Source organism: Zosterops lateralis (assembly GCF_965231275.1).
Source record: "Zosterops lateralis genome assembly, chromosome: W".
Lineage (NCBI taxonomy): Eukaryota > Metazoa > Chordata > Aves > Passeriformes > Zosteropidae > Zosterops > Zosterops lateralis.
Window position 1 is genome coordinate 28,584,405 of NC_139801.1, and position 144,179 is coordinate 28,728,583.

Here is a 144,179-nt window from a genome sequence, read left to right on the forward strand (position 1 = left end):
AGGACAGAACATTCTTTCCGTCTGTGGTGGTAGAGCACGTTCTTCACATCCTGTCATGTCCTGACTGGCCCAAGGGCTACTGTCAGGGCAATCTCCTGTTTGATCTGCTCAAAGGCTTGCTGTTGGTCTGGGCCCCACTTGAAATTGCTTTTCTTTTGTGTCACAAGATAGAGAGGACTTACAATCTGGCTGTACTCCAGGATGTCCATCCTCCAAAAATCCACAGCACATAGGAAAGCATGTGTTTCCTTCTTGCTGGTCAATGGGGACATAGCAGCTATTTTGTTGACCATCTCTGTTGGAATTTGTTTCCATCTTTTCACTTCACCCCTAGGAACTGAATTTTCTGGGCAGACCCCTTGACCTTACTTTGTTTAATGGCAAAACCCACTTTCAGGGGAATCTAGATTATTTTCTACCCTTTTTCAAAAGCCTCCTCTGCTGTGTTCCCCCATACAATGATGCTGATTTACTGCAGATGTTCTGGAGCCTCACCCTTTTCCAGTGCAGTCTGAATTAGTCCATGGCAAATGGTGGGACTATGCTTCCATCCCTTGGGGCAGTCAGTTCCAGGTGTACTGCAGGCCCTTCTGATACCAAAAAGGTTAATCCAATTTCTACTGTCTGTGTACTTTTAGCAAAGAAACAGGGTATGCAGGATCTGCTTTGTCAGCAAGGAGAAGAAGGAAGATAAGGGGTGTGGGAGGACGGATGGAGATAGTGCTGAAGGTAATCTCTCCCCTGATAAATTGCAACTGTTAATTACCAAAGAGTGGGAACAGCCTTGCCCTCACAGCTATGTCCAATAAGGATGGGAGTTATAAAAGAGTGGGTTAGCTGGTTGAAGCATTGATTTAGAAGAATTAAAGACTTTAGTTAAAATAGATATTGCTGAGGTAAGGTAGCTAAACTTCCCATTTGTTACCAGAAGCCAGACTGAAGGAACTGATAAATCATGGAAGGAACTGATAAATCATGGAACCTGTCAAACTAGGCTTTTGCATCCTGAATAATCAATAGACCCCATGAATACAATACAATCATAAATCAAACAGTCCTGAAAAAACAGGATGCAGCTGTCACGTAAAACTAAAGGTTAAAAAGTCAAAGAGAGGAAGACCCATCTTACTTCATCATTTTTGGGACCCCACCCCATAAAAAAAGACCATCGACCCATTTCAAAGAACAAACTACGCATGCTTAAGGGCTTTTTGGGCTAATTACCATACAAAGTGGGGAATGGGATGTACCAGAGTTATGAATATGCATTTGTGTTTTGGGTATTCAATACTCCTGTACATAAAAAGACCCTGTGATCATCTGTAAATTGCGCGTGTATATTTGGGAGCGATCCCGCACGCTGCCCGGCGTTGTAATAAACATACGCTTTCTAACTTTAAACTGTTAGAGAGTCTTTGTCCGTCGTAGTTGGATATTGGTATTAGATCAATATCCATAGTTTTTTATAATTCATGTTGAGGGCTAGTTGGAGTCTGCTGGCTGTGCCGTGAGGAGGAAGGGTCAGGAGGCTGTGCGAGGGACTGAAAGGGTAAGGTGTCGTACAAGGGACAGACAGGGTCAGGCGGTTGTGCTAGGGACAGGAAGGAGTTAGCCAGTCCTGCAGAAGGAAGAAAGAAGAGAAAGAGCCAGTGCTGCGTGGAGCTGCCCATGGGAAGGGTACAGAGAAAAGGTCAGTGCACTAAGAAGTTACTAACTAGCTGATGTTTGGAACCTTCTTCAGTGTTAGTTGTACCTCCTCTGTCAAAGGGGAAGACATCTGGCTTAGGAATGCAGATTCAGTCAAAACAAGACTATAAAAATAACCCTGAAAATTGAATCTGAGAACCTGGAGAGGGTCTTATGGTAATGAGCATTTATAATACGCATGTGGTGACTTTCTATAAGCAACACACTTGGAGTAGTTGGTGTGCACGCAAGGTGGAGCTATCCCCTGTGCAACCAGGCCTATAATAAATAATGCACTTCTTAATGCTACATTAGTGGTAAGGAGTTTTATTTGATCACTTTTCAGTGAATATTGGTGATGCATCCAGGTGAAAGCAAACTGTGGCCTGCACTCTGCTAAAGGAATGGAGAAAAATATGTTAGCAATGTTGATGTTGGCACCACTTTGCTGCTTTGGGCTCCAGTTTGTACTGAAGTTCCAGCATGTCTGGCACAGCAGCACTCAGTGATGACTTATCTTCATTCAGGCCATGATAGTGCACTGTTAGTCTCCATACTCGATTAGACTAATGCACAGGCCATATGGGATGACTGAAGGGTAAGAGTCTTACTGACCACTCCCTGGCTCTCCAGTTACCAGATCATCTTCTGGGTGGCAATCATGGAGTCTCAGTTGGTGTGGTATTGCTGACAATGTACTGTTGTGGTGGCGATCGGTACCTGTTGTTCCTCCACCCTCAGGAGTCCTACTGCAGAAGGGTCCTCTGAGAGACCAGGGAAGGTGTTTAACTGTCTAATGCCTTCTGTCTCCACAGCAGCTATCTGAAAAGCCCACTGCAGAGATTGAAAACACAGATCCTGGTCTGAGTCAACAGAATCGCTTTATTAAGGACATGAATATTTATATGTTTTTTCTGTGTACAAGTTTAGGATCAAACTATGCAGCCAGTGAGTAGGAGAGGCAGCAGCATGCAAACAAGGCAGATGTTTCTTGCTCTTATGAAAAACATTCACACGTCCCACACAGCCTTCTCACAAAGCATTCTCACATAGGTATTTATGGCTGGAGATGATCCTTTGATATGCACTTTCCCATAGGAAAAAAACTGATGTTAAGGTTGAGCAGGCCAAGCAGCTGCCACTTCTACAGCCCACCAATGTCCTTTTGGGTCACTGAAATAACCACTCCTGAGGTAATCTATGCCAAGGACACAGGTCCTCTGGACCAGTCTGAATTGGGTGTTTCCTGTGCTCCTTCCCAGTCAAGCTCACCTCAGCTTCACAGAGTCAACTGCTGCAACCCCTCTGTCACCCCAGCAATTGAAACAGGTCCTGATGGTATTAAAGTACATTGTGCACCTGTGTCAACCAAAGCTTGTTTTTTTTTGTGGTTCTATGTGCCAAGCCATCGGATCCACACAGTTCAATAAACCCGATTTCCCCTGGCCTCTACCTGGCTAGAGGCAGGGCCTCTAGTTCTGGCTATTGTTTCCTCCCTGGGCATAGATTCTGGAGATCCCTTCAAGGGGATCAGACATATCATCCTCCCTTCTGTTATACCTAGAAGCTCGGTCACAGGAAACTGGAGCTACATTCATTCTGATGGAACTCCCCCTGTTAGTAGTTTCCACTTTTAGCTTATGCATCCATGCTGCCAGGACAGAAGTGGATTTTCCATCCCATCTTCTCATATCTTCCTCATGCTCACACAGGAAGAACCACAAGTTACCTCGTGGGGTGTCCCCCCACTCCCTTGCTGGGAAATGTCAGGTTTCTGATAACAGGGGCTCATGTCTTTACCAACAAGACTTCGAGAAGGTCCTCTTTAAGCTCCTTGCTGAGTTTCTGATGGGTCTTTCCAATCCTGCCTTCCAATTTCTGCATATGCACCATCAGGTCTGTTTCCACAGCTGAGATTTGGGCTCGTGTCAGGGTGTGGACAGTGTGTTCATATGTCCGGAGCCTTCTTGTCAGAGCACCCATTGTCTTGTTTCCCTCATTTCACTGCAGTGCTGCTTCAATATGGGCATATACTTGGGTCCCGAGTCATGTGAGTTTGAGCCATATCACTGTTGTACATTTTATCAGGTGCTGGTCTCTTAGTGGTTTGGTTGTCATTTCAGAAATTGATCTCTATCTTGGCCAGTTCCTGTAAGCATTAGATTCCTTTCTCCATGGTCTTCCAAGGGCCTTGCTGCAGCTGGAGATCTGGGTAAAGGTATCTCTCCTTCACACTTACGTCCAGAGGCTGAGGGGCTCCGGCATCCTCACGATCCCCTGGTCAATACTCACATTGTGTGACAGAGATCTCAAGTGCCTCACTTCAGTACTGTCCAAAACTGTACCATCACCTGCAGTGTTCCAGACTTGGATCAACCAGCTCAATATAGTCTTGTCAGGTGTCTCAGTTTGAAAGACAGGTGTCTGCTAGGGAGGGCAGGGTCTCCCTTGGAATGGAGAATTCAAACCCCCTCCCTCCAAATTTTTATAATTTTGAAAATTAAGTGGGCTCTCAGGCAAAGATATGAGGATAAGAATAACAGTTCTTTACTAGTTTGTATAACAAGGTGTTATGGGTAATGTCTGTATAAAATAATTTGTGCTGGGAATTGTTACTGATTTCCTCAGGGCAGGAGGTCATGGTTTATACTAGCACTTTGAACTACCCTGACCTGAGGCCTTGTTAGGGCCTTGAAGCCATGACACAGTTAAAATTCCTTTAGGTTTGTGGTGCAGTTAGAAATAGCTATTAAGGTGTTTGGGAAAAGTATTGGGGTTTGAAGGTCACTGAGTAAAGTAGTAAATAAGCACATGTTAAGCCACCTTAACTGTAAGTTAAATAATGTATGTTTGCATTCTTTCCCTTGCTGTGTGCCAATGACTGAGCTATCCAAAGTGTAAACTAAATAGAAATGTATAAAAGACACCATTTCATTTGAAATAAAGGAGTTGCGCAGTTTTAATCACATTGATCGGACCTGCGATTTCTCTGTCCTGGTATCCCTGGCAAGAGGGAATTAAGAAATGTAGAAATAAGAAATCACAAGCGGCTACTGGGAAAGCTGATTTACATCTGTAAGGGGACTGGTGGCTCAGAGGAGGAACCACGAATTTGCAACAGAAAGAGTCACAGCCACGGAGATGGGCAATCAAGGGTGATCAGCTAGGCCAAGCCTGGATGATTGATACCAGATAGGCATCGGATGACAAGACGCCCAAGCTCAAGACTGATCATATCAATATTGGCTTCTCGGAAATCTCATCAATTCCTAGTCTCTGCCTGGAAGGCTATCCAGGAGAACCAAAGTCCCAAAAGAAGACGTATGAATATGCGATCTGAGCCCAAGTGGACAAAGAAATCCTGCCTCGGGGAGAATAAACTGTATATAAACTGCACTTTTGGTGGCGGGATTTGTGAACCGAGGGGGACTGGTGCGATAGAGGCCAGTCTGAAGTTCACCCAGCTTCAATCCTGGGGTGGGAGTTGTCCTTTTATTGTGGCATTTCTGAGTTCGCTGTTACACAAAATAAATTATTTTTTTTATTATTTTTCAAATCCGACTGTTTCATTTATTACAAAAGCAAACAAACAACAACAACTACAGCATTAATAAAAAACAGAACCAAGAACCTCGAGGAGCTTTGCTTCACAAAGCCTGGGATGGTCTGATCTTGGTGCCCCTGCAGGACTTTGAGAGCACCAAGCTGGAACAGTGGAAAAGTCCGGGCAGGTGGATGAGATATATCAGAAGCTCTGTCAGTGGTAGCTGGAACGGCAGGGATGTCCCGGCAAGGCAGGGCAGTGCGGGGGTACAGCATAGCAAAAAGCCTCAAAGCAGTGCCAAAGAAGCAGCGGCAGTGGGACAGGGCCAGCCCAGCTCCAGCAGGGCAGGGGGAGGTGAGCTCAGAATTCCTGGGCACACGAGCAGATGGTGGTAGATTTCCCAGGACCGGACTTGGTGGTGACAGAGAACTCCCTCAGCAAGCAACAGACTGGCCATCCTCTCTCCGATGTGGAGAGCGAGATAGCCTAGCTATTCCCCACCCCTGTCCTTTACCTGCCCCCAAACCTTGCGGTATCTTTGGTATCTTTTCCCCTCCAAGAGAAAAATCCCAGAGACCAAAAAAAGGTGTAGCCTGGTGCTACACTCTCCTTTGTCCACTTCTTTGTTTTCCTCAAGCACCCATAAGTACTCAGTAGTTAGTTTCCTGGGAACTTATGGGAAAAAAATCTGTAAGAAAAAAAAAACATCTAACCCCCAACATAAGGTCATTGAGTAAGGTCTTTTCTCAGATTGCAGAGACTTCCTAAGGACAAAGACTCAGTGATTATTTCTGGTTCTGATTCTTCTGCTGGCTGTGAGGGTCCTACCTCTCCATCATCATCCACCAGACAAATGGATTTGGTCTTATATTTCCCTCCTCTGGACAGGGGTGACTGCTATTGGCTTAGACTGCCTTTCTGGTTTTACTGCAGCCTGAGTGACCGGGGTGTCTGCTGATTTGTTGTCCTGCCCCTCTGGCCGTAGCTGCTGCTGTACAGTATCGAACAGCATGTGATAAGCATTAGCCAGGGCCCAGCACAGTGCAGTGAGTTGCCTCACTTTGGAGCTGTCATTGCAATTTTCTTTCAGATATTTTCCTACCTCAGCTGGGTTCTGAATTTGTTCAGGGGGAAAATTCCAAACTATCAGGGCAGAATATTCCTTCAGGGCTTGACCTATATCCTCCCACATCCCACTGTAGCAGGACTTCCCCCTACCACAGGAAAGTTTATCTGTTCTGCCTATCAGCTGCTGCGATAACGCAGAGCATCTTCCTCCTCACATGAATTTGTTAATAGGTGAAATAACTCAATCAGGACATCTTGTCTGGTAGTGAGTTATTTTAGTGCCATAGAGGTGACATTCCCAGCTGACAATGAACATCTTGCCTCGAATGTGAGATAGTACGGAGATAAGTTTGAATTTCTGACTGCAAGACACTTCACTTTACAAACTATAAAAGCTACACAAAACTTTCACAAAGCAGAAGTCTTCTGCACATTCCCTGAAACGTATGGGGTCTTTTCCCCAAAGTTGGGACACTGTTTTGTGATTACTCTCTTGAGGGTTGAGCGAAGGACTCTCTGTACACCATCATCAAATCAGTGGTAAGTTACCTTGACTCTTAATCCATACTATTTCTTTGCTAGCTATAATATAGGTACCTTTATGTCGTGCACTGTTTTATGTAATCTACTAGTAGTTCTTTGTTTTATCCTGTGTAATAAGTAACTCTGTTAAAGCCTTTTGTCTGTTACCTTCTGTCTATTCAATAAGTAACTCATTTTATAATAGACCTGATCAGATATTCTTAAGAACTTGCAAGCCAGAGCAGTTTAGGTAGGTGATGGTCACCTGAATTTAAACTGCTGCCAAAAATATGAACCTAATGCAGGGCTTATCTAAAGCTCTCACTCAATCCATAACACCCGTGCCACTCAGGATTTTTCCACCACTGGGGCGGATCTCTGGACAACCTTTCTGGAACTCTCAGCCCTGAATCTAAACATGCTGTAGGCTGTATGAAGGAGAGTTAACAGAATTAACAACAAAAATATGGCATCTTTAACATCCAGAGGGAAATTAACATTCTCAAAAGGTGACGTGCCAGACCTAAAGGGGAAGAAGGAGGTTGTTGTGGTTTGAAAGCAAAACGAATGAGAGGCTCCAAGTCAGAGATATAATTTAATAAGAAGAAAGGTAAAAAGGTAAAAATAAAATAAAATAAATGCAATAACACAAAGGACCACTGACAGAGTCAGAATACAAGCTGAGCAGGATGGTGGAAGCAGTCCAGGTGAGGTGGTCTTCCTGAAGCAGTGATCCTGTAGAAAAGTCTGGTAGCTCTGATCCTCTGGGAATCCAGTAGGTAAGGGCTGCTTGTGCTGTTCCAAATCCCAGGTTATATCCAGGTGAGAATGCTTGGCTCCTCCCCCTGGGTGGAGCATCTCACAATGGGATGATGAGTTGTGAAGTGGGTCCTCGATGGCCCATGAAACAGAGATAACTCCTGGAGGGAGTTACCTGAGTCATGCAGCAAGGCATTGATGGGCCATTAGCAGAAGATAGCCCTACACTAGAGCTCTGCCCCACTTGGTTTCAACAGTTCATGAAGATGGTGATAGAATAAATACTTTGTGTACATCCCACACTACAACCCAGGACAGAGGTAAAAGCCTGGGGAAAATCATCCCCTACTTTTCCCCCAAAAGGCTTGGTTGGATTATTAATAAACCCCCAGATGAGGCAGCTGGACCAGGACAGGAAAACAGGAGAGAATACACATCCCAAGTAACTCTCATTGCCTTTGATGTTATCTTTCCATAAATTATCACAGAGTATATCAACACAGCAATCCTAATTTGTGTCCCTTATGTAAAACAGATATACGTCTCAGGAAGAATTGACAATATATATGGATAGGTATACATGCCTAGGTGACAGAAAGCCATGATTAAAGCAGGCAGCATGGTAACCAGTGAGTTCTGTACCCAATAAAAGGTCTTCTGGACTGTCACAGAGTGAGTGGGAGCTTCAGGCAAGCCCTGCTTTAGCCTCAGAGTTTTGGCAACACCTTAAATTTCAGAAATCACTCTGACCTGCAAATTCTAAGGATGGCAGATAAGGTCTATTAATAAAATGAGTTAGTTATTGAATAGATAAATCAGACAAAAGGTTTTAATCAGTTACTACACAATTTAAAACAAAAATAACTACTAGTGGATTGCATAAAATTGTGCATGATATCAAGGTACCTATAATAAAGCTAGCAAAAGAAATCATATAGATTAGGAGTCAAATGTAACTTGAAAGAAATAAAGTTTAAAAAAACTCCTGGGTATATGTTAAAAGTTTAAAGTGTTAAAATCCTCTTAATTGTTGTATAATAAGTGTAATAATGTTCTAAATAATTTGTAATTGTAAGTCCCTGTGAGGTAGCAGTGGGGGCCACCTCCGTGAGTTCCCTGCAAAGGCAGGGAACAAATTTGCTCTTTAGAAACCGGCAGACCCCAGCCGCCGCCGGGGCCGGCCCGCCGCCGCGGAGCCACCGGAGGCCAAAGCAGCGCCCCCCCCACCGCTGCCGCCGCAGAGCCACCGGGGGCGAAAACAGCAGCCCCCGCTGCCTCCTCGGAAAGGGCCAGAGCACAGCTGTTTCGCTCTTCGCCCTTCTCAGCAACGCCGTGGGACCCTGAGCTGCCGCCGCCACCGGAGCCCCTGCCGCCGGCCCCGCGCCCCCTCCACCGCTGCAAAGCCGCCAGGGCCCGCAAGCCCCCCTACAGCCACCGCCGGCGCAGCCCCGCATCCCCACAGCCCCAGCTGCTGCTGGCATGGCCCCGCTGCCGCAGCGGCCACTGCCACGAACCGGCCCCGGTGCTGCAGAACGGCCCGGACCTGCGCTCCCCCCCGAAGCAGCCGCCGCAGCCGCCGCCGGCGCGGCCCCACGTCCCCACAGCCACAGCTGCCGCGAAGCAGCCGCCGGCGCTGGCGTGGATCTACCCCCGCCGCGGCCAAGCCTGGCCCCGCCCCCCCGCCAAGTTCCCAAGCATAGCCACCATGTGCGCCCCATCGGCACATCTAGCCGCGTGCGTTCCATTGGCATGGAAATTAGTAGAACACCCATAAAGCCCCGCTGTGAACTGGGACATATTCAGCACCAAAAGTCCCCCGCCAAAACAAACCAACGTAAAATCTGGACCCACAAAAGACAGTACTGAACTGGCTATGCCCTAAAGTGTTGATAAACAGTTTTCTGTATCTCGCTGTAACTTAAAGGTACCCGAGGGGAGAGATACCCCGGATTGGCCCGGCAAATGTGAGCTCCAGGCACACCTGCGAGGGCGGGGCTCCTGGCTCTGCAGTGATCTAAGGCTGCAAAGCCGAACAGACCCTCCTCCTCAAGGGTGAACCAGGAAGAGCAGACCATCCCTCGAGCCATCCCTTTAAGAGCTGATCAATAAGGGCATTTTAAGGAGAAAATATTATCTCCGCCCATTTTTAACATAACTTACCACTGAAATGACAGTAGTGTACACAGAGTCCTTTCACTCAACCTCAGAGGAGTAACTGCAAAGCAGGTGTCCCTGCTTTGGGGAGAAACCCCACACATTTCCAGGAAATATGCTGAAGATTTCCACTTTGTGAAAGTTTGGAGTGTCTTTTATAATTTCTAAAGTGAGGTGTCTGTCAGTCAGAAACCCAGCTCATCTTTCCAGGTCTCACTTCAACAGTAAGATATTCATTGTCATTTAAGAGTGTTACTCCCATGGCACCATAATACTTCACTACAAGGCAGCTTGTCCTGTTTATTTCACCAGTTAACAAGCAACAGACAAGCTTTTGTGAGGAATGAGATGACCTGCTACATGGACAGAAATATATTATTTCCACTTTCTCTCTTGTCCCCCTTAAGTTGGGCATGAAATTTGTCTTGGTTTGAGACAATTTAAAGGAGAACACTCTGGAATGAGTTATGTCCCTTTATAGGTTCAACCAATCCCTTTCCACCAATAAGGAATGAATACAAGTAGATAGATGTGAAAAAAATAAGTTTTCTAACAAGCAGAACAGCAACAGGCAAAAAATAACAGTAAATAACTGCTTGACATAAAATTGCTAAATCTTGCTGTAGTGGGTTGACACTGGCTGGACACCAGGCACCCACCAAAGCCACTCTATTGCTCCCCTCCACAGATGGACAGGGGAGAGAAAATGCAATGAAGGGTTCATGGGTTGAGATAAGGACCAGGAGAGATCCCTCATCAAATACTGTCGTGGGCAAAATAGGCTCTAATTAGAGATATGAATTAAATTTATTTCTAACAAAATCAGAGAAAGATAATGAGAAGCAAAATAAGCCCTTAAAGTACACCTTCTCCCCCCAATTACTCCCTCTTCCCCACCAACAGTGCTGGGAGATGGGCATGGAGGTTTTGGTCAGTTTATCACCCTTGGTTTCTCTCACTGCTCAGGGGGAGGAGTCATTCCCCTCCTGCACTGTGGGGTCCCTCCCACAGGAGACGGTTCTCGGCAAACTTCTCTAACATGGCTCCATTTCACAAGCAGAAGTCCTCCCAAAACTGCTGCAACATGAATCCATCCCACGGACAGTAGTACCCCTCAAACTGCTGCAGCATGGGCCACTCTTCCACGGTGGGCAGTCCTCCAAGGACAGACTGCTCCAGCCTGGGAGCAAGGCCCCTCTCTCCACAGGTCTCCTACAGGATCACAGCCTCCTCCAGGCATCTACCTGCTCAGCATTGGCTCCTCCTCCATGGGTTGTGGGTGGATCTCTGCATCCCCTGTGGTCCTCCATGGGCTGCAGGGGGACAGCTGCTTCACCATGGTCCTCACCACAGGCTACAGAGGAATCTCAGCTCTGGTGCCTAGAGCACCTCCTCCTCCTTCACTGACCTTGGTGTCTGTATGTTGACTCTCCTCTCACATATTCTCACGACGCTCTTCTCTGGCTGGAAAATTACAACTGCACCTTTACTTTTGTTTTGATTTCTTCTTGAATATGTTTTCAGAGAAGTTACCACCATATCTAATTGGCCCAGCCTTGGCCAGCAGCATGTCCATCTTCAGAGCCATCAGGAATTGGCTCTGTCAGACATGTTGGAAGCTTCTAGTAGCCTCTCATAGAAGCCACTTCTGTACACCCCCCCCCCCCCCCCCCCCAAGAACCAGGCCGTGCAAAACCAACACACAACCTCACAGGAAAAGTGTTTCCTGATGTTCACATGGTTCACATGGAACCTTCTGTGTTTCAGCTTGAGATGACCTCCTCTTATCCTGTCATTGGACACTATTACATTTGGGGTTGTTAGTTGGAGACAGAGAAGACACAAACTCACCGAGTATCCTTGTAGCAGAATTTCTCAGAGAATGAGGGCATGATTTATATCTGGATTGAGGTTTGAGCTACCCCAGCCTGGGCCCCAAAAATCAGGCCTGTGAAGCCTGTGGTGCAGTTAGAAATTGTGTTAAGGTGTCAGCGAGGGACAGTGGTTTTTCTAGGTATTAATAGGTATAGTTAGTAGTGTGAACACTTTAGCCACCTTAAGCATGAATTAAACAATGTCTGTTTGCATTTTTCCCTGTGCTGTATACCAATGAGAATGTAATTGTAAACTATATTGAAGTGTATATAACCTGCCATTTTAGACGGAATAAACGGAGAACATATGATTAACCATATTGGCTGCATCTGCGTTGCTCTGTCCAGCTTCCCATTATTTTTAAGGGGTTCTCTGCTTTCATATCCTTAACAAATAGCAATGAGTTTAATATGGCTGCTCTTTTTATAGGGTATTTGAAACTCCCGGGTTTAGATAGCTGATTAGTCGGGATCTCTCTTCACCCAGATCTCTGGCCAGTGGTGTGTCTGCATCTAAGCTTGAACAGGGTTGGCTGAGGTCTCTGAGTTCATTGTTTATCCAGGGACTTGTTTTACTTCTTTTCTAGAATGAGCCAGGTTAGGCAAATTAGGTTTGTTATGGCCAGATTTATCTTGTCCAGCTAGAGACTGGCTATACTGTGACAATTCCTCCCTTCCTTTTTATTAAAAAATGCAAAGTGTTCTCTGTTCTCCTACCTGCAAGGGCCCTTTGCAGACAGGGTGACAGACAGCATGGGTCTAATTTGAATAAGGTTTTCCACTGAGTTTGTTTTCAGAAATTGCATTCACTCCTGCACATTCTCCTCCTGGACTGTGTTGTCTGCAGCACAGACAGACAGCAAGACAGAGATCTCCTTTGCTTTTAGTTAGTTTTTAACTAGATGAGGCAGAGAAGTTCTCTGGACTGTTTTAATTTATTTTTCTTTGGGACTGTTTAAACCTGCTCTGGAATGAAAACTCAGAAGAGCACTGGGAGCTCACGCCTGCAGCCCACCAGGGCCCAGGACAGCATTTTCCAGCACCGGAGGGACTGATAAGAGACTGAGCAAGCCAGGCTGCACTCTACAACAGGGACTTTCTGAATTTGCCATCTGTTCGAACAGAGAGTGGTTTTATTGTTTTATATTATTCTTTTTTTTTTTGTGTGTGTGTGTGTGTGTGTGTGTGCTTGTGCATATTTTGCTTGTAAAATAAATAGTTTTTTCCACTTTTCTCCAAGGAAACCTTTTCCCAAACCAGTTGGGGGAGGGGCCACTTGAATTTGCTATTCTGGAGGGACCCCATTCAGAGGTTTTCTCCCAGATTTACCCTAAACCAAGACAAATGCATTTATTGGCACTTGTCCTAGGGTGACGTTATGATGCTTGTATCCCCAATCATCTGTTCTGTGTGTGCTGTATGTTGTGTTCTGTGCCTTTAAGACTGGTTCTGAGAGTGAAGCAGGTAAAGAAGCAGTGCAGAGTTTTTTTTTGAGAAAACAGCGTTCACTCGTACACATTTTTTTAATTTTTTTTTTTCCTCTGGACTCTGTTGTGTTTGTCGGAGGTATGGACAGCGGTTGGAGAGAGAATTTTTTTGCTTTTAGTTAGTTTAGCTAGCTGAGGCAAAGAAACTTCCTGGACTAGTTTTTTTCCTTTTGCTTGGGACTGTTTAAATCTGCTCTGGACTGAGAAACACAAAGGAGGACTGGGATCTCGCGCCCACGGCCTACCGGGGCCTGGACCTCGGCATTTTCCAGTGTCAAAAGGACTGGGACTGATAAGAGACTGAGAGAGCTGAGCTACACTCACGGCAAGGACTTCTCTCAGTTTTGCCATCTCTCTTCGGAGCAGCAAGAGGGTTTATTGTTTCACACTATTCACTCCTTATGCTTGTGGGCATTTTGTTAGTTAAATAAATAGTTTTTCCACTTTTCTCCTAGGTAGTTCTTTTCCCGGACCGGCTGAGGGGAGGGGCCGTTTGGGTTTGCTTTTCCAGAGGAATCCCATTCGGAGGTTTCCTCCTAAATTTGCCCTAAACCAGGACAGTGCCCAATGTGGGGCTCAAGAAAGGTGGAAAAAACTTGTACTGATTGCATTTTGGTTGTACTTACTCTGTGTTGGGATAAAGCAATCAGTAGCTATGTTGCTGCATGAATTCATAATGTTTCTTGGAGTGGAGGCCTGTTGGCGGCCAGCCAGGGGTCTGTTGGTCCGACCCGGGATGCCGCAGCCTTCCCAGAGAGAGAGGTCTCGCAAGAGACAGCCGTCTAGGGGTCTCAGAAAGTCCTCCGGCTGCCGGGTTACCTCTGCAAGGTGGTCACAGCCTGTGGCTGCAAGCAATCAGCTCTTAGCAGTGATTTCAGCTCTGCCTTGCAAGGTTATCCCAAACTGACTTAGAGACAGAGAGACAGGAGTGTCGAGTGGTGATTCCACAGGGGTAGTGTTTATTATCCAGCACTCTGCAAAGGGGGCCAGGAACAACAGCTCCCTGCTGAACTGGGCAGAAGCTGGGGTATTTAAGGGGGAAAGCGAGGGTGGTACCAAAAGGGAAAGGCCAATAGGTTAGAAAGAATCTACATGGGTATCCAGAACATGATGGGATCTCACCATGACCAGGGAAGACAGCCTCATCTAAGGGGTATCTCTCCCAGGGAGGGTTGAGATGAGCTTATCACAGCCCAATCAAGGGACATCCCTCCAGGGGATAGGCTTGGCAAGCTTATCTGCCTCCACAGAGGCCTTCCTGTGTTTCTGTTCCCTAGGCTTTTTTGAGGTTTTAATACCTTTCTGGTCCATAGATTTATTTTCTTATCCCAAAATAGCTCCAGTATTCTTCCTAACACATAGCTTTTACAGTAGAGGGGCATGGATTAGAATAGCTATTGTCCTGGGCTCAGTGATAATGATTTATAGAAAGTTTTTAAAGGTACTGGAGTTTGTGCCTGGTTTATTTGGTGTATGGTTTCTTCGTCCTACTCTGCGTCCTAGTTCCAGTAGCATGTTTTGGGGATTTATTAGTAATTGCACACAGTCTGTTAGAGGAGGAGTAGGAGATGAAGCTTTTCAGCCTTTCCTTTCCTTCTTCTCTTCTGAATCTGTTGCGTCACTTTTTGAGAATGTGCAGTTTCCCCTGAATGTTAAAGAGACCACCTTCCTGGTATTTAATGTGGCAAGCTTCCACAATGCGGTCTGCAGCTTCTCTAGAATGCGGGTTGAGATATCCAGAGGGACTGATGAGACATCTGACCCAGGAGTAGACCCAGGTGTGGAAAATCCTGAGTGGTGTGGAGAATGGGAGAGAATGGGCCAAACCTTGAAGGAATTTTCTGATCCCTCAGCTTGGGAATTTTCATGTAAACAAATTCAGAACCCAGATGAGGTGGGAAAATATCTGGAACAAAACTGCCAGGATGAATCTAAGGACAAAAAGCTCATTGTAATAATCCCTGCAGCCCCTCAACATAATACCCAGGGTCTGGCCTTGGCAGGACAGACCATAGTTACCTGCCCAGTCTGAGAGAGGGGGACTTCCCAACAGTAATCTGTACACATGGTTTGCCCCAGTTCCTCCCCCTCACAATGCCTGTGGCCCTTGGTTTCTCCTCTCCTTGGTGTGTCTCCATTGGTTGTGGGACCCAGTGACCAGCCCTGTCTCCCCTATGGAATACTGACCTTACCTGCCCTTTGCTCCACCCCCCTACCTCAATGTCATTGGCTGCTGAACCCCATACTTAAGCAGGGACAAGCAGATGTCTTGTCCTCTTGACTCTGGGTCTCCCTTCAGCTCCTGGAAATAAACCAGCTGGAATTGATCTGGTGTCAAGGCCTGCCTCTCCTAGGTGAGTTAGCCACGTGGGGTGTGTGTGGATGTGTGAGCTTGACTGCTTTGCCTGAGTTTCCCCAAGCGGCTTTTCTACCAGAAAGGCTTATTGGGATCTAGGCTTCAGCTCAACTCCTAATTAACACAACACCACAGCTCATTGCAATAAGCTGGGCCCTGGCATATGCTTATTGCACACTGCTAGATACTGTAGGGCAGCAGATAGAGGCAGGGGGGCAGGAAGATAAATCAGCAGCTACCCCAGCTAACTATGGTACAGTGGGCAGTGGTCCAAATATAAGTATGGGGAGGCCTGGCAGATTGATTACATTACACTGCACCAGACATGCCAAGGTAAGCACTATGTACTCACAATGGTAGCAGCCACCACAGGATGGCTGGAGGCTGACCCTGTGCCTCATGCTACAGCCCGTAACATCATCCTAGGCCTTGAAAAGCAAGTTCTTTGGAGGCATGGTACCCCCAAGAGGATTGAGTCAGAGAATAGGACTCATTTCAAGAATAGCCTTATCAACACCTGGGCTAGGGAACATGGCACTGAGTGGGTGGACCATATCCCCTACCATGCACCAGCTGCAGGCAAAGTGGAGAGGTACAACAGACTGTTAAAAACCACTTTGAAAGCACTGGGTGGGGGATTTTCAAAAATTAGGAGCGGCATTTAGCAAGGCCACCTGGTTAGTTAGCACCCGAGGCTCCACCAACCGAGCAGGCCCTGCCCAATCAGAGCCCCTACATACAGTAGAAAGAGATAAAGTCGCAGTGGTGCATGTGAGAGGTTTGTTAGGGAAGAGTTTGGATCAATTCTGCCTCAAGTACAGACAAACCCATCTGTGGGGTTGTCTTTGCTCAGGGACCAGGTTGCACATGGTGGATAATGCAGAGACATGGAACAACACGATGTGTACCTCAGGGAGATCTGTTGGGTGAGAACCATGTGTAAATATCACTGTTTGCTGAATGTCACTGCCATTGTCTGTATATAGCTGTATGCTATATATATATATATGTATGTATAATGTATGTGTGTGTAGAGTTACAATATATATTAGCTTTGGTAATAAGTTGACAATATGGAGATAAGGAGTGGAATGTCCTAGAGTGACTTTATGATGCTTGTATCCCCAATCGTCTGTTCTGTTTATGTTGGATATTATGTCCTGTACCTTTAAGACTGGTTCTGAGAGAGAAGCAGGGAGAAAAAGAAGCACCGAGTTTGTTTGCAGAAACTGCACTCACTCCTGCACATTCTCCTCCTGGACTGTGTTGTCTGCAGCGCGGACAGACAGCGGGACAGAGAGCTCCCTTGCTTTTAGTTAGTTTTTAGCTAGACGAGGCAGAGAAGTTCTCTGGACTGTTTTTTTTTCCTTTTTCTTGGGACTGTTTAAACCTGTTCTGGACTAAAAACCCAGAACAGCACTGGGAGCTTGCACCTGTGGCCCATGGGGGCCTGGACCTTGGCATTTTCTAGTGCTGGAGGGACTGATAGGAGACTGAGTGAGCCGAGCTGCACTCCACGACAGGGACTTTCTGAATTTGCCATCTCTTCGGACAGGGAGTGGTTTTATTGTTTTATATTGTTCATTTTTTATGCTTGTGGATACTTTGCTTGTAAAATAAATTGGTTTTTTCCACTTTTCTCCAAGGAAATCTTTTCCTGAACCAGTTGGGGGAGGGGCTGCTTGAATTTGCTATTCTGGAGGAACCCCATTTGGAGGTTTTCTCCTAGATTTGCCCTAAACCAAGACAAATGCAAAAAGAGCATCCATATTAAACTCTTTGCTCTTTCCTGAGAATGCTGAGTGAGTTTGTGTTGTCTCTGTCTCCAATCAATGACCCCAAACGTAATATTTGGTGATTCTCAACATGAAAACAGCAGCCATTTTGCACAAGCAGAGTGAGGGGAGATAGAGGACAGTGAAATAGCTGGAAAATAAAAAACCAAGGTGAACAGAGCCTGACCCAGAAGCGAAAAGCTGCAATAATACAGTGAGCACACCTGTTTGCAGTGGAAAGGTGCTCAAATTCGGAATTCTTTTGTACTTACCTCTGAAAATAGAAGAAAACAACTGCCAGGGCAATGGGGGGATGGATCTCTATGCAGGAACATCCAGTTTTGAATGTATGGTCGCTTCTTTTAGAAGAATGGGAGGTAGAATATGATGAAGAGGCATTGTTAGCTTTACTAACATGGGCTAAGAACCATGGATTGGACACAACTAATAAGGGTGCCCTTGATTGGATTATTTGGGTGCGAAATGGCCAATTTATGATTCAAGCTGCTTCCAGAGGCAATGAAAGCGCAATAAAAGTTATAAAGCCCCTACAACCCTGCCGACACCAGCTCCAGCCTCATTGATGTTCTGAGCAGAAACCATCCCCACTCGAGACCCAGTAATCTTCTCGATGGAGGTAAAACAAAAAACAATAGAATGTGGGGATTTAGAGGGGTTGAACTAATTTCTGTACCCATGTTTTCACCATCATCAGAAGACTAGCAGCAGGGGAGTGGAGAGATTGCAGCATTCCCAATTATACGAGGTCATCACACAACACCTGACAAATATGTACCCTTTAATTGGCAAATCCTTTCAGAGCTACATCAACTGGCTGCTAAACATGGGCTAGGGTCGCCTGCTGTTGCAAATATGCTTCGATTTATAACTGCTAGTGAATTAACTTTGTATGATATGAAGCAAATTGCAAAATTACTCTGTACTCCAATGCAATATATGATGTTTAAAACAGCCTGGAGGTTTTTTACAGAGAACCATGGACTGCAAAATTCAAGAGCTTTGCAGCAGGACCTATGTTTTGAAGCAAAGATTTCTTAACTTATAGGACTGCCCCCCATGGAAGACCACAAACCTAAGCATGCCTAAACCCCTTCATCCTAGCCCATGCAAAGGACTTAGCAATGCAAGCTCTAACAAAAATTACAAATATGTCTGTGCCTACCTGTCGTAGGACACGAAAGAAAGATGAGAGACACGAAATATTTCAGAAGGCCAAGAGCATAGAAAAAAGGCTTTATTGTTTAATTTTTACTACCTTTTATAAGGTGTTCCGATACAGACTTAACATGTTTGGTGAATAGGAACGACACCTCTCTAATGCCATTGGTTAAATTAGAGAAACAGCAAAACACCACCTGAAGAAAGATTGTTTTGAGAAAGGATAGTTGTTTGCCAAGATTGTTTTGAGAAGAAGCTTTCTTGAGAAAATTTTCCTTGGGAAAAAGTTAGCAGCTGCTAGCAGGCTAAAATCTCTCAGACCTAGAAATATCAGGCCCATACCTACCCAAACTTATTCAAGTATAAGACAAAACCCCAATGAACTATGTATGCAATTCATAGAACATTTGCAAGATGCTATGGAAAAATCGATAGCAAACAGCAAAGCAAGGAGCCACTTAATACTATAGTTAGCACGAGATAATGCAAATGAGGACTGTAGAAAGATTGTAGATGCATTACCTAAAGAGAACACATCCCTAGAGGATATGATAAATGCATGTGCTAAGGTTGTGACTGGATCTCACAACATGGATATGTTAGCTAATAGTATTATAGCTGCTGTTAAACAAACCCCATTGCTACAAATGTGGACAACAAGGCCACATGAAGGCAAACTGTCCATACCAGTCCATACCACAGGAGACATTTCAAGGACAGACGGGTATGAATACAAACTGCAACTGATGTGGGAAATTCGGACATGTGACCAAAGTATGCTGGTCCAGATTTCATGTTAACGGACAACCTCTCAAAGACCAGGGCAACGAGAGACTGAGTGCAAAAGGGAAACACATGATGACACAAGTATTTTCCCACCCTCCGGTGCAAGCCTGTGTGACCAACTCACAGCCAGGACAAGAGGATCAGCTGGTGTGGATGTATCCACCTCAATCCCAATAACCATAAACTCATTACAGGTACATAAAGTCCCTCTCAAGGCCCAGGGGCCCATAGGGAAAGGACTGAGTGCACTGCTTCTAGGAAGATCCAGTGCCACACTGCAAGGTATCATTGTGCACCCTGGTGTCATAGATGCTGACTTTACAGGACAAATACAAGCCATGGTATCAATCCCTCCTCCACCCGTGATTATCACTGCCAAAACCAGAATTGCTCAACTCATTCCCTTTAAGTCTTCTGTCCCCAAAACAGATTCTAGGGAGTGAGGAGACCGAGGCTTCAGATCGACAGGACAGCCCCAGGTGTGCTGGACTCATGTCATAGGTGAGCAAAGGCAAAATAGGTTTGTACTGTTACAATACCTCAAGCAAAGCCTTCATCGATAAAGGTCAGTGGGATTATTGACACAGGGGCAGATGTCACCATCATCCCTGCCCACACTTGGCCCTCCATCGTGGCCCACTAAGCCTGCGGGATCAGCCATTGCTGGCCTTGGAGGGACCACACAGAGCTCGTTGAACAGCAATCCTGTGTTGATCAAAAACCCAGAAGGTCAAACAGCTACAATTTGGCCATACATTAGAGCTGCACCACTTTACCTGTGGAGGAGGGATGTTCTATCTTCATGGGGAGTCCGAGTGGGGATGGATTTTTAACAGGGGCCACTGTATTAAAGGGTGGAAAGTACCCCACACCAGCTCTGAAATGGCTCACTACTTAGCCTGTGTGGGTACCACAGTAGTTCCTTGAGAAAGAGAAGCTAGATGTCCTAAAATCATTAGTACAAGAACAGCTAGCTCAAGGACACTTAGAGCCGCCATCTGTGAGCCCTTGGAACACCCCAGTATTTGTTATAAAAAAGAAGTCTGGTAAATGGAAGCTACTCCACTGTTGGGATATTAAGAGAGAGGGGACCACTGGGAGACATCTTAAAGTATTATTTATTGCCTCAGTCTCATGAAGGGTGAGAACGTCTTCACTGCATATGCCAGGAGTTCGTGGTCAGTGGTCACAAGACCACAGGTTACAAGGGTTTTTAAAGGTTAAGTAGCCAGTAATCTACTGACAGACATACTGTTTATACTTTCACACCAATGGCTAATTAAACTGTATCACATGTTGTTGGGAGTTAGATTTGTTTCTTTTTTTACTTATAGAATTTTACCCATAAGTTGCTAGGAAACTAACTACTGGGTACTTAAATGTACTTAAGCAGAACAAAGGGGCCAAAGAGGAGGAATTGTAGCACCTGGCTACACTTCTTTGGGTCTCTGGGAGTTTCTCTCAGAGGGGAGAGATAACACGAGGTTTGGGGCAGGTAAAGGACAGGGCTGGGGGCAGCTTTGCTCTCTTGCTCATGGCATTGGAGAGAGGACGGCCAGGCTGCTGCTTGCTGTGGGAGGAGTTCACTGTTACCACCAAGTCCGGTCCTGGGAAATCTACCATCATCTGCTCGTGAGCCCAGGAGTTCTGAGCTTGCCTCCTCCTGCCCTGCTGGGCTGGCCCTCTCCCACTGCCATTGTGGCTTCTTTGGCACTGCTTTGAGGCTTTTTTTTTTTTGCTACTCTGTGGCCCTGCACTCCTCCTGCTCTGCTGGGACATCCTTGCTGTTCCAGCTACCACCGTGGAGCTTGTGATCTCATCCACCAGCCTGGGATTTTTCACCATTCCAGCTTGGTGGTCTCGGAGTCCCACAGGGGCACTGAGATCAGACTGCCTCACTTTGTGAAACAAAGCCCCTCAAGGTTCCTGGTTCTGTTTATTATTAATGCTGTAGTTGTTGTTTGTTTGCCTTGTTATACATACTAGTAAAGAACTGTTATTCCTATCCCCATATCTTTGCCTGAGAGCCCATTTAATTTTCAAAATTATAATAATTTGGAGGGAGGGGGTTTGAATTCTCCATTCCGAGGGAGGGTCTGCCCCTCCCTAGCAGGCACCTGTCTTTCAAACCAAGACACATGTCCTGCCACAATGCAGGCTTTTTTTATCCAATCATATAGTGACACACAAATTACTTGCTACACTTTAAAACTTCTTATTACCTTTATAACTATGTCTATATCTTAACTTTAAACTAAAACTTTCCACTACCTAGCTTAATATATCTCTATCTATATTACTAACCCACATTCTACTTATGGTCTCTAAATTTGGAAGCCTTTTCCAAGGCCTCAGGTCAAACCCTGTACTTAATTCTGTGTTTGGGCCTGCATGCACGAGGTTCTGAGAATTTTCTGTGCCTGGAATTCCCACACTCCATGACCTAAGAAAAATTAACTCTGTGATGGAGAGCATGGGCACCCTCCAGCCTGGTATGCCATCTCCTACAATGATACCTGCCTCCTGGGATATCCTAAATGTGGACCTGAAAGACTGTTTTTTCACTATTCCATTACACTCAGACAATACCCCAAAGTTTGCTTTTACAGTACCTTCCATTAATAATGCGGCACCAGTGCAATGTTATCAATGGAGATATCTTCCCCAAGGCAATTAGCACCCTTATATGACCACCTAAAATGTGATCCTGAGTTAAATTCCCCCAGAAAATTAACCCCAGAGGCAAAAGCTGCTCTCGAAACAGTAGAGCAAGCTATCACAAACAGACAAGTCCACTGGATATGCCCAGAGGTGTGTATCACTGTTCTCATTGTTGATTTTCATCCTACTAGTATTTTTGGGCAGTGGAATATTCACTGGCCTGACCCTTTGCACATTCTAGAGTGACTGTTTTTATCTCACCAGTCAAAAAAGACAGCACCCACCGTCTTTGAACTAACAGCACAATTAATTATCAAATGTTGTCACAGGTGTTTACAACTGAATGCAAGAGATCCTTCAAAAATTATTATTCCTGTGACACAAGAGCAGTTCAAATGGTGTTTTGCTAGCAGTACAGCCTTGCAAAGTGCTTTGCAAAATTTTTCTGGGCAAATCACTTACCATTTACCAAGCCATAAATTGCTGAAGTCAAGTGGGGAAACTGCACTGTCTCTCAAACCTCTGAATAGCCAAACACCATTAAAGGGTATTACAGTGTTTACTGATGGTTCTGGGAAAATGGGAAAGGCCATTATAACATGGAAAGAGGAAGCTGAGTGGCAAACATTGGAGGGTTAGGAAAATGGATCACTGCAGTTAGTAGAACTGCATGCTGTGGCTATGGCTTTCCAATGTTTTCCCCATGCTCCTCTAAATGTTGTGACTGACTCTGCCTATGTTGCTGATATAACACAGAGATTAGATCGAGCACTACTAAAGGAAATTGACAATGCAAAACTATTTGACTTACTAAAAACTCTGTGCCATATCATCCAACCCAGAACTTACCCTTATTACATACTACACATTGGAAGTCACACAAATTTGCCTGGTTTCATCACAGAGGGCAATGCTCAAGCAGATAAGCTAGCTGGCCCTGCTTGGACAGCACCACAGCCAGATATGCTGGCACAAGCAAAGGTATCACATGATTTTTTCCACCAAGGTGTTCCAGGCTTACAGAGGCAATTCCAGCTGTCAAACACAGAGGCTTGTAATACAGTTAACACCTGTGCTGACTGCCAAGGTCACACAGCACCATTACAGATGGGGGTAAGCCCTCATGGACTACGTGCTTTGCAACTCTGGAAAACTGATGTCACACACATCCCTGAATTGGGACGTCAAAAATATGTGCATTTGTCTATTGATACTTTTTCATCAGCAATATGGGCTACAGTACACACAGGAGAAAAAGATCGGAATGCCACTGCACATTGAAGGTCAGCCTTTGCTGCTTTAGTCATCCCCAGTACCATCAAAACAGACAATGGTCCTGCATACATTTCACAGAAAATGAGACACTTCCTACAGCTCTAGGGTGTGTCACACTACACAGGTATCTTCCGCTTAGCATTAGGACAAACCATCATAGAGAGAGTACATGGCACTTAAAAATATAAACTTGAAAAACAAAAGGCAGGAATGTGTTGCGAATCCTCACATAGCAGGGTAGCTAAAACTATCTATACACTAAATAATTTGAAAATATTAGAAAAGTCCCAAAACCCAGTCATTTTAAATCACTTTCTATCACTAAAATCATCCGGCTATGATCAGTCACCCAAACCCAAGGTAATGGTATGAGACCGTATCACCAATAGGTGGGGAGTCCCGTGGAACCTCATTACCTGGGGACGGGGATATGCCTGTGTTTCAGCAGACACTGGAATGCATTGGGTACCTGCCAGATGTGTCTGTCCTTCCCTACGTCCTCCCCAGGACCACAAGCAGCATCCTCCTGAGGGCCCATCAACAGACATTGTGGAGCTGTGCGTGGAACAGTGATGAAAACAACTTGTTCACCTACCTCATGGAGATCTGGGACTCTTAAAATGACAGTTAATTTAGGGATTCCATTTGTTTACAATCTGCTTTTTCTGTTCACAAACTGTTTTTCCTGTTTACAAACTGTTTTTCTGGTAATTAGATTTTTTCTAATGATTCTAAGGGTTAAATGATTCTTTGTTTTTAGTGTTAAGTTGTAACTTGTAACTATAAGTAATTAGCGTGAGGCATGTTAGCCTGAAGGTTTCCCTTCAGGTTGTGAAGGTTGTGGCATGTTGTCCTGGTTTAGGGCAAATTTGGGCGAAAATCCCCAAATGGGGTCCCTCCAGAATAGCAAATTCAAGAAGCCCCTCCCCCAACTGGTTCAGGAAAAGATTTCCTTGGAGAAAAGTGGAAAAAACCAATTTATTTTACAAGCAAAGTATCCACAAGCATAAAAAATGAACAATATAAAACAATAAAACCACTCCCTGTCCGAAGAGATGGCAAATTCAGAAAGTCCCTGTCGTGGAGTGCAGCTCGGCTCACTCAGTCTCCTATCAGTCCCTCCAGCACTAGAAAATGCCAAGGTCCAGGCCCCCATGGGCCACAGGTGCAAGCTCCCAGTGCTGTTCTGGGTTTTTAGTCCAGAACAGGTTTAAACAGTCCCAAGAAAAAGGAAAAAAAACAGTCCAGAGAACTTCTCTGCCTCATCTAGCTAAAACCAACTAAAAACAAGGGAGCTCTCTGTCCCGCTGTCTGTCCGCGCTGCAGACAACACAGTCCAGGAGGAGAATGTGCAGGAGTGAGTGCAGTTTCTGCAAACAAACTCGGTGCTTCTCTTTCTCCCTGCTTCTCTCTCAGAACCAGTCTTAAAGGTACATAACACAATATCCAACATAAACAGAACAGACGATTGGGGATACAAGCATCATAAAGTCACTCTAGGACAGGGGGCCAGATTCAAAGCTCCTGGTATTTGCCCTTGGTGCCGTAAAAGGGAGGCATTATGATAATCAATGTCATTCCAACTATGATTTTGAAGTGTGTCCAATATCGGGAAACCGGAGCCGGAGCGCAGGGTGGCACTGCACGCAGGCACAAATGCCCCAGCCAGTGCATCAGAGCAGACCACAGCAAACCTCTGCTTAGCTGCCACAAGCAACCTTTGCTGGATCATCATCAATTTACAACCCCGCTACATCAGGGAGCGCTGGACTGGACCTGGAAACCACCATCACAGTAATGTTACTTGATTCATCCGTTCATTTGCTTCCCACAGGAGTTTTTGGACCACCAGGGCAGTGTATGCATGCATTGATTTTAGGTCAGTCATCCACCTCTTTTCTTTGATGGGGCTGTTTGTTCTCTCTGGGGTTACTGACTCTGAGAATGAGATTATGATCATGGCCTGGATACCTTGACCACCTTGCACCGTATCCCAAGGAACTCAAATAGCTCAATTGATTTTACTCCCCCAAAGCATGAGCGTACCTTTAACAGACGTAACACAAAAAGGGGGATTTGGGTCTACTAGAACACCCCATGTATGCTGGGTACAATCTATATTAGAACAATGCCCCACATGCTGATGTACCCCTACATTAAAAGGACAAAAGATAAAACTTGTCGGTCTCATAGACACAGGGGCCGATGTTACCCATATTTCTCAAGCCAAATGGCCCTCACAATGGCCCCTTGCTGAAATTCCCCAGGCACTTTCAGGCATTGGAGGAAGCAGCCATAGGTATCAAAGCTGCCACTTGATACAAATCAAAGTCCCCAAGGGACACCTTGCCTCAGTCAAACCATTTGTATTACCAATGCCGATGGTACTATAGGAGAGGGATGTTGTCTCCCAATGGGGCTTTTAAATTCAATCAGATTTTTAGTGGGGGTCATTGAAGTTTGCAACACTTTAAAACTAACCTGGAAAGAAGAAAATCCAATTCGGGTGGATCAATTGCCCCTACCATTGCAAAAACTGCGCACATTAACGGAGTTGATCCAACAACTCCAAAAAGGGCATATTGTCCCTTCTACCAGTCCTTGGAATTCTCCTGTGTTTGTTATCAAAAAGCAAACTGGCAAGTGGCATTTACTCCATGATCTCTTGAAAATTAACGCAGCTATGGAGGACATGGGGACTTTGCAGACTCATCTCCCATCTCCCACCATGATCCGCCGAAATTGGCATCTGACTGTTATTAATTTAAAATATTGTTTTTTTAATATTCCTTTACATCCTGATGATGCTCCTAAATTTGCCTTTTCAGTTTCAAGCACAAACATACAAGCATCCTTGCAGCAATACCACTGGATTGTTTTACCTCAAGGCATGAAAAACAGCTCTACTATTTGCCAGTAGTATGTTGCTAAGGTACTCAATCCCGTTGGTCAAAAAATGCCCCATGTTCTTTTGTACCGTTATATGGATGATCTTCTAGTAGCAGATGAACAACAGGAAGGCATGGACAAAGCCTTAGCCCTTGTCACTGAAGCTGTAAATCAGGCAGGGCTTTGCATAGCTCCTGAAAAGGTACAAAAACATCCTCCCTGGAGGTATTTGGGGTAGCACATTGAAGTCCATTCAATTTTTCCCCAAGCTCTGCATAGGCAAATATTCGCACCTTACATGATGCACAAAAACTTTTGGGAGCAATCAATTGGGTGTGCTCCCTGTTAGGGATTTCAAATGCAGAGTTAAGCCCCTTGTTTGAACTGCTAAAGGGAGACAGACCTTTTATCACCTAGACAACTTACTTTACAAGCTCAGCAGGCACTGCAATGCATATCTGATGCCATAGAAAACCGACAAGCTGCACGCTGGGCACCTGAGCTGCCTTTCTTTTTAATAATTTTGCATCCAGCAAAACAGCCTTCGGCTTTGATTTATCAATGGGACTCCAAGGCACCAGACCCTTTGCTTATCATTGAATGGATTTTTTTACCACACCAAATGACCAAAACCATCAGTACTCAACATGAAAAGATGGTCCAACTAGTTGTTAAGGCCCGACAGAGACTCACTTCTCTTGTGGGAGTGGAATTTTCCACTATTTTTCTGCCTCTTACCATCTTTTATTTGAATTGGATATTTCAGGGATCAGAGGCTATTCAGATGATGTTTGCCAAATTCAGTGGACAAATCTCAATACATCCTCCAAAGCATAAGCTTTTAATACCTTTATTTAAATTGATAGAAAAACCAAAGAGGAGTGAGGTTCCACTTCAAGCCTTAACAGTATTCACAGATGATTCTGGTTGCTCTAATAAATCACTGGTAATATGGAGACACTCCTCTTCTAGGGCCTGGAGAGCAGATGTATCCACAGTTGAGGGGTCCTCCCCAAATTGTTGAACATGCTGCTGTTGTCAGAGCTTTTCAAAAATTTTCTGTTCCTTTTAATCTGGTTACAGATTCAGCTTATGTTGCAGGAATCGTGATGAGAGCTGAAGCAACAGTTTTGAAAGAGGTTGAAAATTCACAACTTTTTTATTGATAGCAGGTCCTTGTTTTTTCCTTAGAAAATAGAACCCCTCCTTATTTTGTTATGCTTAATCGATCACATACAGACCTTTCTGGATTTTTGGCTGAAGGGAACAGGCAAGCTGAGCTTTTGACAATGCCTGTGCAACAATCTCTTCTACCTAATAAGATAGAACAGGCTAAATTGAGCCATTCTTTTTTTCACCAAAATGCTGCCGCTTTGATTTGACACTGGCATTACTAAAGCCCAAGCTTCGGGAATTATTGATGTTTGTCCTGATTGTCAAAGGTGTTCTTTTCCTTCTGTTGCAGAAGGTGTTAATTCCAGAGGGTTTCAGACCCTTCAAGTCTGGGAGTCAGACGTTACCCATTTTTTCTGAATTTGGCTGTATAACGTACATTCATTCCTATATTGATACCTTTTCTGGTGCTATTTTTGCATCAGCCCTTTCAGGGGAAATGGCTAAAGATGTCTGTAGACACTTCACTGCTGTTTTTGCACTTCTTGGTATACCATCTGAAGTAAATACAGACAATGGCCCAGTTTATACTTCCCGTTGAGTTGCTGCCTTTTATCCCTTTGGGGAATTACTCACAAAACAGGTATTCCTCATTCCCCAACAGGCCAGTCTATCATTGAACAAGCTCATGGTTCTCTCAAGTGTCTCTTAGTTCAATAGAAAGGGGGACCCGGAGATGGCACCCCTGCCGAGAGACTGAAGAAAGCCCTTTATGTTTTCAACTTTTCCAATTGTTCTTTGATGGACCCCAACCCACCGATTGTTCAACATTTTAATTGTAATTCACAATTGCAACAAAAGGAGAAAACCCCTGTTTTAGTGAAGGATCCAGAATATGGTAAGATATTGGGGCCTTATCCTTTGGTCACCTGGGGTAGAGGTTTTGCTTGTGTCTCCACAGAAAATGGTCCCAAGTTGATTCCAGCAAAGAATGTGAAGCTGTTTTGAGAACCTTTGACTGCATGACCTGAAGATTCACCTTTAACATCAACATCAGAGGAGAACCCTTGTGAACAGGACCTCACCACCACATCAGCAGCTGTTTGACCTCTGACGGACAGTAGATGATGGATTTGATTGTCTAGGTCAACTTCTGGGGGGTTGGGGACATGTTGGATGGGTAAGAAAGTTAGTTAAAATGGGCTTATATGTATTAGGCATTATATTATGTATTGTTAGGATTATTCCTTGTATTTTACAGTGTGTGCAAAAATTAATAGACAAGTCACTTAAGACTGTAGTTTTGGTTGAACAGGAAGGAGGAGATATGGGGAATGAAACAGAGTACAATGGAACTGATAAAGGAGTCTGATATCTTAGGCCTGATCGAGCAGAAACCATGGGACTGGTAAACACAGACAGATGCGCTCTGGTAAAAAAGTGACCTGGAAACATGTTGTGAAACTTTGTGATAAGATAATGTTACCAGGTGATGTGATGTCATGAAGAATGTGCAACCAATGGGAAATTGTTACCAGAAACAGAACCCTATATAAATGCCATACAAGTAAAACCCTATATAAGCACCTTGTTGTCTTAGGTTGCAATGCAAGATGTAACAAAAAGTATGTATTCTATTACCATCTGTTAAAACCAGGTGGGGCAGTGTTCTTTATCTCTTCCATGACCCACCCTCCCTCCAGGGAGATATCTTCTGTTAATGGGCCATTGAGTCTCACTGCATGACTGATAAAATTACATCATCCCATTGTGAGAGGAGCCAAGCATTCCTACCTGGAAAAAAATCTGAGATGTGGAACACCACAGCAGTCTGTTTCCACTGCATTCCCAGAGGAAGACTGGACCCATCTACACCACCACTGGAACTTCAGAGGAAAACTACACTCTTCAACAGGATCATTGCTTCAACGGAACCACATCCGTCACTCCAGGAGGACTGTAGCCACAATTTAAGTGGACTGCTACCAACATCCTGACCAACAAGGTGTCAGGTTGTCTTCTGACTCTGTCAGTGTTTTTTTTTTTACTACTGCATTTTTATTTTAATTTTCCTAGTAAAGAACTGCTATTCCTATTCCCATATTTTTTCCTGAGAGACCCTTAATTTCAAAATTATAATAATTCGGAGAGAGGAGGTTTACATTTTCCATTTCAAGGGAGGTTCCCGCCTTCCTTAGCAGACACTCGTCTTTCCAAACCAAGACACTTGTATACTCAATAAAATTGGCTTCTGATCCGAACTCGGATGTCCCTGTCTCTCAATAGCTGATAAAACCCCAACTCTCTCAGCCTGTCCACAGCAGAGGTGCTCCAGCCCTCTGTCTATCTTGTGGCCTCCTTTGGACTCACTCCAACAGGTCCACATCCTTCTTATATTGGGGGCCCCAGAACCAAACACAATGAATCTCCCTTGCACCTGCTTGGAGTAAATCTTATTTCCAACATATGGAACCTTGGAGTACCTGCTAGTACCCAAGAGCACCAGCACTGAAATGATGATTTTAGTTTGTGGTGCTACATGAGAAGAGTGAGAGCATGAGATCTGTCTCCTTATGACCTGCTGCTCAGTATATACCAAGGCTGCGTGAAGAAGGGTTTTCTTTGCATACCTGAGTCTCATAGCTTGAATCTGCTCTGTCTATGTGAACTGCTGAAGTGGAAGGATGTCACTATGACATCACATTAGAGTCAGAGATATATGAGACACACACACCTCTTCAAGCAGTGAAAAAAGGTGTAGGTTTAATCTTGCATTCCAAATTTATAGGGTTTTTCGAAAGTATCGTGCCTAACTCCAATTGGTCAGTAGTTAGTTGTTACCCTGTTTGATTGGTCAGTTTACCAGAGGTGGCTGGTGCTGTGTCTCTTTATAGATATTGTTTGCATTTTTCCCAGGATAGCTTATACAGGTTCCATTAACTGTCGCAGTCTTAGAATTCTTTCTCACAAGAATAGGCACAGATTTCCACCATTACAGGATTCCATTCTCATGAAAGCTGACAGGTTTCTCACAGGAACTTATCAGGCTAGCTATTAGCTTAGCCAAAGTAATAAGGCTTGATTTTACAATGCCTTTCTTTTATAAGGGCTTTGCCTAATTGTAACAGAAGGAGACTTCACATACGGTCAAAATGGCCTCGTAACCTGGACTTTGAATGTTGCTTGAGAGTTCTGCTCTGAAAGTAAGACATAAAAATGGAAGCATAGCCACAAGCTTAGCTATTCTTAATGTCCACAAAGGATGGGAGAGTGCCAGGAGACTGCCTGCACTGCCTCTGCCCTGCCTCCAGCCTGACTTGTTCTCTCCTACCTCCCCTGAATGGCTTTTTACTGCTCTAAAAAAGATTACATACTCCCAAAAGAGTAAAGTGTGTCTGTTATTGATCCTGTTTGTTTGTAGCCAGTAATGGTGTCAGAAAAAGGGTGTTCTTTTCCCAAGTCTGATTTTGTCCCCTTTGTTGGAAGTGCCTTTGGTGACTCTCACACCCTGGTGCTATTAGCAAAACAAATAGGATTACAGTACCTTGGCTCCAACTGTCCATCAAAGGCTGAATTGCAATGCAAATTAACTAGGCTTTAGCTCTTCAAATCCAGCTTCAGGAAAGGTCCTCAGAAACCTCCATGAGAATGGAGGTCTTTGGATGGGGAGTGTGGGCTCTGCGGAATTTTACATCCAAGACCTAATGTGTTTGGCAAGGAGGGATACAATACATTTTACAAATATATTATACAAATCATTTCAATACTTAAAGGGGGCTTAGAAAAAAGATGGAGACAGGTTTTAGCAGGGCTTATAGTGATAAGACAAGGAGTGATGGTTTAAATAAAAGGGGAGAATCAGAGTACATAAAAGTGTGAAAAACAAGGTTCACTCTTCCAGTAAAATTTAAAAGTTTAATAAAGGACAATAGGAGACAAAGACAATGAAGCCAAGAACACATCTGCTATTTCAGAGACACCCTTTATATATCTTTTCTATTGCATCATCCTATTGCATATTCATAAACAATTATGCATATTCAAACTTTTCCCCAAACTAGTTTAGACGTTCCAAGAACTGTTTAGAATGGCTCCTCCTTGGTCCGCCTTTTTAGAGCATGCGCATTTCTTGGCTGTGGTTTTAGTCCATTCTTATTATCACCTCCAGCTTGGGTTTTGGTTCATACTTTCTTCAGATGGCAGGTGCTGATAATTGGCATATCAGTAGCAGGGGTCTTCAACATACGTTCATTGGATGTTATCCCAACAGAGCAGGCAGTTCAATTACCACAAGCATAACTACACCAGCTATTTCCCTACTATGTCTAAGTTTAGTTAATAGCAGAAATAAAAACTATATCTTTTTAGCAAAGTTACTTTGACATTATACATATAGCATCCATTTTAATATCTGCAAAAAGCCAATATTATAATATGTATAACATAAGGAAGAAAGTTTTTATACTGAGAGTGGTGAGTCACTGGCACAGGTTTTCCAGAGAGGTGGCAGATGCCCCATCCCTAGAAGTGTTCAAGGCCAGGTTGGATTGGGCTCTGAGCAAGTTGGTCTATATTGAAGATATCCCTGCTCGTTACAGAAGGGTTGAACTAGATGATCTGTAAAAGTCCCTTGCAACCCAAAGCATGCGATGATTCTATGATTCAAACAGATGCTATTCCTTCTTGCGTGTTAACAGTGCCCCTGGTATGTTTTAGGGCAGTTTTCTGGTCCAGGCTGACATTGACCTATCCATGAGCAATACATCTACAGCAGCACAGACTGTGGGAATCACCCTTCTTTCTGAGCATCCCTCCAACCCAGGTTCCATGCCCATTTTTATCAGCTTCATTATGTTTATTTCTGTATTTTCCATATGGGCATATACATATGATCTGTTTAAACAAGTTTGTGGGGTTAATTAGGAAGCAGTTCTTTATTGGTTATTTAATATTTGACACTTCTGGAGTAATTTTTACCTGCAGAGTTCGCAAAGGCAATTGCTGGTGGCCCAGCTGTACTTCAGGGAAAGGGATGTGCCCAAGGTCACCTAGACTACCTATGACAGGGCCAAAAAATTATATTATTGACTCCTGGACCCCATTCCTGTTCTCTATCTCTTCACAGCATACATAACATTATACTTTTTGTCACTCCATTTATGAAAATAAAGTAATTGCAGTCATCATTGGTGAGACAAGTGGAATCGCAAAGGGAAAAAATCCCCTAAAGACATTTATACCAGACTGGAAAATTTAAAAAAAAAAAAAAAGTGTAATGCATGCATTTATGGGCATGTCCAGTGTGTCTTTCATTGGCAAATACAGGAATAAGAAGGAATTAATTTTACCCTATCAATTTACCATATGCATCACAGTGGGAAAGGGATTGAAGTTCACTAAAGAAGCAAGGAAATCAGCCTTGGTGTACATGAAGTCACTCTGGAGGCTGGTGAATGAGATTTTAAACTAAAAATATTACCCAAATTCCATTTTTCAGGATACAGAAGCAACCATTTTAAAAGCAGTGGGATTTCCTTGTGCATGCAGCAGACCCAGATGTTGATGCTGTTCCCCTTTGGCCTCCTCCTCTGTCACCCCAAGGCCAGAGGGCTGTGCTTTGGGCTTCACACAGCTCACCCCACCTCTGAAACTGCCTTGGCTGCAGTATCATCAATGCAGAATTTAATAAGCATCTTCTGCTGTTAAATATTTGGAGGTGGAGTCCCCCTCCAACACCTTTCTCAGACTCCAGTTTCATAACAAACCTTCCTGAATTATTCTTTTTGATATCAGCAAATAATGTTCTTCCCCTCCTCACTTTTTTCATACAATTAATCCACATTTTAAGCAGATTTTGGGCCTGGATGAGTATAGTTTCATTAACATTTAAAAAGGCTGCCCCAAAATCTAGCCCCTTTCTAACTAATTTAGATCCAGATTCTGCAAATACCATGCCTGTTTGAAGACTCCCTGACCTGCTCACATGAATATTTGCATGAATGGGCTTTAAAATTATCCCTGCACTCCTGCCAGCACCAAAGGTAGGGATTCAGGACAGGCACCCCAGGGATGCCCTGCCTGCATGGTGTGTTAGTTTTATGTGGTTTATGACTGGCATTGCATTTGGTTGGGTGCAATTGTTTCAGAATTGGATTAGCTTTCAGCAGGCATGATCTAAGAGTCTTGGCTTTTCCTTCCAACATGATGACTGACTTACTGAGCGACCTTGAAGCAACTTATCTACCTGCACCTATTATATGAAAAAGGAGCTGCTCCTCCGTGGGAGTGCATGTGGGATGGGGACCCTTGGGGGCTTCTGCCCTGCAAAACCTGGCCCTAGGAAGCCTGTCTGGACTTCCCAGCTCTGCCAGTGAGTGCAGCAGGTCTGGTAGAGCTGCACAGTGTCTTGGTGTCTCAGTTTCCCCATTTTCTGCAGGTCCAGAATTGGAACGTGGGATCTGATAAGCTCCCAGGGTGCAAGGGATTATTACCACTAGTAGTACCCATAATGAGAATATCAGAGTGCTACGTGCTGATCATTTCTGCTTTGCATTTAATGAGAATTGAAGTGAACCAACCCTCTATGAAATATTTTCCCATTCTTTAGCAACAGATGCTGTAAAAGTGGAAAGTATTATTATTGCTGCTTTTTGTGCCGTGTCCTCTTTTGATGCCCAGAACCATATATATATATAATTTTTTTAATTTTTATTACTGATTTGGTTTAATATTTCAATACTTACAGTGGGTCCCGGCCCTGTGAAGTATTAATTTAGAAGAATTAAAGACTTTAGTTAAACTAGATATTGCTGAGGTAAGATAAATAAGCTTCCCTTTTGTTAACAGAAGCCGGATTTAAGGAACTGACAAATCATGAAGCCTGTCAAAATAGGCTTTTGCATCCTGACTAATCAATAGACTCCAAGAATACAATACAAACATAAATCAAACAGTCCTGGAAAAACAGGATTCAGCTGTCACGTAACACTAAAGGTTAAAAAGTCAAAGCTGAGGAAGACAATCTTCCTTCATCATTTTTGAGACCCCACCCCATAAAAAGACCACCGACCCATTTCAAAAAACAAACCACACAGCCTTAATGGCTTTTTGGGCTAATTACCATACAAAGCGGGGAATGGGATGTACCAGAGTTATGAATATTCAATACTCCTGTACATAAAAAGACCCTGTGATCATCTGTAAATTGTGCGTGTGTATTTGGGAGTTATCCCGCACACTGCCCGGCATCGTAATAAACATACACTTTCTAACTTTAAACTGTTAGAGAGTATTTGTCGGTCATAGTTGGATATTGGTATTAGATCAATATCCTTTTTTTTTTTTTTTTTTTAAATAAATCACCCGGGTCTCCCTCTGCTGTGCCCCACTGGGTGTAGAGAGACCAGCCGTTCCGCACCATCGCTGTGCTCCCGGAGGGGCCCTCCATCCTGGGGCAGGGATGGAGGTTCGGGAGGGGGAACGGGGACAGGGGGAGCCACAACTTTTCAGCAACCCCAGTCCCCGATTGCGCAAGGCGCTGGGAGGTAAATATAATATATAGATTATTTTTTCCCTGGAGCGACACGGTGTCTAGACGCCCACGTGACGGCGCCGGGGGCGAGCCTCTGCGCACTGCGAGCCGCCGCCGGAGCCGGGGAGGGAGCAGAGCGGGGGACTGAACGGAGGAGAGGGGGCGCAGGCACCGCGCCGCCGTCGGCTCCGCTCTCGCCGTGCCCCGCTGTGCCGCCAGGGGTCCTCTCTCCGGCAGCAAGGAAAAGACTGAGGCGCTGGTGCGGGGTGGGCTGCTCGTTGCAGCGAGTGGAGGGAAGGAAAAAAAAAAAAACAAAAAAAACACGAGCCAAAAAAGGAGGAGGAAGAGGAGGAGGAAGAAGGGAAGAAGGAGGGGGGAAGGAAGGTAGGCAGAAAGGAGGAGAGAGGAGGAAAAAACCCCAAAAGAGAGGCGCCGGCAACAAGGAGAGAGTCGCCAGGTGATGGGCAGCCCAGCAGCCATGTAAGCACCGCCGGGAGCGGCGGGCGGTTGGCTTGGATCCGCGCGGCTCCCCTCGCCGCGGCACGTTGCTGGGGAAGGCAAGGAGGAGGGGACACAGCCCCACCTTCCTTCCCCTCCCCCTCCTTTCCGTAGCAGTCGGATCAAGATTCAGTGTGTGTCCATGTGGATTAAAATCTTTGGAAAAAAGGAGGAAAAAACCCACCTCGAACACCTCCTCAAGACGACCTGGGCTTTAAAAAGGGAAACACTGGATGCGCTTGTTCGTCTCTTTTGTGACAGATGCTTAAACCGACGTCCAAACCTTAGGGTTGGTGTTTCGGGTGTTTCTAATATTTTTTGATTTTTTTTTTTTTAACTACACACCCTTTTAGCTCGCTTTTAATTTTTTTTATCCTTTGATTCTGCCCTGCCATATCCCTGCCTCCTTATCACCCCGCACTCCCTCCCCGGCGCGGCGAGTTGATGGGCTCCGCGGCCCCTGGGCAGCCGAGGTTCTCCCGCGGCTCTGGCCGCGCTCCGCCGTCGCACAGGGCAGCGCGGCGCCGACAGCCTCCGCCCGCCTTCCCGAGTGCCGGGCGCCGCCGGCTCTAGACGGGCTTTTTATTTTTCTTTTCTTTTAAGGGCAAAGCCGAGGCGAGCAGCGGCTCCTCACTTCCCTCCATTTTTTTTCTAATTTGATTTTTTTTTTTTCCTCTCGCGTGAGCTCGCAGCGGGCGGAGGCGCGGCCGGCGCAGTCCCCCGCAGGAGGTGGTGGGACCCGCAGCCTCAGAGCGGAGACTGGCGCATTTCACATCCCGCCTTGGCCCTCCCGCCGCCCGCCGCTGTCCGCCGCTGCGTCTCGGTTCCCGGCCCCTTCATGCGCGGCGGACGACATGCCCGTTTTGTAGCCGGAGTCCCCTCCTCTCGTCCCGTATGTTCAGGACCAAACGTTCGGTGCTCGTCCGGCGGCTCTGGCGGAGCCATGCACCCGGCGGAAAGGAGGAGGAGGAGGAGGCGGCGGGAGAGTCTGGCGCAGCCGTGGCCGAGGCCCGGGCGCCTGCCTGCGGCGAGGGGCGCGGGTGCTGCCCGGGCAAGGCGGGCCGCGGCGGGCGGGCGGCAGCGGGCGCGGAACTGAAGGCGCTGACCCACGCCGTGCTGAAGCGGCTGAAGGAGCGGCAGCTGGAGGGGCTGCTGCACGCCGTGGAGTCCCGTGGTGGGGCGCGGACCCCCTGCCTGCTGTTGCCCGCCAAGGCCGACTCCTGGCTGGGCCAGCACTGGTACCCGCTGCCGATGCTGCTCTGCAAGGTGTTCCGCTGGCCCGACCTCCGCCACTGCTCCGAAGTGAAGCGGTTATGTTGCTGTGAAACCTACAGCAAGGCTCACCCCGAGCTTGTCTGCTGCAATCCGCACCACCTCAGCCGGCTCTGCGAGCTAGGTACGGCGGCGGAGGGAGCAGGGGTACGGGGAGATGGAGGGATGAAGCCCCATTCGCCTTCCAGCCCACCATTTTTTTCCCCTCTGGAAAAAAACCCAACAAACCAACACATGAAACCTCCTTTCTGTTGCCTTGGTTTATATTTTTGTTTGTTTGTGTGTTTGTTTGTTGTTTTGTTTTGTTTTGTTAAGAGGAGGGGGTGAATTGCCGCCCCACGGGTCCCGGCGCGGCAGACGGAGCAGTTTCGCCTCTGCGCGGTGCCGGGAATTAAAGGCCGGGCGGCCCAAGCGCTGCTGCGGCTCCGGCGAGCCAAGGAGGCCCCAATTAGACAGCCCGAACAGTAGATAGCAGGGAGACTGGCGCCAGACGGCCCCTTTTGTTTATCTGACAGTTAAATATCAAGGCAATCACCGCCTCTGTCCTGCCTCCAATCCCCAGAGCTAAGACAAACAGTTTTGCTAAAAGAATGCCACTGTTATCACAAATTCCTTTTTTCGTTTTTTTTTTTCCTTTCTTATGGCTCTGTCTTTATTTTTTCTGTACTTTTCTAATTCCAGAATCTCCCCCTCCACCCTACTCCAGATATCCAATGGATTTTCTCAAGCCAAATGGTGAGTGGACTTTTTGCAATGCAGAGTACAGATAACAGAGAAAACGGCCCCTTTCTTAGCTATGGGAAACATCTCCTGCCTTTGTCATGCATTTTGCTTTTGGGCTGCTTGCCTCTGTGCTTCCTGCTACTCTTTGAAGAATTAACATATAATTAACATACAATTAACATATAATTGATCTAAGACACCCTCTGCACAAACTAGGATTTTAAAACTTTGGCAAGAAATTCTAGGAGGGATTACAGTGCAGCACAGGCCTGCATTGCTTGAGTCAGCCAGGAAAATCATGGGGTCCAGTTCGAAATGGCAGTGCTCCTGCACCCGTGGGTGAATTTTGTAGGGATCTATGCTGGGAACCAGCACAGCACTTCCCTGATTCCTGGGAATCCCAATGAACCTTGATAAATGGACTTGCTAGAAATCTTTATGTCTTTTTAAAGGAATCTAATCCCACCCTGTCAGGTTGAAAAAATTAGGAAAAGGAGATGAAATTTTTTTTTCTTGTTCTTTTTATTTTTTACCACAGCTTTGCATGCCTGTTGCCTGTAATTGAATGTCAGGGTGTCAGGGGAGAAGCCCATTTGAGGCTGGCACCAGCTCTTTTGTGATTGTCTGCATAAACGCGTGGTTGGCAGAGCTTGCCGGGTGTGAGATAAATCAGTCTGGAAGGAGGAGATGTGGGGAAAATCAGAAAGGGGGAGAGCTCAGGAAGGAACAGCTCCTGACTCCTCAAGGATTAGTGGATCTGGAGTGTTGGCTGGAGCATGGTGGTCTCTATGGTCATGTCCCATGGTCATGGCAGTCAGGAAGGGCATGGTGGTACATGGAGGCAAAGAAGACCAATACTAGGTTATTGGGGTTTTGAGGGTTTTTTTTCCTCCAAAAGAGCAGTTTGTGTAAAATTGTTGCTTATCAGTTTCTTGGGATTTAAAGAAATCCCAACCTTGAGGTTGCTTTGGTACCATGTGAGGTCCCATCTTGCCTACTGCTCCTTTGGAGGCTGGACTGTTGTTTTCCTCCCCTCTGCAAACTTTTAAAAACACACTTATAAGTATTTTTATGACTTGTGGAAATAAGAAAAAAGTTTAACAAAAAATTTGGTTGCAAAGAATGAACTATTTTGCCTCAGCATGAAAAAGCCTGGAGATAAAGGGTCATGAATGAAAGAAAGATATCTGGAGTAGGTTCAACATCCTGAGCACATGCTGGTATGCAGAAGGGTTGCTCTGTAATAGACTTTGAGGGTCAGCCAGGTTGTGAAATTTTGTGGGTTTGTATGAGATTGGCATCATTTTGCCTGCATCCCTGCAGTGCTTCCCCAAAAGTTTCTATTTCTTCTGCCTTTATTGCTTTTCTTTCCACTCACCAATGATCCTGGCATGGGCTGTAAAGGGCTTCAGAGCTGCAGGAAAGAAGGTTTAAAGCTTGATTTTGGTTTCCTGAAAAGATGTTAGGAAAAATCTGTTAGCAGGGTTTAAATATCCAATCTGCCTCTGCCAGGACCTCATTTTCAGTTAGCCCAGTGATATATTTATTAATCAGCAAGTGTTGACATAAGGTAAAACGTGTGTAAACAGAAAAGCTGCAGAACATGAATGTGCCATTTTGAAAGGAAAAGTTATTCCTATCGGCCAATAGGAAGTGATTAACGCTGCCCATCAGAAACACAGGAACAACTGGGTTACTCACAAAAAAATCCCCCTTTTTTTTCCTTTTTGAAAGAAAAATCTGTTTTACAGCTGAACTCTTTACTGGGCTGCAACAGGGTGAAGTGGAGCCTGGAAGTCTGTTGTTGCAGGTGGGTTTTGCAAGCTCAGGGTTTTTTGGCATTTCTTCTGGGGAGGAACCAAGTTTTTTGTCCCAGCATCAGTGTCATCTCCTGTGTCAGTTCCCCACCTGATGTTGAGGATTGTTTAGATGGGAGAGGGACAGTAGATGATGATGGAAAGGCGTGAAACCTTTTACTTGGCTGATGTACATCAGCTATCTTCTCTCCTGGGACCTTGGGGGAAGATGGTCCTTCCATTTAGACTTGGACATCTGCATGTGCTGATAGAGCTGAGAACATACATTCAGCAGGAAACTTTTGCTTTTCTATCAAGTGTGATAATGGTAACAAATATATTTAAGTATTTAGTGCTGTTTCTTGTGTTTCATATGGACAGACAGATTGGAATACCAGGACCAATATGGGCTCTCAAAGTGGTTGCCAGTGCCCATGATCATAGAATCACAGAACGATTTGGGTTGGAAGGGATCTTTAAAGCTCATCCAGTCCAACCCCCCTGCCATGATCTGGGACATCTTCAACCTGACCAGGTTGCTCAGACCCCCGTCCAACCTAACCTTGAATGTTTCCAGGCATGGGGCATCTACCACCTCTCTGGGCAACCTGTGCCAGTGTTTCGCCACCCTCATTGTAAAAAATTTCTCTGTTCTATGTAGTCCAAATTTCCCCTCTTTTAGATTAAAACCATTATGATGGGGATTAAACTGTTTATTTGGAGGTGATGGAGGCTGATACAGGCCATGTCACTGACTGGAGGAAAGCAGGAATGGACAGGGAGCTGGAGGTCTGCTGCAGGCAGTGAAATGCCACATCAGTTTGTGCATTGGCAGGATAGATCTGGCAGAGTGGAAAGATATGCCCTTGATGGCCAGGTTACCTGAGGGAAGGTTGGAGGTCCAGGCTGGCTTGCTCATTCATAGAATCCTAGAATGGTTTGGGTTGGAATGGATATTAAAGATCATCTAGTTTCAGGTCTCCTGCCATAGGCAGAGACACCTTTCACTAGACTAGGTTACTCAAAGCCCCATACATCCTGGCCTTGAACACTTTCAGGGATGGGGAGAACATTCATCAAGGAGAGGACTTCCCCTCTTCCTCACATGGGACATTTGCAGGTATGGGTGACTGGCTTGTATGGGGCTAGGCTCACCCTGCAAGCCTGAAGGCATGTGAGCACTCAGCATCCCTGATGTCCCTGCAGGAGCTGTTGCTTGCAGCTGTGTTGGAAGCGAGATGGACAGCAGTGCCTCCAAATAATTCAAGCAGGTATTTTGACCCATCAATAAGTGGGACAAGGGACTGCAAGTCACTGTGTCCATCATGCTCCTGGGTGGCTGGTCATGGTGGTGCTGGAGTATGAGAGTTCAGGAAACCCACTGAGATGTCACTGCAGAGCTGAATGCCTTCCTGTGGCCTTGAATTTCAGGGGAGCTGAAGGTTTGGCAGCTTCCAGGAGCTATTGGACATGTTGCAAAGTTATACTGGTGGCCACCAGGATTAATTGTATGTCTCTGCAATGCTTTTATATTGTGAGAAATATTGCATCTTCTAAAGAGACTTCAGAGGATAATTCATTGATGAGGAGCACTGGCTGTGGATGATGGGATACAAGAAGGGAGCTGATAGGTCATGAAAGCACTTCACCCCATTGCTAGGGTTATGCATTTTAAGTTGGGATAGGATTCTCTCCTGCCGTCCTGTTTGATGTACTAACAGAGGACCTGGTTGTGTATGATCCCTAGAACAAGACAACATGGAAAGGGCAAATGATGTCCCCTGTCCCACAGGGACTCTTCAGGGAGCTGTAGCTGGGGGCAAAACGAGCCCAGTGCAGAGCAGGGTGGTCCAGCCTGCATTCAGAAAGCATCTGTAGCCCAACCAGTTGTAGCCATCCCAGGAAAGGGGCAGGGGGAATCTTCTGCCTGGACTAGAAAGTGTTAAAAAAAAAAAAAGGGGGGGGGGCAGAAAGAAACCACACAAAAAACAACCACCCATATTTCTCATGACAAGACATTGTATACAGTATTTTGCAAGTAAGTCCATTTCCTGTCTCCCCTATTGTTTTTGGTTTGATTAAGTATATCCTGTTAAACTGCATATTCATGTTAGGGCTTTACTCTGATAAAATGAGGTTATACAGACAGGAATTTCTTATCCACTTAGATTTCAGGGATGAAATCTTGAAAAATTACTTTATTAGTAGAGAGAAAATTATCTCGACTCCCGGTGGTGGCCCTTGCTTTGAGATACAGCTGTGAGCAAAATGGTGTCATTAGGGAGCCCAAATTTGATGAAACCCAAAGTCTCTGAGAACTTGCTGAGGAGCAGAAGGTTGTGTGAACTTCACAGGCCTTCTCAGGTTTGTCCTTGAGCTTGTCCCACACATGGTAGTGACAAAAAAGGTGAAGTTTGCCTGCAGGACAAGGAGATTGGTGTTGGCTTCTGGCTGTTCTCACCTGGAGGAACAGGCTTGGGATGTAAAGTTCCAAATCTTGACCTCCAATACATTCATGCATCAGGAGAAACTTTTAATAGGGCTGCCAATCTTCCTCTGCCATTTGGTGGTGCATGGAGGAGTAGATCTAGTTGGCCACCTGTCTTAGGAGGTGACAGCAGGGGCATAAGATCTACCAGCATCTGGTGGTGACAAAAATTGAGTGGAGAAATGCAAGTGTAGACTGTTTGCTGCAAAAGGGCAGTGATGAGACATTTCCTTTTTGGTTCCCATTTCGGTGAGTTACAGATGTTGACTAAATTGTAAAACATTTATACATTTAAGCATCTAATGCATTTAAACATTTTTGGGAGCTTGCTTACCTCAGAATGGTGACAACCTTGATCTTGTAACCCAGTGACTTGAGCAGAGAGGTGGCAGCCAGTCTAATTTTTTCCAGTCTGTAATCAGCATTGGATGGTGATGAAGCAGTGTGCAGACTTTACTGAGGCAACAAGTTAGGGTGGATGCTTCTTGATGAACTACAGTCTCTGTGCTGGACAATTAGTAATTGTTTCTTGCTAAGCACTTTGAAATGTGCGTTCTGCTCATGGCATTGCTGGGAACCTGTGAAGAACTGCTTCTATACTGGTTTTTTTTTCTTTGCCTCTGCTCCATCAGATTGTTCAGATTCTGTGCCTTCCTCCACTGAAACAGAGAGAACTAATTGTTTAGCCCCTAGAGGGCTTTCAGGTAAGACATCTCTTTTTATTCCTTGATCTTGGATGTGGGTTGAGTTGATTAAGGGTCCCAACAGGAGGCAAAGTAATGCTGAGGAATTTTGGGGATGCATGTTGTTGAGAAAGGCATGCTTGAAGGGGAAATAAGGTTTCATTTCAGTAGCAGTCACATACCTCATGCAGAGGATGTGTTGAAATCCCAGGCAAGGTTCTCCATCCCCGGAAGCCCATATTTCCTTTGAATTCCAGCCTTACACCCCATTAATTTTTGGACCGAGGCAGGAAGAGGCCTATTGGGGAAGGCTAAGTGATGTTGGCTGCTGATTTGTTCAGATACATGGATTATGGGAGCAGGTGCAGTTGTGCCTTGCAGAAGGATTTGGTGTCAAGGTCTCTGACTTGGTGGCGGTGGTGGCACCTCTTGTCTCTGGGATGAGAGCTGTGCTTGGGCTTTGCTCTTGGTAGGGTAACCACTATCCTGCATCTAATATGTGAGGCACATGGTGCCTGGTGAGGAAAGGTGATCCCATTTTTTGCAGAGAACATTGCAGAAGGAGTTGGGATTCCTTCCAACTTGAGATACTCTATGGTTTTGATCATTTTCCGGTTTGCCATTTCCTTTAGCCTCCAGGTGCTGTTATGGGAAGGAGGTTTGGAGGGTGGTTTCCCCACCCCTCTTGGGCTTTGGGTTGGAATAGACCTTTAATGGTCATCTAGTCCAATTTTCACCCCTTTTCCAAGGTGTGATGTCTTCAACACCTCATCTTCCATCCTGGATGGGCCAAGTCAGTGGATGGGCTCTGTCTACCAGGATTAGAGTGTCTGAAACCATATACCTGCATGTACTCACTGACGTTCAAAGGTCCTTCTCTTTGTGCTGATGTCTCCTTGATTTATGCTTTATTCATTGCCCTGAAAGAAATTTCAGAAATAGGTTGTTGGTGACTGCATGCATGCACCTGCCCCTGCCTCTTTTCAGGAATTGCATTTGGTGTGGATGTCTTTAAGTGAGTCTTGTTTGTTTTTATTTGGGTCTAATATATACCTTGTCTGTTATTTGAGAGGAGAGCATATTGTTTGCTCAAAGGCCGTAATGAGAATTAATCAAAGGAAGAGGGAACAGAGAAACTTGTCACTATTTTTTTTTTTTTTTAATACAGAAGACTTTTGGGTTTTGAGGTTTTTTTGTTGTTGTTATTGCAGCCTATAGCTTTAGGGAATTAAAAGAGACTAAGAAGAAAAAAAAGTCAAGAAGCAAAACAATACAATAAGGATGTTGTTAGATTTTTTCCTTTTTCCCTCTGAAATATATTCATTGCAAAGGAGAGAGTTCAGTTCCACAGGATACCACATGAAATAAGCAAAAGAAGTACACACTTTTAAAAGGGGGTTTTCTATAATGGTCAACCTATTGATAACATCTTGTCTGGTTGCTCTGCTCCCAAAGGGAAGGTGGGAGGTGGGGGCTTAGGCTGCAGGAAATAACATGGCTTGTTCTGGATTCCTCTCAAAGGCCTCTGGGAAGGGGAACTTCAGCTCCTCAATAGAGCCTCCTCCCCCAAAGAAAGCACATTTGGCCCTGAAAATGCTTTTTAAACTTATTATATTTTTATCATTTCATTGGATTGCATTTTTTTTTTGGTCTTATGAAAGGTTCATCCCTCATCAAGTCTGGAAACAGAACCTTTTACGATCATTACCTGCTCTTTTTTCCTCCCCTAATGTAATTGTAGCCATTTAATTTAATGAGGAGCTGATAGGAGAGTTGACTCATGAAAGAACAGTTAGCTACCCAACCCCTGAAACAAAACTGAATGCTTCCACATGAAAAAGCATTTTCTTTTTAATTTGCTTTGATTTACTGACATCTCCCTTCTGCATGCAAAATTGCAGAGCTGAAAATTCCCAACTGGAGAGACCCAGTTAAGAAAGAAAAATAAATACACTTTGGAGCAATACTCCAAAACTCACTCTCCTGCTTTTTTTCTACCCCTTCCTGCATATTTTAGTTAGCAGAAGAATGTATTTGAAGAGGGCTTTAATGAGTTATTGGCAGGGTACATGGCAAATGCTTTGGCTTGGTCTTACCTAGTTTGGGTAGATGGGGATCCATAATGCCAGTTGCAGAATCCAGCATCCCTCATCTTCTCCAGACCAGGGCTGTACACACATCTTGATTCTCCTTGATGAAAGGATGGCTTTAATGAAAGAAAAAAAATTGCAGATTTTGGTAGATTTGGAAACTAGAGTACATGGCTGAGGAAGAAGACATTACGGGTGATTGGTGGTAGCAGATTCCTATAGCACCATAGGCTTTGGCCACCAGTGATGGGCAGTGGATTGTCGCTGTAGGACACGAAAGACTCCAAATATTTCAGAAGGCAAAGAGCATAGAAAAGGTGGCTTTATTGTCTAAATTCTTACTACCTTTTATAGGGTGTTCCAATACAGACTTAACATGATTGGTGAATAGGAATGACACCTCTCTAATGCCATTGGTTAAACTAGAGAAACAGCAAACACCAGCTGGACAAAGATTGTTTTGAGAAAGGAGAGTTGTTTACCAAGATTGTTTTGAGAAAAAGCTTTCTTGAGAAATTTTTCCTTGGGAAAAGGTTAGCAGCTGCTAGCAGGCTACAAATCTCTCAGGCCCACAGTGGATGCTGGTGTAGTAGTGGTGTTCAAGGCCAGTAGACCTCTCATGTCTTGAAGCTGGAAGGGCAGAATTTAGTGAGGCAGATTGCTCTCAGCAATGAGAATTTGGTAATGCAGCCTGACAGAGGAGGTATGACTGACACTGAAGAAGGCTTCAAGCATCAACACCTTGTTATCTAGAAGTCTCTCTTACCTTCCCTATGTAGTCTCCCATGGGCAGCTCCACGCAGCTCTGGCACTCTCTCCTTCTCTCTTCCTTCTGCAGTTCTGGCTATCTCCTTCCTGTCCCTAGCATGGCCACCTAACTGTCTGTCCCTCATACATCTTACCCTGTCTGTCCCTTGCACAACCTCCTGTCCCTTCCACCTCACAGAATGGCCAACAGACTCCAACTGACTAGTCCACTAGCTAACTCACTCTTTTATCACACCCATAGCTGAGGGCAAGGCTGTTCCCACTCTTTGGTAATTAACACAGCTGCAATATATTGTGGGCAAGATTTCCTTCAGCACTCTCTGTTCTCCCACAGCAGCCAGCCTGGGGTTCACAGCCATTCTGCCAGGGAAACCACGGGAGGGGGGTTGAGAGAATGATGGTAAGAGGAGCATTAGAAAGGGGATCAAAGTAAGTGCCCTTGCAGCTCTCTGTGCGATTCCTTTGATGATCAGGACTCTGAGATCCAGCTACCACTGGGGTCTCAGGCTCTGTCTGGAGGCTGAAAGCAGTTTCATTGATGGATACCAGAGGCACTGGAGGATGTGGGAGGGAGAGCAGTGAGGCCAGGGGGATGTATGGGGTGTTTCTCCTTTGCAATAACTGATATGAGCTGCTCTTTTTCTCCCTCATCTATTTTCTGTTCTTCTTCCTGGCCCAGGAATGCAATATTTGATAGTCCTTCATGTTGTGCTGGTGTCCTCTTCTCATCCCATCTCTGCTGTCTCTTCCCCAGCCATCCCATTCTCCAGCTGATGTACCCCTTGCTCTCCCTGAGGCACTGGCTCTCACTTTTCTTTACCTTTATTTATTTTCATTGATGGTCACTCTATATGTATGTAAGGACTCTTCACTCATGGTGTCTCCCACTGACATGGTTGTGCTCAGCCCCGATACTTTCTATCCTCAACATGGTTAAAGAAGAGAGCAAAAATATCCTATTGTCAATAAAAATAAATTCCATAAATGGGAGACAGAGGGGAGTTTTTCCTGTATTTTGAGCTGACTCACTCTTGGCAGATGTCTTTGGTTGACTCTTCTTTCAAACAAGTAAAGCCATGCTTGGAGAGCCTGGAGGTGGCTGGCCTGTGGTCTGGAGGCATTGGATTGCTCAGAGCCGAATTCCCATACAACCCATGGAGAAAGTTCTGTTGCAAGGGTAGAAGTGAGCTGACAGTGCTTGATTGTGTCAATGCTGGATCTCCATGGTATAGTCTCCACCCAGTCCTGGAAATCTCCCTCTTGACCCATGTGTGGTGTGAGACTGGTGGCTCTTGGGTGATGGAAGGTTATAGTGCTCATGGTGGGTGAGGAGGTGTCATTCTTGCAGGATAGAGGAATGGTGCTGGATCTGCTGGCAAAGTGAAGCTCTCCAAGAAGCCCAGAGCTGGCCATCACAGAAGGAAAGCAAGATGAGCTGCCTTATGTCCTCACCACCTCCACTGCTTTTTTTATTTATAGGAGTCATTCATAAAATACCAAACCTGGAAGTTTACCCAGATTTCAGCCCAATCCTGTCGACTTTTCCTGACTCTAGAACTGCCCCAGGGTCTCCTGGAGCCAGTGGATGTTGAGTGACAATGCTTGGTGGATGCTGGACCAAGCAAGGCTTTGCCAGGCTTGAGGCTGGGAGACCCACAGGGCTCTTCTGCAGCAAGCGCAGCCTCAGTTTCTCCCTCCCAAGTCCTCTGCAACAGAGACAGGAAAAGACCTCTGGAGTCTGGAGAAGCATCGGCATCACTCCCTTCTCTGGTTCTTCTGGTGGTGAGACCTCGTCTGGTTTAAGGGACCAGTTGACTGAATGATATTTCATTTCAAAATCGCAGACAGGCCAGAAATGTTTCACTATGCCTCTGATCCCTGCTGGTATCTGCTCACTGGGGAAGAAGCACCTTGCCCAAATCCAGAGCTATTTGTGCCTCAAAGTGGCTCCTCATTACATATCCCCATGTAAACAGGATCCCATGCAGTTTCTCTGGCAGAGTCCTGCCTATGTTTTCCCATTTCCCCTCTTTTCACCTCCCTCTTGTATCGAGTATATAACCTCCTGTGAAATGCCTTTATTTACAAATTGGCATTCTATTATAATCTGAAATTGACATCTTCCTGTGGAACTAGGATTGTATATTTGTCCCAGGGATAAACAATTGCTATGGAATTTTTTTTAAGTCACTTATTCTTGGTTTATTTTTGAGCATGCACACTTTTTTTTTTTTTTTTTTTTTTTTTTTTTTTTTTTGCTTTGCTTTGCTTTTAGCATCACAGGGCATTGCACCCTTTCCTTCCCAGCTTCATTGGAGAGATGACCTCCCCTCCCTGCTTACCTAAAAACCCACCATCTCATCCTGGAAAGGACAAAGTTATCAGGGGTTAATGCCAAGATGACAGCAGTGGAGCCTCTGGAGCAGAGCAGGCTGTCTGCCAGGCTAGGAGCCTCTCAATTTGCCTTGCACATCATCTGACTGTGGCCGACAGGGAGGAGGGAGCTGGGAGCTTGGCACCAATCCTGGGACTCTTGGCTTGGCCACCTGCTCTGGCTCCTTCAGCCTTGTGAGGTTTTTTTTAAGGGAGTTCTCGCCCTGCAGGGACCCCCTCAGGAACACCCCGGGATCACCTCTGTGCTGTTGTGGGCATGCTGAGGTCATCCTCCTGCCAGCTCCAGGCTCTTCGCCAATTATAATTCCCCCAAAGCAAATAGGACCCATTTAATAATTACTTTTGAAATACTCTAGGACCTTTTGAACCTTTCCTAGATATTTCTCTATGATGGGTTTTAAACAGAAATTATGGCAGAGGTTGTGCCCCCCATTAAATTCTGGGTATTTCAACCCATCCCTGTATAACTCCATTTAATCCATTTTTCTGAATACTGATAGATTTTCCCAACCAAATTGTCCCTTGAGAGCAGCTGATGATAAAATGCAGAAGACCCCACCACCAGCAAGTTCTTCATGATGGGGACCACTTGTGTTTTATCCTGCAAACTGACAGTTTTTAGGGAGGAATGAGGATTAAAAGGTGAATTTTGGAGGTTAGGTGTCAATTCAGACCATGCTCTGCTTGCAAAAGCTGTCCCCATGAACACTGGCAACTAGATCATTTGGGACATTTAAAATTCGATGGGAAAAAAACACTTGTAGAGAAGCAGCCCCAGGCTGGTAGGGATGTGGGCTGCATCGTTTCCATCCCCACTGTCTGCCAGTGGATATTACTGACCCTAGAGGAACCAGTACCACTAACCACATGCATTTCCCTGCTGCTGGCATGGGAAATGTCTCTTTTGAACTGCAGCAGCCAAGACCATAAACCTCCATGCTGATTTAAAACAAGATATACCCCATTTTCAGGTGCACATGGAATAAACGGTGTGTAAGGACTCCCTCCCCAGCCCTAACCAGGTGCTTTAGGAGGATGATGAGCTGGGCAAAGGGTGAGTGCCATGTCCATTTGCCATCCCCTGCCTGGCTGCCTGCCTACTGTCACAAAGAGCTTCTTTTCCAGTTTTTCAGCACTGAGATATTAACTGCTGAGACATGGTGTCTGTTCTAACCATCCTCACTTTTTTGCCTAAATTGCTTTGTTTTCATCCCCCATCAGCATGCCGAGGCTGTTGGCTTGGCTTTGGTACTGCCAGGGTACTGGCTGAGTCACAGTTGCTGCTGAGGAACAAGAAGGCACAGAGGAGAGAGTGGCCCAATCCTCCATGGGGCTAAGGTCAAGGAAGGGAAAGAGTTCAGCATCTCCCAGGATTTCTGTCCACTTACTTTTGATTATTCCCTTTGTTCTGTTTTTTTGTTTGCTTGCTTTTTATTCTTTAACTTCTTTTAATAAAAGAAACATCTTGGGTGTTGTCAGCTGCCTCTTTCTCTGCAGTTTCTTTTATTTTATTTTCATATTTTTTCATTTCTCCTCCTTCCTCGTCCTCCTTCTAATGCAAGAAAAGAGCTTTTTGGGAAAGCATTGCAGGGATTTTCCATTCTCATCCAGGGAAGAATGGGGGCTCACATCCCTTGTATACAGACCTGCTGTGGCAGCCACTCCTGGGCAGGGGGGGGAGGTCTTTGTCAATTGGCTCAAGTTGTCGGGTCCAAAATTTTTTTTCCAGGGGATTTTGTGCTGTTGGGGATGTGACATGGTACTTGCTAATAGACAGCCCTTCTCTCCCCTTTCCTTTTTCTTTTCTCTTTATTTTTTCTGTGTTTTTTTATTGACGATTTATAGAGAGACAGGAAGACTGATTCAGTGATTAGAATTTGATTTTACTCATTTTCCAAAAGCTTATATACCATTTCAGGAAGGTTAATAATTTCCACTACAACAATTAGGTTAAAAGATCATACAAACAACTTATGCATTTACAACATCTTTCTCACAGGGGGTTGATTAGATCTCTCCTCTTCCCGTGAGCAGGTTTAATCCCATCTTCTGTAATCTTCAAAGTTCTGTTTGTTCTTGCCATGGTGTCCTGGTTATCAAACCAGTCATGCTAATTAAGTCTGTCTTACTCTCTGTCTTGTGCATTCCCACATCTCCCCCTTCTGTATTAACCAAAACCACTCTTTTAATGGCCTTATTAATCTCTGGACACATTAAAGCAAGCAAGGTATCATAACTAACATAATTATTATTAAAATCATCACATGCATTCCTATCCTAAAAAATCCTTTAGCCAAAGTGTCAAACCCCAGCCACTAAACAAGTTATCTAGCCAAGATCCAGATTCTACCTTTAGTTTAAACACACTATCCTTTAGCTGCTGTATGCTTTTATGGATAGATTCTGAGTGATCAGAAAGATTCATGCAACACATTCCATCGAAATCTTCACATCCATGGCCTTGAGCCAGGAGGAGGAAATCGATCACAGCCTGGTTTTGCAAACTGGCATGCCTTACACTGTCAACATCTGTTAATAAATTTGATAAAACGGAGCTGGTGGCATTTGTCTGTTTTGCCAGCCAGCAGGCTACCTTATTTAATTGACTTAAGGCCTTTTTTGCAGCTAGTCCTGGCAAAAGCAAAGAGGCACAATTCATCTGGGTCACAGACCACAAAGACAATTCATCATCACAGTATTCATCAAATGCATGCAAACTGTGCCTTGTTCTGCGGGGATACTTGTGCTGTAAAATCACAGATGCATTAGGTGTTAGCACAGTCAGTCGTCCCCAACTACAGGGACCTCCCTTGATGTGTGAAGGGATTGCTGCCCAGGCCTGATCTCCACAAACCAGAAACATTCCCAGTGACAGCCACAGGGGGGCGTTACTGGACTTAGAAGGGCTGCCAGAAGTGTAATTGCACCAAAAGGTCTGATTCTTATACATGGGATGATAGGGAGAAACATCCCAAGCTTTAGAGTGATTTTTTTCTTGTGTAATTAAAATTAACACAAAAATCCATTTTTACAGAACCCAGGAGTTCTAATTCTTGTGGTTCCAAGGGTGTTATAGGAAGGTAAGGAGTCCTCCGATCCCATGTATTAATGGGATTTGAGCTCTGTACAATGCTTTTAGTAGCTTCTGGTATTGACCAGCCATCTAATGGCAAACAGACTAAACAGGTTGAAAATGGATTTTCTGAGGATGCGGTAGCTAAGCATAAGTTATCTTGTTTTTCTGCATTAGCCAGAGTTATCCAAACATTTGTTTTGGGTTTATCAACAGGCCAGGCTGTGCTACCAAAGGCAAGCAATGCTAATAAGCATAGCATCTGATTCAACCCCATGGTGTTTTGCTTGTTTGTTTTGAACTATGTTGTGGTGAGAAAAAAAGAACCCCTTTTAGTTTATCCCCTTTTTGTCCTTTCTTAAGATCAGCCAAATATAAGGCACTCAGTTGTTTTGTCTGCATTCCACCTTGCAAATATGGCTATTTTCGGATTTCCTCAAAACTTCCCTCCTGAGAGTAGGGAGGTGAGGACTATCCTTTTCTTGTGGCTTGTTATAATTAAAATTTTAATGGCTTTATACTTGATTTACACTACATTTTTGCCAAAAGGGCTCTGCAATATCACCAATTTTCACACCCTTTATACTGACTTAAAACCCAAAGTTCACAGTTTCCTTTACAGGTAGGACAAAAGATGTCATCAGCTGCAGTCTGGGTGGGGTTCCTCCTCTTCCTCCTCTCCCATGGGCTTGGTGGCATCAGCTGCAGGTAGAGGTTCCCGGAATGGCTTTACATTCTTTGCAGGAATCCAGCGGGGTCCTCTTTCTGAGGAGATCTAAGCAAAGCCCCTCCCCCAAGTGATCAAAGGGTAGGGGCCAAGGATTTTACCATATTCTGGGTCATGGATTAGTACTGGTGGTTTTTCCTTGCAGGAAAGGGATGTGGATGATACAAAGTGCCTGGTCATAGGGGGATTTAAGTTTGTCGTCTAACAGTTCAAGAAATTAAAAACATACAGGGCCTTGCATAGTCTTTCAGTGGGTGTGTCTCCAAATCCCCCCCTTTTGTTGTACCAGAAGACGCTTGAGGGTGCCATGGGCACACTCTATAATGGACTGCCCTGTGGGTGAGTGTGGTATGCCTCTTTTGTGGGTGATACCCCATAAGGAGAAAAAATCTGCAACTCAATGGGAAATGTATGCAGGTCCATTGTCTGTCTTAATCTGTTGCAGAATTCCTAATATGGCAAAGGCAGGAGCAAAGTGGCGGCAGGCGTCCTTTGCTCTCTCTCGTCTCTCCCGTGTGAGCTGAGGCAGAGCACCCAAATATGTCAATAGAAGCATGCACAAATTTCAAGCGACCATATTCAGCAAAGTATGTTACATCTGTCTGCCAAATCTGTAGGCTTTGTAAACCTCTTGAGTTGACTCCTGTGTTCACATTACGAAGAGAGCAATGCTGGCAATCTGGGCACATATTAATTATGCTATTGATTTATTAAAAAACTATGGATATTGATCTAATACCAATATCCAACTATAACGGACAAAGACTCTCTAACAGTTTAAAGTTAGAAAGTGTATGTTTATTACGACGCTGGGCAGCGTGCGGGATAGCTCCCAAAAACACACGTGCAATTTACAGATCATCACAGGGTCTTTTATGTACAGGAGTATTGAATACACAAACTACAAATGCATATTCATAACTCTGGTACCTCCCATTCCCCGCTTCGTATGGAAATTAGCCCCAAAAGCCATCAAGCATGCGTAGTTTGTTCTTTGAAATGGGTCGGTGGTCTTTTTTATAGGGTGGGGTCCCAAAATGATGAAGTAAGATGGGTCTTCCTCCCTTGACTTTTTAACCTTTAGTGTTCGTGACAGCTAAATCCTGTTTTTCCCAGGACTGTTTGATTTATGATTGTATTGTATTCATGGGGTCTATTGATTATTCAGGATACAGAAGCCTAGTTTGACAGCTTCCCTGATTTATTAGTTCCTTCTAAGATTTATCAGTTCCTTCAGTCTGGCTTCTGTTAGCAAAAGGGAAGTCCTAGCTACATTATCTCAGCACTATCTATTTTGACTACAGTCTTTAATTCTTCTAAATCAATGCCTCATTTTCCCCACTTCTCTTTTTTAAAGTGAGTAAATTCTTTTACTCAAAAAAGTCTTTCTCATCAATCCAATCTGTACAGCTAGTGTCTCTCAAGACCAAGCCATACGCTTTTGATAATGAGGTTAAGGCTGCTATTCGTCATAGCATCCTCCAATTCCAAACAAGCATCACAACAGATAAAACTAAACTTATACTAACTAAAATAAGCAACACAACTATAGGGTGGACTAAGGCATTTAGTATACCAGTTGCTGTTGGAGACCACCCAAAAAGCACAACCCACTAATGATGGGACAAATGCTCCTCAAGCCTCTTAAATGCTCCTTTGATGGTTTCTGTGTCATGGTGAATTGTAATTAATGTCCTTCTTCCCCCTTCCCTAATTTCCTTTAAGATTTCTTTCAATCTGGGATGTTCCTATGGGTACAGGCAGTATCTTACAGGTGCCCGATAGGAAAAATCACATCCCTTAATTCTAACAAAATTGCAAACACACAAATTGAATTGGGTTACAACTTGGTTGTCTATTTCTATGATGTGGCATGCTGTCTTTGGACAGACACAACCTTGCCCTGTATACAGCAGTGAAGTTTTTTTGTTTGTTTCAAAGTGACAGATCCTAACTGTCTTCTTGCAGTACAGGGCTCTAGATTAACAGTTTGCCATTTTCCTTCAATTTCTTGTGCTCACATCCGGTGTTCAGAAGGGTACAATACAATTCCGTCATGATTTAATCTTTAGGGGACTATTGGCATGTACTTTTTATTGCACACCCCTCTATTTTGAGTCTAAATGGAGGACATTTCCTTCTCATAAGCTTGCATTTGTAACCCTTAGCATCTTATTTAAAGCCTTATGAGAGTAAGCATCATAAGCTTTTCTTTGGCACCTGTTTGTCTCAGTCACATTGTACCTACGCAGTATTGTGTTGACCCTTGTTATGGTTAAGCTTATTACTGCAATAATTACAACTTTCCACATAATGTCCATAATAACTATTAGTCCATCTATTCGTGGTTCTGAGTGAGTTTCAGTTTTAGTTCATCGTCGCCTGGTGTGATCTTCCAGATTCCTTCTGAGGCTTTCTTCACTCGGGAATGATGGATCCAGGCCTTCTGTTTTTTGATCTTGATTGCAGTGAAAGTAGTAAGAAGCATCTGGAATGCTCCTTCTCACTGTGGTTTCAAGAACTTTTCTGCAAAAGACTTTCTAATTTTTTTGTTTTGAGCTCCAGCCACATATTTTTCAATTTCTCTATTTAGGGCCGCCATATACTTGTGGCCCTCTATCTGGGGATATGGTGGCTGGAACTCTACCCACGGTATTATTTTTTTGCAACTGTGCTTTTGGTTACTTCTCAGACTTTAGCCGTTCTAGTAGGCAAGGCTTCTGGCCATCCTGAAAAGGTATCAGTTAATACCAATAGGTAACGATATCCTCCCTTCCTGGGCAGCTCTGTAAAATCAATTTGTTATTGTTGCCCAGGTCCACAGCCTTTCCCAATTTGTCCCATTTTAGGCTTTGGTGTATTTTTGGAATTAGTTTGGAGGCAAAGACTACACTGACGAGTTACCTGTATCACTGTACCTTGTAATTTTCTGGCCACAATTCTTTCCTTCAAATAACTATACAAGATGTCTATTCCCCAGTGTGTTTTCTCATGTTCTCTTTGCACTAATGACCATAACAAATAGGAGGGTACTACAAGCTTCTCTTTCTCTGTCATGGCCCACCCTTCCTGATTATAATTTGTTTTCTCTGCTTTAATAAGTTTCTTACTCTTCATATTATATACTAACTTACCTTTAATTGAAATTTTTCCATCTGGGATAAGTGCTGCCTCAATTGTCTACCTCGGGTACCTCACCTTTAGCTGCGTCTTTTGCCTCTCTGTCCGCCAGCATATTCTCTTCTTCCAATTAGAGCTCACTTTTTGATGCGATCTGATGTGCATGATTGCCATCCTCTCAGGTAGCTGCACAGCATCTAGCAGCTTTGGGATTTCTTGTTCAGCCTTCTGTGCAGAGGTGTTGGTGGGTAATGGTCCAGACTCTATTACCTGTCTGCTGGTGGTAACTGCATACCCAGCATGTCGCTTTTTACTGACAACGTAGCTGCTTCTGTCAGTAAACCAGGTCTCAGCATCCTCAATCGGAGTGTCCTTCAGATCCGGGTGACTGGAGTAGGTGGTTTCTCCAGACAGTCGTGGATCACTGGTTCTCCTATACTCCCGCTGAGGAAGGAAGCTGGGTTCACAATGTTAGTTACCACAATCTCAACATTATCTTGTTCTACCAGTATAGCTTGGTACATTAGGAATCTCTGTGGGGAGATCTAATGTCCTCCTTTTCTTTAAGGACTGCAGACATTGTATGGGACACTAGCACAGGCATCTTCTGGCCTAGAGTGAATTCTGAGGCACTCTGGCCATCCTTTAGCAGCCGTGTACTCACGTCTGGAAGTCCGAGGGCTGGAGCTGACATGACGGCCTTCTTTAGCTGGTCAAAGGCCTGAATAGCTTCCTTAATCCAGGTAAATGACTGTTTGCCTCACTAGCTGGGCTTTCTTCTGGGATCTGCAAGCCCAAAAATTTAGGAGCCTTACCGTCCAGTCCACTCATGTTCCCTGGATCTGGGTAGCTATTAGGAGGTTTTCTGCATACTGGAGCAACTGTTTGCAAGCTGCTCCCCAAATATACTTTTGGCGAAGCACACACTATGTGAGCTGGTTCTTCCATCCAGTTTGAGGTTCTTCTGTGCAAGGACCACCTCAAAGGACTCAAATGAAAAGATTTTCTGGCTGGCTTTATGGAGAGGGAGGGAAAAGAAAGCATCTGCACATCTAAAACAGTAAATGAGTTAACAAGATATAAGGGTTAGCAACTACTGAATACAAGCCTTCAGTTATCTTGTCAACAGCTAAGTTTTGTACTAGCCTGTATGACTTGTCAGGCTTCTTCACTGGCAAGATAGGAGTGTTGAAATCAAACTGACACTCCTTCAGTAGTTTTATCTTTAAAAAGTTTTCTTTGCCCTGCCGGCATGTCAGGAGCCTACACTCCAGGAAACACCTAATCAATTTTTTCTATTTTTATTTTTTTTTTAATTTTTTTTTGATTCTTTACCTCCAAAATAATTTTTCTATTTTTAAATATTACTTTTGCCTCCAGCTGCTCTAGCAGATCTCTGCCCAAAAGTGCAGATGGAGCATTAGGCATATATAAAAATCGATGGATTCTCTATTGTTTCCCCAATTTAAACTTCAATGGTTTGTAAAAGTAAGCTCTTTTTAGGTTGGCCAGCCGCTTCTTTTACTATTACATAGTTATTGGTTACAGGTGTTAGGGTTTTATTGCCCTGGTGTCTATCAAGAATTTTATTTCTTTTTCTCTGTTATGGCATCAAGCAGCAATTGGAGGTCTGCCTAATCGGGTAAATGCTGCTTGATTATAAGCTTCATTTTCTTAGCAACCCCTATTGCATCACTTTGATAGCCTTTAGCACCCTTTTCCCAAATCTCTAAATCAATTGAGGAAAAGGGGACCTTAATCAGTTTTGTCTCTCCATCAGAGGTCATTGCTTGTCGAAGCACCAGCTGTTGAAGAAAGAATTTTTAAAAAGGAAAAATTCTTTTTATTTAAAAGAAAAACCTCATACAATTGCCTAGACACTTAATCCAATTTCTGGTTATTAATTTTTAGGGTTTCTGAAATTCCATCCCTGGGCAGGGGAACTCTTTGAACCAGCTTTTCAATTCTTGTGCTTTCTATTCCTGGGCATATAGTTTAACCAGAAAAAGGGAAAAAAACAGCTTGTTAATCTTAAAAGTTAACAATATGTAAACAAGGCTTGAAGCACCAGCTGTTGAAGAAAGAATTTTTAAAAAGGAAAAATTCTTTTTATTTAAAAGAAAACCCCACACAATTACCCAGACACTTAATTCAAATTACTGGTTATTAATGTTGCAGCGTGCACTATTTCGCCTGCTTATCTCAGCAGCAAAAATTTTTCATCTTCTTCTGCCGGCATTAGACATAAGTTCTGGGTTCTCTGCTTTTCTTGCACAAAACTACCAGACTAGGTTCTTTCCCCCTTCACCAAAACCTGTTTGTGTGATAGCAATTTTTTAAGCTCACAAAACAATGGGTTCTGACGACTTCAAACTCACTTAGTTAAAGATTTTAACTCAGTGTCTCCGATCAAAAACACTCCACAAATTTTCTGCACTGAGGAAAAAGCGGGGGGTTTCCCGATCAGGCAGTTCTGGCTCTTTTTACAATTAAAACTGCATTCTACAAACAAACAACAGTTAAAACAAACACATCAGGCTTTTTTCAGAATTTCAAAGACACAGCCCGAGGCTATAAATTCTGGCTCCCTGCCGGTTACCGGGACAACTCTTATCTCGGTGGTATGTTGGGCATAAGTTTGCAAAAAATAACAAAACAAAAAAAACTAAAACAAAACTCCTCAAAACTCTTTCACCCACAGATGTTTTTTACTGAACAACACACTGATTAAAATCACACTATCAGTTATACAGTCAGGACTCACAGCACCCTCCGTGACACCCTCCAGTCACGGCCCAAGCACATCCCCCCCCCGAATTCCTCTGCTTTTCAGACAGAGGTATTTTCTGTGGATCTGCAGGGGATTTTAAAATCTCTTACAACTTTAAATTTATAACACTTACAAGGGTTAGTAACACACTTTAAAAACAAAAACACTTACAACACAAACTTTCACAATTCACACACATACGGTACACAAATTATTCTCTTCGTAAGCACGCAATCACAAAGAAAACCCAAACAGACACAAATACCCACACACATCCAGCGCTCGCGACCGCAACTCAAAACGGGACCCTGTTTGCCTCAAAAATTCAGGCTAGCCTCTCAGATTATGAATTACTAAAGTGCGCCTTTAAACTACAAACCAAAATTGGAGCCACTACGCTCCCAATACCAGCAGCTCTGTGCCGCCGCTGCTCCCCTCCGCGGGATGCAGCCAACAAGTGACCAGCTTTACCTGGAACACAACAACCATACAACACTCCTCGGAGATTCCAAAACCCAGTCAGGCCTCTGCTTTGCACAAGACGTCTCTTATGACTTATAAGCCGCCTCTATTCAAAGGTACCTGCATTCAATACGTTTTTCTTTAAACATACCTTTTGTCCGTAGTTCCAGGAGGTTCTGGTCTTTCCCCGGGTGGACGATAAGGTCTTAGGAGCCCTCACTCCGAAAACTTCGGGCAGACGCCTCGAGGGGTCCTAGGCCCCACCGGCCCCATGGCCAGAGAGAGCAGTTCTCCTGCCTGGCTCGCCAAAATGATTTATTAAAAAACTATGGATATTGATCTAATACCAATATCCAACTATAACGGACAAAGACTCTCTAACAGTTTAAAGTTAGAAAGTGTATGTTTATTACGACGCTGGGCAGCGTGCGGGATAGCTCCCAAAAACACACGCGCAATTTACAGATCATCACTGGGTCTTTTATGTACAGGAGTATTGAATACACAAACTACAAATGCATATTCATAACTCTGGTGCCTCCCATTCCCCGCTTCGTATGGTAATTAGCCCAAAAAGCCATCAAGCATGCGTAGTTTGTTCTTTGAAATGGGTCGGTGGTCTTTTTTATAGGGTGGGGTCCCAAAATGATGAAGTAAGATGGGTCTTCCTCCCTTGACTTTTTAACCTTTAGTGTTCGTGACAGCTAAATCCTGTTTTTCCCAGGACTGTTTGATTTATGATTGTATTGTATTCATGGGGTCTATTGATTATTCAGGATGCAGAAGCCTAGTTTGACAGCTTCCCTGATTTATTAGTTCCTTCTAAGATTTATCAGTTCTTTCAGTCTGGCTTCTGTTAGCAAAAGGGAAGTCCTAGCTACATTATCTCAGCACTATCTATTTTGACTACAGTCTTTAATTCTTCTAAATCAATGCCTCACTATATGCTTGTGCTGGAGTTAATTCAAAAAGTCTTACTAAAGCTCCAGCGCTCTGATGAAAAAAGGAATGGCTCAGCCTAGCTTGTTCTATTCTGTTTGGTAAAACATGATGCACTGATAAAGCTAACAAGTCTGACTGGGCATTACCTTCAGTAAGATAACCCAGGAGACTGGAATGCGACTTAATATGCATAACAAAGTAAGGAGCCGACCTTTTGTCTAACATAGTAAGGAGAAGTTTCAACCAGGAAAAAAGACTGTCACTTTAAACATGTTTCAAGACAGAATTCTCTGCTCTTTGCACAATACCTGAAACATATGTTAGTAACCAGATTAAAAGGTGTGTTGAACTTCTGAAACACTCTGACCACAGCAGCTAATTCTACTATTTGTGGAGACCCTTCAACAACAGCAATATCAGAATGCCAGGTTCCAGTTTCAGAATCCTTCCATACAATCACTGATTTATGGGTTTTCCCAGAACCATCTGTGAATATTGTCATAGCTCGCAAAGGAGTCTCACTTCTCTTTGGCTTGGGGAGTAAATCAAAAGAAGACCTTAACAATTTGTGTTTAGGCAGATGGATAGATATCTGCCCTGGGTAATCTGCTAAAGCAATTTGCAATTTTTCAGACATCTGTAGCAACCAATTCAAATAAAACATTGTGAGAGGCAGATAGATACGATCAAAATCTTTCCCAGCCAAGGAGGTCAGTCTTTGACAAAGCTTTGACAATCAACATGGCCATAAGTTCATCTTGCATGGAAATAGTCTTGAGCATGTTATTAGGCAAAAAGACCCACTCGATAATTAGCAGAGGCTCTGATTTTTCTGAATCCCACTGAAATATTAAGGCATGAGGTTGCTAACTGGGGTTCAGAATGATTAAACGCAGTGGCAGTTCAGGAGCCCAAGGAACTGATTGTCTCTGAGAGATAGCATCAGCCACTTTCTGAAGCTCAGTCTGTGCTTCTTTGTTTAAATCCCTTAGTGATAAAAGGTTGGGCTCTCCCCTCAGGAGGACAAACAATGGCTCCAAATCTGCATTTGAAATCCCAAGCAAGGGATGAACCCAATTAATCGTTCCCAGCAATTTCTGTGCATCCTGTAAAGTTTTGATTTCAGTTGAAATTTGCAAGGGTTGTGCCGAAATAGAATGCATGCCTATTCGCCAGCCCAAATATTTCCAGGGAGATTTCTTTTGAACCTTTTCAGAAGCAATGGTCAGGCCCACTGATGTAACAGCTTGGCAGACTGCCTGTACTGCTTCTTCCACACGAACCACAGTTTCTGCAGAGATGAGGATATCATCCATATAATGATACAACAGAACATCAGACATTCTTTCTCATACCAGACTCAGAATTTTTGCCACATACCACTGGCATATGGTGGGGCTGTCTCGCATTCATTGAGGCAATACTAACCAATGATATCGATTTAGTGGTGCCTGCATATTAATACTTGGCACAGAAAAGCTAAATTTGGGTGCATTGTCTGGATGCATTGGAATATCAAAAAAAACAATCCTTTAAATCAATTACTGTTAGATGACAATTTCTAGGGATCATGGAAGGAGAGGGGAGCCCCGGTTGTAGGGGCCCGTTCCCTCAATTGCCTCCTTTATTTTCCTCAAGTCATGCAACAGTCTCCACCCCCCAGACCACTTTTTAATTACAAACACGGGTGAATTCCAAGGGCTGTTAGATGGGATTATATGCCCTTTTTTCGGCTGTTCTTGTACAAGTTCCTGTAATACCTGCAGTTTTTCTAATGACATGGGCCATTGGTCTACCGAAACTGGATCAGAGGTTTACCAAGTCAGTTTGGGGGTGTTGCGCTTTCCAATGACCCTTATGCAAAATTTGACTGCATAAAGATTCCCCACTGAGATAAAACATCTCTCCCCCACAAGATCAGCAGCACAGACAGCACAAAGGGTCTGACAGAAGCTACCCTTCCCTCAGGCCCTGTAATTTGCACCAGGTGTTGGCTCTGATAGCTTTGATGGTTCCCACCCACCCCTGAAAGGACCCGGGGGACAGGCATTAATGGGCAATCATTAGGCCAATGATTTCAGGAGATAAGACTAATATCTAGGCTGGTATCCATGAACCCAGTTAACTCCTTGCCTTTCAGAGACACTTTGCATTGGCATGTGGGACGCTGAGAAGTGATACATTGTGTCCAGAAAATCTGTGGTATCCTTGTTGAACCAAACCCACCTCCCCTCTCTGTAGCTATCAGGGGTGCGGATAAGGGGACTGCCAGGAAAAGTACAAACTGGGCAATTTTGCTGCCTGCGGGGACCACGCAGGGGAGCTGTGGAGTCCAAGCCATGATTTTTATTTCCCCAACCGTGTCAGAGTTAACTCCTGGTAAAACAATCTTGTGACTGAGGTAGATCTACCTAAAAGCAAAGCATGGTAACCCAGTGGTAAAGGACCACAGATCCCTGTGGGGAGACAAAATACTGAGCTATTGGTCAACGTTACTGTGTTACTGGTTGTTATAAATTACTTAGCCAATTTAATAATTAAATAGAATTTATTAAATAATCAAAGTATAAGTTTTGAAAAAGCCACAAGCGAAACAGTGCTGAGCCCGGGGTCGACACTGATGTAACACGAATCAGACTCTATCGATCCAAATTCCTCTGTGGTTCACAAATTTTGCTTTTGCGGAGTCTCATTTTTATACTTTTTTTCTGCTGAGCTACGGGGGGTTTTCCCCTTTGTTGATCTTATCTTTTAGCATATTCATGTAATTTTCCTTTCTCGTTGCTGGTCTGACGAAGAGTTTTCCCTGAATGCATGAATAATTAAACATCTTTGGTGACTATAATAAATGAGATAGCCAGATTTGAAATATAAAAAAAAAAACAATTTAGTGTAACAGCGAACTCAGAAATGCCACAATAAAAAGACAACTCTGACCCCAGGATCGAAGCTGGGTGAACTTCAGACTGGCCTCTATCGCACCAGTCCCCCTCGTTCACAAATCCCACCACCAAAAGTGCAGTTTATATACTGTTTATTCTCCCCGAGGCAGGGTTTCTTTGTCCACTTCTACTCAGTTTGCATATTCATGTGTCTTCTTTTGGGACTTCGGTTCTCCTGGATAGCCATCCGGGCAGAGACGAGGAATTGATGAGATTTCCGAGAAGCCAATATTGATATGACCAGTCTTGACGAGCTTGGGCATCTTGTCATTGATGCCTATATGGCATCAATCATCCAGGCATAACCTAGATTGATCACCCTTGATTGCCCATCTCCGTGGCTGTGACTCTTTCTGTTGCAAATTCGTGGTTCCTCCTCTGAGCCACCCGTCTCCTTACAGATGTAAATCAACTTTCCCAGTAGCCGCTTGTGATTTCTTATTTCTATATTTCTTAATTCCCAGCACAAATTATTTTATACAGACATTACCCTTAACAGTCCCTCCCCTTGTATATGAACACATTAATTCGTGCTTATGATTGATCTTTTACCTGAGTCCCTTCTGAGCAAGATGTTCCAGGTGGATTATTCCCAGTAGTTATTTTTATTCTCTAGATGCCCTAACCTCATTCCTTTTCACACCCATAGTGCTCCCCACACCCATTAGTGACAAAAACCTTTAACAAAACACAAAACAAAAACATCAATAAAAGCATAATTTCAAAAAATCTCCTTAATTGTCCTCCCATCTATCTGAATCATCCCATTCTTCTTGAGACATCTCATTGTATTCTCAGTAGGTTATACTTTCATCCTTTACCTTTTCTTCAAATTTGGCCAAAGCCTCAGCAGCTTTATTCTTTTCTCCTTTTTCTCCCAGAGCTAATATCTTTGAGGCTTTAGATGGGCCACCCTTTTCTAATGCAAGTTCTGGGTCTGTGGGCAAAGTATCAATCTGCATTCCTTGTACCACAGAATGGATTAACCAAATGAAACAGGGTATTAAACAGGGCAAAAACACAATCCTCACAATGGAGCATAGGATGAAGAATATTACTTTCTTCCACCAAGCTCCTTCCCCAAATAATTGATCCCACCATGAAGCTTTTAGTATGGAGTTCCATTTTTGTACTGGTACATGAGCTACCTTTTTTATCTCAGCTGCCATATCCCTGATGGTCTCTCCGTAATCATTAATTTCTATACAACATTCTGATTCATTGAACTTTCCACATACACCTCCCTCTTCAGCTAACAGAAAGTCTAAAGATATGCGATTCTGGTATACATAGGCTTGCATCTGGGAATGTTGCCTGGCCAGTAATTCCAAGGCATCTGATGTGTGATTAGACACAATCTCCACCACAGCCTGAAGCCTAATTAGTCTATTCAACAAATAGATGGGAGTTCTGTATCCCCAACTCCCATCCTGGGCCCATGTTGCTGGTCCATAATATTCTATTATCATTTCTGCTGGCCATTCCTCCTCTCCTCACCTTTGGCTTCCCCCTGCTATAGGGATCTCCTTTTTCAATCCTCTCTTCTTTCTACTCAATGTCTCATAAAGAGGTACTCCTAATAAACCACTTTCTGATCTGGGTAAAATGAAGAAGAATGGTCTGATCATTCCCAGGGTACAGGAGCCTTTCCATCTTCGGTGCAGCTCACTGTAAGCCTTTTTACCACAGATCCAATATATTCCATCAGGAGCCTTCCATCTCACATTCACATTCCCAGGAGTCTTCCAGTAATTTCTCAAGTTTTCCAGAGATGGGTAATTGTTGTGGTTTGAAAGCAAAACGAGTGAGAGGCTTCAAGTCAGAGATATAATTTAATAAGAAGAAAGGTAAAAAGTTAAAAACAAAAAATAAATGCAATAACACAAAGGATCACTGACAAGGTCAGAATACAACCTGAGCAGGATGGTGGAAGCAGTCTAGGTGAAGTGCTCTTCCTGAAGCAGTGATCCTGTAGAAAGGTCTGGGAGCTCTGGTCCTCTGGGAATCCAGTGGGTAAGTGCTACCTGCACTGTCCCACATGCCAGCTTATATCCAGGTGAGAATGCTTGGCTCCTCCCCCTGGGCAGAGCATCTCACAATAGCATGAGAAGTGTGAAATGGGTTCTTGATGGCCCATTAACAGAGATAACCCTTGGAGGGAGTTACCCGTGACTCATGGGCCATTAGCAGAAGACACTCCCAAAGGCGTTAATGGGCCATTAGCAGAAGACACTCCAAAGGCCATTAGCAGAAAAGGCAGGGGGCTTGGGAAAACACTAGCCCACCTGGTTTCAACAGTTCATGAAGATGGTGATAGAATAAATACTTTGTGTACATCCTACACTGCAACCCAGGACAGTAATGTTATAAATGCAATGGCAAATATCGGATTAATAAAAAGACGATTTATTAATGACACAATATCGAACACCAGCAAAATGAGGAAACCACAAAATAGGAAAATATCAGCGCTGTGCCGGGTGGATAGGGGTCCGCACACCAGGGTACAAGACACCCAAATCCACACCGAACGTCCCTCGGTCCACCGCTTTATAGGATTTTTCTGCCCTGAGGCAGTCCAGGTGTCCAGGGTGGGCCAAATAGTCCAAATTTCTTTTTGATGGCCTTCCCGGATCTTGTTAAGTCCCGTTGATCCATTCTGGGAAGGTTCTTTCTTATGCCAATTATACAGGTCAGTCTTATGTTGATTTCAGTTTGCATATTGTGCCAGGGCGTTGATGAAATCTGCATCGTCATCAAGAAGGAATTCTCCTTGCATTGGAAAGGGTGCGATTCTTATCGGGGTTGGCTAGCGTCTTTGTTCAGTCTGATGGTCCTTCTCTTGTTTTGCAACTGAAGCCGTGCAGGCTGGGGATCAGATTGCTACCTACTAGACTTTACATTTTATTAACATCATTCTTTTTATACATTGGATTATTATTTTATACACGAATTTTTACACCAAATTTATCACAGTCCCCCGCCTAATAATTCATCAAATTAAAAATTCGTATCCTTTATTTATTTTGACCTCAACTCCAATTGAGATCACAATCTTCCCAGTCCTCCTGAGAGGATTCATCACCTGGTTGGAGTTTCTGTCCCTCTTTGAATCTCCTTAGGGCTGCTGCAGCCCTCCCTTTACCCTTTTCTTCCTCAAGCTTCATTATTTTGGACAGAGTTTTCCCTTGGGCTGCCTCTGGATCCATGGGAAGGGAGGCTATTTGCATCCCCTGGACGACTGAATGTATCAGTCGAATGAAACAAGGGATCAGACATGGGAGGAAGATGATGCCTGCGATGGAGCATGTTATGAAAAACACTACCTTCTTCCACCATTCTCCCTGTCCGAACAGCTGGTCCCACCATGAAGCCTGAAGGATTGAATTCCATTTCTGGACCGGCACATGGGCCACCTTTTTAATTTCTTGGGCTAGTCCTTTGATCGTTTCCCCATAGTCATCGATCTCAATGCAGCATTCCGATTCATTGAATCTGCCGCAGACCCCTCCTTCCTCTGCCAACAGATAGTCTAGGGCAAGCCGATTTTGGTACACAAAAGCCCTCATCTGTGAATGTTGTTTTGCCAGAAGTTCCAAGGCATCTGAGGTGTGGTTTGAAACCACCTCTACCACTGCTTGTAGCCGAATCAACCTATTCAAGAGGTAAATGGGCGTCCGATATCCACAACTACCATCGTTCGCCCAGGTGGCTGGCCCATAATACTTAATGATTCTTTCCGCGGGCCACTCCTCCTCCCCCCATTTCTGGTTGCCTCCAGCTACGGGTAGCTCTCGCCTTATCTCCCTTCTTTGTCGGTTCAACGTTTCAAAGAGAGGTGCTCCTAGCAAATTGCTTTTGGCCCTGGGCAAGGTAAAGAAAAAGGGTCTTATCATGCCTAGGGTACAGGACCCCTTCCATTTCCTGGGAAGTTCACTGTAAGCTTTCTTTCCGCAAATCCAATATATTCCATCTGGTGCTTTCCAACCTACATTGGTTCTGCCTGGTTCGTCCCAGTACTCTTTCAGACCCACTAATGCCTGAAACGGATTAGCCCCGGGACTTTTATGCCAACAAAGTCCCATAGTCTCAAGCCATTCACAATCCTTTTCTTGAATTTTACTCCAATATCCGGAGGGTGGTTCGGGTTTCCAGACCCTTGTCTTATCATTCACCGTTAAGGTGTTTATGCAAGGAGTATAACCTACCAGATCGGTAAACTCCTTCCCTTCCCGGCTAATGCAGATAGTGCCGACTATCCTTTTTTCCAAAATCCATCCCTCCCGTCTTTTTATGATTTTTGATATTTTTGAACTCTCCCATTTCAGGAGTTGTTCCGGGGCTAATCCTTCTCCTTTCCAGAGCCACCTTTCGGCTGACTTTAATCCCCCACAGATCCAACAATTCATCAGTCCTAATTCAGTGGCTATTTCCTGCATTAGTTCTACGAAGAGGTTTTGGTTAGGAGCTGGAAATCCTCCGTCACCATATTGTTTCTCCAATTGCTCATACTGCTCACTGAGCGATTTCAGTCTTTCTTGCTCAATCCTCCTCTTTCTGGCCTCAGCTTCCTGTCTCCTTAGTTCCAACATTACCTGCTTCATTTTACTCTCAGGGTCCATCCCTTCCTCGTCCCTTGAAAAGCAAAAGGTCTGATCAAACTGCAAACACATATGATTATCACCCGGGGACAATAAGTCGAAAACAATGGGTTCAGTATCAAAGGAACCTATTTCCTCGTGTTTGAGATTCTTCCCTTCCCAATACAATTTTCCACCCATGTTACATATTTTCAGTTTCGTTTTGTCGTAGCACAGGGGATTCACTTTGAAATAGGCAAGGAAAGTAGATTGCCTTTTTCCTCCCACCCATACAGTTTTGTTACATTGGTTACATGTTTGCACCGGGTAAGGAATTTCGAGTTCGCGCCTCTGTCTAATGAGTGAGTGAGCAGGGTCCCTGAACAGCCCGCCCTTAGGACTTGCCCCTGAGCGTTGGCACCGCACCCTTCCTTCCAATTCACAAAGGTGAAATCGAGTGCCATTGGCCCAACAATCACCCAACTGCCTTTCCAGAGGACAATCCATTATCTGCCCGGTTTCTGGAGCTGTTAAGCACCATTCACACTTAGCAGGAGGATTCTCCCCCGGGGCGCCCCTGGAAGGGCCCCCTTGGTCCAGCACACGGCTAGACTCAGGACTGTCAGGATTCCCCACCGAAATACCCCTCTGCCTTGCCCTTCGCCCGTATGTAAAAATACGGCGGGGTAAACTATCTTCTCGGCAGCAAGGGTGTGCTTCAGGGGCCCGTGTAGTCCTGATGGCAAACCTTCTTTTGTAGGTTGCCCACCAGGATAATTTGATTGTGTCCTCTCGGCAAGGTACGTTGATGGTCCTCCGGCACTCAATTGCCAAAGCTTCTGCTTTAGCGTCCAATTTTCCCCTTATTCCCTTTCTGTAAATTTGGTACCACTCAGGAGAGTCTAACTCCAAAAGTCCGGCCCGAGTGGCAAGTATTAAGAGACGGCTTGTGTTCTCCTGCTCCTCAATTAGACAGTACACAAACCCCTAGGTCGATTCCCTCCCCAACAATGGGTGACCCAAACTTGTTTACAGTATACACATTCAAAATGAATAAAAGGAAAGCATTCAAAGTCTGGGGTATTGCAACTTATCTGACTGGTCATTTAGGTTGACGCCGGAGCTTGATTTTGAGTTCTCCTGGAGGAGTGGTGACTTTGCAGTCCGAGGTTTTTGGGTCCTCGATCTTTTTCACCCTTGACGAGTGAGTCCAACCCTTTTCTGCGGTTCGAACTGCGGTGTCAGTGGTTAGCAGCACCAGGAACGGTCCTTCCCACTGCGGGGCGAGAGGGATTTCTTTCCAAGTTCTGATCAACACTTTGTCTCCCGGCTGAATCTGATGGATTGCAAATCCGAGAGGGGCACTTTGGGGAATGAGTCCACGACTTCGAAGCTCCTGTAAATTTTTGTTTATAGTGATGAGATAAGGTTGCAATTGCACATCCTTGACTCGGGGATGTCTCACCGGCATTCCGTGTTTGTATGGCATCCCATACAACATTTCAAAGGGGGACAGCCCCGTATCGGAGTGTGGCATGGTTCTCACATTCAACAAAGCAAGGGGAAGGCATTTCACCCAACACATTTTCGTTTCCAGCATGAGTTTTGCCAGTTGTGATTTTAGGGTTTGATTCATTCTCTCCACTTGTCCCGAACTTTGAGGGTGCCAGGGGGTGTGATATTGCCATCTGATTCCCAAAGCCTCAGTTAATTGTTTTATGATTTTTGAGGTGAAATGAGTCCTGTGGTCTGAATCTATGCAATCCACGATTCCATACCTGGGGACTATTTCTTCCAATAATACTTTGGAAACCGTTTGGGCCATAGCTTTTGCCCTTGGGTATGCCTCTACCCAATGTGTCAATTTGTCTACTATTATTAATAAGTACCTATATCTTCCGACCTTTGGTAAATCAGTGAAATCCACCTGGATCCTTTCAAACGGCCAGTATGAAAGAGGACGACCTCCCCAAGCCGTTTGTCGGGATCTGGACTGGTTCACCTTCTGGCAAATCACACACCCTTGTACCTCCTGTTTTGCCAATTCAAAAATTCCCTTGCACCTGAAAAACTTCAAGAACTGGTCAGCCAATGCCCGTGTTCCCCAGTGAGTCTGTTCATGCAAACGTCTCAGGATCCCTCTGGCTGCACTTTTTGGGACCAATTCCCTCCCATCTGGCAATTTCCACTTTCCCATCTCCAATGCCCCTCCTATCTCTTTGAATCCTTCAATGACCTTTTCTGAGGGACATATTTGGATTTCGGAGTCCTCCTCCCCGATCACCTTGGGTACGCTCACCGTGAGCAATGCTGCCCTTTTCGCCTCCTGATCAGCCAGGTTATTACCGCGGGTTTGAAATTGCAGTCCGGTCTGATGCCCTTTCACATGGACTACCGCAATCTCTTTGGGTTCTCTGATTGCCTCCAAGATTTGCCAAATCATTTTCCCGTGGACCAGACCTTTCCCCTTCGTATTTATCAAACCTCTCTCTTCCCAATTTTTCCAAAAGTGTGAACCACCCCAAACGCATACCGAGAATCAGTGAATACGGTCCCCCTTTTTCCCTTCAACCCTTTGAGAGCCCTTAGGAGAGCATAAAGCTCACAAGCCTGGGCTGACCATTCGGGTCTCAGGGGGCCCGATTCCACCACTTTTCCCGTTCTGCCATCCACCACTGCATACCCCGATTTTCTCTTTCCTTCCACTACTCTTGCCGACCCATCCATTAATCATTTTTCTCCCCTCCTCCAATTCCTGGTCCTCCAAATCGGGTCTTACTTTTGTCTGGAGTTCCACGATCTCAGCACAGTCATGCAACAGTTCCTCGGAGGGGTCTCCAAACATGAACTGTGCAGGGTTCCGTGCCGACGTGGTTTTTAACTCCAATCCCGGGGAGCTGATCAGAATGGCTTCATATTTCAGAAGCCTGGAGTCGGTCAACCACTTTTCTGCCTTTTGTTGTAGAATGTTTCTCACATCGTGAGGGGTGTAAACTATCAAAGAGGCCCTGAAGGTGATTTTCCTCGCCTCCTCTACCAGGAGTGCCACTGCGACTATGGCCTGCAAGCACGTAGGCCATCCCCGACTCACAGGATCTAGGATTTTAGATAAAAATCCTATGGGTTTTCTTTTGCCGGCCCATTCCTGAGTCAGGACTCCCTGTGCAGTTTGCTCACTGACATCTACAAACAATTGGAACTCCTTATTCACGTCTGGAAGGGTCAGTACTGGGGCAGTCATGAGGACCTCTTTCAATTTTTGAAAATCCAATTCATCCTGCTCAGTCCATTTCACTTTGTCGGTGTTTAACCTTTCATAAAGAAATTTCACCTTTTCACTGAAACCTTCAATCCATTGCCTGCAGTATCCCAGGAGCCCTAACACTTGGCGTATTTGCCTTTTAGTTTTTGGAGCGGGCAATGCTATGATTCCCACGACCCTCTCAGGGTCCAATTTCTTTTTCCCTTGGGATAGCCAATGACCCAAATATTTCACTTCGGGCTCTGTGAACTGCAGTTTGGATTTTGAAACTTTCAGACCCTTAGCTCCAATGAAATTCAGCAATGCCACAGTACATTCCCTCACACTTTCCTCAGAGGATCCAGCTATTAGCAGATCATCCACATACTGCAACAGTTTCGTCCCTTCCTTCGGGGTGAACTGAGTCAAGAGGTGCTCCAGAGCCTGCCCGAACAGATTAGGGGATTCCACAAATCCTTGGGGAAGCACTGTCCATCTTAACTGTTGTTTTCTGTTGGTATCGGGGTCCTCCCACTGAAAAGCAAAGTAATCTCTGCTTTTCTCATCCAAGGGGCAAGTCCAAAATGCGTCCTTTAGGTCAATCACACTATACCACACATCCTCGGGTGTGAGCCGATTCAATAAAGTATATGGATTGGCCACTACCGGAAATCTAGTCCTGGTTCGAGCGTTCACTGCCCTCAAATCCTGAACTAGCCGATAACTTCCATCTGCCTTTTTCACAGCCAGTATAGGGGTGTTATGGGGGGACATGCATGGCTCTATTGTTCCTCCCTTCAAAAGGTCATCGATTACCCGTTTCAATCCCTTTCTCCCTTCCAGGGGAATGGGATACTGTTTGACCCATATAGGGTCCTCGGGGTTCTCAATTATGATGTGAATGGGGTCTATTTCTAGTTTCCCCACCTCTCCTTTAGAGTGCCATACCTCCGGATTGATGTCCGCCTTGTCCTTCTCGGTGAACGTAAACATTTTCACCACTAGATCGGAACTTTTTACAACTATGCTAATTCCAAGGGTGATAATCATATCTCTCCCTAGCAAGTTGTAATCGGCTTCCTCCACCAACAACAAGTTCCCCAAGCAGACTTTGTTTTCTGATTCAATTTCCACATTTTCTATCACTGGCACTTTAAAAGGATCCCCTTTTGCACCTACCACCATAACTCTCTCCTCACTGGCCATACACCCCTTTGGTAAATGCTGTAAAGTGCTCCTTTCTGCCCCGGTATCCACCAGAAAAATGGTCTCTTGACGCTGGGGACCTACTTTCAATTTTACCAGGGGCTCGTTAGATGTCCTGGTCCCCAAGATGAAGAGCCCCTGACACCCCTAATCCTCCTGAAAAAATCTTTTCATCTTTCATCCTTTTCTTGCAATCCCTCCAAAGGTGTCCTGCCTTCTTGCAATAGTAGCACTCAGGCAGTTCCCTTCTCGTGACTGGGGTCGTCTTGCGGGGGCCTTGAGGCTTTTGGGGTAAGGTTTTATACTTACCCGAAGCCTGCTCCTGTCTTTGGACCTCCTTCACAGCTGCTACCAAGACCTTAGCCTGAACTTTCTGTTTTTCATCCTCCCTCCTCATGTACACTTTTTGTGCTTCCCTCAGCAATTCTTGCAAGCTCTTATCTTGCCAGCCATCTATCTTTTCCAACTTTCTCCGGATGTCCTCCCAAGATTTTGCTACAAACTGTGTTTTGAGCAACACTTCCCCCACAGGGGAATTAGGGTCCGTCCCAGAATATATCTGCAGACTTCGCCTCAATCGCTCAATCCATTCGGTGGGGGACTCCTCTTTTCCCTGACATTCATTGAAAGCTTTACTGATATTCTGACCCCTTGGGACGGCTTCCCGAATGCCTTGGATTATGATATTTCTCAGGTCTATCATGCTCCTTCTTCCATCTGTCTGAGCGTTCCAACTCGGGCTAGAGCTGGGCCATTTTTGGTCCCCTGGTGTCCCTTGTGGGTTTCTTCTGTCCCAGTCTCTGATACCCACCTGTTTTATCATTTCTCTTTCTTTATTGTTGAACAGAGACCTCAGGATTGCCATCAGATCCTCATAGGTATAGATGCTGCTCCCCAAGAACTCATCCAACCTATCTTCCACACCAAAAGGATCATCCAACAATCGCCCCATTTCTCTTTTAAAAGCTCTTACATCTCCTGTGTTGAGAGGTACATTCACAAACCCAATGACCCCGGGGGCCGTTGGCACCTCCCTCAGTGGAAGTAAACTGTGTCCCTCATTCTCGCTCTCTCCCCATTCATCACCCATCATCCTTGCTTTCAAGCGGGTTCTGCTAGCAGGGGGAGAACTGGTAGCTGTGGGTTGTCTCCCTTTCCCGGACTGCGGGGGTGGAACTGCCGCCTGTGCGGCAGAGGGGAGTCTCTCCTCCGCTCGGACCAACCCTGGTTGCAGCGGAAAGAGTGAACGAGAGTGCTCCCATGCTTGCGTAGACGGGATCTCAGAGGGGACTCCCGCGGTCATGGCGTCTATCGACGGGGGCGCCGCCGACGGACCCAGGCCGGACGGAAGAGGTAAGAGAGGGGATGGCAGCAAGGGGACTGCCAGTGGGGATAATGGATGGGAGACCTGGCTCCCTACTTGGGATGCCTGTGCCCCCAAAAGCTGGTTTTGAGGGTCCAAAGGAGCCGTGGCCACCCTTTCTGTTTCATTGGGAACAAACCCGCTCAGGTGTTCAGCCAGAGCCGAGCGTATTCCCTCTCCTTAGGGTCTGAGGGGCTCTTGTTTTCCACATAGCGATTCAACTCACTACATGTCCAACTTTCAAATGATCCCAACACTGGCCACGTAAGGTGGCTCCTCAATTCTTCACCACCCCACACATCCATGCAATAGTATATCATCTTTTCTTTGGACTTCCCTTTCCTCTGAGGGCAATCTCCCCAATGTTCCAACATCCACCCCAAGGGACTGTTTCGAGGGATTTTCATGGTTCCCTTTCCCTTACCGGAGGGGAGTTTTTTTGAGGTCTTTTTCTGGGGTTTACTCTTTCTCTGTCCCATGTTTCACAAATTTCCTTACCAAGTCTTCAAATTCTCTGCAAGTCAACTTTCTGCCTGTGCGTTGTGTCTCTGGTTCTTTCTCAGGGGATGGGGGCTTTTCCGATCACTCACCCCTCCAGCAAGCTGTGCCGGGGGTCCCTGATCGGTTCTCAATCCTTTTCGGATTCTCTTTGGACCCTTACCTTGGTCCGCTGGCAAAAAGGGTTTACCAAATCCCGAGCTCTACAGGACGTACCCTTCCCCTTTTTGCCCACTCCGTGATCGGTCCCTGTGACTTTCCTAGTCCCAGTTTTGACGAGCGATATGAGAGAGTTTTCACACAAAATCGCTTCCTTCGCGGTCGACCATTCCCCTCGCGGGAAAACGGAAATGCGACCTTGAAGTCTACACTCGCTTCGTGATCAGATCACGTCTCACACACTCGCCCGATCACCCGCTCAACCAGCAGTACTTACAGCTCCTTTTCCTGCGTGGATGTCTTCGTGCACTTAGACGTTTTACGAGCAATTGTCAGCCGCGGCTTTTTCGAAGGCCCTTTGCCTTCCCAAGCTCTCTTTGCCCCCGGATCCGTCCTCTCCCCTGGCCTTTTTGTGGTTTTCTCGTTCTAAATTTGGTTCGGAGGTTCGGGTGGAGCCGCGGGGTCTCCTCACTCACCAGGCCGCCGATATCGGCGGGGGTACCCTTCTGGGTCGCGGGTCCCCGCAGCCTCCTCCGAATCTGAGTCACAGCACCAAATCTGTTATAAATGCAATGGCAAATATCGGATTAATAAAAAGACGATTTATTAATAACACAATATCAAACACCAGCAAAATGAGGAAACCACAAAATAGGAAAATATCAGCGCTGCGCTGGGTGGATAGGGGTCTGCACACCAGGGTACAAGACACCCAAATCCACACCGAACGTCCCTCAGTCCACCGCTTTATAGGATTTTTCTGCCCTGAGGCAGTCCAGGTGTCCAGGGTGGGCCAAATAGTCCAAATTTCTTTTTGATGGCCTTCCCGGATCTTGTTAAGTCCCGTTGATCCATTCTGGGAAGGTTCTTTCTTATGCCAATTATACAGGTCAGTCTTATGTTGATTTCAGTTTGCATATTGTGCCAGGGCGTTGATGAAATCTGCATCGTCGTCAAGAAGGAATTCTCCTTGCATTGGAAAGGGTGCGATTCTTATCGGGGCTGGCTAGCGTCTTTGTTCAGTCTGATGGTCCTTCTCTTGTTTTGCAACTGAAGCCGTGCAGGCTGGGGATCAGATTGCTACCTACTAGACTTTACATTTTATTAACATCATTCTTTTTATACATTGGATTATTATTTTATACACGAATTTTTACACCAAATTTATCACAGGTAAGGATTGGCTCCAGAACTTTTGTGCCAGCACAGTCCAATTGAATCAATCCATTCACACCCCTCCGTTTTTGTCTGACTCCAATACCCCATTGGGGGTTCAGGTTGCCAAGTTTTAGTTTTATTATTTGAGTTTACTGCTAGGGTGGATATGTAGGGAGTGTACCCAACTACCTCAGTGTACTCCCTCCCTTCTCTGCTAATACAGATCATTCCAATTATCCTTTGGTCTATGATCCACCCCTCAGGTCTCTGCAATATTTTAGAGATCTGACCATCATCCCATTTTAGTAGCTGCTCTGGAGACAAGCTCTCACCTTTCCAGGGCCACTTTTCAGCTGACTTCAGACCACCACAAATCCAGCAATTGGATAGACTTAATTATGTTGCAATCTCTTGCATCAAATCTATAAACAAATTCTGATTAGAAGCTGGCAGACCCCAGTCACCATGCTGTTTTTGTAATTGTTCATAATGCTCACTTAGTGTTTTCAATCTTTCTTGTTCCATCCTCTTCTGGCTTCTGATTCCTGCTTTCTCAATTCTTGAGACACCTGTTTTATTTTATTTTCGGGGTCTAATCCTTCCTTATTTCTTGAAAAACAAAAGGTTTTATCATATTGCAGGCAAATTTGATCATCATCATCTCCAAGAAGGTCAAGCATTATGGGTTCATTATTCAGTGAGGATTTTTCATTATGTTTTAATTTTTTACCTACCCAGTAGGTCCTTCCACCCATTCTACACATTTCCAATTGACTGTTGTCATAGCACAAATTATTCACCTGAAAATATCCTACAAAAGTGGTTTTAGTTTTCCCTCCTATCCATACTGTCCAATTGCACTGATTGAAAGTGGGAATAGTAGTTATTCCCTCCACATCTCTTTTATGTAACACATGAGAGGAAAGAGCTTCTGACTTCCCATTTTTAGATTCTGCCCTTGGGTCATGACATATTATTTCCCCCTCCAATTCACACATTTTGTATTGAGTGCCGTTGTATGTGCAGTACCCCCTCTCCATATCATTTCAACAGTCAAACTGGGCTCCTTTAGGGGCTTCCTGCCCCTTCAGGATCGCTCGCAAGCACTGTTTACATTCACCTGTCAGACCCCGCCTTTCAGTGCTGAGCTGATCCTTGGTGTGCACCCCAGATATCTCACACACGGCTAGGCTCAGGACTAGCAGGACTCCCCACAGGCATATCCCTCTGCCTTTGCCTTCGCCCATTGAGTTGCAGCCAACAGCGAGGTAAAGCATCTTCCCGGCAGCAAGGATACTCTTCAGGGGTCCCACAGCTAGTCCGAACCTCAAATCTCCTTTTGAAAATGCCCCACTTTGATAGTTTGACAGGGTCAGCCCTGCAGGGTACCTTATTGGTTCTTTGGCACTTGACGTCAAGGACATCTGCCTTTTTGTCCAATCTTCCCCTCACTCCTTTCTGGAATAGTAGATACCACTCCGGGGAGTCTAGTTCCAATATACCTGAATTTGTGGTGAGCACTAAAACACAGTTAGTCAGGCTCAGTTCCTCCTCTAGACACTTGAAGCACAGACCCCTAGGCCTATCCCCTCCCTTGCAGTGGGTAACCCACACCTTGTTACAGTATACACACTTAATATGTACAAAAGGAAAACACTTGCATCCAGACACCCAACAACTTATCTGGTCCCAGTTGTTCATTTACTATGACACTGTAATTTTATCCTCAAATCCCCTGGAGGAGAAGTCACTTTCCACTTGGGATTTTCTGCTTGGCAGTCCACCTTCTTTGCACAGGAAGCGTGAGTCCACCCCTTTTCGACAGTTCGGACAGCTGTATCTGTGGTAAGAAGGACAAGAAAGGGACCCTCCCAGTGAGGTGCCAGCAGAATCTCTCTCCAGGTTTTGACCAGTACTTCATCACCAGGTCAGATCTTGTGGATCGGAAACCCCAACGAAGTGCTCTGTGTAACCAATCCGTGTTTTCGTACTTCCTGCAGGTTCTGATTTATGGCTACTAAATAAGGTTGAATTTGACCATCTTTTATCAAGGGATGCCCCACAGGCATCCCATGTTCATATGGCATTCCATAGAGCATTTCAAACGGTGAAATTCCAGTCTCAGAGTGAGGCATAGTTCTTATATTCAGGAGTGCTAAGGGGAGGCATTTCACCCAGGACATTTTGGTCTCCAACATCAATTTTGACAGCTGTGACTTCAAAGTCTGATTCATTCTCTCCACCTGTCCCAAGCTCTGGGGGTGCCACGCAGTATGAAATTTCCACCGAATTCCTAGAGCATCTACCAATTGTTTGATGACCTTTGAGGTAAAATGTGTCCCCTGGTCAGAATCGATATGATTTACCACCCCATATCGTGGTATAATTTCTTCTAATAAAACCTTTGACACTGACTGGGCTGTGGCCCTCGCACTTGTGAAGGCCTCCACACAATGGGTTAATTTATCTACTATGACCAACAGAAATTTGTATCTGCCCACTTTAGGCAATTTGGTGAAGTCTATCTGAACCCTCTCAAATGGGCGATAGGCTTACGGGCGTCCTCTCTAAAGTGCTTACCTTGACCTGGCTCGATTAACCTTCTGACAAGTCATACACCCCTGTACTTCTTGTTTGGCTAATTTGTAAATCCCTTTGCACCCAAAGAACTTCAGAAATTTCTCCGCAAGGGCATGAGCCCCCCAGTGAGTCTGCTGATGGAATCTTTTTAGAGTTTTTCTAATGTGTTCTTTAGACAACAATTCTCTCCCATCCAGCAGTCTCCATCTGCCTTCCTCTAGTTTTCCTCCTATTTACTCATAACCTTCTATTTCCTTCTGAGAGGGTCGAGGGGAATATTCCTGAACCTCACCCCCTTCTATTTCCGTTGTACTTACTGTGGGCACTATTTCGTGCCACACAGAGGACAGCAGGCAGCAGCAGGTCAGACATGGAAAGCTTCTTTATTTTCTGACTCCATCAACTTATATACACTTTTTACAAAAGCCAAGGATTGGCTAAACTAATTGCAACCTCATGAACTTCGTTGGTCACCATTACCATCAATCATGTTCTCCTCCCAGAGGAGAACTATGCAAACACATTGATAAGTTCTAAAAATACATATAGTTTACATGAAGCTGCATGAGAATCATACTGCGAAGATTCAAACACTCGAAAGCAAGAAAATTCAGGGCAACATACTTACCACCAACAATGCAGCATTTTTAGCTTCTCGATCTGCCAGATTATTTCCTTGAGTTCTGAACTGCAGACCAACCTCTGACATGCACAATTGAAATAGCTTCTGGTTCCCTAATAGCTTCTAATATCTGTTTTATGATCTCTCCATGAACCAATCCTCTCCCACAGGTACTAACTAAATCTCTGTCTTCCCAAATCTTTCCAAATGTATGAACCACAGCAAAGGCATATTTTGAATCTATGAAAATTGTTCTTTTCTTTCCTTTCAGCCTCTTAAGTACTCGTAGTACTGTATACAACTCACAAGCCTGAGCAGACCAACTGGCACTGAGAGGCCCTGATTCTACTACCTCTCCCGTTTTGCCATCCACAATTGCATATTTGGATTTTCTCTTCCCTTCCACCACTTTTGCTGAACCATCTACAAACCATTTATCCCTTTCTTCTAGCTCCTCCTCCTCCAAATCTGGTCTTATTTTTGTTTGCAGTTCTACCACCTCTGCACAGTTATCAGTAATTCCTTCTAATGCTTCACCAAATAGAAACTGGGCTGGATTCTGAGCTGAGGTTGTTCGCAGCTCCAATTCCTGTGAGTGTATCAGTATAGCCTCATATTTAAGAAGTCTAGCATCCGTGAGCCAGTTATCTGCTTTCTGCTGCAAAATACCCCTCACATTGTATGGAGTATATACTACCAGTGGGGCCCCGAAGGTAATCTTCTTGGTCTCCTCTACCAACAAAGCAACTGCCACAACTTGCAAACAAGTAGGCCACCCTCTGCTTACCGGGTCCAAAAGCTTTGATACATATCCCACAGGCTTCCTAGCCCCTGCCCAGTCCTGGGTTAGTACCCCATGGGCAGTATGGTTGCTGACATCCACAAACAATTGAAATTGCCTTTTCACATCAGGAAGACTTAGCACTGGTGCTGCTATAAGGGTCGCCTTTAGTTCTTTGAATCCGTCTTCATCCTGTTCAGTCCATTTCAGTCTATCAGTAGTGAGTTTCTCATAAAGGAACTTCACTTTCTCACTGTACTCCTCAATCCATTGTCTGCAGTATCCCAGAAGCCCCAATAATTGTCTGATTTCTCTTTTTGTCCTTGGAGAAGGTAATGCAATGCCTGCTACCCTTTCAGGGTCGAGTTTCTTCTTACCTTTGGTTATCCAATGTCCCAAATATATTACCTCTGGTTCTGTAAACTGTAATTTGGGTTTAGAAACTTTCAATCCCTTATCTCCCAAGAAATTCAGTAATGCAATGGTACTTGTCCTCACATCCTCCTCCTTTGGACCTGCCACTAGCAAATCATCAACATATTGCAACAATTTGGTTCCCTCTATTGGCACGAATTGGCTTAATAATTGTTCCAAAGCTTGTCCAAACAAATTTGGTGAGTCCACAAAACCCTAAGGTAGAGATGTCCACCTGAATTGTTGTTTTCTGTTTGTCTCAGGGTCCTCCCATTGGAAAGCAAAATAATCTTGGCTTTCCTCGGCTAGGGGGCAGGTCCAAAAGGCATTTTTTAGATCTATCACACTGTACCAGGTATCCTCAGGGGAGACTCGATTTAAAAGGGTATATGGACTTGCCACGACAGGAAATTTGATTCTAGTCCTCTTGTTTACAGCTCAAAGGTCCTGCACCAACCTGTAGCTCCCATCTGTTTTCCTTACCGCTAGGATGGGGGTGTTATGTCTGGACATGCATGGTTCCAAAGTTCCCCCTTTGACCAAGTCATCTATCACGGGTTTCAACCCCCTTCTTCCCTCCATCGAAATGGGATAGTGTTTAATTCTAATTGGCTCCTCAGGTCTCTCTACTTCAATGTGTATAGGTTCTATTTCCAACCTTCCAGCTTCCCCTGGGGCATACCACATCTTAGAATCTATCTTACCTTCATCTTCAGTGGTCAGCTTATACAAACTCACCACTAGCTGGGATTCTTTTACAATCAGATTTATTCCAAGAGCTACAATCAGATCCTTTCCCAATAAATTATAATCTGCTTTCTCCACCAGTAACATGTCCCCTAGGCAAATTTTATTTTCTGAATCAATTTCCACATCTTTTATCACTGGCATTTTGAAGGGCTTGCCTTTCGTGCCTATTACCAGCATAGTCTCCTTGCTTTTAGTACATCCTGGTGGTAATCTCTTTAAAGGGGATCTCTCCACACCCATGTCAACCAAAAAACAAAATAATTTCTTCTGGGGACCTATCATTAATTTTATCAAGGGCTCGTTAGACGTTCTGGTCCCCAAAATAAAAAGCCCCTGACACCCCTAATCCTCTTGAAAGATCTGTTCATCTTTCATCCTCTTCCTACAATCCCTCTTGAGATGTCCCTTCTTTTTACAGTAGTAACACTCCGGGACCTCCTTCTGACTATCTGAATTCTTCCCTGAGGTGGCAGACTGCCTCCTCTGAACCCCATCGTTTCAGGTCGACTTTTCCGGGTCCTGAACCTGCTCCTGTTTCTGGGCTTCTCTGACCACGTCCACCAACACCTTAGCTTGTATTTTCTGTTTTTCTTCATCCCTCCTCATATAAACCTTCTGAGCCTCTCTCAGCAACTCCTGAAACCCTTTTTCCTACCAGTTGTTCAATTTCTTGAGCTTCCTCTGGATGTCCTCCTATGATTTGGCTACAAACTGAGTTTTCAACAATACTTCCCCAATTGGAAAGTTAGGATCTGTTCCTGAATATACCTGCAAACACTTTTGCAGTTGATCCAACCACTCTCTCGGGGTTTCGTCCCTCCCCTGGCATTCTCCAAATACCTTGCTGATGTTTTGTCCCCAAGGCACTGCCTCTCGTATACCCTGTATCACAATATTCCTTAAATCCATCATATTTCACCTACCTTCCTCAAATTGTGCACTCCATCCTGGGTCCTGGATTGGCAATTTTTGTTCCCCTGACACTCCTTGAGGATTCCACCATTCCCAGTCTTGTATCCCTGCTTGCCTGATCATTTCCCTTTCCTCAGTATTGAATAATGACCTTAATATCGAACGAATATCCTCAAAACTGTAAATGCTTGTGCCTAAAAATTCATCCAATCTTTCAGCCACTCCAAAAGGATCATCCATCAGCCTTCCCATCTCCTTTTTGAATGCCCTCACATCCCCTGTATTGATAGGCACATTCACATAGCCTATGACTCCCAGTGCCGTTGGCACTTCTCTTAAAGGAAGAAGATGGTGGCCTTCTTCTTCGCTTTCATTGTCCCCCTCATTAACCTTTTTTGCTTTACGTTGTGTTCTCAGGGGAGAGTAAGCTATTCCCATGCGTGTGGTTTGCTTTTTGACTCCAGATGGCTGCGGAGCATGTGTGGGCTGTGGCTGTATGTTGGGCTGTGTGGGCTGGGACACGGGAATTGGTGTCGGCAGAGGTGGGGTCTCAGTAGATGGGAGAGGTATCGGGGTGGAGGCAGGGGACTTACCTGGGTGTGTGTTGGTCCGAAAACCTGTGGGGGTTATACCACAGGAGTCTGTGGTAGCTGAAATTCCAGGGGCTGAGAGGGAGGGGGAGGTGGGGACAATGGAACTGCCTGTCCAGCCTGTGGCGGGGAAAATGCAGAGGCTTGTGCCGGCAGGGGTGACGGAACCTCCAATGGAGGGGCTTGTGCCTGCGCAGGCTGAGGCACGGGCAGGGGCACCGGGGCTTGGGTAGACATGGACACCAGATATGGAGGCGGGAGATTTTCTAGGAGTTCCCATGTGTCACTCCGGGTCTCAGTCCCCTTTTTAGTTTTCACAGGGAATAACCCTATCCACAGTTCTTCCCATATTCTTGCATATCTTTTCTCCTCCCAATCCTCCAGTACCTTGCTGTCCAGAAACTTGTTTAATGCTTGGTAAGTCCAAGTTTCAAAGGTACCAAACACAGGCCAAATCAGATGTTCTCTGATTTCCTTACTTCCCCATACTTCCACACAATAATAAATCATTTTCTCCTTAAATAATTTTATCCTTCTAGGGCAATCCCCCCAATTTTCCAACATCCATCCCAACAGGCTATCCCTCGGGATTTCAAGAGCACTGCTCTCTATTTCAGACCCATGTTTTTATGGGGCCTTTTTCTGGGCTTTGCTTTTTCTTTGTCTCATTTTGCTCAGGATTTCAGTCCTTTTATTTACCAATGACTTCTCGTCGCGAACTTGGAGTTATCTGTTCACGCAAAGCTTTGTTTCCTTTTTATTGTTACCAAAATGTTCTTACCTTTAGACTGGTATTTCCAGTCTACTGACCCTGCAGTGAACTGATTTGCAGGGTTTTAACTGGAAATGGGCTCCTGGTCACTTTTTGCTTTCTCTCCTGGGCTCACCGAGCCCTGAGTTAAAAGGTTTACCAGTTTTCGAACTCAAAAGAACGTACCCTCCTGTTTAGCCCTCCCGTGACTGATTCCCAAAAACTCCCCGGGTTTCGGGGTTTATGTGTGAAAGGAGTCTTATCCCGTTCCATTCACATCCCTATTGGCCAACCATTTCCCTCGCAGGAGAATGGAACTGCGACTGCAAGATTCGCTCTCACTCTGTGATATCATGTCTCAGAAACATGCTCAGTCACACTCACTCAACCATGCGATACTTCCAGTTCCTTTTCTGGCATGGGCTCTTCGTGCACATAGTTTTTTATGAGTCAAAAGTAGCCACAGCTCCTGAAGACCCCTCTCCTGGGTCTCCTTTGAGTTCTCAAAAAGAGTTCTGAACTCGAACCCCTTTTATTGTGGCTGTGGCCTAGATTTGCTCGCAAAGCAATTGGTTCCACAGGGTTTCCCCACACCATCAGGCCGCTGAAAATCAACAGGGTGCCTCCTGCATGGGACGGGGTCCCCATGAACTACAAAATTGCTATCACATCGGGGTCACCAATCTGTAATAAATGAGATAGCCGGATTTGAAAAATAAAAAAATAAAATTTATTTTGCATAACAGCGAACTCAGAAATGCCACAATAAAAGGACAACTCTGACCCCAGGATCGAAGCTGGGTGAACTTCAGACTGGCCTCTATCGCACCAGTCCCCCTCGTTCACAAATCCCACCACCAAAAGTGCAGTTTATATACTGTTTATTCTCCCCTAGGCAGCGTTTCTTTGTCCACTTCTACTCAGATCGCATATTCATGCGTCTTCTTTTGGGACTTCGGTTCTCCTGGATAGCCTTCCGGGCAGAGATGAGGAATTGATGAGATTTCCGAGAAGCCGATATTGATATGACCAGTCTTGACGAGCTTGGGCATCTTGTCGTTGATGCCTATCTGGCATCAATCATCCAGGCATAACCTAGATTGATCACCCTTGATTGCCCATCACCGTGGCTGCAACTCCTTTTCTGTTGCAAATTCGTGGTTCCTCCTCTGAGCCACCTGTCCCCTTACAGATGTAAATCAACTTTCCCGGTAGCCGCTTGTGATTTCTTATTTTTTACATTTCTTAATTCCCAGCACAAATTATTTTATACAGACATTACCCATAACAGCGACGCATATTATCTTATCATGGTTGCGTATCACTGGGGTCTTGTCAGACGAAAAATCCTTTGGAATACACATTTGTGGAGATAGCTTATCCTTCCTTGCTTGACGAATTCCTCCTACCTGGTGCGAATTGCTTCTTCCCTGCCACTGGGTTTGGTTACACAAAAGCTGTAATTTTAATTCTCTAGCACGAGTTATAACATATATCACACTGGTTGATATGTCCAACCCGACGCTTCCTGCAGTGGCTGCTCCTAGTTCTGCGATGGTCCGGGTGGCGGGGGCAGGGCTGGCTGGAAGCTGAAGATTGGCTCTGGCAGCTGTGGCTGTGAAGGCTGTGGAACTTGTGTCTTCACGCGTCACCATCCCGCGCTGCGAGATGAGTTTCCCAGTAAAGGCTGGCCATTTTTGTGAAATTTAGAGTGACAGGTATTAGCAAAGTGAGGACCTTTCTGGCAGCGAGGACATACACTCGGTGTCATTGGTTTTTGCACCTTTCGGCAGTCTTTTTTAATGTGCCCGGGCTCCCCACAGCCAAAACAAACCAACTGTTTTCCAGGTATTATTTTCAAAGCGGCAAAAGCATGGGCTATGCCTTACCCCACGGCTTGGTAAGTCACTGCTGTTGTGTGTTGCAACATCCCCAGGCACTTGCAAGCTTCAATCATTTGAAGCAGTGTTGGCTCAGGTTTTGGGGGCAGGGTTTTCAAGAGGCATTTACAATCATCATTAGCGTTTTCAATAGCCAATTTAAGTAGCACAACTTCCCTAGCTTGATCATTATCAATCTGTCTTTCCAGTGCTTGTTTTAATCTGTCCAGAAACTGCATATAGTGTTCTTGTGGAGCCTGTTTAATATTTGTGAAGAATTTTTGTGGGATTTTGGCATCAGGCACCTTGAGAAACGCATACCGAGCTGCCTCAGTGATCCCCTCCAGGGCTTCCTTCAGTAAGGCAGCCTGGCCATTAGGATCAGTATGCGCCCCGTCCCCCACCAAATGGTCAATAGTTAAAGCAGCCAGGGCTTGTTTGCGTGTGCTGCATAAGTTATTATCAGGTTCTCCAGTCTTTTTTTTCATTGTGCCATGAATATTGCATATTGTGTTGAGGTGAGCAAAAGGTTTGCCAAGAATTTAACATCATGAGGAGTCATGAGGTGTGTAGTCAAAGTTGCCCTTCGTAAATTACTGAAGTAAGGGGACCCCAGATCATATTCTGCCATGGTACAGCGCAGTTCCTTAATTTCTGAGTGGCCCAAGGGCTCCCATTGTGGATTCCCCCCTCTCGGGCCGAGTCGCATGGGGACTACAAAGATTTCTGCTGCAGTATCAAAGTCTCTGTCCTTAAGGGCTTTCTTTTTTATCCATAACCAATTGTTATGCACATGCAAAGGGAATAAGTCTAGACCTTTTTCAGGGCCAGGGTCGAAAGGCTCTCCATTGCTGCTAGAGTCTGTATCCGCATAATCGATTAACATTTGGCGGCTCTGGGGTCCCTGGTTGGATAGCAGCAAGGCTACAGGTGGTGTCTGCGCTTAATCCCTGGCTTTTGTTGGGGAAGGGGTGTGGATGGGGGATGGGGAGCGGGATCTGGGCAGATCTTGGTTTAGCATGGCTGCAGGGGCCATCTCCACGGTAGCCTCACAGGTTACCTCACTTCCCCCCTCTTTTTTAATTGTGTCCATGACCGCCCTCCAAGCAGGAAGCAGACGGAGCTCTGGCTCGTGGCCAGGCAGCATAGCCAGGTTGTAGAGTTTTATGCCGACTTTGTCCCAGTAGAGGAGAGTAAAAATAGAAGAAGGGGTGGTATCGAGGAATATGTGTGACACACATCGTAAGAATGAGTTAAGGTCCCGCTTAAGGATGGGGGATCCATGCTTGCTCAGAAGGCGTAGCATGGTTTCATAGACATCTCTCTCGTCGGACATTCCCTGTCCCATACTTTTAGTTCCCCTGGCTCACCTGTCATGTCACAGTGTACAGGCGATTGTGGGCCCAAATCACGGTTCTTTCACTGTCACGATCAGTTCCAGAGGCGTCGTCAATTGCCATCAGCTAGCTGGTCATTCCCAGTTCACACGAAGCACCAATTATTGACGATGGATAGAGAGATGGGAAGACTGATTCAGTGATCAGAATTCAATTTTACTCAAGTTTTCCAAAAGCTTCTATACCATTTCAGGAAGGTTAATAATTTCCATTACAATAATTAAGTTAAAAGATCATACTAATAGCTAATGCATTTACAACATCTTTCTCACAGGGGGTTGATTGAATCTCTCCACTTCCCATGAGCAGGTTTAATCCCATCTTCTGTAATCATCAAAGTTCTGTTTGTTCCTGCCATGGCGTCCTGGTTATCAAACCAGTCATGCTAATTAAGTCTGTCTTACTCTCTGTCTTGTGTATTCCCACATTTTTTCCCTTCCTCTCTTTTGGGTAGACATTTAAATGCATGATGATAACTTTCACCCTGTTAAATAACAGGAAACATTGGGACAAGACAGGAAATTGCATCAGTCTTTTAGGAGGAAAGAACCAAGAAAAAGAAAATACAAGAAAATATAGTTATTAGTGAAAGAAAGTGCTGGGGGAGGAGGAAAAAGAAAAGGAGGAAAAACACATCCCATGGGCCCTGCTTTTCCAAGGGAGGCTGTTTCAGCTCTTGATTTTATTTGTATTATGTCAGAAAAATATTTGGCTTGCAGGATCACCTTTGCTTGAGTGTGAGCTCCAGCTTCCCAAAGAATCTTTTTTGTTTTTTCTCATGCTTTTTCTCAGCTTTCTTTCCCAAACTGTGAGGCTTAGGAAACTCTCAGCTGGGAGACTAATTTTGGTTTGGCTGCTCAGCCCTTCAAATTGGTCCACACACAGTATCATTATCTTGGTTTTAACTTGCAAGGGGAAAAAAAGCCCCCACCCTGTAAGAGCTGGCTCAGTCCTTTTCTACCCTTTTAACCTCTGTATAAAAAACTTCCTGGCTTCATGTCCCCAGTTGGGTTGTGCTGACAATGCCAAAGCACTGTAGGGTGGTTGCAGGAGGTCCTGATGATGCTCTCACTGATGCTCCTCCATGTGTGATGGCAAGTACCAAGCTCTGCGGCCTATCCTTGTCCTCCTTGATGGATGAAGTAAGATGCTCAGTGAGGTGTTTGCAGGAGGTCTCAGTGATGCTCCTTCATGTGTGACAGCAGGCACCTGGCTCTGTGGTCCTTCCTCATCCTTCAAGGATGAAGCAAGATGCCCAGTGTGGTAGTTGCAGAAGATCCTGGTGATGCTTTCAGTGATGCTCCTCCATGTGCAATGGCGAGTACCCAGCACTGTGATCCTTCCTCAACCTCCCTTGGGGATGAAGTAAAATGCCCAGTGGGCTTTTGGGTGATGCTTCTCCATGTGCAATGGTGAATACCCAGCTCTGTGCCCCATCCTTGGGGATGAAGTAAGATGCCAGGTGGAGTGCTGGGGTTTGGTGAGCTATCTTTGGGGTGAAGTCCTGGCTCCCATGGACTTTCCTTGTTTTTCCCTGAATTCCTGAGCAGGTGTAAAGGCAAATATTGCTATTAAATGAATAATTCAGAAGCACTTGGGCCATTAAGCCTTGTTGCAAATATGTACCTATATGTGTACATAATGAATGAGACTATGGATGGTTATATATTCAGCAAAATCTATTCAGCCTATATATATTAAAATATATATATTCAAAATATATAATTATATCTAATATATGGGTATATTCAGTATATAATGAATATATATATTTTATATAGGTTGAATATATATTAAATATATTCACTGTATACTGAAAATATTTTATATTTATATAGCATTCTACATAATACATCTAAAGGTTGAATAGATTTTGTTTGTAGAGCTGCCAAATCTGCCTCAATAAGAGTTGGCTTTGTGTTGGAGAAACTCAGGTGTTGGGAAGGTGGTGGAAGTTCAAACATCCTTCACTTTTACAACCAGTGAAGTTGGCTCTGGATCTAATGATTTTCAGTGATGGAAAGCAATGGGTTGAATTTATGTATGCTAAAAATTGCTGGGCATCACTGCCAGTGATGCAAAGTAATACCAGGGGGGTTGTATGTTTGTTTGCATGTTGGTGTGCAAGGTGAGGTTTTGAGTAGAAAAGCAGGGAAAATGACAAAGAAATTAAACCATAAGATGAGATCCTACTTGCCCATACAGGACAGCTGCCAATGACCCTGTGTCTGGGCTCTGGCAGCACCTTCCCAGGCAAAGCAGACAGAGTAAATAACTCCATAAAATCATTCTTTGAGTGGGAATAAAATAACAGGAGTTTTATTTGGAAAAAGAGTTGGGACCCTGAAGTTACATCACTATGTTTGAACTGATGAATTAATTTTCTTTGTAAGCCAGGCTGAGACTTTTTAGTTCATGCTAAAGAACAAACCCATAAGTCATGCACAGTGACTTGTAGTTTTCCTGTTCTTTGTCACAGCCAAGCATAGAAAATGTATCTTGGGTGTCAAGAGCATGAAGCCTTGGCTTACCTGAGATGTTGCACTAAGGTTATTTTCTGGAGCAGCCAGTGTGGTTGGTGCTGGGTTTGCTGAAGGACGGTGCTGAGCCCCAGATCCCCTAGGCTTTGTCCCCATGGGAGAATGCTGCTGGGTGTTGGTGACACCCCAAATCACCCGATCTTGGCCCCCATGGGAGGATGCTGCTGGGTCTCAGTGGTGCCACCCTGGCTGGCAGTGGCAGAGTCCATGCCTGGGTCACACCTCAGCTGCTGCACCCAAAAGTGGGGTGGGATGAGCCACAAGGAGCTTTTTGGGTTGTTTTTTTTTCTTTCTTAATCTATGTGCTGCCCACCTGCCCTGATTTATAGCCCAGGACAAACCTCTGCCAGCCTCCATCTGCAAAAAGTGTGTGCCAGCTCTGATGGAGCATCAGGAGGGTTAATTAGTTAATGAATGTAGTATTCTCTATAATTGCTACGTTATTAATCCAGAGCAAAGTGAGAGGTGAGGGGAGGGATGTGTGTATGGTCAAGCTTGTGAATTCCATCCAAACACTGTCCATTCTGTCTGTCCATCCCTTGCTTGCTCCCTACCTGGGTAGGGGGATGGTGCTGTTTGTCCATTGGTCCATCCCTGGGTGGTGACCCTGCCTGTACACCAGCATACTTCACTGCCTGATTTTAGGAATAGGTGTGATTAGATTATAAAGGCAGACAAGTAATGATTAACTTTTTCAGTCTGCATGCCTTCTCCAGTCTGGCACTGGGTGTTGTTTTTTCCCCCTAAGTAGGCGCTGGCCCTGCATCGACAGTGTATTAGGTTGTAAAGAAAGCCAGGAGGAATGAAGGGAAGGGAGGGAGGGGGAAGAGGGCGGTGGGGAGCCCTTTTCATCAGATCCAGGACTGGAATTTATTGGCAGGAATGCAGTAAATGCTCCAAAAGTCAGCCCAGCTAAACAGTTTTCATAATTGTTACAGATCAGGGCACAACAAGCATGAAAAGGACTTTTGTTCCAACCCTGCTTTTACCATGTGTTTACATCCCTGTGAGGGATGCTGCTCACAGGGGGAAGCATGGGGGAGGTGGGCTTTTTTTGTTGTGGGAGGGAAGCACATTTTTATGTCTGTTTTCAGTCTTTGGGGAGAATTCTTGGTTGGTGTACTGAGCAGAGAGGCTTTTTTCGGTATTGAAATGAGAGCGGCAGCGATGACATGTGTGTGCATGGAACGCATTTGGGGGGGAATCCTAACACACATTTGTGTATTAGATATCAGCTTGTATTTTGGTTTAAAACCCAGTGGGAAAATCAAACCCACTCAAGCTGCCCCTTTTCCTCTGCCCCCTTCTGATAGTGGAGGAAACACTAAGAGAGATTATAAGATGGAATCACAATTTACTGAAAAATCACAATAACAACAAAAATATTAATAAAAGAGTGTGCAAAAGAGAGAGTGTTTTACCCACAAAAGGGTATTCACCACCAAACAAACAAAAATGCTTCATGAAGACAGTGCCTGGCGTGGCTTCCCAGACAAAGGCAAAATGGCGACTGGCCCTCTGCTGTGCCACGTGGTGTATGGGAAGACAAAATGTTGGGTAGGCTTGCGGCTGAACTTTCTTACTCCAGCCAAAAACAATGGAAAAAACAGGGACAAGACAAAACCTGGTGGGACCTGACAGGACTCTGAAACAGGTCAGGGGACCCTTCTCCTGGGCCTGACTTTGCTGGAGCAGGACTGGAACGCTTGGTGGTTCTGTCTGTGGCTTTGGGTCTGGCTGCAGCTATGGCAGCAACTGGCTGCAACTTCGGGTCCACACAGCTTGGCAGGACTCCGCTCTGTTCTGCCGCTGCTCTCTCCCTTTTCTTTTTCTTCAAGCAGTGTCTTGGGCTCACCAGTGCTGCGTTTCAGCACCAAACCAGAAAAACCGTGGCTTGGAGAAACAGGAAATGGACTGCCGGTGGCAGAGGGGATAGGTACACCGGGCTGACCCCAAAACCTGAACACCCCTCCCTTAGCCCAGAAAAAGATGCCGACCCTTCTGCCCTGCCTTCCTCCTTTTGAAACTGTGCAGCCACCATGATGTGGGTGGTATGGAATTAAACAGTGCTAGAAACTCCACCCCTTTTCTCTATAACCATGACAGTTTGGAAATCTTAGACTGCTCTGCTTCAGTTTTTATTAAGGTCTTTACAAGGTTTTTAACTTGCCATCCACACAGCTATATGTTGTCTGTGGAGAGCTGTAGCTTTCCTAGGGACTATATCCCTGCCCTCCCGAGGGCATCACTGGGTACTAGACAGCCTTGTGACAGTGGAGTTCTATTTTTAATTTCAAAAGCTTTTTAAGGTCTTCATCCTCTAAACCCAAGCTTGGTATCTGCGTTGAGGGGGGCTGTAACCTCAGGGTTGGTGTGACCTGGTGGCTTCTTGTGGCTTCAGCATCAAAACAGGATTTTTGGGGATTTTCCACATGGATCTCCAATGCCCTTGTGCCTATTGGGGTGGTCCAGGAATCTTAAAAACCCCTATGGATGTTGGCATCAACCCTCTGGAAGGGTTTCCCCTCTTGAAGCATCCCTTTATCCCACATGACTGCCATGTTGAGGCTTGGAGAAGGGATTCCTGTCCCACTGCTTTTTTGAAACGAAGGAAAAGTTTTCTCACACCTTTGAGGGGAATAGAAGGAGATGCAGATAAAGAAGATTCTTTAAATGAAAACTTCAAAAATAATTAGACTGACTGTGTACTAAACAACAGCAAAGAAGCCCATGTACTGTAAATGTTATTAATAGATTTGGTGGGCTACTTTATCACCACCCTTCCTCTAAGGCTTTTTTCTGGGCTGAGTCAAAATTTGTCCTTCAGAGAGCATGGTACTCTATAATTTGCATGACTGATGAGACCCAAAGCCTGGTATGGAGGAAACTGGACTCAGCTGGCTCCTCTCTAACTGCTGGAGACAGGCAGACAGGCATTTTTGGTGTGTGCCTGTGTATTCTCTGCCTCGCCTTGTAGATCCATCCTTGCTTGGCTTTTAAAGAAAATGGCCACAAAAAAAAAAAAAGGTTCTTCTCTTCTCACGTTGTTTTTAGCTGTGGTAATTGATTTATCACCATAATTAAACAGTAGCAGTGACTAATAAGATGTTTATGAATCAAATTTCTGGTTTGGTGGACTCCATGGACTCCATGAAATCAATGGTTTCATTTTGGTTCTTTCTTTACCGTCCTTTGATGCAGGGGACATCAATCACCCCATATTTTTCAAGCTTGGACATTCCTCCTGGGTCAGCCTTGGCATTTGCCATATTGGTGCCCACTCGTGAAGCTTTGTAGGTCTGCAACATGTTTGCAAGGACCCTTTCTCACTTTATTTTTTTTTTTTTTTTGCTATTATTATCCTATCCTTAAATTAACCCTCAAAGGTCAGACCTGGGTTCCAGGTTGGGAGAAGGTTGACTCAAAGTACCACCAAGTTGGGGTGGGAACCTGAGAGGATCTGAAGCATTGATTTAGAAGAATTAAAGACTGTAGTCAAAAGAGATAGTGCTGAGGTAATGTAGCTAGACTTCCCTTTTTGTTAACAGAAGCCAGACTGAAGGAACTGATAAATCATGGAAGGAACTGATAAATCATGGAAGCTGTCAAACTAGGCTTTTGCATCCTGAATAATCAATAGACCCCATGAATACAATACAATCATAAATCAAACAGTCCTGAAAAAACAGGATTCAGCTGTCAAAGGTTAAAAAGTCAAAGAGAGGAAGACCCATCTTACTTCATCATTTTAGGACCCTACCCCATAAAAAAGATCACCAACCCATTTCAAAGAACAAACTATGCATGCTTAATGGCTTTTTGGGCTAATTACCATACAAAGCAGGGAATGGGATGTACCAGAGTTATGAATATGCATTTGTGTTTTGGGTATTCAATACTCCTGTACATAAAAGACCCTATGATCATCTGTAAATTGCGCCTGTGTATTTGGGAGCTATCCCGCACGTTGCCCGGCGTCGTAATAAACATACACTTTCTAACTTTAAACTGTTAGAGAGTCTTTGTCCGTCATAGTTGGATATTGGTATTAGATCAATATCCATAGTTTTTTAATAATTCAGATCAGTCGTCTCTATCTACTGTCTAACCCAACTTTGTGTTTGTCCTGATTTCACAAGAGGTTTTCCCAGCTGTGGAGAAGGTGATGGAAGTTCTTGGTTGGGTCACAAGGGGACTGAACAGAGCACTCACTCCCAAGCTTATAGGTTGCCCCTAGCATGAATCTGAACCAAAGAAACATTTCTCTAGAAATATCAGGAAATCCCAGACTCCTTCCCCTGTTGGCTTCTGCCACATTTTATCCCCTTTGTTCCCATCAGACTTGCAAGGTTACAAATCCATTGGCAACATCTTGGCTTCTGGATACCAGTCTTTAGAAAATATCATCCAACTGAATTCATGGTGTTCTGGTTTGGGTTGAATTAGGGGAAAACCTTCAAGGAATCCCCTAATAACAAAACCTCTACCACCCCTCCCCCCAACCCTGGGTTTGGGAAGGAATCTCTTGAACACAAAGTGGAAAAAACCGGTTTATTAACAAATGAATAAACACCCCCCGACACAAGGGAAAAAAAAGAACAGAAAAAGCTCAGGTTACTGTGAGGGGGAGGGCGCGCAGCTTCCTTTACAAGCCCCGGCGATCCTCTACGGACTCCTCCAGCCAGATCAGCTCCGGGTGCCGGTCCTAAATCTTAAAGGGGGGGGGGGGGGGGGGGGGGGGAGGGAGAAGAGGAAAAGGGAAAAAAAAAAACAAACAGAGCACAGAGGCGGCAGAAAGAAAGGAAGAAAAAAAACAAAAGAACGAAAGGGCAAGAAACTAGCAGGAAAATTGCGAGACAGCAAGCGCCTAGAAGCAGAAAAGCCAAAGCCAAAGCCAAAGCCAAAGCAGCAGCGGAGCCAGCCAGCAGGCCAGTGCCCGCCCCCCCTAAAGGGGACGGAACCTCTTAGACATAACAAGGGAGTCCACGATATGGGATTATGGGATAGAGAGCACTGTCAACCCAGGACATTCCACCCCTTATCCCATATCGTGGACACACAATAAAAAACTTCCATCTCACTTACTCAGACCCTTGACACTTACACATTTCCATTCATCTTACTTGCTCAAACCTTTGACACTTACGCGTTTCCTTCTGTTTCACCCCACATTCAGATCTCCCTGAGGTACACATCGTGTTGTTCCATCTTTCTGCATTATCCACCACGTATAACCTGGTCCTTGAGCAGAGACAATTCCACGGATGGGTTTGTCTGTACTCGAGGCAGGGTTGATCCATACTGTCTTTCCCAACAAACCTCTAACATGGGCCACTGGAGCTTTGTCTCCATCTACTATATCAAGGAGCTGGGACTGAGCAGGACCCGCTCGGTTGGTAGAACCTCGGGTGTTAACTAGCCAGGTGGCCTTCGCTAAATGCTGTTCCCAGTTTTTTAAGGACCCCCCACCCAATGCTTTCAGGGTGGTTTTTAACAACCCATTGTACCTTTCCACTTTACCTGCAGCTGGTGCATGGTAGGGGATATGGTACACCCATTCAATGCCATGTTCCCTCGCCCAGGTTTTAATAAGATTATTTTTAAAATGAGTCCCGTTGTCTGACTCAATTCTCTCGGGAGTACCGTGCCTCCAAAGGACCTGCTTTTCAAGGCCCAGAATAGTATTGCGGGCTGTAGCATGAGACACAGGGTAGGTTTCCAACCATCCCGTGGTGGCTTCTACCATGGTCAGCACATGGCGCTTGCCTTGGCGGGTTTGAGGCAGTGTGATGTAATCAATCTGCCAGGCCTCCCCATACTTGTACTTAGACCACCGCCCTCCATACCAGAGGGGCTTCATCCGCTTGGCTTGTTTAATGGCAGCGCACGTCTCACAGTCATGGATAACCTGAGAAATGCTGTCCATGGTTAGATCCACCCCTCGGTCTCGTGCCCACTTATAGGTGGCATCCCTACCTTGGTGACCTGAGGCATCATGGGCCCAGCCCATCGTGCTAGGAACAACTCTCCCTTGTGCTCCCAGTCTAGGTCTATCTTCAACTCTCCTATTTTTGCAGCTTGATCTACCCGCTGATTGTTTTGCTGCTCCTCATTAGCTTTACTTCTGGGGACATGGGCATCTACATGGCGAATCTTCACCGGTAGTTTCTCTAACCGGGCAGCAATATCTTTCCACTCTTCAGCAGCCCAAATGGGTTTTCCTCTACGCTGCCAGTTGGCCTCTTCTATTAGCAGCAACAGCCCTCGGTTGAGCCCTGCTGTCTGATTCGACTACTGGCCTGGAGCCTGGGATACTAGCTGCAGCCTGAGTAATTGGGATAGTAACTAGCTTATCTCCCTGTTCCCTGTTTTCTGTCTGCTGCCCTTCAGTATCTAAGAGAGTGCGATAAACATATGCCAGGGCCCAGCTCACTGTAATAATCCTTTTCTCCTTGGTATTACCCTGGCACCTCTCTTTCAAATACTTAGCCACCTCGGCTGGGTTCTGAATTTGTTCAGATGGAAAGTCCCAGGCTATAGGGTCGGAAAATTCCTTTAAAATTTGGCCCATATCTTCCCATTTCCCACTCCACTCAAGATTTCTCCTACTTGGGTTTGCTGGTAACTCAGAAGTCTCATTAGCCCCTTTGGAAATCTCAGCTTTCAATTTATATAAACTGCAGACAATATAGAGAATGCTTATTAAATTAAATGTCAGAAAGATGGTCTCTTTGACACTCAGGGGAAACTGAACATTTCCTAATAAAGATATAAACAATTCAAAGGAGAAGAGGGAAAACAGAGGCTGAAAAACCTCTTCCCCTGCTTCTCCCCTAACAAACTGAGTGCCCAACCATAACAACGAATCATCAAACATATTTACAACCTTCTTGTAAACAATCACAAACAGTCCGAGCCCGGTCAATATTCTGGTTAGTGCCTCACGGCAACATAAGTTACGTATAAGAAGAAATGCTAAAGCTATCTCCGGGTAAGGAAATAACCCTAGACACCACAGAGGTAATAAAACCTCAAAAAACCCTAGGGACCAGAAATATTGACAGGCTTTCACCCTGACTGCCATTACGAGTCCAGAAAAAAGCATCCTGATACACCCACCAAACAATTAGAATCACCAGTATTATTATTAAGGTTTTTTCCACTTTCTTTGACTCGGGTTCCCGGGCCAACGCACCAAAATATGTTCTGGTTTGGGTTGAATTAGGGGAAAACCTTCAAGGAATCCCCTAATAACAAAACCTCTACCACCCCTCCCCCCAACCCTGGGTTTGGGAAGGAATCTCTTGAACACAAAGTGGAAAAAACCGGTTTATTAACAAATGAATAAACACCCCCCGACACAAGGGAAAAAAAAGAACAGAAAAAGCTCAGGTTACTGTGAGGGAGAGGGCGCGCAGCTTCCTTTACAAGCCCCGGCGATCCTCTACGGACTCCTCCAGCCAGATCAGCTCCGGGTGCCGGTCCTAAATCTTAAAGGGGGGGGGGGGGGGGGGGGGAGGGAGAAGAGGAAAAGGGAAAAAAAAAAACAAACAGAGCACAGAGGCGGCAGAAAGAAAGTAAGAAAAAAAACAAAAGAACGAAAGGGCAAGAAACTAGCAGGAAAATTGCGAGACAGCAAGCGCCTAGAAGCAGAAAAGCCAAAGCCAAAGCCAAAGCAGCAGCGGAGCCAGCCAGCAAGCCAGTGCCCGCCCCCCCTAAAGGGGACGGAACCTCTTAGACATAACAAGGGAGTCCACGATATGGGATTATGGGATAGAGAGCACTGTCAACCCAGGACACATGGGAGGAAATCAGTTGGACAGGTTAACTGATTTTGCTAGGAGCAAAGAGCCATTTGAATGATTGGGTGGACAACTTGTTTAAAAATTTAAGAAATAACCTTAAGGCTCTTTAGCTGCATGACCTACTGTCTATGATTAGTAATAAGAGCTGCCTAATTAGACATAGACGCAAATTTATAGTCTAGCCTGTCAATCTGCAGATTAAGGACTCCATAAGTACCTAGTGACACAATGAGCTTTAATAGCTCCTAAAGAGATATTATGGCCTATTGTGTCAATAGTCCGCAGGTTAAAGACTTAAGACTTTAAGTATATGTTGATGCAACTCACTGCCTCAGCCTTTGGGGGCTCTTGTGTTGGTGTGAAGGAGGGGCCTGTTGGGGGTTAGGTTTGGGTTTTTTTTACTCTAAAGAATTTTTTCCCCCATAAGTTACCAAGGAGACCAAGTGTTGGATACTTAAGAGTACTTAACCAAAACAAAGAGGTGGCCAAAGCTCGGAGGGGGAGATAACATGACTTTTGGGGGCAGGTAAAGGACGGAGCTTGAGGCAGCTTGGCCCTCTGGTTTTTTTTGGCGTTCAGGGAAGAGAGAATGACTGGGTTGCTGCTTGCTGCGAGAGGAGTTCACTGTCACCAGAAAGTCTGGCCCTGGGAAATCTACCATAATCTACTCCCCTGCCTTGAAATTTCTGAGCATCTCCGCCTGCCCTGCTGGAGCTGGGCCAGCCCTGCTCTGCTGTCGCATCTTCTTCAGCACCACTCTATTTGCTACAGTCTGCCCTGCTGGGACATCCTCGGACTTTTCCACTGTTTTCAGCTTGGTGCTCTGAGGATCCTGCAGGGGCACCTAGACTAAACTGCCCTAGGTTTTTGTGAAGCAAAGCCCTCAAGGTACTTGGTACTGTTTTTTTATTAATGCTGTAGTAGTTGATTTTGTTTTGCTTTGTTAAACATACTAGTAAAGAACTGCTATTTCTATCCCCAAATCTTTGCCTAAAAGCCTCTAACTGCAAATTTATAATTGGAAAAAGGGGGGAGTGGTTTACATTCTTCATTCCAAGGGAAACTCCAGCTTTCCCTGGCAGATACCTGTCTTCCCAAACTGGGACAGGGCCCCATGGTGGCATCCCTGCAGTATGTAAGGGCTTATTTTCTCTGCAAACAACAGGAGCTTAACAAATTACCATCTCAGCCTCTAAATTAGCTTTTCAGAAACCATTCCAGCCATCAAAAGTTGGGGGGTGACACTGTCTAGCCCTTGTGTGAAGGGAGATATAAAAAGTTTGGGGCTAACATTGCTATGGGCGGAATCTCTGGGCTGCCACAAACTCTGTTAAAGACACAAAGATCTTTTTCTGCAGCAGGATATATCCTTTAATTTGAACTTTTTTCCTTTGTTTTTTTTAACATAACTGGAAATCTGTCTTTATGGATTTCTCTTGTGGTCTTTTTTTCTTTGTTCTCCTGCTGCCCGTTCCCGAGAGAAAACACAAACCAACAGAGTGTCAGTTTATGCAGTGCTTTATTTGAGGCCCCGGGGACCTGAGGACTAATGTCTCAAAGTCAGCGTCCCAAGTTGGTTACAAAAGATGCTCATCTTTTATACCTTTGTTACAAGTCTTACTTCATCAGCCTACGTGCAGTCTCCTACGTATTTTACTATAAACATTCACATTCATCTTACAGGTAACCTTTCTAAAGACTATAAATTTTGCACGCTTGCTCTAGCTAAAATAAAGGTTAATTCTCTAAGCTTAACTCCCACCATAGAAAACATTTTATTGGTAACCATGTAATCATATTTCACAAGTAATTTGTATACCTATATGTACTACATGCTCCACTAAGTCCTTTAAACATTGTTTCTTGTATCTGCAGATTCTCAGGCCTCATTTCTCAGGTTTGGTTCCCATGGGCCTGCACAGGGACCAACTCCTTAGCCTAACTACTGCTAACGGAGGCCTTATGGCAACAACTCCCCCCTTTTGAGCATTCTTCAACCAGTTGCAAGGATGCTCAATTCTCTTCTTCATGCAACAGTCTCTATATAAGATGGTGGTGGAGTAATTCTTGTCATGACTTCATTTCGGGTCATGGCCTTCATGACTCTTCTCGTATGCATCCTTTCCCTAAAGATCATTCCTAAGAAACAACGATATGCTACAAAAATAATCACAACCAAGATTATAATCATTATTACATATTGAATAACAAAGGATATCCAACCAGAAACCTGGATCCCTAAAGAGCTAAATATTGCTCCAATCCAATTGTGTTCAGCATCTTCTTTGGTTTCCTGTATCTTAGACTCTATATCGTCCAATTGACTTATGTCTTTTTCTACTTCCTTTGTAACGTTTGGGATATGGATACAGCAATGATCTGTTCTATCATGTAAGTACCCGCAGACACCATGTTCCTTTAATAACAACATATCCAATGCCATTCGATTCTGTATAGCCATCCTACTAGTTGCTTGTAGCTGCAAATTCAAATCCTTAAACCCCTTTTTAGTGGCTGATGCTAATCTCTCAGTTTGTCCCAAAAGCCGGTAGAGCATTTCCCTATTTCTATAGGTCGATATGGGAGCAAATAATGATTCTAACATCCAACCCAATTTGACCCCTCCTGATGGCTCATGCCACTCATCTTCTGGATTTATTCCCTCCATGACCTCTCTTTTATTCCTCCTTCCTATGTCCAAATCTGTCAATCTTGATTGTTTCCAGAATGGGCATAATGTGGGCACTCCCAACGTTATTTGGGTTACCAATCCATCTATAGGTATATGTGTGGTCCACATTCCTTATCCCATGACCCATACTAAATTCCCTGGACTCCTTATGGTAGTAGTTTTGCAATTCACCTGCTTTTGTCCTTTTAATTCTCCTTTTATAGAGTGGTTGTATCCTCTACATTCACATCCCCATTTCAGCAAAATCTTCACTGGTACCAGCCCTATCTGCTCTCCTGGTGTATCACACGTAATTACCCTTGTGCAATTCCATGACTCTACTTTCTCTGTCATTTTCCTATGACTTGTTTCTGCTGTCAAAACATGGGCATGTGTCTGGTTCTTTCTACCAGTCCATTGTATACACCATCCAATTTTCCCTAGATAACTATATGTTTCCAGCAAGCTTGGCCCCCAGATTGCTTGCCATGTAGTCCACTCTTCCTTGCCATCCTGGCAAACCACTTCATAGTAATATTTTGTAGTGGGCATTTTATGCGATTGTACCTCATCATATTCACACCATCCTACATTTTTGAATTGTCCAATCGTGATGAATTTGGAATTGGGTAAGGCTTCACAATCCCCTCTGCTTCCAGGTGATGACCACTGTTTGCGGAGAGTTGTTGTTTTAACTGTCCACTCAGTACGGTTATGCAACTCTTTCCTACATTCCTTTGTCCCATTTCTGGTGATCGGAGGCATTTCAGTGATAGGAATAATTCCCCAGAGTATGGGATCCCCTGCTGCATGGGGTAAAGGTAGACAAGCAGTTATGGATGACACATTCTGGGTTTTTCCAAAGTCTCGTATCAGTCCTACTACCAGATTTTCCTGTTTAGAGTTTCTTGGTAACCCTACCTCATTATCTACCTGCCGAGTCACTCTCATCTCATCTAGGTACTTCGTTGTTCTTGCATGTGCCCACCAATCATCCTGTGCTATCCAACACCAGTAAATGCCTTCATCTTTTCCTGGCTGCACATTCCTTACTATCAGGATAATTGATTCTCCTAATCTTCTTTCTATCTGATACTTCCCTCCAGATGTTAAATTTTTCCCAAACCACCATCCATACTCGGAAAAATGCTGGCCTTCTTTAACTTCACAAGTAAAAATCACATCCTTCCCTTTGGTTACTTGATATTCTCCATGTTGGGCCTTAATTTCAGAGCCTAAGTGGGCCCTTGCCTCCACCTTTCGTAACCCAAAATTCCCTTTCCCTCCACAAGACACTATGCACAGATATATACCTTCTGTCTCTCCTATCTTCGGATCAATATAATTAAGCCACCCCTTCCCATAAGTTCCCAGAGTCCACCAACTTATATTCCCCAGCTGTCTTTCCCATTGCTGATGTTTATTCTGTTTCCACCACTTGACTTGGATATCCTGATAACATTTCTTTTCCAATTTGAAGGTACAATTTATTCTCAAAGGAGGTCCGTCCCACATATCCACCTGAGTTGAAACTGGAGTTACATTTACAGCTACAGTTTTTTTCACTTGTTTTCCCAGTATCCCATGGTAAAACCTTCAATTTGAAATTCCCATAATCAAAGCTTTCTCTTATCCAGACCACGCAACGATAAACGTTGCTGTCATTTATCGTGACATTGGATAGTTGCAGGGTGGTATTTCCTTTTTGCTCATCCTTATCCCAAACCATAGTTATACCTGTATGAATTTGTTCTGTTCCCTGTCTCTTTCACCTTACATTGACTTCTTCGGATCCAACTTTCTGGTTGTCCGTGAACAGACAGGTCATAGACACATTCATTCCTTCCATCATCACTATTTGGGTTCGAGTTCTGTAATAACTTCTTGACTCGGGTGTAATGTATCCAGTTGTCAATCCCCTCGACTTTTACTGCAGTGAAGGTAGTCATGATCACTTGTCGCGGGCCTTCCCATGTTTCTTTCAAGGGGTCTGTGTTCCAATTCTTCACATAGACCTGGTCTCCCGGCTGGATGTCATGGACAGGATTTTCCAGCGGCAGGGGTCTGTTCCATTGCAGGGCTCCTTTTAGGGCAGTAAGTACCTTATTCAGAGACAACACATAATTAAAAAGTACATCATTCCCTACTACATGAGGGTCTCCCTTTAATACTGTAGCATGATATGGTCTGCCATACAGTATCTCGTATGGACTTACTCCTATCCTCTCCCGGGGTTTAATCCTAATTCTTAACAAGGCTAATGGTAGGGCCTGAGGCCACTGGATTTTGGCCTCCTGACAGATTTTCTTAATCTGTCCTTTCAGGGTTTGATTCATCCTCTCTACTTGCCCGCTGGATTGAGGCCTCCATGGGGTATGCAAATTCCAGGTAACATCTAACAGTCGGGCGACTGTCTGTACCACTCCTGCCACAAAATGAGGTCCCCTGTCAGAAGAGATCCCTAATGGAACCCCAAATCTCGGAATGATTTCTTTCATTAATGTTTTCACTACTTCTTTGGCCTGATTAGTTCTGCAAGGGAAAGCCTCTGGCCATCCCGAAAACGTGCAGACATACACCAGCAGATACTTGTATCCTTGTGATCGGGGCAATTCGGAAAAATCTATCTGCCAATAATCTCCTGGCTCTACTCCTACCTGTAATTTCCCTAGTTGTATCTGCTTCCTCACTATTGGATTATTTTTAAGGCACACTGGGCACATGGCATTCACTCGTTTAGCCATTGTTAACATCTGGTTAGAGATAATTTCCCTCTTCAGAAATTTTACCAATACCTCTGCTCCCCAGTGGCATTTATTATGCTCAGTTTCTAAAATCACCTTCATCAATTTAGTAGGGACCACTACTTGGCCAGTCCCAGTCACATACCATCCCATTGCATTCTTCTGGGCCTGGACCAGTTGTGCCAATTTCTCATCCTCAGCGGAATAACTGGGGTTTTGTCCCATATAAGGTTGTACCGGTCCTACCTTCGTTGGAATCAGCGCCATTTCAGTCCAGACCTTTCTAGCAGCTTTTCGTGCGATTAAATCAGCCAGCCGATTCCCTCGAAAAATCTTTCCCTCATCTTTCTGGTGTCCTTTTACATGCATCACAGCCACTTCCACTGGCTTATACACAGCTTCCAGTAGCAGCAGGATCTCATTCCGATGTCGAATGGATGTCCCCTGTGAACTTAACAGTCCTCTCTCTTTCCGTAAAGCCCCATGTACGTGCAGAACTCCAAATGCATATTTTGAATCTGTCCATATATTTACCTTTTTCCCACTGCTCAGGACCAGGGCTCTGGTTAATGCTATAAGTTCAGCCTTCTGTGCAGATGTTGCTGGAGTGAGGGCCCTTGCTTCCACCACCTGCGTGAGGGTCACCACCGCATACCCGGCATACCTGGTTCCATTCTCTACGAAGCTGGATCCATCGGTATACAGTTCCCAGTCTGGCACCTCCAGGGGCACATCTCTCAGGTCCGGTCGGCTAGCGTATGCCTGTTCGATGGTTTCCATACAGTCATGTGTTAATTCGCCCTCATTCTGCTCACTGCGGAGGAACTCTGCTGGATTGATGCAATTAGTCACTTTGAGCTCAACATCATCCTGTTCTCTGAGCAATGCATGGTATTGTAACAATCTGCTAGAGGACATCCAATGCCCCCCTTTTTGTTCCAAAACTGCCAGTACCATATAGGGCACAAACACCTCCATCTTTCTCCCCAGAGTCAATTTTCGGGCCTCCTGGATCAGTATTACTGTGGCTGACACTGCCCGCAAGCATGCCGGCCATCCTGCGCTCACAGTGTCCAGTTGTTTAGAAAAATACCCAACAGGCCTCTTCCACGATCCGAGGGTTTGGGTTAGTACGCCCAGGGCTAGTCGCTGCCTCTCATTGACGTATAGCTGAAAGTCTTTATTTAAATCTGGTAGGCCGAGTGCAGGTGCCTCTTTCAAGGCCCGTTTCAGATCTAGGAAGGCCTTCTCCTGTGGTTTGTTCCACTGCAGTTGAGACTCCTTTAAAGCCTCATAAAGGGGTTTAGCCATTAGTCCAAAGTTTGGTATCCAGAGTCTACACCAACCCACCATTCCTAAAAAGGATCTTAGTTCTTGGTGGTTTCGGGGTGTGGGTATTGCACAGATAGCTTCAACTCTATTGATTCTCAATTTCCTTACCCCCTTTGAGATTTCACAGCCTAGGTATATCACACTCTCTTGGACTAATTGGGCCTTTTCCTTCGAAACCCGATATCCTCCTTGTCCCAGCATATTCAACAGTTCTATGGTTAGGGTTAAACAGACCTCCCGCTGTTCTGTAGCCAAAAGATGTCGTCCACATACTGGAGGAGAACGTAAGAGAAGGGTGATTCTCTTACCTGAGTCGTCTTCCATTCCTCCAGCTCTTTGGCTAATTGATTTCCAAAAATTGTAGGAGTATTCTTAAGTCCTTGGGGAAGTCGTGTCCAAGTGAGCTGCTTTTTTTTCGTCCGGTATCCGGATTTTCCCATTCGAAGGCAAAATATTTCCTACTTTCTAATGCCAGTGGGATGCAGAAGAAGGCATCTTTTAAATCGATAACTGTAAACCATTGGAATTTCTCTGACACAGATGTTAACAAAGTATACGGATTGGCCACCACCGGGTGAATGCCTTTGACAATGTTATTTATTGCCCTTAAATCCTGCACTAGTCTATACTTACCATTTGTATATCTCTTTCACAGATGCTAGTAATGTATAAGGATTAGCAACTACTAGACGAATGTCTTTTTAGTTATCTCATTTATGCCCCTTAAATCTTGTACAAGTCTATACTCACCATTAGATTTCTTTACTGGGAATATTGCAGTATTGTATTTTAATTCCCATTCTTCTAGAATTTGGTACTTTAGGAATTTATCAATGGTCTTTACTATTCCCTATCGTGCTTCTGCCTTGATAGGATATTGTTTAATTTGCATGGCACTTGCCCCTTCCTTCAATTCTACCTGTACTGGCTGTGCCAATTTAGATTTCCTTAGTATATCCGTTTCCCACACAGAGGGAATCACTACTTCTTCTACCTTTTTAGGAATATTGGAGTTGGTTTCTCTTTTACTGTTAAAATCTTTCCTGGTTTAGACTCGGGTATCCTCATTACAAGTTCACCATTCTCAAAAGTAATCACTGCCTTTAGAGCTGCCAGAAAATCACATCCTAAAAGCAGAACTGAACACCCAGGCATATATAAAAATTTATGTGTTAAAGTTTTATTTCCAAAGCTCAGATCTAGGGGTTGCAGGAATGGCCAGATCTCCTCTTTCCTTGTGGCTCCAATAAGTACAGTCAATTTTTTTTTTTGTTATTATTTGTTTTTTAAATTTTTTTTTCCAATCTGCACTTCTACATAATTTAATATGAAATATTTACGAGAAAAGTGACATCTTTCCCTTCTAAGCGCAGAGTGACCATCTGTTCCTTTGATCCTGGCTTCCCCTCACAGATCCATGACTCTGGCTATGCTATTCAACTGAGGCTGAACATACTGACTAAACCAGTTTGGGCACTCTCGCTTTCAATGTCCTTCTAATTTATTTATTCTTAATACTCCACAGCCTCTGCCAAAACCACCTCTATTACTGTCCCGACCGGTTCTGCCACTACGTCCTCACCACCTCTAAAAGCTTGTCCAAACTTCTTAACTTTCCGCTTTCCAGTTTCTGTAACTTTTCCTAGTGTCCTCCTGTGACTGGTCTAGAAAAATAAAGGCGAGCTGAATCTTTGCTTGCTCACTATCCACCTGAAGACCAGTATACCTCCTGGCTGCATTTGAGCTATCCTCTCCACTATCACTGCTTTCCATTCTGTCCCTTCTGCATCTCCCTCCCCTTCATCCCTGCCCAACAGTCAAATCCTGATCGTTGTCAAGGATAGAAGCAGTGGGCAACTTTGGCAGAGGAGGATTGGGGATAGGGGGGCAGGAGCCGATGACATAGGCGTAGGTGGGAGAGGAGGGTCGGTAGAGGGATAAATCTTTGAGCAAGTGTCAGCAGAGAAGGGGGATAGCCAGGAGAAGCATTTTGGATAGGCGCAAGCAGGGGAAAGGAAACAGAATCAGGTGGGGTGAGAGTAAGTGGAGTAAAACTTAATGCTGAGGGAACGTTGGTAGGGGCAGTGGGTCCTACAAATAAATCAGCTTCCAAATCATCTCCTCCCTTTTCTTTCCCAAAACCAGGTGTTCTACACAACACTTATCTTGGACGCAAGCCAAACAATGATTATTTTCTAAGACCAGTGCTTGTATTCCACATTCCACTAACCATGCCGGTTTCTCTTTTAAATAAAAGAAAAGATCTATGTATGGCAATTCATCAAGTTTCGATTCTCGTTTACAATGTGGCATCAGTTGTGATATAAGTTCTGATTGTAAAGACCCATTTTCCGGCCATCTCTGGTTTGTTTTTGAGAGCATAAAACAAATCAAGATAAGGTATTTCATCCCATTTCTCATTATTCTGTAAAAAAGCACATCAAGGGGGTTATAACATCAGGGTTAACAGATCCATTCAAAGGCCACTCTGGGCCACCAGTTTCATATTGTGGCCACCAATTATTACAATAATCAATCATTTTACTTTTATGTAACTCTTGGTGGAATCCTTCCTTTTTCCACCTTCCCAGTAAACATCCCAAGGGGGAATTCCCTGGGACCTTATCATTAGATTGTACCAAAGCCTTAAAGGTTTTCAACGGCATCATCTTTTTTCCTTTTTTTTTTTTTTTTTTTTTCTTACACCTTAAGTTGCTCATACACACACACACACACACCAATACTAATACTAATACCAATACCAATACCAATACCAATACCAATACCAATACCAATCTTGCCACTTCTCGTCGCCGCGAGGGGCAAGTGCCGATCCTGCAAGGCTTTCGCCTCGTCTGACGGTCGGCGCCTAGGCTTCCCAGACCATAGACGTCTTTAGCCCAATCCTGCGGGAATCGCCGTCCCGTCTTATTAGGCAGGCACCCAAACCTAAAGAATAAAGCACCTTTTGGGCTTACCTTCTCACAGTTGTCCGTCAGGCGCGGGGTCGGGCGCGGGTCGATGACTCCCCAGAAATCACCTGGTGCCAGCGTGGAGTTGATCAGCTAGCGAACCGCCCCAGCCACCTCCGGAGTCCTGCCGCGGTCGCCAGAAAACTGCTGCCCGTTCCCGAGAGAAAACACAAACCAACAGAGTGTCAGTTTATGCGGTGCTTTATTTGAGGCCCCGGGGACCTGAGGACTAATGTCTCAAAGTCAGCGTCCCAAGTTGGTTACAAAAGATGCTCATCTTTTATACCTTTGTTACAAGTCTTACTTCATCAGCCTACGTGCAGTCTCCTACGTATTTTACTATAAACATTCACATTCATCTTACAGGTAACCTTTCTAAAGACTATAAATTTTGCACGCTTGCTCTAGCTAAAATAAAGGTTAATTTTCTAAGCTTAACTCCCACCATAGAAAACATTTTATTGGTAACCATGTAATCATATTTCACAAGTAATTTGTATACCTATATGTACTACATACTCTACTAAGTCCTTTAAACGTTGTTCCTTGTATCTGCAGATTCTCAGGCCTCATTTCTCAGGTTTGGTTCCCATGGGCCTGCACAGGGACCAACTCCTTAGCCTAACTACTGCTAACGGAGGCCTTATGGCAACATTCCCACCCAAATAGCCTGTAAATTATCTAAGAAACTAGAAAGGAAGTAAAATTTCCTTTTTTGTGCCTGCTTTTTCCTTGTTTTGATAAGCTGTGTGGTTGCACATTATGCTTGGTGTTTTCCTTGCCTTGATGTTTGCTTTTGAGTAAGAGTTCAGGGAGGTGTTTTTTCTGAGATCCTGCAAAACCAGCACTTGCCAGTAGCATGAGAGGCAAAACTGCAACTGGAGTGCCACGAACTGTCCTGAGAACAGTCCAGAAGAGCATGCAAAACCCATAAAAAGCTCTGGGGTTTGTGTCTCCTATCTCAACAAGGAGAAGATGAGAGTCATGGCTCTGCCTCATGCTCGCAAATGCCACTTAAGGTCAGCCAAGAGAGATTACCGGGCATGAGATGCACTGAGCTTGGTCTCAGCTTTGGCCCCAGTCAAACAATACATCATACTGACACCAGTCCAGCCGAATTTTTCAAGTACAATGTGCTGATGGATAAAGGGGGAAGGACCATAGGTTCTTTTCTTCATTGGTGGTGCCCACAGCATTCATTTTCCAGCAGAGAGCTGCCTCCTGGGAATATAAGAAGGACATGGACCTGTTGGAGCAAGTCCAGAAGAGGCCATGAAGGTAATCAGAAGGCTATAGCACCTCTCCTAAGAGGACAGGCTGAGAGAGTTGGGGTTGTTCAGCCTGGAGAAGAGAAGGCTCTGGGGAGACATTAGAGCACCTTCCAGTACCTAAAGGGGCTACAAGAGAGTTGGAGAGGGGCTTTTGACAAGGGCATGGAGTGCCAGGACAAGGGGCAATGGCTTCAAACTGACAGAGGGCAGGGTTAGATTAGATATTGGGAAGAAATTCTTGATTGTGGGGGTGGTGAGGTACTGACACAGGTTGCCCAGAGAGGTGATAGACACCTCCTCACCGGAAGTGTTCAAGTCCAGGTTGGATGGGGCTTTGAGCAACCTGGTCTAGTGGAACATGTCCCTGCCCATGGCAGGGGGTTGGAACTAGATGATCTTTGTTTCCTTCCAACCCAAACCATTCTAGGATTCTATGATCTCCTTGCTGCCCCAGGAGCTCCCATCTGGGTCCTGGCCCTTCTAGGACAGGTCCATAAGACCAATCTGGTTTTGGTGCTATGATTTCCTGGTGGACATCTACAGTAATTTATCTGTTGCCTTTATCTGTTCATGTTGGATTATTGGTTGTGTGTGCAATGCCACCTCCACAAGTGGCCAAGGTGAGGATACCATAAAACCCGAGCATCCTGATCTAGTGGAAGGTGTCCTTGCTCATGGTTGAGGGGTTGGACTAGATGGCCTTTAAAGGTCGCTTCCAACCCAAACCATTCACTGGTTCTATGAAAATTAGGAGACTTGTTATCAGTTATGGGTAAATGATACCATGGTGAGTGTTGTGTCAGGGTTGATGTTTGGTGGGAAGTCCAGCCCTAGGGATCACAGGGGAATGAAGGAGAAGAGAGGGTGAGATGGTGAGAAATTTAGGAAGGGCATGAGAAGATGCTTTGGGTCAGAGGTGTGCTCTTAAAAAATCTATAAATGTATATATATAAAAATTCATAGTTTGAAACACTTCTGCAATTAGATAATTTAATTTGTGTCTAATCCTTATATCATTGAGGAAAGATCCAATTACAGACATTTAAAAACCTTATCAGGAACACAGCTGTATTCCCATTTTCAGTGACAAGTTATTATTGCAGACGTCAGTGATGATTTAGACAGCTCTTGACTTGATCGGCTGGGAGTAGTCCCAGCAGGTGAGATAGCTCACTGTGTGCTAAACTTGATGTTTTCTCTCAAGGTCCTTGATTACAGGAAAACCTTTAGCTATGTCAAAACAAGCAAAACAAGATACCCAGCCTACCTCCCCTCTACATTCATGAACTTGGCACCAGGACAAGGCTGAGAGGTGAGAACTGGACAGGACCTGTGTTAGTTTTATTATTATTATTATTATTCAATTTTGATAAAATGTTTTGGTTTTTCCTGAATGAAAAAAAGAGAACTTTTTCTTCCCAAACTCCTAATAAAACTGGTGGAGCTTGGAAAGAAAAAGTACAGATGACATGGTTTCATCATCTTAAAAGTGTTCATGTGTCAAGGAGAAAAGCCATACCAGATTTTTTTCTGCCACTTCCAATTGATGGGAAATGAGTCCTGCTGCCACAGCTTGGGAAAACCAAGCATGGAGCCATTATTGATAAATCTGGGTGTTTCCATGGTGTGAATCTCCCACACTCACCTTCATCTGGACTTTCTTGATTTCAGCAGCTTTTAATATTTTTCGTGGCTATTGCTTTGGTGTCTAATCCTCCAGGATTTCTGTATGGATATAGCAGTTTCTGCAGCATCTCTGCCCAGAGCAGGATGATGCTCCAAGCCCACAAGCAGCATGGGCACACTCAATGCTAGAGAAATCCTGGCTGTGGCCTTTTATTGAGCAATTTTGGGCAGGATTTGATGTTCGTAAAGGTTGAGGCAGGTGGTGGGAAACCTGAAAACCTCTTGTATTGGTTGGTGTATTGGGAAGTAACTGGTCAAGTCAGGTCAGCCACTCAGGAAAATTCAGGAGGGTATAAAACATATGGGAAAAAAAATGAATAATGTGGTTGTGCTGGGGCATCACTGGTGATGAACATCTGCATCAAATTTCCAAGCAATGTTACCCCAAAGACTTTGGGGGCATCAAATTATTGCCTTGAATTTCTCTCCTCTGTGCAGAACTGCACTCTGCTGTGGATGGCTGTTCTCTGTAGACCCAACTATGAGTGATCAATACAATTAATTCCCTAAATTCCTGAGAGCAGTGACTTTTCTTTCAGTCCTTTTCCTTTTTTTTTTTTTTTTTTTTTTTTTTTTTTTTTTTTTTTTTTTTTTTTTTTTTTGTGTCTTCTCAAAACAAGCTTGCACATTATGCTGAGGGGAGCCTGCTGGAGCCCTGAGGGAGCTTTTGAAGGAACTTGGAAAAAAAGAGGGTGTATCACCTTTGGAAAAAGGGGCAGGTAACTCAGGAAGTGTTTGTGTTTAAGGATGTCATTAAGTCATGAAGAAGGAAAATTAGAGATATGAAAGCTCAATTAAAACTTAATCTGGCCTCTTCTGTAAAGGATAATAAAAAATGTTTTTATAAATACATTAATAACAAAAGGAGAGCCAAGGAAAATCTCCATTCTTTATTGGACACAGGGAGGAATATAGTTACCAAAGATGAGGAAAAGGCTGAGGTAATTAACACCTTCTTTATCTCAGTCTTCAACAGTAAGATCTGTTATCCTCAGGACAACCAGCCCACTGAACTATTAGACAGGGATGGGGAGCAAAATAGACCCCCCACAATCCAGGAAGAAGCAGTTAGAGACCTGCTGCATAGCCACTTAGATGCTCACAAGTCTATGGGACAAGATGGGATCCATCCTAGGGTGATGAGGGAGCTGGTGGAAGAGCTTGCCAAGCCACTGTCCATAATTTATCATCAGTCCTGGCTGACCAGGGAGGTCCCAGATGACTGGAAGCTGGCCAATGTGATGCCCATCCATAAGAAGGGATGGAAGGAGGATCTGGGAAACTACAGGCCTGTCAGCCTGACTTCAGTGCCTGGCAAGGTTATGAAATAGATCATCTTGAGTGTGATCACACAGCACCTACAGGACAACCAAGGGAACAGGCCCAGCCAGCATGGATTTAGGAGGGGCAGGTCCTGCTTCACCAACCTGATCTCCTTTTATGACCAGGTGACCCAGCTGGTGGATGAAGGGAAGGCTGTGGATGTTGTCTACCAGGACTTCAGCAAAGCCGTCTCCCATATCATACTCCTGGAAAAGCTGGCAGCCCTCGGCTTGGACAGGTGTATTCTTTGCTGAGTTAAGAACTGGCTGGACAGCTGGGCCCAGAGAGTGGTGGTGAATGGTGCCACATCCACTTGGCAGTCAGTCACTAGCAGTGTCCCCCAAGTGATCAGTGTTGGGCCCAGTACAGTTTAATATATTTATTGATGACCTGGATGGGGGGGTCAAATCTACCATTAGCAAATTTGTGGATGACACCATGTTGGAAGGGAGTCTCAATCTGCTGGAGGGTAGGAAGGCCCTGCAGAGGGACCTGGATAGATGGGCTGAGACCAACAGCATAAGGTTTAAGAAGACTAAGTGCCATGTCCTACACTTCAGCCACAATAGTTCCATGTAGCGCTACAGGCTGGGGGCAGAATGGCTGGAAAGTGGCCCAGCGGAAAAGGACCTGGGGGTCCTGGTCGACAGCTGGCTGAACATGAGACAGCATGTGTTCATGTGGTCAAGAAGGCCAATGGCCTCCTGGCTTGTATCAGAGATAGTGTGGCCAGCAGGACCAGGGAAATTATTGTCCCCCTGTACTCAGCACTGGTGATGCCACACTTAGAGTGCTGTGTCCAGTTTTGGGCCCTTCGCTACAAAAAAGGCATTGAAGTGCTGGAGTGGGTCCAGAGAAGTGCAGCAAGGCTGAAGGTTCTGGAGCACAAGTGCTATGAGGAGCAGCTGTGGGAGCTGGGGTTGTTTGGTCTGGAGAAAAGGAAGCTCAGAGGGAACCTTATCATTCTCTACAACTCCCTAAAAGGAAGTTGTAGTCAGGTGGGCATCAACCTCTTCTCCCAGGCAACTAGCAACCAGATGAGAGGACATAGCCTCAAGCTGTGCCAGGGGATATTTAGGTTGGATATTATAAAGAAATTCTTCACAGTAAGGGTGATAGGTATTGGAATGGGCTGTCCAGGGAGGTGGTGGAGTCAGCATCCTTGGAAGTGTTTAAGGTAAGACTGGACATGGCACTTAGTGCCATGGTCTAGTTGACATGGTAGTGTTCGGTTATAGGTTGGACTCTATGATCTCAGAGGTCTTTTCCAACCTAATTGATTCTGTGATTCTGTGAAACCATGGAAAATCCTAATAAACTAGTGATAGCAGCAAATAGAGGGATGCTTAATAATGAAATAATAGTGCAGATGTTTATAGCATTAAACATTATCAGTTTGCTGGAATACAGGAACACTCTCAGTTTGCTGGGAGTTTTCCAGGCATTTAGAAAGGGATGTGTTTGCTCCTAGGAGCCTATAAAACACGCTTTTAACTCAAACAAGAATCCCAAGCATTGGGTGATGTGGCTGCGAATTTCCTGGGATCTGAGTGTTTTGTGTGAGTTGGCAGCAAACAAAGATGGTAGTTGGATAGTGGGTCACTGCCATGACTCCAGGTTGCACAGGATGAACACAGTGGGGTGGTTTGGGGCAAAATCCATTTGCTTCATTTGCCCAGATTCATGCTCATTGCCACCAAAAAAGCCTTTTGGGGGAAAAAAAATGTCCATCACTGTGGGAAGAATCTGCATCATTGTTTTCCTCCTCTCCTGCCTCTGCTGCCCAAGTGATGGTACTGGCCTTTCCCACCTCTTTTCCCAGTGGATGCCAGAATCAGGGAGACGGGTGGGAGCAGAGGGGCTCTGCTGGGGTCCCAACAACCATGAAAAGCAGCTTTGGTGGCAGGGAGGCCTGAGCCTACTTATCCAAGCTCAACCCTTATATTCTCATGTCTTTTTGACTAGACATCCAGTCAACAGCCAAAGTCCACAAATGAAAGAGGCTCTGGCATATTTATACTGTGTGCTGGTATTGTCTCCTAAAAAAAAAATATCCTGGATTACCTAAGACTCATTTTTGAGGTCTTCTCACCCCATATCATTGAAAAACCTAGTAGGATTCATTCATTAACTTCCAGCCCTCCATAAAGGTCTGTTCATTCATTGCCAAGGCAGTTGGTTTTTTGTGGTTCGAGATTTTGTTTTTTTAATGTTCTGACAATTAAATAACTTTGTAAGCAGCAATGAGCTACTTGTTAAGTGGTCTTCACTAATGGAAGCACAAATATCAAGTGAAAAAAGCTTCCCCCCCCCCCATTGTCTTCTGAAAGGGATGCTTTTATGTCCAAATAAATAAAAACCTATAAGAATTTCAGTCTGTTCAATGTGTTGCTCCAAAATTCCCACAACTGTTGTAAAACAAAACCCCAAAAGATCTGAGCATCACTGGCAGGCAGTTGGCGGAAGAGAAGCAATGAGTGGTTTAGATGAGGATGGATAAAGGAGCATTCTCCCCCTGTATCCAGGAGCATCCCCATCATGGACTGAGGGGCATTCCCCCAAATTCCTCTATCTCCTGAGCATTACCCTTCTTAATGAGTGGAGGAAACACTATCCTGGGGATGTTTCTTGACCAACTGGGGGCACTCCATCTGGGTTAGGAGAGAGGTAACTCAAACCACCCACCTTATCCCCCTTCATTCCCTTGTGTGGTGCCAGGTTTCAGCAGAATATAAAATTATTGGCAACAAAGTCTTGGGAGGCACTGAAAAGGGGAGGTGGAAGGACAAACTGGCATGCACCTTGATAAATGTTGTCCCAGAGACCATACCCCCACTGCCAGAACTCCCATCTCCAATTTCATCCAGGAGTAAGGGTCCATGTTTTGGGGCATACACAGCCAGGCCCATTTTTAGTAGCTGCCTCCAGCTACTGGAGAAATATTTTCCTCACTGGGATAGAAATGAGGAAATTAAAAGTGTGTGCCTGGGTTATGTTTTTTTTTTTTTTTTCTCTTAAAAGCACAGTGTGGAGCTTGAAGCAGAACTCAAGAGAGGAGAAAAATTCCTGCACTGGGGAAATGGGCTTATTCATAACAAAAAATAAAGGAAATAGGGCAGCCAACATATCACTGCCATTGCTTATGCTAGGCAGAGGGGTTCGGGGGTCCACAGAAAGAGCTTTGGGGGGCGGGATTACCCACTATTCCAATTCCCATTTCTGCTCCCATGCTGCAGGGGTTTATTTTGGTAGCACTCACTCACATACCAAGTTTGATTTTTTAAAAAAATGCAGTTACAAAGATGAATAGTTCCCAGGTCTCAACATGACTACCAAGAGTGGAACGAATTACCTACTGAACAGTGCCAGGCTGCTAGGGATCCTCCATGAGGAAAAGGGGCCTTTCACATTTATCAGCACCCCCCCCCCCCTTTGCTTTTTCCTGCTACATTGTATCCCTACTGCTTGCACAGGATAGCTATGCGCAAGGAAGTTAAAAAAAGGGGCTGCATTAATGAATTTCGAGGGGAGTTTAGGCCATTTTTGTTAATAAGTATGAGATTTTTGGTCCCCACCATCTCTCAGTGCTTCCCACGAGTTGGGGCATCATCCAATGCCTCCATCCTCTCCGTCACCCAGGCTCTGCCTACAATTACGGAAAATCCCTGTGAACTAGAGTAGGTGAGTCCTTGCCCCCTCTGGTCCCATGGGGTGACCTTCAATGTGGTTTTCTTAGCAGCACCTCATTTTTTCTTAGCATCTGTGTCCAGTAGATAGTTATTTATGGAATTGGATCCACTGTCTGGTGGGTGAAAATAAGGACATTTAGGATGTTTGGTCCTGGGAAATGCAGCTGGCTAAAGCATCTGTCTTGGGTTTTGTAACAAAAAAAAAAAAAAAAAAAAACCACCAAACTTATTCTATTCCATCTGTTGAAACCAGTTGGGGAGGTGTAACTCCAGGGGAAGTATCTCTTCTTATCTCTTGTAACTCCAGGGGGAAGTAGGGTGGCTGCCTTCTTATAATGGGCCAGCTGTTAAAACTGAGTAGGGCATTGTTCCTTATCTTTCCCCCCTCCTGGGGGATATCTTTTGGTAACAGGCCATTAAGGCTCACCAATGGCATGACACATTCCATCATCTCAGTGTTCCTTATCTCCTCTATGGGGATACCTTCTGGTAATGGGCCATTAAGGCTCACCAATGACATGACACATTACATCATCCCATTGTGAGATGCTCCACCCAGTGGGGGGAGCCAAACCATTCCTACCCAGATAAAAACTGAGACATAGGGATACCAGACACTGGTTTTTCACTGGATTCCCAAAGGAAGACTGGCCCCATCTCATCATTACTGAACTTTTTCTACAAGGACCATCTGTACTCCAACAGAACTATATCTGTCACTCCAGGAGGGCTTACTTTGGACTGCTTCCAACACCCTGACCATCAGGGCATCAGGTTGTATTTCTGACTCTGTCAGGGTTTCTAGGATTTTCTGTTTATTTTGTTTGCTTGTGCTACTACATTTGTATTCTTAATGTTTCTAGTAAAGAACTGCTATTCCTATTCCCAAATCTTTGCCTGAAAAGCCTTTAATTGCAAAATTATAATAATTTGGAAGGGGGGGATTTACATTCTCCATTCCAAGGGAAACTCCAGCTTTCCCTGGCAGATACCTGTCTTGCCAAACCAAGACAGCATCTTATCTCTCCTACTACCACTGAAGGTGGTCCTAGTGATGGTTTGAGTGAGGGTGACTGCATCATGGATGCTGCTGGTGGGCCTCAAGCCACTTTTGAAGGTGGACCTGGTGATTTAGGACTCATAATTCTAACTAGAATTAGGTGCTGAAATAGCACAGGTATTCCCCAAATCTGGGTCAATTTAAGTGGTCCTAATAACATTGCTTTTGGAAAGGGTGAATGTGCCATGGGCATTGGTGTGTGCATGGAGAGCATCATGAACACATTTGCAGGCAATGACCTGCCGGCATTGTGTCACTTTCGGGTTGTATTACCCCTTTTGATGCTAAATTTCTCTTTTCTTCCTTTTTTTCTCCCATTCTGTAGATTCCCAAGTTCTTCAGGAGCCAAGGGATAAGTCGCATTGGTGCGTAGTGGCATACTGGGAAGAGAAGACACGCGTGGGTCGGCTGTACTCTGTCCAAGAGCCCTCCCTAGATATCTTCTATGATCTACCTCAGGGGAATGGTTTTTGCCTCGGACAGCTCAACTCAGACAACAAAAGCCATCTGGTGCAGAAAGTGCGCAGCAAGATTGGCTATGGCATCCAGCTCACCAGGGAAGTGGATGGAGTGTGGGTGTACAACCGCAGCAGTTACCCCATCTTCATCAAGTCACCCACACTGGACAACCCCGACTCCAGGATGTTGCTGGTTCACAAAGTGTTTCCAGGTTTTTCCATCAAGGCTTTTGACTATGAGAAGGCGTACAGCTTGCAGAGACCCAATGACCATGAGTTCATGCAGCAGCCATGGACAGGATTTACTGTTCAGATCAGTTTTGTGAAAGGCTGGGGCCAATGCTACACTAGACAGTTCATCAGCAGTTGCCCATGCTGGTTAGAGGTTATTTTTAATAACCGATGACCCAAGACAGAGTGGACTCATGGCATTTATTTGTTGCTAATATTTCTGAGTGCTTGATTTTCATGCAAACTGTTTTGTTTTTTATTTTGTTTATATGTCCCCCACTTTGTTTTGAGAAAAATCTTTGGAAATATTTTTTTTTTCATGCTTAGGGTAGTTTGATAAACCTATTTTTTAAAAGTGTAAATGACCAATAACTCAAAAGGGTGAGAAAAGGGTGTGGGAGGGGATGGGTGAATGTGTGGATTGCATATGATAATTATTTCATGCCTCTGAAAGGATTATCTTATCTGGTCAATTGATTTGGAAGCCACTTGCTGTATATTACAGTTCCTTCTCTTGGATAAAACAAGATACCTGTATTTTTTATGCACCGCCTTCCCATACCTGCTGACGGTGACACCAAGACCCTTCCCCAGCAGTGCTAATCCCACATTGCTGCCAAAGGATGGTGCAAAATATTCCCAACCAGATCTTTACTCATCCTTTTTAATTTTTATTTTATTTTTCTTGTTGCTGAGTTGATATCTTGTCACTGTGTTCATTCTTCCACTGCTTTTTTTTTTTTTTTTTTATTGATCATGAATTGATGCAAGGGGAGAAAATAACAGCAGAGAAACCTCTTGCATGGATCATGCTTTATAACTTGAGCTAAGATGTAAAGCAACAGAAGCCTAAGCCTAAAAAAAAAAAAACAAAACAAAGCAAAACCAACAAAACAAATTAAAAACAAAGGAGAAGACAAAAGAAAAAGTGTTCACAATAGTTGGTCTGTTGTAACTTCTTATATCAAGTTATTCCAGTACCATCCAATTTGAAAATGCAATTGTGCTTTAATTTCTTCTTGAATTCATACACGAGTATGATACTTTTATATTGTTCTTAGCTCAATGAGCATGCTTAGACCTTAACATAAGCTATTTTTCTATATATAAAGGTTTAAATGAACAAGAAAGCATTCTCGTTGGACCTTTAGCACTGTAGTGCTTTGGAAATACACACAAAAAAAGGACTCCTTAAAACCCCTTGAGATTTATTAAAGAAAAAAATGCATTTTATGTTATATCTAAATATATTATTACTTGTAAATATAAAGATGTAATATAAGCACCATTATTTATGTATTTTAATGCATATAAATGAGAAAGAAAGTATAAAGATGCACTTTGCTTTAATATAAAAAGAAATAACAAATGCTAAATTTAAAAAAGAACATGAAATTGCTGTTTTTTTCTATGGGTGTTATCATCCAGATGAATGTTTTTTCTAAAGGAGCTTATGTTCCATTAAAAAATAAAAATGCACACTAGATCCCAGGCTGTGCCAAGTGGCTTTTTTAGTGGCAGGGATAAGGCAGGCAGGAGAGATGCTGCTCTAAGTGGGTACCACATGGAGTTAGTGGTGGGGTGTTGTTGTTTAATGAAGTCTGGTCTTCAGTTGGGGGGGGGCGGTCCCTGTGGGGAACCTGGCAGAGCCAATGAGCTGCCTAGTTTTAAAGAGCCAATCATCTGGCTAGGTTTAAAGATTGACATCCAGTTAAACCACTTAAAAGAGTTAAATATGCCTCCGTGGAAAAGCACATTTTAAAACTGAACAAAGCCCGGGAAAGCTCTCTTGACTTCCGGCTTTTGAACAGGCCGGGTCGGGCCAGGTTGGGCCTAGCCGCCCCCCGTGGCCAGGTCGGCGTGGGGTTGAGGCAGCGCCGTGCAGCTGGGGCAGCCCCTGCGCGGCCCGGCCAAAATTTTCTGCCCCCAGAGGGATAGTGAGCGGGCTGCTGAGCCCTTCACCGGGGAGCCCGCCAGGCCCTGTCCTGGCAGGTGGCTAGAGGTCCTTCTCAGCGGGGCCGGGCTACCCTTCCCCGCGGAGCCCGGGGACCAGCGCCAGGAATGGCCCTGTGGTCGGCACTGGGAGTGGCCCCGAAGCCGAGAGACGATGGGGCCAGGAGCGGCCGTGCAGCCGGGATCAGAGTGCGGTGCCAAGTGGCCACAGCTATCTCGGCATGACTCAACAGACTTTGTTTGCTTAGCCGCTTTTAGCTGGCTATGCTGCAGACTGAAGGACAAAAGCAGTGGCAGCAGTTTTTCTTTCTTTTTTTCCCGGTGCCCCGCATGAAATAAAAATGCGGGGTGGCGCTGGCAGCCAGTGTGGCTTGCACAGTGCTGGCGGGGACCACGTGATTGGCAGCAAAAGACAGCAATTCCTCGATTGCGAAGCCTTGACGATATGAACCTTTCAACGATACAGAACTCTATAAAAACTGTTTCAATTGATAAAGCTTGAGAACAAATGAACCTACGAACACTAAGAACAAATGAACCTACGAACACTAATTCTCTCCCAAGTCAAGAAAAGGAAAGGGTGAAAACACATAGAGAAAACAACATAACACTAAGGTCAGTAAAGAAGGAGTTGAATTCTAGATGGGAGGGGATTGAGGAGATGCCTTAGTCTTGGGCTGAAATCCTTTTGTAAGGCTATAAAGAAGATATAATTGATACATCAGACTCTTTCCCTGTAATTCATAGAAATGTATTGAGATGTAGCATTCTAACTACAGCCATGAACAGAAGCACCAGTGCTAAAGCAAGCAGATGTTGAAGTAATTTTGATCCAATGAGAATTTTGAACAGAAAGAAATGAGAGAGATGAGAAACCTTGCCCTAGCAATAGAAGAAAAAAAACCTCTCTTCCCAGAGATGGATTAAAAGAACTTCTGTTTTTATGCTAGGACAGCTCATCCTTAAAAATAGCACTCCAGTAAGTTTACATGGCCCAGGAACACAGCTATGGGAGGGCTGTAAAAGATGGGAGGGATTTCACAAGTGCAGGTTTCCGGGTGGCTGCTATTCGTGGAAGTTAAAAGCCATGAGAGAACTGTTTTCTTGTGGAGGTCTCCATAGCATGGCAAGAGAGACTCCTCTCCCTAAGTAGACTGAAGAAAGACTATTCTAGAAGTGGTAAACTGACAAGTTCCAGGTTTTGTCTCTTTGTTGTCAGTGGGAAAGAAAAGAAAGTGTGGGGGGAGGAGGTCTTCTGAAGGTTTATTCTGATTTTTCTTATCATTTTTTTCTGTTAATAAAGTTTTCTTTGTACCCTTTAAAGTTTGTGCCTGTTTTACCCTCCTTCTCCTAATTTGTATCTCACAGCAGAAAAATGAGTAAATATATTCTAGTGGGTGCACTGGCGTTTAGCCAGCACTAGACCCACTACATAATTGGTGTGTTGCCTGGGAAACCCAAATTGGCAAACCAAAACTGCTACATGGAGGCACCCATCCCAGTCCTGTGTGGAACAGTTCTGGTGTCAGTAGCACCTAGATGGGGTCATCCTGTGCTTTGGTCTTCATTGGGCTGATGTGGTGCATGTGGCTTTGGGGTCCTTGGCATGGTTGCATCCCATCATCCCAAGTCTGGAGGGGCTGGCTGCCCAAAATCTGATGGGATTATTTTTGTTATTACTCTTGTTTCTCATAATTTCAACTTGAAAGAACACCCATGCTATGGACCCAGCTCCCATTTGGCCCTGTCCCAGTCCCTGAAGTACTGGCGAAGGCCAAGCTTTTGCTCTGTGCTGGGACATGAGTGGTCCATGCCACCAGGCAAGGAGGAAAATCTGAGAAGAGGGGAAAGCCAGTCCTCTAGGTTTTCCTCAACTATTTCCTGTCCTCTTCATCTCCCATGCCACTGGGAATAAAAGTTGTTTTCCCTTTTGCCCCCCTTGGCCTGCCTTCAGGTGTTCACTGCTCCACATCCTCCTTGCACATGGCCTCTGTCAGGGAGAAGATCCTTACAGCTGTTGTGGAGAGGGATCTTGAGTGGAAACCACCAATCCTGAAGACTGATGGATTTTGAGAAGTAGAAGGTCCAGATGGGCTTGTAAGCTCCCTCCCTGCCAAAGCATCTGGACCCCAGGAATGAGACTTCAGCCTCTGCTGTCCTTCATGTGGTGCATGGACATAACAGTAGATCAGGCTTTGTAAGCATCTGGACCAGGTTTGCTCAATGCTGTGCCTTGCTGTTCAACAGAGATGTGCTCAACCCAGAGGATTTTACCAAGATGCAGTGTTTGGTTTGCTCTGTTTACCTAGGGACTTGTTTTTAGAACAAGCCAGGTTAGTCGAATTGGATTTGTTATGATCAGATTTATTTTGTCCAGCTACAGACCAGCTGTCAGCACCACACTATGTGTATTGAAAAGCTGCTGTGAAAAGGGTTCATTCAGGGGTACAGTATTCCCATCTCCTGCTTTCAGCTCTCGAGTGGTGGTTTTCTTATACCATTCTTGGCAATTCACTTCCCCAAGTTTTTAGTTATTTTCTGCTTGCTTTTCTTCATAATCGGCAGTTGTGGTTTTCGAAGGTCTGTTGGGGAGGTGGTCTGAGATGGTCTTCTGATGTCTCTCCAACTCCCTCATTCTTCTTTTAAATATCTTTTTCCACTAGCATTATTTTTGGCTATATAGTTTGCTTAAACAAGCATAGATATTTTGTTAGCATACATTTTGCAAGCCTCCTTTCAGTCATTACACAACCCAAAGCTAGCAGGGCCCCAACACCTGTCTGTATAGGCCCCTCTCTCAGTTACAAAACCTCAAAATCAGCATGTTTCAAAATATCTCTGTAAAGCCTCTCAGTTTATGTTAGTCCCAGTTCCCCTTTAAATGATTACAAATTTTTCTATACTTCTAGAAAGGACAGTTTAAAACTTATACAAGGTAGTCAAACAATTACAATTTTGTTATTAAAACAAACTGTTAGCTAAGAGCCTACTGTTATATAGTTGCCTTGTTAAACCCCACTTCCATGTCTTACTTAGCTGATTTAAAACTCTTCTTTATAATAATCCCATGGTCTTTTTGACACAAATCGCAACCTGATTTCTCACACTGACTAGTCATTTTTCACCTCCCCTGTATGTGGCAGGGCCACAGTGGGCAGACAAACTGCGGCAAGTGACAACGAGCCAGATTACGCAATCGGCCCATGTGGCAGGGCCCCAGCGCGCTGTGAAACAGGGGGAGGCGGCGGGACCCTGGTGCCGAGGAGAGCCACGGCAAGAAGCGAGGGTGCGTCCGCACCCGGATGCTGTGCAGTCCCAGAATACGCCATGCCAGCACTCAGATGCTGTGCACTGCCAGGACAACCCGTGCCCACGCCCCCATGAAAAATGAGTTCCACTCTCTTAGAAAAATTTATAAGTTTAATAAAAAATAAAAAGAGACAATTAGGAGACAGAAAAGCAAAAGTTCCAGCTGGGGTGCCTCTCCAGAAAGCATGCCTTTACTCTTTCAAATTCTATGTTTTAAGGATCACTGTGTTACATGTTCAATAGATCCTAATGCATGATTCAAACATTCTCTTTGGGTTTGATCCGTTTCAATTGCCCCCCCAATCATTTTATCTGGTAGATCCATCTGTGGGTGGCTCTACTCCGTCTGGTAACATGGGTCTCATAAATTCTGCTCTTGAGGTTTTTGGTTATCTTCATTTGGATAAGAAACAGAAAGTCATCAGCCTTTATGTAGGAATGCAAGGTGACCCTCCATACCTTCTGGTTTGGTCAGTTTAGATGTTTTAAAGAGAAAAAAACCTAGTCTTTTTACTGCTAACCTTATGTTACAATCAGAAAATATACATTTATTGCCTTTCTAAACTCTATTAATAAAAGATAATACAGTACAATTATACATATAATATTCATTTTAATATTTGCGAAAAGCCAACTATATAATATGCATTTATAACAATATCCCCTCCTCTTTTATAGTTCATTTGGCTTGAGCCATATTCCTTGTTTTCTAGCCTCCATTATTCGCTCATTTTTTTCACAGCTCAATTTTGCTTCCTCAGAGGGGTCTTCTGTATTATTTTGTTTCTTTAACACCATGATCTTTTGTGCCATTCCGGATGTAGTCAATTTTGTGTCCATAGGCATTGTTACCACTTGCATGCCTTGAACTACGCTTGTGATCAGCCGAATAAAACAAGAGATTAAACAAGGAAGAAATATCAGGCCAGCAGTAACACATAAGAGAAAAAATCCTAGCTTTTTCCACCATTCTATTCCCAATAAGTTATCCCATCAGCTGGTTTTTAGCATTTATTCCCACTTTTGGACCGGTACATAAGCTATTTTTCTGATATCATTGATTATATTGAGAACAGCATCCCCATTGTAATCTATTTTCAAACAACAATCTGATGTATTAAATTTTCCACAAACACCCCCTTCTACAGCTAGTAAATAATCTAAAGCTAACCTATTTTGATATACTGCAGCCCTTGTTTGGCGTTGTTGACTTGATATTAATTCCAACACCTGACCAGTTTTGTTTGTTATTATTTCTACAACAGCCTGGAGTCTTATAATACAATTCAACATATAAATTGGGGTCCGATATCCCCAACTCCCATCCTGTGCCCAGGTGGCTGGCTCGTATGTTTCCAATATGCATTCAGGGGGCCATTTTGGGAATCCTCCAATCATATCGCTCTTATTTCTTTTCAAGTCCTCATAAACTGGTATCCCTAATTGATCTCCCTTTGGTCCTGGTAAAAGAAAGAATCCTGGCTATATAATTCCCAAAGTGCAACTCCCTTTCCACCTAGAGGGGAGTCTTGGGTATGGTCTTTTTCCACATATCCAAAATAAGCCATCTGATGCTTTCCAATAATCATTTTCCTGTCAATTTATATTCTCCCAAATTTTGGATGTTTCTGGGATCCCCAAATAAGGACTTTTTCCTGTATCATTACATTGAAAAAGTCCAACTTTGTTATTATATCTACAATTTCCCTCTTTCATTTTCTTTTGAGTCCAATACCAAGTTGGTTCCTCTGGGATCCACCATGTAAAAGTTCCATTGCTTACCTTATCTTTTACAGGGAGTGTTTCCCACTTAATTAAGAAAGTTTTTTCCAGTGTGCCAGAGACATTCTTCCCCTATCACTGTTGAGCTTAAAATTCACCCTTCCAGTTGGTTTTCCCCTTTTATATTTGTCTGGTTCCACTTAAGGAGTTCAACCGGGCCTAAGCTACTGCCTTTCCATGGCCATTCCTCTGACATCAAAGCCCCTCCACAGACCCAACAGTTGGTTATGTTAAGTTCCTTACTTATTCTTTCCCCCACTTCCACAAACAGATTTTTCCCCAGTCTCAAGATATCTCTTTCTTTTTCTAATTGCTGGTCCAGTTTTGTATACAAATCTTGAAGTGAAATTTGTGCAGGGTTTGATTGCTGTGTTAGCTTTGTCTTTTTGCTTACCAGTTGCTCTTTTAGTAAATCTTGGACCTTACTCCCAATAGCATATGTGAAACAAATCCATCTTTCCCCTTTTGGACACTTACTTCCCAACCTGTCACCACTGGTTCCCAAGTTTTTTGTAATCCAGTATTTTTCCCATTATGAATGCAATTATCTAATTTGGATGGGTTATAACAGTGACTGTTGATATGTGTATGTGTAATAAGAAAGGAACCTCGGTGTCTTTACATATACAACTTTCTATAGCATGTGTGGCATGACTTTGCCGATATCCCATAAGGGAAAAGACAAAGAATGAGTGACAGAAAAAGGAATAACAGAGGTCCGGTATGGCTTATACCTCCATCTTCCATGCCTATGGGGTTGCTACCCACAGCAGGAGTATATGATCTTCTTGGTGGCAAGTACAGTGGCCAACCCAGTCTTGCCCTCTATTTCCTTGTCACTTTCTTTTTGTTAATTTCCAGGAAAATTGTCTTTGACACTTCTTAACTGTAGTTTCCCACTGCTCCTCAGGTATTTTTCCACTCAACAGGCACTAGTAATTCCCATCCTCAAAGCAAAGTTACTATTTCAGCTGTCCTTAGTTCTACCGGGATGGGGAATAGATTTGTCACTTGACACTTCATACAATGAGAGCGTCGCTTTTGTGAACTACAATACCAATTTTTTCCACAATTTAAACATTTACATTTAACCCAGATAACATGCCCAGTATTGGGATGAATCAGACAGGGTATATAGTATAATTCTGATGGAGGTAGTAACTCCTCCTGTGTATAAGTCACAAGCTAGGGTGAGAATATGAGAACCCTCTGACCGAAACAGTCCTGATCCTCCTGTTTGAAGTGGAAGTATTCCTCCCCAGGGGGAATAATGGAGGCGTTTCAGAATTCTTCCAGGCTGAACTTGAAACTACTGATATAAGCTTGGCCTTATGTCCCAATTAGGTGTGATTCCTTGCATATTTCTTGGGTCATTTAAGTTCTCCCCAGTTCATTACCACCCAGTCCTCGTTTAAGAGTCAGTTTAGTATCACCCAGTTTAGATGTTACAGTTCATTCCTTTGGTTCTTCCATGGGTCCTTTGATCCTGCTGGTGTGGATTCACCCTCATTCCCTGGTCCGGATTGCAGCCTCACTTGTCAGCAATACCTGAAAAGGACCTTCCCATTGTGGAGTTAAAGATTCTTCTTTCCATGTTTTAACTAGTACCTGTTGGAGTCCAGGACATCCCCTTGGATGACCTGGGACCCGGGAAAGGGAATTTGAGCCATGAACAGGGGGGTGTGGAGCCGGTCCAGGGGGGTTGGAGACCTCGGCACAGAGCCCATGAAGACACTGAGTTTGATTTTAGCCCATGGGAGAAACTTCCGACACAAAGAGAGGAATTGCAAATCACCAGGAAGTGAAAATAGTAGTTTAGCACAGTAGAAGATGCAAAATTCAGTAGTTTTAGGGTTTTTAGAATAGACATAAATGGAGGACAAAATGGTGGGATTTGGGTGGTACCTCGTGTCCCTCTCCTTCTTCCTTGTCCTCCATCTTCTGTGGTGGTGATGATACAAGGTAGTTAGAGCGGATTGCGTCAAAGTAGAAGTGACCCTTTTAGTGTAAGCACTAGGCATTGGTACAAAATAGTAAATAACCTACACGTAGCTATCTGTATAAATGTAAGATGATGTCCCATCAGTGGGCAGTCGCCTCATGTCTCAGCCACTGTCTGGATCTGGGCTGGGAGTGGAGAAAAACTCTGAGATATCAAATAATAAACATCACGAGAAACCTGAAAACAAGGCCTTGAGGACTCCGCTTTTTTATACTAACGCGACTCGGGGCTTTTAGAGGGCCAAGGACTTTTAAACAACGTTAATCTCGGGTGAAGAAAACCAACCCGAGAAGTACCCATTCCCCTGGATGGATATTATGGATTTTAAAGTCTAAAGGTGCAGTTTGAGAGATTATCCCTTTCAACCGCATATTTTCAAGGGTTTTTGCAATTGTGTTGACATATTTCTTAACACTCATCTCCCCTACATCATAAGTGGCTGTTTCATGTTGGGTGGTCAGAAAGGGTAATCCAAACATCATCTCAGAAGGTGACATTCCCAAGTCTGACCTGGGTTGTGTGCGAACCCTCAATAGACCCATGACATTTGGGTTTCAATTACTAATTTTGTTAAGGTTCTCTTTAAAGTCTGGTTCATCCTCTCTACCCTACCTGAACTCTGTGGATGCCATGGGATATGTAATTCTCACTTCATTCCCAAGGCTTGAACTATTTGCTGTAAGACTTCTGACATGAAATGTGTTCCTCTGTCCGAGTCTATCCTATTACCATTCCATACCTGGGAATAATTTGTTCCAAAAGGGTTTTACATACCACATTGGCTGTGGCTTTGACAGTGGAAATAGCCTTCACCTAATGAGTCAGGTGGTCTGTTATTACTAATAAAAACTTCCATCTTTGTACTTGAGGAAATTCAGTAAAATCCACTTGGATGCTTTGAAATGGTCGGAGAGCTAACTCTTGACTTCCTAATGTTGTTTTTCTCACTACCTTTTTATTTACCTTCTGGCAAATTATACATCTTTCAGTTACTTGTTTTGCCAATCCAAAAATCCCAATACACCCATAATTCCTTAGAAAGTGATCACACAAAGCTTGAGTACCCCAATGAGTTTTTTGATGCATGTTTTCTAATATTTTCTTAGTGGGTGGTTTATTAAGTAACTGTCTCCCATCAGGAAGTTTCCGTCTCCCTGATGCATCTGACTTTCCCCCTATCTTACTTAATTCTTCTGCTTCACTGAATTTTGGAGTTTCCAATTCCTCCTTATTTGAGGTCAGAATTAACATTACCCTTTAGGTCCCATTCTCTGCTGCATCCTTAGCTTCTTGGTCTGCCAAATTATTTCCCCTTATTTCAGAGGTCATTCCTTTTTGATGCCCTTTTATGTTCTACAGCTATTTCCTCAGGCAATTTTAATGCCTCTAAGACCTCCAAAATAAGACCCTCATGTATCAACCTCTTTCCTTTTGAACTGAGTAATCCTCTTTCTTCCCAAATTTTTCCAAAAGTGTGTACTACTCCAAAGGCATATTTTGAATCAGTATATACAGTTCCTTTCTTATGTGCCAAATATTCTAGTGCTCTTTTTAAAGCATATAATTCACAAGCTTGAGCTGACCACTTTGAAAGTAATTTTCCTTTTTCAATGGTTTGCATAATTTTCCCATTGACCAAAGCATACCCTGACATTCTTTTCCCTTGTAGACACCTGGAAGAACCATCCACATATATTGTTTCCCCTTCTGAAAGGGCTTGCTCTTCAAGAGCTTCCCGTACCTTAGTTTGGTATTGGATAATTTCTAAACAATTATGTGTTAAGTCACTTTTTGGTTCTCCATATAAAAATTGAGCTGGATTTAAACTCTTGTTTACTTCTAATGTCAGGTCATCACTGTCTATCAGGATTGCTTCATATTTTAGCATCCTAGAGTCTGTTAACCATTTTTTCAGCCTTCTACTTTAACACATTTCGAATTGCATGAGGTGTACACACAACTAGTTTACTTCCAAAAGTAAGCTTACGGCTCTCTTCTACCAGAACTGCAGTAGCTGCTTTAGCTTGAATACACACTGGCCAGCCGTGGTTCACTGGGTCCAACATCTTTGATAGATAAGCTATTGGTCTCTTCACTCCTCCCCACTCTTGAATCAGAACTCCATGAGCTACTCCACTTTCTACATTTACATACAGATGAAAAGGTTTTTCTAATAAGGGTAAGCTCAAAGCTGGCACTGAGGCTAGTTTTGACAGCGAGCACGAGGCCATGTGCCCCAGATACTCCATGGGAGCATTTGGAGGTGACCATGGTACATCACCATCCTGTGGGGCTGGTTGTCCCCATCCGTATCCAGCTAGAGCCACCCTATGCTCAGCCAGGTCTCTACAAGACAACTGCTGTTGGATTTGCCTTTGCTCAGGGCTCTTCTGGGTTTTTTTTCCTATTGCTTCCTTTAGGAATGGTGCTTTGATCCAGCCCCATGGGAGCAATTAGGTGAAGTAGAGGAGAGGGTAATTAGGGGAGGAATTGGGAGGCAATGGGTTGTACACAGAGGAGCAGGAGGAGCAGGGTGAGATGAGGGTCCCTGCATACTCCTCACAGCATTTCCATGGGTGACATCAATGTACATGGGTGGTGGCAATTCCTGGCGGGATTTTGGGATGCAATCCCAGCACACTCCAAAGAAAGTGTTTGCAGAAAGTGTTCAAAAAAGAGAAAACCCTTGTGCAAGATTCTGGGAATCTAAATGGGAAATGCAGGGATCAGGGATCACCCAAAAAGGTGAGTGCAGATGGGGACTGGCACAAGGACAAGTCATCATCCTCAAGGGAGAGACATCCTCAGGTATGGAAAGGGAGTCAAGGTGGCCAAATGTGACAGCATAGAGATGGAGAGGGGAAGGAGCCCTGCCTGCAAATACAGAGGGACCAAACAGAAATATAAGTTACAGGACAGAAAGCAAATGGGGAAAAAATGGGTGAATTGAGCTGAAAAACAGAACTGAAGCACCAGAGCCAGGTTATTTGGGCTTAGCCCCCTGGGAAAGTGATGAGTCCCTGCAGTGCCACTTTTAAGTGCTCAGAAAAGCAACAGAAATGCAATTTTATATAAAGAACATATACAGTGTCTATGCAATGATTGTAAAAACCACTTGCAGTCTCCACATGCAACACCATCCCTCTCCCAAATGTTTCATTGCTCTGAAAAAAGAAGACTGCATTTATCCTCAGGAAAGTTGCACAAAACCTTGTTCTCTAACAAATATACTGCATTTTTGGTGCTTTAAAGGAAGAGCAGAACAGACCTGTGAACCAGGGGTTGGTTTCTTATACAAGTTCTAAAACCTAGCTCTAAGGATAGAAGTTACCTTAGTTGTAAAACAATCGACCAACTGGATTTCACAACCTTTTGACGCTGTTGTACACCACAACGACACAAAGACTCCAACTTCAGAAGGCTGAAAATGACTCCTCTATTTTTGGGATGTGTCTCCCTTATATACTATTCTACACAGACCAATTTGATTCGTGAAACAGACAAACCTCTTAAATCACATTGGTCAGACCAGAGGGACATCAAGAAGAAGTCTCTCCTAGGGAAAGGATGTAAACAAAGTTTGCAGTTACAAAAACATTTCTCTTGTTTGCAGAAAATTCCCTATGAGAAAAGAATTTCAGAAAACCAAAACATCTCAGGCACCAACCAGGGCTACAACCTTTGTCATCTTTCTCTCCCCACAGATATATTTTACAGTGTTTGCCCTCAGATGTGTAATTACCAGCAGACAGGTTTTTGGTAATCCAGCTCCTGGTGCAGTTTTTCCTCTCTTTCCTCTCATGCTCCATAGCTGCTGATCTACTCAATTTGGCTTCTTCCAGACTTGCTCTGAAAGGTGAATTTGAGTTCTTTTGGAACTCATAATTTAAAACTATCAAAAAATGTTACTTCAAAGTTGATTTCTGAGCTTGAAGGGTGCTCTTCTCCAGAAGTGTTCAAGGTCAAGCTGGATAGGACTTTAAAGCAACCTGGTCTAGTGGAAGTTGTCCCTGACCACAGCAGGGGAACTGGAACTAGATGATCTTGAAGGTCCTTTCCAACCCAAACCATTTTGGGATTCCATGATTGTATAATCAAGGAAGTGAGTAATAAATGCTGATCAGGATTTCTTTCAGGTTTTATCTCATGGACAAGAAAGTGCCAATGACAGAATTTGGCTGTGGTTGACACATGGACCTGGGGAAACCATAGCTCATCTGATGCCTGACCACAGAATGTCAGCTTGATGCTGCTCATGACTCACCTGTGCATGGCACCCTGGCTCCAGCTCCTGCACAGGGGGTTGCATATCTGATGTTGGAGCATGAGACTATGTCTGTGTGCCAAGAAAGTCCAAGATATTGCAGAATTCACTATTATTGTTTTTAAAGGTAAGAGAGAGTTGCTTGTTCCCCATGTCCAGAAATAGGACAACAATCAGAAGAAATGCCTCCCTGGTGCATGCAAGATGCAAAAAATGATGAGATTTGTCTCTTGGATCCAACCAGTACCCCTGTGAGCATCCCTCAGATAAAATCCAGGCTCAGTGCTGCCTGTGGAAGTGTGGAAATGCTCTCCATAACCACTTTATTGGATTTTGCAAAGCTCCTAGACACTGGGGACTCTCATGGACCACTTTTTCCACCTCATACACCTGCAGACACTTGCTGCAGCCCAGTTCCTTAGTCAGCTGTATTCACCACGTTCCCACCAGTTGCAAGACACTGATCTGCTCCAGGACCTTGTTTCTTCTCACAGCTCCATCACCAATGACTGCTGCAAGGTCACCTGCGGCACCAGTGTGGTCGGTGCAGCTCCCTCCCTGTCTTGGTTGTGAGGCCACATGTTCATGTCATGCATTTGGGCCTCAAGAATGACATGTGTGGGGACAGAAATTAAATGCAGTGCATTTCCCTCCATCAGGGCTGGGAGAAGAGGCATAGAGCAAGCCCAGGTCCACACAATGCACATTGGAGGCAATTGCTCCCATCAGACCTTTGCCACCTCCTGGCATTACTTCCTTAAAGTGGAAACTTTTGATGAGAAAGCTCTATAGGAAGTTATTGAAAAGCTCTGAACTAATAAAATCCAAACACTTTGTTTAAATGTCATTGTTACAGCAACATAACATGCATTGAATCAAAATGCATTGGTGAAAAACTCAGATGATTTAGGACAGAATGGAATTTTGAAATCTCGGCATTTCTTGAGAGGGATTTTGCATTTTGCACCATTAACTCTGTGGCATGGCTATGACTGGTGGGAAATGGCTAGCCAGCTTTGATTTGGCATGGGATAAGGCATCAGCTTAGCAACCCATCCACCAAGGCTTTGTCCTCTGCAATGCTGCTAATCCCCCTGGAAGGCTGCAGCTATGAGGGGAGTGATGACTTGGCAAAGGGCAGAGGAAGGCAAACCTCCCTACAAAAATTCCGTTTCAGTGTTCTGCCCTGGGACCATCCATCCTTGAGGCCCTGTGAGGATAACCAGAGTATCTCTCCAAGAGTTACAGGCAGTGTCTGCATCCCTAGAAATGTTTAAATCATTAATTTTTAGCCCAAGGATGTAATACTTTTTTTTGCAGAAATCTGTCTCTAGGAATTCAGACAAGTCCTGAGGAGTGGTATAGACTTAAAGCTAGGCTCAATAGTCACATTTATGTACCCACTAAAGTAATTGGCTTTTTAATTAGTGATGACAATGTAAGATCCAAAAGTAAGAGTCCATACAGTCTTGTAATGCTCATTAGTGTTATAATACCATTGCTTTTCTTGTTGCACTCCAAGAAATAATAGGTTAAGCTACAGTTCAGCTTGCAAACATTGCAGCAATGCTGTTACTTAAGCGTGAACATTCTTTGCCACTTAGGATTTATCTTTGTTACCCATTTTGTCACCAGTGTGAGCATTTAAAACCCCTGCTTATTATTCAGTATTAGAAATGGAGCTGTCAGAAGAGAACATCCCACATCCTGGCTATTTGCAGGTTTCACATGTTTTAGGAAAGTGAAGCAAACTTTCTCTGACCCCTGGGGTTTCTTTATTTGTATCTGTCTGGGGTTTTGGCATTGAAAAGGAATTTACAGAAATATTCGTACATCTTGAAAGCTTCAGCCTATCCATCTGCTCCAAAATCTTGGTTTATTGCAGGTTATTTTCTCATTTAATATATCTTAGTGGTCCCAGAGGCCCAGGGACTGTCTTCACTCTTGACTTTGCTGATGCCAGCACAACCCCAGTGCTGACAAGCTCTTTCTGAAGCTTATCCAGATGCTCACAACCTTGATTTGGTGGAACAAGCCAAACTCCAACTGCAGCTCACCCTGGAGCAGTAGGGTCTGGCTGTAGGTTGATGGGGACATTTAAAGATGGATTCTTGAAGAAGGTGGCTTTGGAGGAGAGATTTGGATGGTTTTAACCCTCATTTACCAGCAGTGATTTGTCTTATTTGCTGCAAAGCTTTCTCCCACCAAGTTGGTGCAGCAACAGAAATAATGGGAAGGACCCAGGGGTACTTCCCAAGAGAAGCAACACAGCAAAACCAGTTTCTACCGGGTCATCTTTTCAGTGGCAGATGGCATGAACCAGTTTATTGTTTTTCCCCATGCTATCAGCAAAATAATCCAAAGCAATGCCTGGTGATTGTTTGAAGGACTAAACAGGGGGGGTTATATATTTCTATTTTATGCAAACATCCAGGAATGACCCTATTGTTCATCACAAGATATTTTGTGTAGGAAACAGGCAATCTGCCCTCCATCAGCAGAAGTTTTATGAGCAGGTTGGACAAACTTCCCTAGGAAGGGTGCTGATGTGGTTGGTCCTGCTTTTTGACAGAAGGATGGATCAGGTGATGCCCCATGTCATGAGTAACACTGCCTGGTAGGTCATGTCATGCCTGCACCTCATTTTAATGTCTCACCTATTTATTCAAGGCTTTACAGCAATTAGCTGAGCCCCCAGTCAGCAGTAGAGTTCCCTCTGCCATGGCCCCAACTTCTTCCACCTCTATTGCAGTGACCTCTGAGCACATGTACATGGTCACATCATAGAACTGTAGAACCATAGAATGGTTTGGGTTGGAAAGGACCTTAAAGACCATCTAGTCTCAAACCCCTGCCATGGGCAGGGTCACCTTCCACTAGACCAGGTTGCTCAAAGCCCCATCCAACTTGGCCTTGAACACTTCTTCAAAAGCAGAAACCATTTCACCTCCAATTTTCTGGCTGGAGTCCAATGACACACCAGTACAAACCACTCACTTCCAGTGACCTGTGTGGCTTCTCAGGCCAATGCATGCATTTCAATTAGCCAAAAATTAAATGGCTTGGGCTAGAGAAGGGTTTTTTAGGGAAGGCTTAGAAAAACTGCTTTTTTGATTTTTTTTAAAGGTTGAATAGGGTAAAAGAACCAGGAGAGAAGCCCAATCCATCACCCATGGACCTCTGAGCCCTTTGCACCGCTCCCATGGGCTTTATCCTCACCTCTGTGAGAAGTGATAGGGAGAAAACCCAACTCCAACCAAAGCTGCAACAGGATGTGACCCAGCGTCAGGGCCACAGGCTGAACCCTCCCCACACAGTATTTCCAAGCAGACACCATTAAGGATATTCCCCCCTCCATTTTCTTTTTCCTCCATCCTAAACAAAAGGAAGGTCTCTTCCAGACCAATAGAAGTGATAGACAAAGAGATGGGAAACTGTCAAGCTTTAAACATTTATTACTCAGATTATGCATTTTATAGCATACAGTGCATCTGGATGTTCTATAAACAAAGACTGAATTGCCACAGAGTTATTAACTCCCTTGTTTTAAGTTTCTGAAATGCTGAAAATGATGAGTTGGTGTTTTCTCTAGTATGAATAGCTAGTCTTTATTCTCCACAACACCTTTTTCCTTTTTTGAAAAAAAAATTTAAAGCACTTAGTTTAACAAATATGATTAAATTAAAAATGCTGCTTTTACAAATGCAAATGAATAAATTAAAAGAAAAAATAATTGCTATTGTTAATGTCATCTTCTGCAGGACACTGCAGCTCCCTTGGCTATTGACAGCGAACTTTGCAACCTTTAGTATCGTTTCTCCTGAAAAAATACTGTAAATATAACTGGGTCTGGCTAATACCTAACACCAAAAAGAGCAAAACTGATGTAAAGCAATAAAATACCCATTGGGGAAATAAATTTTTTAAAAAAGTATTTAAGATTTTGAGACACTTTCAAGTGAAAGATGTTATAAAAATAAGCATGAAAATAAATAATAAGTTAATCTGACAAGTTTTCTTTCAAAGTCATCAATCATGCCAAGAATAGATAGTAATTAATCTCCTTGGGGGAAAGAGGGGAACCAAGCAAATCAATTACTTTTCATTTTCCTCCCCATTTTTGTTTCACTTCCGTATACATGAAACTTCTCCAAACAAGGGTGAAATCCCTCATGGGGAAACCAATCAAGTAACTTCCTGGGTAGCATAAATATTCAGTTTGGAAAGAATTTCACCAGAAATTAGGTGAATTAGATGCTGAGGTGTCTGGCAGGGAGTCGGCAAAACTCCCCTGCATCCAAGGGGGACTGGCATTGTGGGTGGTGCAGAGCATTGCTCCTCTGCAGATGCTTCAGCCACTCATCTTCACACCAGCCTGAGGTTTGGTCCTTGTAGTGGTTTTGCACGGCCTGGTTTTTGGTAGCAGGGAGGCCACAGAGGTGGCTCCTGTAGGAAGCTGCTGGAAGCTTCCACTGTGTTCAACAGAGCCAATCCCTGATGGCTCTGAAGATGGACATGCTGCTGGCCAAGGCTGGGCCAATGAGAGAGGTTGGTAACACCTTTGTGATAACATATTTAAGAAGAAAACCAAAACAGTCAAGCAGTTTTTCATCTCGTCAGAGAAGAGGAGGTGAAAACATGAGGGAAACAACATGGAGACACCAAGGCCAGTGAAGAAGGAGGGGGAGGAGATGCTCCAGGAGCTAGAGCCACCACTCTGCAAGCTGTGGTGATGACCATGGTGAAGCAGGTTGGCCCCCTGCAGCCCATGGGGATCCACAGGGGATGCAGAGATCCACCTGCAGCCCGTGGGGGAGGTGCTCATGCTGGAGTGGGTGGATGCCTGGAGGAGGCTGTGATCCAGTGGAAGATCTGGTGGAGAGAGAGGGCCCTGCTTCCAGGCTGGAGCAGCCTGTCCTTGGAGGACTGCACCCTGTGAAAAGAGAGACGCAAGTCGCAGCAGTTTTGGGAGGACTGTTTGCCTGTGGGGGAAATTCATGTTGCAGCAGTTTTGGGAGGACTGCTGCTCATGACAGTGGACCTATGCTGGAAAAGTTCAGAGAACTGTCTCCTGTGGGAGGGACTCCATGTTCTCACAGGGGAAGGACTCCTCTCCCAGAGCAGTGGAAGAAAATCTCAGTGGTGAACTGACCTCAAAACCTCCATGCCCTGTCTCCCTGCACTGTTGGTGGGAAGGAGGGAGGGGCTGGGGAGAAAAAGGTGTTTGTTTTAAGGGCTTATTTAACTTCTCATTATCTTCCTCTGATTCTGTTAGCAATAAATTCACTTTGCAACCTCAAGTTGAGCTTGTTTTTGCCCTTGAAGTGTTTCTCCCGGTCCTTATCTCAACTCATAAACCCTTCATAATTTTTTTTTCCTCTCCTCTATCCAGTTGTGGCAGGGGAGGGTGAGTGAGCAACTCTTGTGGGTGCCTGGCATTGGGCCAGCATCAAACCACAACAGTCCCACACATATTTGGCCTGAAAAGGTTATTGGATGGATGAACATATGATAATAATGGAGATAAATGGAAGGACATTAAGAACCATAAGATTTCACATAAAAGTTCTTTGGTGGGAAAAATCCCAGTGTTGGGGGGAAAAATGATGGACCAAGCCTGGTTGGTGGGGGTTGCAGGATTGTCCCCCAATGGGAAAATTGAATGAATCCCTATGGCTTGGAGGAGTAGGAAAATACTTAAGCAAAAATACTGCCCTGGGGCTTATATTCCACCTCTGAATGCCTCCTGATGAAGCACAACCTGGGAGTCTTGGTGGATGGCAAGTTGACCATGAGCTGGCAATGTGCCCTTGTGGCCAAGAGGCCCAATAGTATCCTGGGGTGCATCAGGAAGAGTGTAACCAGCAGGTCAAGGGAGGTGATCCTTCCTACCCTGTTGGAGTATGAATCCCCCTGAACCAAATCCATACAGGCCCAGGAGTGTCCAGAAATGTGAAGATTGAATTAGAATCTTCAGAAAAACTAAAATATATAAATCCACACAGACATGAGGTAGAAATACAAGTTTAGTTTTAAATAGAGACTGAAGTAGCTAGTAAAAAAGAGATCTAATACCTAGTTTATAGTTCAGTAACATTGCCTTTTGTAAAGTTAGTTAAATTCTAGTCATAACAAAAATAATGTAGTCTTGCTGAAAATCCTAGATGGAACAGATAGAATTATATACATAGAATTTGTGTAAGAATTTGTGTTTGCCTTCGCACATCAATCTTAACTTAGGATTGGCCAGCAAGACTATAGAAAATTTGTGTAAGTACCTGATTGGCTAAAAATAGAATAAAAATGCACTACTCTGAGAATACACACACAGAGGACTCACAAAAACACCGATGTCGTTGTTGCAACTGCTACTGATAAGACGCTCACGGGACACAGACTACTGATACCTCTACTGCTGATGTGGCTGCTGCTTCTGCTTGGGACTTAGAAACTTTATGTTAGAAGGCTTCTGCATACTACTACAGACTCTAATAATTTTGCCTTCATGAAGCTGATTTAGCGATGCAATAAAGGACTTTACTTATACAACTACCCAGCTTCTAGTCTTCAATGAAGATGCCCAAACCTCTTGGCATCACTACCCCTCTACTCGGCCCTACTGAGGCCACATCTGGAATACTGTGTTCAGTTCTGTGCTCCTCAATACAAGAAAGACAAGGAACTACTGGAGAGGGTCCAGTGGAGGCCACAAAGATGATTAGAGGTCTGGAGTATTTCTCTTATGAGGAGAGACTGCGGGAGCTGTGCCTGTTTAGAATCATAGATAATGCTGAGTTGGAAGGGACCCATCAGGATTATCAAGTCCAACTCATGGCCCTGCACAGGACATCTCAAGAATCACTCCATGTGCCTGAGAACATTGTTGGAACACTTCTTGAACTCAGAAAGGCTTGGCGCTCTGACCACTTCTATGGGGAGCCTGTTCCAGTGCTCAACCACCCTCTGACTGAAAAACCTTTTCCTGATATCCAACCGAAACCCTCCCTGACTCAGCTTCATGACGTTTTCTCAAGTACTGTCAATGAGAGTGAAGAGATCAGTACCTGCCCCTCTGCTTCCCCTTGTGAGGATGTTAAAGACCACAATGAGGTCTCCCCTCAGTCTCCTCCAAGCTGAACAAACCAAGTGACCTCAGCCACTCCTCATAAGGCTTCTCCTCCATACCCTTCACCATCCTTGTGGCCCTCCTTTGGACACTCTCTAATAGCTTAATGTCTTTCCTATATTGCGGTGTCCAAAACTGCACACAGCACCCAAGGTGAGGCCACACCAGTGCAGAGCAAAGCGAGTCAATCACCTCCTTCGACCAGCTGGCAATGTTTTGCCTGATGCACCCCAAGACACGGTTGGCCCTCCTGGCTGCCAGGGCATACTGCTCACTCATATTCAACTTTGCATCAATCAGGACCCCCGGATCCCTTTCTGCAGCACTGCATTCCAGCCTCTTGTTCCTCAGTCTACCAGTACATCCAGGGTTGCCCCACCCCAGGTGCAGAATCCAGCACTTGCCTTTGTTGAACTTGATACAGTTGTTGATTGCTCATCTCTCTAATTTATCCAGGTGTCTCTGCAGGCTCTCTGCTCTCGAGGGAGTCGACACCTCCTCCCAATTTAGTGTGTCTATCTAACTTAGTATTCCTTCGAGTCCTGTGTCCAAGTCATTAATGAAGACGTTGAAGAGAACTGGGTCTAAGATGGAGCCCTGTGAAATCCCACTTGTGACCAGTGACCAGCCTGATTCTCTTGGGGATATTTTCTTATCCCATCCCATTTTTGGGGTCTTTGATCTGTTTTGTTTTGTGCCCGGGGTGGCAGCTCTCCCCACCTCACATCCTCTCTGGCTCCGGGGCTGCTGCGATGAGTGAAAGCTGAGCCGGGGTTTCTGGGGGGAGTTGGGGGCGGGGCGAGAGGCAGTGTCCACGGTTCAATGGGACACACGCGGCCGGTATCTCTGACCAGGGATCCTGCTGTTTCTGTGGGTTTTGCCTCTTTTTTTTTTTTTTTTTTTTTTTTTTCTTTTCGGCACTGACTGTGACTGAGCTTGCTGGCTGAGCTTCTTTTGCTGCTCTGCTGTAGGGAAGTCCAGAACCAGTGCGTGCCCCACCAGGACCTGGTGATTTATTAAAAAACTATGGATATTGATCTAATACCAATATCCAACTATGACGGACAAAGACTCTCTAACAGTTTAAAGTTAGAAAGTGTATGTTTATTACGACGCTGGGCAGCGTGCGGGATAGCTCCCAAAAACACACGCGCAATTTACAGATCATCACAGGGTCTTTTATGTACAGGAGTATTGAATACACAAACTACAAATGCATATTCATAGCTCTGGTACCTCCCATTCCCCGCTTCATATGGAAATTAGCCCAAAAAGCCATCAAGCATGCGTAGTTTGTTCTTTGAAATGGGTCGGTGGTCTTTTTTATAGGGTGGGGTCCCAAAATGATGAAGTAAGATGGGTCTTCCTCCCTTGACTTTTTAACCTTTAGTGTTCGTGACAGCTAAATCCTGTTTTTTCCAGGACTGTTTGATTTATGATTGTATTGTATTCATGGGGTCTATTGATTATTCAGGATGCAAAAGTCTAGTTTGACAGCTCCCATGATTTATCAGTTCCTTATCAGTTCCTTCAGTCTGGCTTCTGTTAGCAAAAGGGAAGTCCTAGCTACATTACCTCAGCACTATCTATTTTGACTACAGTCTTTAATTCTTCTAAATCAATGCCTCACTGGGACGGCTCTCATTTCCCGCCGTAGGGCTGCCCCACCCTCCGCACAGCCGGGGTCCAAAGGAGTAGCCAGTGCCAGTGAGAAAACCCCGAGGAGCCTTTTACTGCTTTCGGGAGCCAGACTGCTACTGCCCAACCCCCACCGTACCTCTGCCATTGCTCCGGGTTTGTGCTATACTGTAGCTTTTCACCCTCTGCCTGCCGGGAGGTTCTGCTGTTCCAGCTTGCTTCTCCGGAGGTTTCCTGCTACAGCTCCTTTTGCTATCCAGAGGGGGTACTGGGATCGGCTGTCCCTGGACGTTCGTAAAACAAACCCCTTCTCCATCCTGTCCCGCCCGCTGCGCCCGACATTACCGCGTGGTACCCGAACTCGCACTGGAGCGCCCCCTGCAGCCGCAGGGGAATCCGCATTCGCCCTGCCCGGCTAGGAGCAGCCAGCGCCCCTGCCAGCTGGGACCATAACTACACCAAAGGGGAAAGTGCCTGCAGCCGAGAAGGCTGTTACTGGGTTTCTGGTTCTGTTTGTTGTCGCTGCCTTACTAAACATCCTAGTAAAGAACTGTTATTTGTTTTCCCATATCTTTACCTAAAAGCCCCTTACTTTCAAAATTTTAATAATTTGGAGGGAAGGGGGTCATATTTTCCATTCCAAGGGAGGCTCCTGCCTTCCTTAGCAGACATCTGTCTTTCAAACCAAGACACTGATGTCATTCCATTCACTATAACTCTTTGTGCCTGACCTGTGAGACAGTTTCTCACCCACTGTGTAACGTGGTTATCTAGCTGTGTGCTGTACATTTTGTCCAGAAGGATCCTGTGAGAGACAGTATCAAAAGCTTTGCTGAAATCTGAAAAGATTGCACCCACTGGCTTTCCTAGATCAACTAGGTGGGTTACCCTGTTGTTGAAGGAAATGAAGCTCTACAAGCAGGACTTTCCCCTCAAGCCCTCCTGGCTGTGACCAATGACTGCATTGTCCTTCAGGTTTGTCAACACCTCCCAGAATAATCTTTTTTCATGATTTTACTGGGCACTGATGTGAGACTGACAGGCCTGTAATTTCCAGGGTCCTTCTTGCCCTTCTTGAAAATCGGGACAATGTTCGCCAGCTTCAAGACAGCTCTGACCTTTCCAGATTCCCAAGTCTGCTCAAAAATCATTGAGACAGGTTTTGCAATGACATCAACCATCTCTGAGGATTCTTGGCTAAATCCCATCAGGCCCATAGATTTGTAGGGATCAAGCGGGCCCAGTATATCCTGCACAAGTTCAGGTTCGGCTGGGAGTTGATCATTCTCACAGTCATAGACCTCCAGCTCAGGGCACTGAGACCCCCTTGGTCTTTCATATATGTTGAAGACAGAGGCAAAGAATGTTTAACACCTCTGCCTTGTCCATATCCCTGTTTGTGAGATGACCATCCTCATCCTGGAAAGGGCTGATGTTATTTCTACACTGCCTATTTCCATTAACATATTAAAAAAACCTCTTTTTATTGTCCCCCCACAATTATTTTTGTTTAGTCTAGAGAATAGAAGACTGAGACAGGATGCCATCAATGCATATAAATATCTCAAACATGGGTTCCAAGAGGATGATGCCAGACTATTCAGTGGTGCTCAGCAACATGATGAGGAGCAAGGACCATAAACTAAAACACAAGAAGTTGCACCTCAGCATGAGGAAGAATTTTGTTACATTGAGGGTGGCAGAGCACTGGAACAAGCTGCTTAGAGAGATCATGGATTATAGGACTTCTCTGTTCTTTAAAGAAAAAAAAATTAAGACAAAATTGGATATTAGGTCTTCTCCCAGAAGATGAATGCTGTGCCTGAGTGCCCTGCAATGAGTGTTAAATCCTTTTTTCCTCTGCTTCCTGAGAAATCAGGAAGCAAGAAAAACCAAGAGCAATGGGCACAACCCTGAGCCTTATATTACTGATGGGCTTTACCACTGTGTTGGGTTTGCATGGCCAAGCTTTGGTAGTGGGAGGCTGTGTTGGTTTATCACAGCCTGGTTTTTGGTAGTGGGGAGCCACAGAGGTGGCTTCTGTGAGAAGCTGCTAGAAGCTTCCTCTATGTCAGGCAGAGCCAATCCCTAACTGCTCCAAATACAGATGTGCTGCTGGTCAAGGCTGTGCCTATTAGAAATGGTGGTAATGCTTCTGTGATAACATATTGTCCTAGGGTGACTTTATGATGCTTGTATCCCCAATCATCTGTTCTGTGTGTGCTGTATATTGAGTTCTGTGCCTTTAAGACTGGTTTTGAGAGCGAAGCAGGGAAAGAAGCAGCATGCAGTTTGTCATGAAAAACAGTGTTCATTCTGCATTTTTTTCTCGGGACGGTCTTGTTCGGCTGAGGCATGGACAGCAGCGGGACAGAAATATTTTTTTGCTTTTAGTTAGTTTAGCTAGCTGAGGCAGAGAAGCTTCCTGGACTGTTGTTTTTTTGGTTTTTGTTTTTTTTTTTTTTTTTTTTTTTTTTTTTTTTTTCTTTTCTTGGGACTATTTAAACCTGCTCTGGACTGAAAAACCCAGAGGAGCACCGGGGAGCTGGCACCTGTGGCCCACCGAGGCCTGGACCTCTGGAGGGATGAATAAGGGACTGACCGAGTCGAGCTACACCCACGGCAAGGACTTTCTCAATTTGCCATCTCACTCCAGAACGAGAGATTTAATTGTTACATATTATTCATTCTTTATCCTTCTGGGCACTTTGTTTGTTAAATAAACAGTTTTTTACACTTTTCTCCAAGGAAGTTCTTTTCCCAGACTGGCTGAGGGGAGGGGCCGTTTAGGTCTGCTTCCCGGAGGGACCCTATTCAGGGGGGGTTTCTCCCAAATTTGCCCTAAACCATGACACGTATTTAAGAAGAAGGAAAAAAAAAGAAAAAAAAGTTATTGTGCAGTTGTAATTGCGACCAGAGAAGAATGAGGTGAGAATATGTGAGAGGAACAGCTCTTCAGACACCAAGGTCAGTGGAAAAGGAGGGGGAGGAGGTGCTCCAGGCACTGGATCTGGGATTCCTCTGCAGCTTGTGGTGAAGACCACAATAAAGCAGCTGTCCCCCTGCAGCCTATGGAGGTCCACAGGGATGCAGACATCCACCTGCAACCCATGGAGGAGGCCCATGCCAGAGCAGAGGGATGCCTAAGAGGAGGCTGTGAGCCTGTGAGAGACTCGTGGAGTTGCTCTTTTACATTGCACACCTGGAAGCACTGGAAAGCAAATTCAGCTAGTTAGAAACCAGGCTTAAAACCTGTATTTTTGGCTTTTTTTATTTTCCCCCTCTTTTTTTTCCCCCCTCATTTTTTCCATGCATTGCTTGTCTTCTCTTTACTAGTCACCAAAGAAGAACATTAACCTCCGTTTCTCCCTTGGCCTGTATGTTATTAGGCCTGACTATAATAGGCCTGGATTTAAATGTATAATTATAACCATGACAGTAACTACAATAAAGCACTCCTTCAATAGAAAAAAATTACATTAAAAAAGGATTATAGTGTCTGAGGGATAATGGTGACTTGAAAAGCAAGGGGCACAGAATTCCCTATTTCTTAGAGCTCCCAGCTCAGAGGACATGATTCTCAATCCATCGAGAAGATTACTGGCAAGCTGATCATGGCTATGTTACTTCTGCAGTGGCTTTTGGGCTCCTTTAAAATAGTCCTGCTTCAGCATCTTCACATAAACCATTAGTAAGCTTTTAAGAAGGCGTTGCTTTTCTCATCTCTGAGCCGCTTGCAATTGTTCATTCAATGATACAATAAAATAAGAAGAAATCACAAATAATAAAGAAAAAGAAAACACAGTGCAAATAAGAAAGTCATTCTGTTGCCATAAGGCCTCCGTTAGCAGTAGTTAGGCTAAGGAGTTGGTTCCTGTTGCAGGCCCATGGGAACCAAACCTGAGAAATGAGGCCTGAGAATCTGCTGATGCAAGGAACAACGTTTAAAGGACTTAGTAGAGCATGTAGTACATACATATATACAGATTACTTGTGAAATATGATTACATTGTTACCAATAAAATGTTTTCTATGGTAGGAGTTAAGCTTAGAAAATTAACCTTTATTTTAGCTAAAGCAAGCGTGCAAAATTTATAACCGTTAGAAAGGTTATCTGGAAGATGAATGTGAATGTTTGAAGTGAAGTATGTAGGAAACTGCATGTAGGCTGATGAAGTAAGACTTGTAACAAAGGTATAAAAGATGAGCGTCTGTTGTAACTAACTCGGGACACTGACTTGGGACGCTAGTCCTCAGGTCCCCAGGGCCCTGAATAAAGCACCGCATAAACTGACACTCTGTTCGTTTGTGTTTTCTCTCGGGATCGGGCAACAATTCCACTCTCCAATCCACTTTTGAAGGGGTGGCGAGTAGGTGGGGGAGCACACAGAAAGTCAAAGACAGGAGGGGAACCTAGCACAAGGCCCTCTTGACAAAAGACATCACTTATGAGCATCTGGTGTAGTGTGTATCTAGCTTTGTCCTCCCAAGACATCTGCTGCCTGCTGTTTCCTGCCAATTGGCCAGGGCAAGGCAGAGTGTTGCAAAATTCGTTAGGGAAAGAAAACATGATTTATATATAGAGAGTGAACTACCCTGACTGAGGCCTAATCTGAGGCCCTAGGCCTGTGACGCAGGAGAAAATTCTCAGTAAGTTGTGGAGCAGTTAGAATTTGATATTAAGGTGTTTGGGAAAGATAATAGGGTGTTGAAGGTCACTGAATAGAGTTGTTAGTAAGCATATGTTAGCCATCTTAAGAGTAAACCAAATAATGTGTGTTTGCATTCTTTCCTCTGCTGTGTGCCAATGAAAAAGTTGTTACATGTGTAAACTATGTAGAATGGTATATAAACTGCCACACTGCATGTAATAAAGGGACTTTGTAGAATTAACCATAGTGGTCGGATCTACGCCTGTCTCAGTCCAACCCTCTCTTATTATCGGTATCCCTGGCTTCAGCAGGGGACAGCATGAAAACAATACTAGCCCCCGCTTGGATTAGTTGTTTGGGTTTTTTCTTTTCCAAATTCTCTGTCTTCTTTTGAAAGTCAAACAATAACCTGGTGGGACACGTTGCTGGTGCTTGAGCAATGAGTTCAGAAAAAGAAACCTGATGTGGCTGAAAAAGAAACATACTTCTCCATCCCCACCCCTTGAATGTATTCTCAAGCATGCTGGGGCTTGGTCTTCTGGGGAACTTAAATCAGAAAAGCTTTTTCCAGATCCCATCCAGGTGCATGTCTTCTTCCTGTTCCTTCCCACCTCACCTTGTCCTGCCCCTCAGGCAGTTAGTTTTTGGATGGTTGTCTTGTAGTACTGAGTGATGGTGGGTATCAGGGGGTTCCAGTTGTTGGCATGCAGCTCAATGACCTCCAGCATCAAGGACCATGTCAGCATGGACTCAGAGGGACACAGCATCTTGTCATATGCTATTGCCAACAGCTCTGTCATCATCTCAGGCAGCTGCTCCTCCAGCAGCTGGCCGGTGCTCTGCAGCTGTCAGGAGAAGAAGGGGTCAACCATGGCTTATTGATCCTTGTGTGTCCCAAGTTGAGACATTCTATGATTCTATCATTCTATAATATTCAGACACCCCACTGGCTTTTACAAATGTGCTCCATCCCTCCAATTCTTCCCTGCTTGGTGTGGCAGAGCCACCAGGCAAACGCATCGTGACTTTTGAAAACCAAAACCATGTGGCCACAGGCTAAAAGGGCATGAAGGGCAAGGTTTTCAAAAGCATCTGCACTGGGCTGCTAGAGGAGCAAATGGTCCAGCTACTGCTGACATAAAAGGAGGATTGCTTTTGAAAAAAAAATAATCCCACCTAAAAATCATACTATTGTCAAAACAAATTGTAGACTGTGATGTATTATTCTTGCTTTCTACCTGGCCCTTCATTTACTTGCTGATTCACAGCTTACAGTAACTCCCAGTCATTAATCATAATAAGCAGAATCCTCCTGTATGCATAATGAATCCCGTCCTGACAAGATCTGCATTTATACCTGTCATGCTGCTTCACTGAGGACAGCCAAGGGTTTTTTTCTTAAACAATTACTCATTGGAGAGCCTCCATGGAGCAACATAAGCCTTAGGTGGTTCCACAGAGAAGGTCCAAGCTGGGACTGGACAGCAGTGAGTCCATCATCATGGAAGATTAATGGGTCTTGAATGCAGACCTCCTCAAAGTCCTCACCTTAAAAATTCAAACCCTTCTCCTCAGTTGCCTGTCACTTTGCTAAATTTCAACCATTTGGGCTATAATTTCAATCACTCTCTGCAAGGAAAGCATCCATCCTCACAGGCAAATCAATTTCCCCCCCAAAAAAAATCCAAAAAAACTCTTCTATATTTGTGCCAACATTTCCCTGCAAATCTGCTGCTGAGCCAAACAAACCTGTCCATGTGAGCCATGGGGCAGTTTTTTTCTCCAATACAGGTGTTTTTGTGCTTAAAATAAAAGTGCAGGGTGAGATTTGAAGGAACCAGAATGATATAATTTTGTGATGGGACCCCTGCTACCAAACCTTTTGCATCCATGTACATGCATCAAAAGTCCAGTGATAGAGTATCAAGGGCCATCTCTTATCTCACAGTAGTGTTTTTTATCTACTCCACTCTTGTGAGACCCCAATTGGAGTACTGCGTCCAGCTCTGAGGTCCTCAGGACAGGAAAGACATGGACTTGTTGGAGAAAGTCCAGAGGAGGCCACAGAAATGGTCAGAGGGCTGGAGCACCTCTCCTAAGAGGACAGGCTGAGAGAGTTGGGGTTGTTCAGTCTGGAGAAGAGAAGGCATCGGGGAGACCTTAGAGCACCTTCCATTACCTAAAGGGGCTACAATAGAGCTGGATAGGGACTTTGGACAAGGGCATGGAGGGATAGGACAAGGGGCAATGGCTTCAAGCTGACAGAGGGCAGGTTTAGATTAGATATTGGGGAAAAAATCTTTCCTCTGAAGGTGGTGAGGCACTGGCACATGTTGCCCAGAGAAGCTGTGGATGCACCATTCCTGGAAACAGGGTCTGGTTTCAAGGTAAGGTTGGACAGGACTCTGAGCAACCTGATCTAGTTGAAGATGTCCCCACCCATGGTAGGGGGTTGGATTAGATGCTCTTTAAAGGTCCTTTCCAACCCAAACCATTTGGTGATTCCATAATGCAAAGGGGCAACACAGCTGTTAGGATTTGGAAATATCTAATAGGTGCTTGACATGTGTGTGGCCAAGGACAGAAGCAGCAAAGCAATGAGGACTGGGGCAGGTGGTGCAGGTTCTTCTCTACCTCCATGGAGCAGCAAAGCATAGCATCTTCCTTCACATCCTGAGATTGCAACAACTGCAAAGAGAAGAGAGAGGTGGTGAGAAATGCATGATCTCCTCTTCCTCTCTTACAACCTTCCTTTCATCTCTTCATACAGCTTGACTTTTGCCAGTTCCAGTAAGAAAGGACATAAAATCAGAAAGGGGGGGGGGGAAACATATAATCAACACAAAAAAAAAAAAAAAAAGATAAACAGTGACAAAATGCAGGGTAAAGGGTATCACCAGTCTACCCATTGCTGAGAGCAAGTGGGGCAGAATGTACAGCTTTTAAAATAAAATTATTTAGGGGTAGTGGGTTGACCCTGGCTGGGTGCCAGGTGCCCACTCAGTTGCTCTATCACTCCCTTTCCCATTGGGACAGGGGAAAGAATAAGATGGAGCACAACCAGCAGGGTAAGATAAGGCAGTTTTATTACAGTAAAAGAAAGAAATAAGAGAAAAAATAAGAGAAAAAAAGTCAGTCTCTTTCCCATCAGCAGCGATGTTCTGACACTCCCCGGGAAGCAGGGCTTCAGCATGTGTAACATTTCCTCCAGAAGGCAAACACTGAAAACTCATGAATGCATCCTCTTCCTCTTCTCTCTCTTAGCTTATATATCTGAGCTGATGTCATATGGTATGGAATATCCCTTTGGCTAATTTGGGTCAGCTGGCCTGGTTGTCCCCTCCCAGGATCTTGCCCACTCCCATCCCCTTTGGTGGGGGAA

General features: G+C 44.5%; 1 protein-coding gene across 2 annotated transcripts; it reads left to right on the forward strand.

The window, feature by feature from the left end:
- The first annotated feature begins 35,278 nt into the window (after positions 1 to 35,278).
- Positions 35,279 to 115,405, forward strand: LOC310922165 (mothers against decapentaplegic homolog 7-like). 2 transcript variants are annotated; one of them, XM_083882562.1, is made up of 4 exons: positions 35,279 to 36,553; positions 37,111 to 37,164; positions 42,069 to 42,140; positions 113,708 to 115,405. In XM_083882562.1, exons 1-4 carry the CDS (start codon positions 36,052 to 36,054, stop codon positions 114,244 to 114,246), a joined length of 1,167 nt encoding a protein of 388 aa, XP_083738688.1. In that variant the 5' UTR covers positions 35,279 to 36,051; the 3' UTR covers positions 114,247 to 115,405. The 2 variants fall into 2 exon arrangements, with proteins under 2 accessions (XP_083738688.1, XP_083738689.1); XM_083882563.1 differs by having other exon boundaries at positions 35,279 to 35,446.
- Positions 115,406 to 144,179: the final 28,774 nt, after the last annotated feature.

Bases quoted from the DNA above. Each gene is read 5' to 3' on its own strand.
- LOC310922165 (XM_083882562.1), top strand. From the start codon at position 36,052: ATGTTCAGGACCAAACGTTCGGTGCTCGTCCGGCGGCTCTGGCGGAGC. The intron at 37,165-42,068 runs GTGAGTGGACTT...CTGCTCCATCAG, and splicing joins GGATTTTCTCAAGCCAAATG to ATTGTTCAGATTCTGTGCCT. The intron at 42,141-113,707 runs GTAAGACATCTC...CCCATTCTGTAG, and splicing joins AGCCCCTAGAGGGCTTTCAG to ATTCCCAAGTTCTTCAGGAG.